This window comes from Mastigoproctus giganteus, chromosome 8, assembly GCF_048544385.1.
Source record: "Mastigoproctus giganteus isolate SK-2022 chromosome 8, ASM4854438v1, whole genome shotgun sequence".
NCBI classification, from domain to species: Eukaryota; Metazoa; Arthropoda; class Arachnida; order Uropygi; family Thelyphonidae; genus Mastigoproctus; species Mastigoproctus giganteus.
Window position 1 is genome coordinate 196,214,728 of NC_143582.1, and position 144,179 is coordinate 196,358,906.

At 37.1% G+C, this 144,179-nt stretch overlaps 1 protein-coding gene across 1 annotated transcript; it reads right to left on the reverse strand.

Moving 5' to 3' along the window:
* Positions 1–9,222: 9,222 nt before the first annotated feature.
* Positions 9,223–110,447, reverse strand: LOC150082145 (choline kinase alpha-like). Its single transcript, XM_090380435.1, has 10 exons — positions 110,368–110,447; positions 97,703–97,822; positions 74,641–74,866; positions 72,118–72,251; positions 68,999–69,112; positions 62,777–62,835; positions 55,826–55,910; positions 21,980–22,088; positions 15,970–16,152; positions 9,223–9,306 (listed from the first exon to the last, which is right to left on the reverse strand). The coding sequence occupies exons 1-10, from the start codon at positions 110,445–110,447 to the stop codon at positions 9,223–9,225; spliced, it is 1,194 nt and encodes a 397-aa protein (XP_090236561.1).
* Between the last annotated feature and the right edge of the window lie 33,732 nt (positions 110,448–144,179).

Genomic DNA, 144,179 nt, shown 5'->3' on the forward strand with positions numbered 1-144,179 from the left:
TCCTGAAGCTAGAAGTATCTTGTTCATACACCAGTAGTACACATGTCACACTTCAACAAAATGCATTTAAAGAATTCTGCTAAAAATGTTCTGTGAATTAAAACTAGAAAAATAGCATGAAGCCCTGAGAGAACTTTCTGGTTGTGGAGCATTCAAAAGCCAGAGAATCAGTAGGACAGTGAAATTTAAAATCCATAGGCAAGGTTTGGCTGCTAGGAGAAATGGTGATGTAATCAATACTTGCAAACTTATTTCCTTATAACCAATAGTAATAGATGAGAAAGACAGCCAGTACCAGAGTATTCTGAGTGTGCTAATGAAATAGAGGAAAACTGGAACTGATTTACCAACAACCATCAGCCATTTTATGCATAAACTTGCTATATTCTCATCTGTGTCCTGTTCCTTTATTATAGCCATACTTAGTACTTACACCATATAATCATCACCCTAAGAAAACTGGTGAAAAGAGAATGTGTACATCTAAGGCTTACACAGAAGTTAAAAGTTGTTAGAGAAGACTAGTGTCTCCTCACACCTGTGAGAATATGACATGAAATCAATCAACTGCCAACTCAAACTATCTTGGAATCTACCTTGTGATCAATGATCACTAATATGGATTCCACCAATGTTGATCAACTGGTGATATATTAGCTTATGTTACTCATACTTGGATAAATTCAATGGAAAAGTTTGGTTAAACTCAAGCAGTTGCTTTTGTATCATATGTGGCATAAGTGTTCTACACAAGCTCTTATCCTATGGAGTGCCAACTGTCTTATGCAACTGGATATCTAGTTTTCTCCTGATCGCTCACTGTGGGTGGCTGTCTTCTAACTTCACTATTGGTGTTCCCCAAGGTTTAGTTCTTTCTCCTGCTCTTTTCCTTTTGTACATTAATGATCTCCTTCCACTTACTAGAAATCCTATCCATAGTTTTGCTAGTGATAGGATGCTACATTCCACCTTTTAGTATGAGAAACCTTGTCCTATACAAACAGCTTCAACTTCTTGAATATTCTCCACCAAGTCCTTAAATTCCAATCTCCAGGTAATTCTTCAATGGGGCAAGAATTATTTAGTTAACTTTAGTCCCTATAAAACTCAGTCCCATCTTATTTCTTGCAGAAATTGTACTGCGCCTCTTCTCATCACTGATGACACTCATTTCTAAACAAAATACCGCATATCGCTACCAGGAATTACCCTGACTTCTAATATCTCTTGGAATAAACACTTTACAAATAGTACTTCCTCTCCATCAAAAAAAAAAAAAAAAAACCCAACTCAGTTTTCTTCTGTATTCTGTGGTACTTTTTCTCTAATCAGCTACTCAGTCTGTACAAATCCACCCTACCAGTCCATGGTAGGGTGAATTTGTACAGACACCTTCATAGATCGTCAGTTACATGAAGTACAAATGGTCTTGAGAAAAAATGTTTTGATTTATTGGGCATTCTGCTATAACAGACATCCCTTCCCACCATTAGTCCTTTAAATTGAGGACTTGCTGTAATCAAATTCCCATGAATCTCAAGAATCTAGTTTCTCACTAACTGTTAGGATATCCAAGGGAGAATCAACTATCCTCCGTATGTCACATAAGCATAAATGGATCAAAGTGGAATGTGACTTTTTCAACCTTAGCTTCAGAAGCAGTAAAAAGTTTTGCTTAGTCTCAATTTATAAAACACAGAATTAATATTTTATTTTTTGATTTTCAAATGTTTGGGATAAAGATTTTGACATTCATATTTATACAGTTTCAGGTGGGTTCAAAGGGCAAAATGCATAATTATAGGACAGCAAGTTTGATTGCTGTGCCAAGGAAAATAACAGAATTCACAGTTAAAAATAAATTAGGCTATAAGGGAATCACAGATGGATTTGGTCAGGAGATAATCATACCTGATTAGTTATGAGGTTGTTGCAGAGAAAATGGATGAAAAGGGCAATTTTAATATAATTTACTTAGATTTTAGTAAAGCTTTTGGTACAGTCCCACATTAATTACATATATAAAATGGAGAAATGTGACATTGGAGGAAAGTTATACTACTGTGGATGAGAGGATGGTTAAGTGGTAGGAGACCAAAATTTTATAAATGGCTGCTACCCTTCATGGGCTAATGTTATGAACAGGATCCCATGGGTCCTTTGCTGTTTCAAATATCAGTGGTATTGATGTTTATGTTTACCGATGACACAAAAGTGGGCAAAGACAATTATAGTATGTTACTTCAACAGGACCTGGATTTCAGTAGTAAGAGTAATCTCATAACATTATTTGAGAACCAATAAATTCAAGGTAGCTGATAATGGATCTGGGAGAATTTGTTCTGACAAGGATTTCTCTGAGCAGTGTCCCCCAGCTGGGGTGGGACAAAAAGGTAATTATTAGTAGTGGATAATGATGCAAGGAAGAAATCTTATACAGCATTAGCAGGGGGAAAAAAAACACCATTATGTACATCCCCTCTAGCAGTTTATCTAACCCCACTTCCACAAGGTCAGATGGAAGTTTGTTCTAACAAACAATTACTCTGGCTGAAAGCAAATTTTTGCACATGTACTCTTTCTTTCGCTCACTAATCTCATTGCTCTTTACACCCATACCAACAGATTCACTTGCTTCCAGACCTGTACACAGTGCTCAAGATGCATCCTAAACATTGCCTTATACAAGAAGTTAATCACTACTTTGTACCTGCTAGTAAGTCTTGTATATCATTACAGAACCTCCTAGCAGCCTATCTGCACTGCTCAGAAAACTTGACAATGCACAATAACTCCTCTGAGTTATTGAATGTACATTCTGAATATGCAATAACTCCTAGGTCTTTATTCTCCATCACTTTGACTGTGGTACCTACCTAATTGGTATATTATCCTTGGATTACTACTATCCATATGCATACCCATTTCATACTGTACAAAGCAATGGTTAGTCTTTGGAAACCACACTGTTGGAAAAGATGCAGATGGGAGCAACATGATTAGCTTGGGAGAATGGTGGACACAAAAGAAAGACCCTTCCCAAGAAACTCTAGAGTTCTACAAATTGCAACATCCAGAAACTGGGCATTTATATGAAGATATAATTAACAAACAACGGCTTAAAAGGACTGAGTAAACAAAGTAAATGCATGTTGATGGGACACCTTTGTTCCTTCTCAGGCAGAAAAAGAGACAAATTTAAACTGAAAAGGGGCAGCTGCAGAAGACATTTTCAAAAGGTTTTATTTCAGACATGAGCAATTGCTAAAATACATTTCCACCTAGTGTCTGGAATTAAAGTTTAAATTTGGACAGAATATTAAAAGGGTTGGAAAATGAAGTGGGTAAATTCATCTTTTGCTGATGCTGTATAAGCTTGCTTCTACCATTTTTCCAATACTAATAAATCACTTGTCCAAATACATTGAGGACAATAAGCAAATACTTTTGCTTTATGTTTTTAGACTCTGCTAATGAAGCTTTTTTTTGTAGTCTTGGCATTCAATGCAATTTTTATTATTACAATATGTCCAAGGAGACCTCAGCACATGCTTGCCCCAGTGGTATTAGGATAAATATATAATAACAAGAGCAATTAGTTAGATGGAGAAAAAAAAAGATGCATGGAAGACTAAAATGGCGGTAGAAAAGATGGATTTTCCAAAATTGAGAAAACATTTCAATAGAATGGGCACCTGAGACATGAAAGGAAGACTATTATAATGGAAGAATTACTTAGACTTGTCTTTAACAAAGGATAGGAAGAGAGAAAAAAGGATCTAAAAAAGATATATTTTCTCTTTTTAGATATAGAATTTAAAGAAATCTTCACTTGCACATACTGCTAGCTTACTACAAGCAGTCTATAGAAAGTTTTAGTCAAACCACACTTCTTTGAAACTTAGTTCAGAGAACTTGATTATATTGCAAACTCTCCATTCATGTTTTAACATAAAGATCATTAAAAATTAAGGGCTGTTAATTCTTAAGAATTATCAATATTGCAGCCCATAACTTTTAAACAAAGCCTTGAAAAATTAAGTTTAATAACACAACTTAAAATAGGAAATGAATCAATTCGGCAATGTAATATACATTGCTTTGGATTTAAGTAATGTTTGAGGCTGAGGATCACTTCCTTAACATGCCTATAGTATACTAGTTCATTTAGTACTAATTTTAATCTTTATTTTGTATTATGCCTATACCAGTAATAGACCAAAGGAGTATGCACATATTCTCCTGGAGCTGTACAGAAATATGCCATTTATCAACCTGTGTTTAAAAGTCATAGTAACTGTTTTTATATTTAAAACAGTTTGAAATTTAGCATAGGAGGGCATGGTCTTTTTAACAAGTTAAGACCACAAGTTGTGGTCTTATACAAGCTGAAATTGAAGAAATTTCTTGGAATTCAGATCCAGAACATGCAGAAACAACCAAATATACACAAAGAATATTACTAAATAATAAAAAAAGAGTAATAGAGAATTTATTTTTCAATTTCTTTTATATGTATAAAAAAAAAATATATTAGATTTTGATCATTTTTTTTAACAATAATCCTGTTGTAATGTTTGGCTGTGATGTCAAAATAGGGAAAAAAAAAAAAAAAAAAATTTAAACCAGTTTTTCAATTGGTAAAAACATGTACACAGTTTTTCAATCTTCACAAAATTCCAAATTCCTCAAGAAAATTCAATCTGAATTGCATATACAGTCTAGAAACACTTGTGAAAGAATTAATGTCAGCCTACAAAATTAGATTTTTGGTTTTAAAATAGATTAAAAGCATACTTTGTGGGAATGTGTTCTTTGTTTGTTTTGTTTTTAATCCTAACAGTAAGTTTACAAACAAAAATAGGAAAATCACACCAAAGTATGTGGCCGAGTGGTCAGTAGCAAGAATGCATTTGCATCATTACTACATAGTTACATTTTTTTAAACAAACCAAAATTTGTACATTGGCATCATTATTGGAACATCTCATTGTGAAGTTCTTCACAACGAGTTGCTCTCCTCATACTTCAAGTAAGTCACACTTTCCCATTAGAGAAAACTTATTTTCGGTTGAGTACCACCACTGGCAGCACTGTTTCAAAGTTGTTTGGCTTCTCCACAGAGAGCAGGTAGGTACCCAGAGGTATAAGGGATGATAACACCATTGTTGTCACTACACTACAAGTGGGTCATCATCCCCTTATACCTCTGGTCAGCACCCCATTACTACATAAGCTGGCATTTTAGACAGTTTGGTTTGTCTAAAAAATTAAACTATGTAGTAATGATGCAAATGGACTATCTAATGTCATAATGTGTTGAATTAATAAAATTAGGGTAAGGCTAAACTAACTGCGTAGGATTAGCCTTAACTTATTCTATTATTCATAAAACAGAAAAAAACATGGCAACCCCTCAATTTGTTAGTTATTTTTGTATCATTTAAAAATCACACTACAACACGAAAGTGTCTACTGACCATCTACACGTTAGAGAAGCAGCAAAGAAGGGGAAAATTACTAACAAAATATAAGTTTAATTACCACCTGAGAAAATTTGTTACATCTGGCACTTCCAGTGATTATTTCTCTAAATAAACAAACAACTGACATACAAAAAGCTCCAGCACATCTTCAAAATAAAAATCAATATGATAGTAAAAATGGCCCAGGATATTTCTGCTTGCTGCAAATAAATCATAGCTTTCATCCACTGCCATACCTATACATTTACTTTTCAAATAAAAAAAAATGTTTTTTTAAAAACTTTAGTGACTAATTATTCCCAATGATGCAACTCCATTATCATACACATTTCTAAGAATATGCACTTGCAGGTACTACTATTAAGTATATTTTTTTAAAATATTGCACTAGATATGGCAGGTAAGCCAGGCTGCTTATGCAAAATAAAGGAACATATTTCAGATTACTTCAGTTAACTGAGGTAAGTACACAAATTGCAGAGCAAGCAATAAGGAATCACATTTAAATATACAAAAAATAAAATAATTGGTGCACAAAAATGCATGTATAGAGTGCACAAATGAAATACAACGTAACACAAAAGTATTGTAACATGCTTTTGTTTTCATTGCTTTAACATTATAAATAATTACAAAGGAATGTTTAAGCACAAAACTTTATGATGGAATAACAGAATCATGATAAGAACTTCTTTCAAAATATATATATATATATATATATACATACACACAAAGTGCGGAACAAATTGCAATGATTATGGTTTCATTTTACTTAACACATAGATTACAAAATATTGCTAATACTTTAAAGTATGGAAATATTAATCCTTTTGAAGCATTCATCCCAGCATTTGAGATTAGCAAATGGTTCATGCTTGTTGATATTAAAAAGTCTTTCAAAGAGTTAATGATAAAAAGCTGGCCATTGCTACTTACTTAGCTTACAAATTGAAGTGTTTTTCAAAAAGTTCAAAGCGAAATACTTTTCTGAATGCATGCGAGAGAGAGAGAGAGAGAGAGAGAGAGATTTAAAAAATTAGACTTAAAGATATTAGATTAAGAAAAATTATAATAATTCTGTACAATATGGCCCCAATGTCATCATAACTGCTTTATTATAGCCGATACCAGTTAAATGACATACGTTTTTTTGTAATGATATAAGGGTCCAACCTTACAATTTGCATACACCTATACCACATCCTAGATAATGCAAATAATTTACAAACTAAAAGCAATATAATTCAATAAATACAACAGCATATGATCAGAAGCCAAGAGAAAATATGAAAATTAAGAACCAGTGAATATTAACTGGAGCAATTAATTATGAAGCAATTCTGAACTGTTATCAAAAGCAGCAATTCAAAATTAAGTACTAATCCCCTCATCCTCTAAGGATCCTTATGATTGTCTAATTTTATTTTCTTAAGCTAAAATAGCTTAAAGCCAAAAATAACCAACTCTCTGAACATTTCAAAATAAACCAAATTTTCAGTTAGCAATAATGCTGGTTAAAATATGCAAACCCATCTTACAGAATTGTTTAAGTACAAGACAAAATAGTGGTAAAGTAATCAAATGTGAAATTAATACATGCTTCTGCATGTGCTAAAAATTTTATGAATGTCATATCTGTTTACTAATACTGCTAGTTAATACCTAAATATAAATACATTTAAGGACAGTGTTTTCCTTAAAATTAAGATTTATTAAACATAATTATTGTTATAGCAAATTATTTTTCAAGAACAGAGTACTAAAACAAAACATTAAAAAAATACAGGTATTTCATATCTTGCTTTATTACCCATCTATAAACAGAAATGAATAAAAATATCTCTGCTTCAACAGTTAAAAAAAAAAAAAAAAAAACTCATTTCAACTTCAGAACAGCCAGCATTCCGAAGACAGAAAAAAAATAACTTTCATAAATTCTGAAAAAGATGCAACCAATTTGAATAATTCAGTGAAACTGGCATGCATATATTTTTTTTTCTATGGTACATACTACTTTTGAAAAATTACACCCATAATCAACTAACTGGAACACTATTTTCATCAGATAACATACAATTAACAGTAAGAGTGCTTACTGAAAAAAAAAATATGAATTAACACCTTCACATAGCACTTCATAAAATATTTACTAGTAAAAAATTAAATTAACACTGAAAAATGATTTATAAAAATTATTATTACAGGATTCCCTCGCCAACCACAAGGGATATAATCCTAAAAGGCACCATGGTAGTTAAGACAGGTCTGACAGAAAATAAGGTGTAGGGCAAGAACAATAATTATGCCATAAGATAAAAAAAAAAAAAAAAAAAAAAAACAGTAAGTTTCATTTTCCATTTATACAACATAAAAATGATAAGGTTGACAATACAATAAGCAAAACAAGTTAAAATCAAGGTGAAGGGACCCCCCCACATTATCAGCACTTGCTGAACAAGACAAAGGGTTAAAAATTAAATGTTAATTTTTAACATCTCAAATTGTTATAAAATCAAATCCAATTTATGTCTGGCAAAAATGTAAACATACACAGCAGCTGCAACGCATCCACACACCATAGTGGCAGACTATTAGCATTTTTTTTAAATGGATCATGAGCAATCTAAACCTAAGTCAATAAATCGACAAAGTATTAGTTTTAATTTTGCAAGTTCCATTAAATGAAGGCAAGATATTTAAAAAAAATAAAAGTATCATATTTAATTAACATTTAATTTTATGCCAAAGAAGTGATCTGGATTATGATGAGTTACAATTTTTACTAATATACACATAAAATAAAAGTTAATTTTCTAATACACACCCCAAAGAAAACAATTAATTAGTACACCGCTACCCATATTTTTAGGACATCTAAAAATATCCGTTTCAGACAACCTAAATCTGGCATTGTTCCCCAAGACCTGCCCATGTAATCTACTGGTGGTGGGAGCTTGTTTGTTTGTTATTTGGAGCATTAGCAATTAAGGCCATATTGCTCCATGAATATGCAGTGGTCATTCCCTGACCTTTCCACATCCTCCGTATTTGGTGGTGAATAATCTACTGGTGGTGGGAGCAATAATTGTTGGGTTATTTTATTTAAGATCAGACCAAATCACCACATGTACAAAAAAAAAAAAAAAGATAAAATTTTGATATAAAAATATAAAACCATGTTCTCAAAATCTTAGTTGGAGAGGAATTCCTGTACTTAAAATAGCTGTCTTAGATTCCATTAATATTTGTACTCTGTAAATAATAGTAACTAAATACAATTGTAAAATACTTTTCATCATTTAAAGAAACTTAATAGCTACTTTAAAATCTGTAGGAACTAGAAAAATTAATACATAAAGCAAATCATTTCATTATTATATACACGTGACAAATATAACATTTACTATAATGTGAAAAGCAAAATATCACATAATATTCCCCTAATAAGACTAGTTTCAGAATAAAACAACTGTACATATCACCTTTGCCTCAGAAGACAAATTGCTTGTTTCTCTCTTTCAAAACATGTATATAAAATGCTTTACACCATGCTATTTCTTAAAAAGCGGTTTCATTTAATCATAAAAATTAGAAAATAAAAGCCCCCATTACGGTAAAATATTTACACATTCACAAAATATAGAACAACATAGTTCACAGTCCCACAATACTTTACGTAATATGATACAAATATTACAAGTCCCTGATATTAACAAGGCTATACGAAATTGTATTTTCAGTTGCAATGGTTCCTCTTCAATTGGTTTACCAAAACTGTTTTTTCTTTAAAATAAGCATCAATTCGTGCTTTTCCATATTCCTGTAACAGAAAAATTTCTTATGAAAAAAAAACCACAAAGCATGCAAATCCCTTCTAGTAATCAGCGAAAAATTTACAATATAAAAGTAACTGATAATGATATAGTTAAATTTAATACATAGAAATTATGTAAAAAAAAAAGCAAACTTATCACAATATGAAGTTGGCATTTTAAATAAATACATTCAGCATAACCAAACCACATGTTAAGTACAGGTCAGGTGACTGAAATCCCTTTGCAACATTTGCTTTCTTCAAGTAGACCTACTAATAAATTGGAGTTTTGGGTAGTTTAAATATATAAAATAGTCTTAAAGAAATTGCAACAGGTACGGTAGACCTGCCAAACTCACAATGAAAATTTGTACATGCAGAATTCTAACTGTCAGATGCAAATGACCGCATCTGTTTGACTGCTTTTGTGGGAAGGGATTATTAGCACACTGAATACTTTAGTTACAGTGCACCAATTCATATGGCATTTAGTTCTTGGGATCTTTTCTTATGAGTTACAGGTTGATCTGGTTGTTTTGTATGGCAAATAACTTGAAATAACCCATATGGGCAACCCTTACTCACTCTTCTTGAGATAGAAAACATGTTCAGACATTTTCTATCTCACTACTCAATAACTACTCAATACAAATTGACAGTTTTTGGATTGGACTGTGATTTACATTAGGAATAAAGAAAAAAAAATGTGTAGTGTGGAAGTCAGAAAAAAAAAAATGGAGGTTAAATTTTTATTTAATTTATTTCAATGTTATTTTTGAAATTCATTGTTTAATTTTCAACATTACAAGGCATGATTAAAAAGTATGAAAAATTATAATTTTAATTTAAAACACTGAGCTTCTGACTATTATTTCCTTTACATTACTCCCCTGCCAATTCCCCATTTGCATTTCTTTATTGATTTTCTAAATACTTCTGAGAGCTGTTCTTTGAGAGGATTTTAAGATACCATGAGTAATATCTATTAGATCACAGAGGGTGAGCTAATAAATATTTATTTGTCTAATAAATAATTTATTAGACCATGGAGAGTTGCTCTGATGTTTTGAAGACCTCCATAAAGAATAACTATCCCAAGAGCATTGCCACCTCACAATAAGGGATTCTTCCCATTCGCTACCATAACCAGATGATATGCAATGTTGTAGTACTGAAGCTTGGTATGGTAGATGGCACGTATGGCACTGGCTTCCACACACTGCAGACCAATACTGAAAACAAGAATGAAAGCCTGTGTTGTTTACCAACAAAGTCAGTTCTTGAGCGTGATAGCAAAACACACATCTGGCAGTGTGCACTTGGCAGACTTATGGTAACTTCAATATCTTACAGGTTAAAACTCTGATAACATGGTCTATGGTAGTATTACATTAAGCAGACATTTCAGATACCTATTAATACCATTCTGGAACTAGTAGCTGTTTTGCAATAGGATAATAAGACAGTGCCTTAGCGAACCCCTGGTACAGTGATTGTCATTCCTTAGCCTATGGATTCGCCAAGGATGAGAGGGAAGCAACAGACAATTTAAGGGGACCGTAAAGCCTTGTCATCTGAATGTGTAAAAAAAAAAAGGGGTAAACTGCAGCCATTATCAACCCACTGCAGGATGGAAGCCTCCTCAACAATTCATGTTGAGGAAAATGGACCATAATCTGCCACGCTGGTCCAGTGTGGGTTGGCAGATCGACTGTATTTAGCAGTCAGGGGCTTGAATCCCAGTCTACACTCAAAAGAGAATGTGCTACTGCACTCCCACTCCCGACCACTCAACTATGGAGTGTATATGATGCCTATTCCAGATTTGAATATTTGCTACTCTGACAGGCAAACAAAGTTATTTTCTTTCTTATTAACATGGCTAATGTATAAGTTTGTTTCCTTGTATAATTTTTCCTACTAATATAATTATCCAGTAGCATAAAAACAGAAAAGTGTGCAAAGAAAAAGAAGTGTGTGTGTGTAAAAAAAGACCTAGCTTTGTCTACTATTTGGAAAACTGTTCAGGTATGGAGACTTCATCTGAAAAAAGATGGAGCTTCTTGAAAGGGTCTAAGGATGAGCAACTTACATGGCAAGGTTGGCACAAGGGCAACCATACAAGGAAAGACTGCTTATGTGGGCTACAGAGGTTGGCACCTCGGAGATGACCCGACTGAGGTTAGTAAAATGAATAATGAAGGCAAACTTTTTACTGTTACAGAGAATTCCAGAACTCTGGAGCATAAATTCATATTCCAGGGAAGAGGTTTAGACTAGAATGCAGGAAAATTTCTTTTAGCTAGCAAGTTGTTGATTGCTGGAACATGTTGCCTTTACAGCTGAGGCTGACAGTTTGAATAAATTCAAAGGTCAACTGGATAGTTACCTATGTGAGGGGGAAGTAAATAACTTGTGAGAAAGAAATTCGGTGCGACCGGAAGAACAGTAACTGGGTTTAATAATTAACTGACAAATAACAGGAGCTTTTGAGATTTAAGTATCTCTTCATCAGCTGCATAAATACATGCATAAATATAAAACGTTACAAATGTAATGGCCAAGCGTAGTCATGTTGAGTAAGAAGTGACAGCATGCACAAGATGTGAAAGCTGGCTGCATACATGGGCTGATTGCCAGCGTTTGTCATGCTGTAACAGCTACAGACTCCATGATTGGGTGGAGCCTCTATTGTGGTTAAAAACACTATGACAACCAGATGTGCAATGACTCAAGCCACAATTGTTGATAGTAGTGGTGGGATTGGTCAACCACCTCAGTATAACATCTAGGATTGAGGTTGTGTTGCATCAACCAATAATGCTCTGCAACTATGTGCAGAGTCAGCTAATCGAATGGCCCTTTCATGTTTAAAGAGGCAGTCCTGGAGCCTTCTGGCAGCTGCTACAATCATGGCATGTGATGCAGTATATTGCACCAGTGCATAAAAGAGGGGGGGATGGGGTATCTTCACCCTCAAGACAAGAGATCACAATCCTCTACTGGGAAGTTGCAGGTACTTTTATCTTGTACCCACATAAGATCTTAGAAATGCGATCTGAAGTGCCCAGGTAATATGGGATGTAAGCAGTAGATATTGTCTCGTTGCTATGGGGTGGAGGCCTCGGACGTGTGGCAAGCTCATGGGCTTGCAGGTCTCACTTGTTCAAGACATAGGTGAGATAGCCTGGTGTCCATGGAGCTGGAATGACTCCAGGCTCGAGAGAGTTGTGCACGTGCAGTACTGAACAGATGGCAGGGAGCATGTGCCCACCTGTAGTTGGTAAATTGGCCAGAGCACACGGGCTTTTGGTATACCGAAGTTTCCAGATGCAAGCCTACATGCTTCACCAGGACATCCAGGAAGGAAAGGGTATTGCTCGACTAATTCTATTGTGAACTGGATGAAGGGAGACAGGGAGTTGAGATGTTGTAGTGTCTCTGAACCTTAGGGGATAACAGTGAAGATGTTGTCAATGTAATGACACCAGAGAGTGACAGGGATCAACAAGTTCAGGAATGTTGTTTTTGTTATTTGGTTTTTAGGAGCATTAGTAACTAAGGCCATATTGCTCCGGGATATGCGGTGGTCATTCCCTGACCTTTCCGCATCCTCCGTATTTGGTGGTCACAGGCTCGAACCCCAGTCTAATCAAGAAGTGTGCGTTACACACTGCTGCTCCTGTCCACCTGGCTACGGAGGCGCCAGTTCAGGAATGTGTTCCTCCAACTCCTCCATCACAATGTTAACAACAATGGAACTGACGGAGGCACCCATAGCCGTGTGTGTATTTGTCTGAAGAGAGAGTCACCAAACATGACCACACTGCCAGACAAGCACAAATTGAAGGCAGTACAGATATCCTCTGTGGATAGAGATGTTCTGTCCGGTAAGCTGATGTGTCTATTCAAAAGTTGCTTTGTATATACAATGGCTTGCTGCACGGGAATGGAATTAAATAAAGAGACTACATCAAATGATGCCATGACCTTGTCTTCAGGAATGGTGTGACTGGTATTTCCCACTAGGGGTGTTAGTAGATGGGCAATGTGCTGTGACGGTTTGTATGTTGGAGAATTGCAGCAAGAAACAATTGGTCTTAAAGGAATGCCTGGCTTGTGCACTTTCGGCAGGCCATAGAAATGGGGGAGAAATGCTGGCAATTACAGCCCGTGGCATATAATTGCCAACGTGTGGACTTTGAAATCTTCCCGGACTTGAACCAATCATTAACTAATTTATTTACCTTGGATTCCAATCACTCCAACACTTTGATGGGAAGGTCCTGCACTGGTTCATAGACATTGGGATCAAGTAGAAGAGAAAGAGCCTTACTTAGATATTCAAGACAATCCATCACAACTGTACAGCGTAGGCTCACATCTAGAAACTTCAGTATACTAAAAGCCCACATGTTCTGGCCGATTTACCAACTACAGGTCAGCACATTCCCTGGCACCTGTTCAGTACTGCACATGCACTACTCTCTTGATTGTTTGTTATTTTGGTTTTTAGGAGCATTAGCAACTAAGGCCATATTGCTCCGGGATATGCGGTGGTCATTCCCTGACCTTTCCGCATTCTCCGTATTTGGTGGTCATTCCCTGACCTTTCCGCATCCTCCGTATTTGGTGGTGACGGGCTTGAACCCCGGTCTAATCAAGAAGAGTGTGCTATGCACTGCTGCTCCTTCCCACCTGGCTACAGAGTCGCCTACTACTCTCTTGAGACTAGAGTCATTCGAGCTCCATGGATGCCAGGCACAACGAAGTTTCTAAGATGCTGACCTCACCAACTATAGCTATCCCACCTATGTCTTAGACAAGTGAGACCTGCAAGCCCATCAGCTTGGCACATGTCCAAGGCCCCCACCCCATAGCAACAAGACAATATCTACTGCTTACATCCCATATTACCCAGGCACTTCAGATCGCATTTCTAAGATCTTACGTGGGTACAAGATAAAGCGCCTGCAACTTCCCAGTAGAGGATTGTATTCTCTTGTCTCGAGGGTGAAGATACCCAGTCTTCCCCCCAATTATTTGAAAATTATTCAAATAATTCAAAAATTATTTGAGAAGCCCTTTTACACAATGGTGTGATATACCGCATCACATGCCATGATCGTGGCAGCTGCTATGTGGGGAAACTGCCATAAGGCTCCAGGACTGCCTCTCTGAACATGAAAGGGCCATTCGATTAGCTAACTCTGCACACTCTGCAGTTGCAGAGCATTATTGCTCAATGCAACACTTCCTCAATCCCAACCGTGATACGGAGGTGGTTGACCAATTTGCCATTACTATCAACAACTGTGGCTTGAGTCACTGCACACATCTGGTTGTCATAGTATTTTTAACCACAACAGAGGCTACATCCAATCATGGAGTCTATAGTGTTACAGCATGACAAACACTGGCAATCAGCCCATGTAATACAGCAGCCAGCATCCATAACAATCACCTAGTCCTAAACTGTGATGCTTTAGCATTTGCATATCCTTGTGCATGCTCTCTCTTTTTACTCAACATGACCACACTTTGCCATTCCATATTTTATATTTATGCATATATTCACACAGCTGATGAAGAGATAATAAATCTCAAAAGCTGTTAATTTTTTGTTAATTACTTATTAAATTCAACTTCCAGTTGCAATAAATTTCTTTCTCATATATGGAACCCGGTACCACAGGCCTCTTTAATTAAATAATTTGTATTTTTTTTTTTTTTCCTGCCAGCACAGCAAAAGCCTGTGGCTTCCTTGCACCATATTGCTATTACTGTTTTAAAGACTGGCTTTCCCAAAGTGTTTCCAAGAGAAGGAAACTTGTTGGGCTAAGTACCCAACAAGTTTCATTCCTCAAAACGCTATTTAGAAGATTAAGTCACTCACCCCATCAGTATATTTACTGTCTCACTATTTCACATAGCAGTTCAGATACCTTTTGAACAGATCTCTTGAATTTGCATTATATCATTATCTTTGGGTAAAAAGTAGTTGGTTAAGTTCTACATGATACTCATGGAACCATTCTGCTGGTAGAAGGTCAACAAGGAACAATTTGAAAAGCATGGCTTTTCAAGATGATACATACATGAGTAACAGCTGTAAACATACTCCTTACATGTCTCTTCAACATTACAGGAGTAGTAACAAAAGTTTAACACCTAGCTGAATGGTGCCCCAAACAACATTGAATGTAATGTAACAGTGCTTCCTAACACTGTTACCTGGAAATTGCCAGGTGTAAAGGTACACCGAATCACTGGGATCAAGGGATGACACTTGAAAGCATAATGATGCTCTTTCAAAGTAATTATAAACTACTTGAAATTGATAAAAGATCAATATATTAAAAAATTTAGTATTTTATTTTTATATATTTTTATCCATTAACCAGGCAGAAGAGTATATGTATATATTGTCTACAATTTCACAACAGCAAAAATCATTCTATATGTATTTTCTATATAATAAATGTAACTTATTTAATATAAACTTCTTTACTGAATCATTCTTGAATAAATAAAATTGAATATCCATCAGATACAGTAGTATCACTCATTTAAAAGTAATCAAATTCCAAACTACAAGTCTGTAATTGTATGCTAATATTATTGCAAGACAAAACAGAACTAACAGATTATGACCAGTATTTAACATACCCAATAACCAAATGTAATTTGAGAGTTCTGAGCATTATAAATACTCCACAAGGTCCAAAGAAAATGAGATGCCAAATTAAAACTAGACACTTCTTGAAGAATAACTTCCTCTTGGCTGAGAGAGTGGCACTCTTCACTGAAGTTGGGTTCTGCACAACTCAAGTAGGCCCTAATAAATTGCAACTAAAACAAAATGTAAATAATTAAAACAAAATTCAAATTTGTTCATGCTTAAACTTTTGAATATAATCTAACATACTGCAACTTCATACAAGTATAATTTTGTATATAAAATAAATAATTAATAAAATTGTTTCCCAATAAATTATGTCCCAATTAAATTATTAAAAATTGTTCTTTACTGTAAAATTATTTTTTACACTAATTATTAAAATACATGATTCTAAAAACTTCTCTTCTTTAGTACTTCATTCATCAACATAGATATTATGTTGATTATTTCATTTGCACAGCCATTTTAGTAAGCTGATATATTGTTTATTCTCTAAATCCTTTTGGCTCTGAGAAGTAATATATATCCTGGTTTAATTAATTATTCATTTTATTTTATTTATTTATATATATTTCATACCTTATATATGTGCTATTATTTGCAATTTATAGCCACCAAAAGTACATTTTATAAAATGTTTATTTTATTACCCCCTCCACCTCAGCTATAGCCACTTAGTGCTGGTCCTATACATTCTACCATTTACTATATTTTCTTACTCATTCCACGTACTGGTATACTTTCGTTTTCCCAGTAAAATTTCATTGAAAGACCTACCAAGGTCTTTGTCCATCTTTACCCCACAGATCTTTACATTTTAGGCAGGTGTGCTGGTATCTCACTGTACTAAATCCATAACTATTTAACCCTCCAGAACCCACAAGTTCTAAAAATTCAAGTATAATAATTATCTGGCTAAGCTTCATATTCCAACTATATAGCTTAACTTTATATTTCTGCAACAGCTAAAGCCACACACATGATGAGAGGTGAAAAATAAAAATAAAACTAATGCATGATAGAGTGTAAACTGAAACATATAAATAGAACTTGTCTGAGCCAAGCAAATAATAGGCTGGTTAAACAGGGTAAAATGTGTGTCATGAACTAAACCAGTGTTCTCTGCAGGACATATTGCATGGGCACACCGCCCAGTGAATTTAACTGACCACCCAGCTAAAATTTAAGGAATTCTCGCAGTACCGTATGGTACAGCTCACTGATCTTGATCAATATTAATTCGAACATACTATGCGATCGAGGTCAATGCAACAGGAGCATATAATGTTAAACTTTGCAATTAATTTTTGCTCTGGATTGTTTAAGTCACATTTATAAATAATAGAAAATTTTATAATATTGCAAAGTATTACACTTCCCCACCCAGCTACTTCATAATGCCACTCAGCTAGCAAAATTTTCTGGGGAGAAAACTGTAAACAAAGACAAATCCCAAAAAAAAAAAAAAAAATGATACGTACAATAACAAGATACATCAAATGGCATGTTATCAAGGGTTAGCACTATTGAATACATCGAAATAACAGTTTGCTTACAAGCAAGTTGCTAGTAATTTGGTAAATAGTGACTGCAAGGCTGAATGTTACTGTCATTTAGCAAAATATCAACCATATATAGATAACCACCACAAGCACATTACAGGTGACTGGTATTATTCAGCATACTATCCTATAATATGAATTTAAAGTTAAATTAGCCATCTGTCATTGTACAAGTTGATAGCTTAAATAGATTTAAGGCAGAACTAGACAAACATTTGGAGCGAGTGGATGGGTGAAATGAGAATGGTTTATTTTTTTTTTTTTTTTGGCGGATGCTATATAAGCTTGCTTTCTTGCATCATGTGCCTTTACTAATGCTAATTAACCTGAAAGTTAAGTAGTAGTTGTTTGTAGACCTATTGCAATTTTGCCTTAAAATTGCTTGTAACTTTAATATCCCACATGAGGCCTTCAATATACGGACTGCTATCACTTATGATACTATAATGAAACATTTCTAAATTATATAACATTCAACAACTTGCTAAACTATTTTAACATGACCCAAATTAGACAAAAAATGTGATTTACAAGATAAACTTATAATTATCACCACAGATAAGTCTTCTAATAATTTGCAAAAATATTTTTCATCTCTAACATATCAAATAAGCCAGATAACAGTTCAACCTATAAACAGGTATCTGATACTCCTGCTATTATTACTAAAAAAATTAGTGGCAATACACAAAAAGTTAAAAAAATACAATACAAAACAAAATTCCCTTACGTGCATTGGATTTCCAAATTTCATACATCTCCTGTAGAATTTAGGTTCATTACTTCTTGCAGAAACAGCTATGCAAAAATAATACAATACCCCACAAGAAAAAAAAAAACTGGATTCTCTGCTCAATATAATAAATAATAATAGTTAATAATTTAGACTATACAAGAATTCTTTAAAACAACACTCCCTGTATTGTTAATATAATGGTAATCTGGCTATTGAACACATCAACAATTGATTTTAAAAACCTTTTAGCCCCAGAAAAGTTTTTCAATGATTATTATGAAGAATATCAAAATGCAACCAAAATTATTGGGAAAATATGATAAAATTTATGTTTATTTAATTGCTTCGTACTTAAATGGTACAAATACAAGCAGCATAATATTTGTACATGTAGCATTGCCATGCAGACCTGTAGTTTCTGTATTATTGTAATACCTTTATTTGCACTATTCCGAAGGGAAATTAAATAATCTTATTCTTTATTGAGTCATCAATAAAGAATCTCTTATCATAATCAATGAACCTAAATTTTTGAAGGACATGAGAGATTTTATATATATATATAGAGAGAGAGAGAGAGAGAGAGACCGAGAGAGAGAGAGAGAGAGAGAGAGAGAGAGAGAGAGAGAGAGAGAGAGAGAGAGAGAGAGAGACCACATTGCTGCACTAGCTTGTATATGGTGGTTGTGCATTTCAGAACTTCATAGCAGGTTAGTCTTTGGAATGACGAGTTTTGTTTTTTTTTTTTTTTAACATAATAAATTGTAATTAATATATAGTTTGAATCCATATAGTCACATAGGTTAATTTATTTTTCTATTTAGTTAAGTATTCAAAAAGCTACAGCTTAACATTCAGATAGCCCTTGTTATCAATAATTTGACAGAAACTTGTAACTTTTGTTTGGTAGTTTAAATTTGACTTTTCTAGTGGTTAAAGTTTGTGAACAGTTTCATTTCTTTAATATTTTGGCAATTTAAATTCTGTAATCATTCTAAAGTTCAGATTTTACCTTAATAATGGTTGCTACAAGATCCAAGGATATCATGACCCAGATGGAAATGCCTGTGGGCATTTCCAGTGCAAGTCACAAGTTCATTTGTATAGCCTGTGGGACCCGAATTCGGGGATGCATCATATGACCTGTCAAGTGATGCACTCCGATTTGAGTCCCAGATAAGAACAGTAAAGTGCATACTGCTCTGACTGAAAGTGGTCTAGTTTTATTGGTACCCTATTGTCCAGGGAAACTGGTAATATTTTTTGTAATAAAGATAGGTGGACCAGAGCCAGGGTTTTTTTGCTGGGAGCAACAATTGACAACTGTTACCAACAGACTGTCAAATTTTAAGGGGGAGGGAGGTAAAAAGAGCATTAATATTCATGCAGTGACTAATGATATCAAACGAACATGATCTGACCATTTGTCAGATAAATATAGGACCATGCTGCAAGTTAAGTTGTGTGAGTTGTCTGCAATTCTGCCCAGACACAATAGGAGGGATTATATGTTGAAGGATTTTTGGTTAACTCAAGACTTGAGGGAATCTGCAAGACTCTCGGGGGGGGGGGGGGGGGGGGGGTGTATCAGCATAACCTGCACTTGTAAGTAGAAGGAATCAATTTTGTAGATATGGTATTCATTTGAATAAAGGGTGGTATAAGGATCTTTGCCAGTATCATTGAGATACTGTAAGGGTTCAGGAAAACTACTAGTTAAGGAGGGGGGAGAAGGGCAATATAGATCCACATTAATCTGATGATATTCATCAAAGTAATGCTTACACTCATCTCAAGAATTGTTTGTTACCACATCAACCAACGTTGGCAAAGTGTTCTGAGTGTAGCATCATTTCAAATGAGGCGGAATGCGAAAGATAGGGGAAACAGCCTAAATAACTTCAAGTGGTGTGCCAGGGTAGTAAACTATAGAAGAATAATTAGTTTAACCGAGTCTACAGTAATGTCAGGAGTGTTATTAATAAAACGGCCGAATTTGTGAACTCCTAGTTAGGCCATCTAATGCTGACATAATAGGGTTAACAGAAATGTGGTGTCACACAGAAACTGGGGATGAGTTCCACTAGGGTATGTATAACCTAATTAAAAAGACAGGGAAGATAGGAGGGGGGTGGTGGTGTCATGCTTCTGATAAGCATGCCAGAGTGCAAAAAGAGCTTTTGCTGAGTGTGAAGTTACATCTGCCAGCATGGAATCTGTGTGGTGAGAGTCAGTTGGAACCAAAAGGTACACAATGAGAGTGGGAGTAAACTACAGACCAGAAGATTATGAAGAATATAACAGGAGTCTTTACATGCAAATGTCTTGTGAGTGGCTTCAATCTGCCCCAGATTGATTGGAATAAGTGGAAGGGAAATTCACCTTGAGGAAAAAAAATTTTCTAAATAAGCTAAACAAGACAACAGCACTGGCTGTAATTCAATACTGCTTCCCAGTCCCCCTGTTACTGGGAAATTGTCAGATGTAAAGATAAGTCACTGGAGTCAAAGGCTGACCACCAAAACATATGAATGATCCCTTTCTAAACAAAGCCACTAGAAATTGATAACACGTAAAATATATCGAAAAATTCTGTTCCATTCAGTCATGAAATTTAGCACATTATCTTATTTGTAAAGCCTTACTCCCTTAACTAGGCAGAAGAGTATATACTGCCTACAATTTTACAGCAGTAAAAATCATTCAATGTATATTTGCCATATAAATGTAACGTAATTTTAATAAAAAACTTCTTTACTTTACTGTGACATTCCTGAAACAATAAAATGATTCAATATCCAATTTCAGATCCAGTGGAATCCCTAAATTCAATACAAGATGTGGCCTAACCATTGCCTTGTACAATGGGATAATCATCTCCTTATCCTGTTAGCAAAGTTCCTTGTATATCATTGACAAAACCTCATGGGCTGTTCTGACAGCATGTCTGCACTTCTCAAAATTCTGGGGGTAATTGTGCAGGCAAATATGAAGTTCTCTGAGAAGTGCAGACAGGCTTCCACGACAGCCCATGGAGTTTTGTCAATGATATACAGGGAACTTTGCTAACAGGATAAGGAGGTGATTATCCCATTGTACAAGGATGGTCAGGCCACATCTTGAGTACTGTATACAGGTTTGGACTGTAATGTTGACAAAATGTTGTAACAAAAAGGACAGTCTTATGAAGAAAGGCTTCAGTTCTGCAAATTGCAGAACAAAGTGTTAAAACACCCCAATCAGTTTGCCTTGTCTCTTATAAATCATGGAAATTTGAATGGATTGAACAAGCTCAATGCTGATGGAATTCTTCCTCTTGCTCAGACTACACACAAGAGGGCACAAATTCAAATTGAGGAGGGATAGTTGTGCAGAAGTTTGCCTTCAGCCAGAAAATGGTCGATTGTTGGAATAAATTTCCAACTGTTGTTGAAGTGGGTAGTTTGAATAAATTCAAGGAATAACTAGATAAATTATTGGAGAGAATGGAGAGGTGATGTGGGAAGGGTTTTTTTATGTATATATATACACACATACACACACACACTATGTTTGTAATAAAGTAAAGTAACCTCTAATAGATCTTTCCAAGACTTCCCTTTTAAGGGCAATTCACTTTTGTAATAATCTGTGAAGCAATACTGCTTGAAAACGCATATGTTAAAATAAAAATAAATATACAAAAATCAATACACATACCTGTTGAGCTCTACTTGGATAATCTTCAAGCTTTGAAGTGAAATGTGGATAATCTGAAGAAGAGTAATCAAAACACCATTCGCAGAAGTGATTGGCAATATCAAATGCCCTATAAAATAATGATAATCTGTTAAAATTTTTGGCTTAAACAACTATAAATTTAAGTTTAAATATACAGTCTAATTCAATGTTTACTCATGAACACAACATTACAGTTCAAACATTTTCTAATTCCATTATCTCTTTGGAGCAAATCATCTTAGAATCTAATTTATTCAATAAAAAAAGGATTATTTTTGTGTAAATTGCTGCAGTTTATGCATTTCTGAGAGGTAAGAGCAGCCACCAAAAATTAACAGATAGGAGGAGTTTGTTGTCAAATACAGAAGCATCCAGGATTAACTTCTGTGAAAGCAGCATTTCCCAAACTTGGGTCTCACAGAATTCTGCGTCAAGTTCAAACCCTTTAATTTATTAAAGACATTACATGATAAAAAAAAATTTTTTTAACTAAACTGCATAATGTTAAAAAAGTTAGAACACTATTGGTACATGTGATCTGCTTCATTTAATAATTTGTCCCTTTGCAGAAGAATCTTAAGATTGTAGAACTGACAATCAGGAATAATAATTAGTACCACTTCCCACTGGCCTGTACATATGCATCTTGTATACTTACAAATAAACAACTGAAATTAAAGTCCATTTTCATAAATTCTGAATGTTAGAATTTGTACTTTTAAAGGACATTACATCAGATCATAAAATGAAATGAACTATAAATATGGTCATATCACAAAAAAGTTTGGGAACTGCTGGTAATATCTGCAGAGAAACATAAATGGTCTAACAGCTTAGCTAATAATACGATCCAAAAAGAGCTAATGAAAAAAAAAAAAAAAGGGGGGGGGGGTATGCTGTTGGCAAGCATACTCATTCATTATTACATATCTATTAATTTTTATTGTTATTAATAGACTAATACTCATGCACAGAGTGGCACAAATAAGACAACTTCAGCTTTTATTACCGGTTCATCTCCCCTCCCCTGCTGCCCCCAAGACTGAGTTCCCCTATGATGGGTTATGCTGCTAATACATAAAATGTCAATTTTTAACTTTTGGTTTTTTTTTTTTTAAATTGATAACAACACAAAAAAAGGGTTTTAGAACCTGTGGAAAAGTATAGTACTATGTTATGGCTGAGAAGACTGAAGGTACTTGTTGATACCAGACATCAATGTTTGTAGAATGAAATTTTCATAAGAAAGACAGTCTCAAAGAAGAAAATACTAAGAATAAATGAAGCAAAACTTAGTTTGGAGTTGAACTCTAAATGGATGTTGATTAACTGATACACATGTTCAGTTGAGCAAGTTTGTTAGCGATGATAATTAATTGTCTCAGATACTCTTTTAGATAAAGATGAGGAGTTTTATGGTATTATCAGAGATGTGGGGAAAAACATTCCAAGTTGCAACAGATTTGTGATGCAGCATCCATAGTATTTAGAATGACAGAAAAAGCCTAAGAGGTTTTTTTTTTTTTTCTTTCTTATGTGGAGGAAGTAATATTTGTTATAATGCTACAGACAAAAAAAAAAAAAAAACAAAAAACTCCAGGGTTATCCTCAGTAACAACAAACTAAGTCTAATTCTAAGTATAGAAATTTAAATGTTGTTGGAGACTAGCATGGGAACATGAATCACCACATTTATCAAACACTGCAACCCAACCACTTGAAATTTACTCAATCAGCATAAAACAACTATCTTACAACCACTCTATACAAATTATATAATCTGATTTTAAAGCAGTTTTGAAATTGCTTTTGCTCTCCGGTATCCGTTGGAATGTGCCATAATTGAAACACCGATTTTGCAGCTTATTATTTCAAATGTTTTATGGGATAATTATTACTATAACAAAGAAATGCTTTTCATGTTTTCTATAAGAGATTGTGTTTGTATATAAACAGCACAACCTATTATTTGTTTTGCTTAATTGAAGCAGTTTTAACACAGCATTAATCTCTCAATGTGAGGCTGTCACATAAGTTGCCTCAGTACTGCATTACTAATAAGCAATACTTGCTGAAAGATGTACTTTCATACATTTTGCATTAAACTCTCCCCAGCTGCAGATAACATGATTTTATATTCACTTAAATTTTACAATCTGCATTTCCCCACCTCTCTCTTTTTCAATGTATATACAGTTCAGTCATTTCCTTAAACAAAAGCACGAAAATCATTGCTCTCTTCTCTTACAAATCATGGAAATCGGTCTAGCAGGCAGTGCAGAGGGAGGGGATTTGTTTATGCTCTACCCTGATGGCAAACTTTTGTCATCTATGTCACATTTGAAATTAAAAGATACTATATTTGTAGCACACCTAAGGGGTGCTACAAATCCTTTTTTAGTTATTATTGTCAACTATATTATAATATTTATATTGTATAAATATAAAAATGTTATGCTTTTTTTATATATATTTTATTGACATATTTGCCTTTCCCCTAATCCTCTATAAGACTTCAGTTTTGCCAATCACTGTAATTTCAGGAATGTATCACTTGCAGCTGGTGAGGAATTAGTGTAGTATCAACACAGTAATGGTTGCAGAACTTCATTACAAATAAGTAATAGGATTTTTCTTAGAAATGTTAGTAGTGCAATACTTAATCAACTTACTGTAATAACCTCACATTATGACCAATTAGTTAATACCATTGTCTTAAACAAGTTATTGGGTTTTTTTAGGCACATCAGCAACTTAGTTCATATTGCAACCTTGTGTTTTTTGCAGCTCGTGCATCTGTACAAGTGTGTTCTTGGGATAATTTGTTGTGCTGGCTGAAAAACCAGGTAAACTCATGGGTGAAACACCACTCCTCTTAACTACTAAAGCCCCCCATTTGAAAAATGCCTACAGAAATTATTCCAATCAAGTGATAAGACTTTAACCCAGACTCTCCAAACAAGTTACAAACTTTTTTTGCCTTTTCTGTTTGTTTGTATAAAGAAATTTATAGGAAGTGTATGAAAATGTAGCTCTCTGTACAGTTCATTTTGTGGTACACATGAGGTTTATGCTCTAAATTATTAGCTTAGCATTAGAAGAGGCATATGATGCAAGAAAAGCTTATATAGCAATAATAAGATATATATCTATAATGATATCTATAATTGGAGAAGTATGGCATTAATGGCAAATTGCTGCCATGGATAAAGGGATGGTTGAGTGGGAGAAGACAGAGGTAATTAATGGACACTGCTCTTTATGAACTAATGTTATTCGTGGAGTCCCCCAGGGTTCAGTGTTGCATCCATTGTTGTTTTCAGTATTTATTAATGATGGTTTATCAGGTATATTAGGCTTAATGTCTAAGTTTGCAAACAATACAAAAGTTGGCAGGGTTGTTTATGACACTAATTACAGTATGCTACTGCAACAGGATCTAGAAAAGTTGAACAAATGGGCTGAGAGGTGGCAACTGAAGTTTAACAATGACAAATGTAAAGTACTGCATATGAGTAGCAGTAACCCCAGAATAGTGTATTAACTGGGTGGTACTACACTCAGGGTGGTAGAGAATTAAAAGAACCTGGGGCAATTATCCAGTCAGATAGGAAGTTTTCTGAGCAGTGCAGATAGTCTGCAAGAGTAGCTCATGGTGTCTTGTCAATGATATACAGGAGTTTTTCTAGCAAGGATAAGGATGTGATTATCCCCTTGTATAGAGTAATGGTTAGGCTGCACCTTGAGTACTGTATACAGGTCTGGAAAATTCATTTTAGGAAGGATCTAGAGCTGCTGGAACGAGTACAGAGAAGGGCAACAAGATTAGCAAATGGAATAAAGGGTTACTCTTACGAAGAAAGGGTTAAGTTCTGCAAGCTCAAGAATCTCAATGCTGATGAGATTCTTCCTCTAACCCAATGCCTGAGGGGACATAAATTGAAATTGAGGAAAGACAGTTATAAAATAGATGTGCAGAAATTTGCCTTTAGCCAGCAGATGATCGATTGCTGGAACAAACTTCCATCTGTCATAGATGCTGACAGCTTAAATAAATTCAAGGCAGAACTAGACCAACATTTGGAGCAAATGGATGAGTGAAATGGGGAAGGGTTTTTTTTTTTTTTTTTTTTGGCTGATGCTGTATAAACTTGATTTCTGCGTCATATGCCTTTACTAATGCTAATAAAATTATGTAATAAAAGGAATGTGTCCTCCAGAAAAAAACAGAGCATCAATAGTGGAAAATGATAAACAAAAGAATGCTTATACAGCATCAACAATTAAAAAAAAAAGTCCCGCATCAACTGCCCAACCTCTAATAATGTCTAGTTCCTTCTTTAATTTATTCAAGCTTCCCGCTTTCACAGCACTAGATGGAAGTATGTTCCAACAATGGCCGAAAGAAAGCAAATTTCTGCACTTCTAACCTGCAACCATCCTTGTCAATTTAATTTATGCAACCCCCCCTTCATGTGTGTTGGGTGAGTAGGAAGAAGACTGCCATCAGCATTTTGCTTAAATTTCACTTTTTCATTACCCTGAGTGTAGTACCACACATTTGGTATGTTACTCTGGGGTTACTGCTACCTATATGCAGTACTTTGACAAATGCAATGTTAAACTTCAAAAATGCCATTTCTCAGCCCATCTGCCTAACTTTTCTAGATTCCATTGCAGTATCAAACTGTCATTAACCACTCTACCAATCTTCTTGTCATTTGCAAACTTGGACATTAAGCCTGATATGCATTCATCAATATCATTGATAAATATAGAAAATAATGGGCCCAACAACAAACCCTTGGTTTGAGGGACTCCACTAATAACAGTCCAGGAAAAGCAATGTCCACTGATTACCACTGTCTTCTCACACTCAACCATAGCACAACTTGCCCTTACTGCCACAGTGCTCCAATTTGTACAGCAGTCTTATCGGTTTTTTTAAGTGCAACAGTATCAAAAGCTTTCCTGAAATCCAAGTATATATTATCAAAATTATTTTTTGCATCCAGTTCCGTTGTGACCATATCACAGAAATCAAACTGGTCAAACAAGATTTCCCCCTAACAAACTCATGCTGTGTTTGAAGTATAGGTGCAGCCTTGTCTAGACGATCCTGCATTACTTCTTTTACAAGTGATTCCATTATTTTCCCTGAAACAGAAGTTAAACTAACCGGACCATAATTACCCATGTCACCCTTTGACCTCCTTTGTGAATTGGGGATACATTCGCACATCTCCAATCTGCAGGGATCCCCTTGCCCTGAATCCAAGGATGCTCTCATAGTTATGGATAAGAGTTTGCTTACTTCCTTTAATTTAACAGGATAGATCCCATCCAACACAGGTGCCTTTCTTATGTTTAACTTCAAACAATCTCTTCCATTTTCCTCTCAGTTATTACAAAATCATTTAGCTCCCTGTTGGAGCTTGATAAACTTCTGGCATCCTCTTCCCTTAAGAATTCCTCATGTGTAAATTTAGATGCAAAATACTCATTCAGTTTGTCAGCAACCTGAGCAGGATCATCAACATCAAACCATCAATACCAAGTGGATGAATTGATTCATCCTCTTTGTCTAGAGTTTACATAAGTAAAAAAAGCCTTTGCTGTTTTTCTTTGAATTCTACAATAAGCATTTCTCATAATCTGCTTTTGCTTGCCTGACCTCCTTTGTAACTTGATTACAAACTAGTTTATATCAACCACAGGCTTCTGTGTCACCCAATAATTTATACATATCCTGTGCATTTTTCTTATCTGCCACAAGTGTGTTCAGTTCATATGACATCCATTTAGGCCTATACCTTGAAGAGTATTTCTTAGTTAGTATGAAGAGTCTAGTAGCTTCTATATTAATTCCTTGAATGCTTCCCATTTAGAATTTGTTGATGGTAACATTATCAGTTGGTCCCACTCTATACAATTTAAAAGCTGCCTGACATTGCTGTAGTCATCCTTACAAAAAAAAAAAAATAATAATAATAAAAAAAAAAAAAAACTCCATTTACAACTGATGGCAGTTACTTAAAGTAAATCCCAAATCAATACATTGATCACTGCCACGTAGTAGTTCTTTTACCTGCAGATTCCTAATGCATGAATAATCACTGCTCATAATCAGATCAAGAGTATTACTCTCTCTTGTTGCCTCTCTAACATGTTGCTGTGGAAAACATGTCATCCAATAAATTCACAAAAGTTTTGCTAGTCTGTGAGTGACCAACCCAGAAGTTCCAGTCATTATCTGGAAAGTTAAAATCCCCCATTACAAAACATTCTGATTTACATGCCCACTATTTCTCTGTACAACTGTTTGTTGTACTCAGAGTCATTAGGTCTATAACACACCAAACTGACAACATTGCACTGGCCACCAATGTAAACTGGATGCACTGCTTTAGATTTTGTGCTTCTTAGCTAAAAGCATAACCTAACCCCCCCCATGCTATCCTGTATTCTTTCTGTATAGATTGTTCCATATTCAAATTCAGCATCCCTTTTATCTGAGTGACACCACATCCCTGAAATACCAAACAATATCTGCATTTGATGTTTTGACTAGCACTTCAAATTCATTAAATTTATTTACTATATGCCTAACATTAGTATACATATATATGCATCTGTTCTTACTCTTAGTTACCTTAACACAGCACATGTATGTACTTGTTTTACAACTCCCAGCAGTTCTTGAAATTCCCAGCACCTTGCTTTTGAAGGTTCTACCCATTCCAATAGAAGCAGTGCAAGAGTCACTTTCAACTCTTGCTTCTATAGTGACTGGATACACACTGCAGGCAGTCACTGCTGTAAACAACCACAGGATTGTTTCTTGATTAAAGTGATGTCAAATAGGATAGCCTACATAATTTTAATTCCTCTTTTCTTTGAACTACTGTTTCAGGTTTTATAACCTTAGCGCTTGCTCCAAACATATCACCGAAACTATTCTTATAAGAAAGAAAACATTATTACTTATTCTTTAATTTTTTTTTTTTAATTTAAACCTTAGTTTTCAAACCAGCAATGCTAAGGAAATCTGGGATGAGAAAAGTATGTTGCAACTGTTTGTAATAAAATCCTACAGTAAATTTATGGCTTATACCAAAGCTTGAAATAGTTGCAAGCACATTAAATCCAAAAATTGATTTTGAGGAGTCTGAAGGTAAAAACCTACTTCATGATTAAGTGACAGTCCTGCTTCCTGGTCTACTGCTAAAAGCCATACTAATGCCCTGGGCTAAAAGCCTAAGGCATTAGTATATTGCAAATAATACATATTCTAAGCCAGTTATGTTATACATAGGAGGAAAAATGTTGCACTTCTGCCCAAGCCTGGTTAACTATAGTCTTAAATTAATAGACTTTACAGGGAATTCTCTGCCCTGTGATAAGAAATGAATCAATTTAGAACCTTTAAGAGTATTCATTATTATAATTTAGCCCCCCCCCCTTTTTTTTTATGAAATAGTGGTTTTTTGATATCTAGATAAAGACAACACGCTTAGCACTGCACACAATACAAATAAAAAATACAAACCAAAAGAACTAATTCCTTTCAGATTCTCGGTTATTTTACCAAATAGTTCTTTGTGAAAATATCGTATTAGTATCTTTCTTTGATTTGTATTTGCAAATGGGAGGGGAAATTCCATGAGAAATACCTATATTTGTAATCTGCATTATTAGAGTTTAATAAATGGAATTATGTTACAAAAAACAAAGTGACTGGGGTGTGGTGGAGGAGAAATGGAGAGATATATATATTCCCTCTGAAAAGAAACCCAAACACCCACCACTTACATTATATTTTTTTAAAAAGAAAAACTGTGTTCAGTGGCTTTTTTTTTAAAAGCTTTTCCTACCATGAAAAAGTGGTTTTCCTTTTTAAAGAAAAACCACTATGTTTAGTTTCCCCTTTTTATTCCCACAGCAAGGGAAACTAAACATACATATTCATAGATGGCTGCCCTGTAAAATGTTGAAATCCAGTATATAAAAAAAATAAATAAACACACAAAGTCCATTCACATTAATAAAAAAACAAAAAAAATTTACATGTATGGAAGGTTAACAGTCAACTTCTTTTATATTACCTTAAAACCTTGTGCTGATTAATGACTGACATCACTTTATCTAGAGGATCTTCCTTATTCCATACACCTATAGCTAATAGTCCTGAAAACATCCAAAGAGACTCAAGCAGTTATTCTTAACATTTTAGATTGGATTTTAAATGGTATCTGAATGGGATAAGTATCAATGCCTTGAGAATAAGACCCATCTCATAGTCCCCCCCCCACCTATACATTTTAACAGCTAATTTTGTCTCTGGAAATTTTATCAGTGTATGTGGATGTTGGATAGTGCCTTAGTTTATGACCTTAAACTAAGGTAGCTGCTCTTCCACATGTCACTCAGCAAATAAAAACCTTCAACTGACTGAATCCTAGTCATAGTACTGTTACCAATTATACAGCCTCCTTTACCACTCAACGAAACTTAAGATAAACAACTTTTAGAATAATTATCAGCTTTTCCTACCATGAAAACTAGTTAGATCTAAGACTCCAGTAACCATTCTCTTAAGATGTGTTTTCTATAAGAAAACAGTTATAGATGGTACCAGAAGTTTAGGTCATTATCTTGCAATGAGAATATGACAACGAGCATACAGGAATTATGGAAAAGAAAGCTGTGGAAATCTCATCGAAAACTGAACAAAATGTAGGTACAAGACTTCTCACAGAAATTAATAATAAGACAAGTACAGTTTAGAGCCTTTTCACAAAGCAGAAAGAATTAATGTAAACAGTTTCAACTCCTGAAGAAAAATCACTAATACAATGAATTGTAAGCCTCTGGACAGTTCTGATGGAATTTCCACCATCTTTAGAAAGGAGAAAAAGTGATAAACTCAAAGGAGACACTGACTCACTGTCGTAATAATTTTTATACAGGCATTGAAACTATTTTAAGTCTTAATTCTTTCTGCTTTATGTCTCAAAACTGAACATCACTTTTTTCCACCCACACAGAACGAATCACTCCACCTGTCACACCAGAGCAAGACTAAGCATGCAGAGCAAAATCTATAGTGTTGATTCCCAAAACCAAATGGCTACAGTTTCACTCTTACTTTAATTCTAACATGAATATATGTGGGCAATGAAAGCTCTCACTGATCAGTTACCAAAAATACATTTTTTTTTTCTTTTTTTTTAAATCAACTTACCAATGAGAGGGTTCATGAACCAAATTTATTTGCTTACATCAGGATTAAAGAAGTGAATAAGCTACAGAGGTAGAACTTTCCAAGCACCGAAAGTGGGAAAAGCAGATGATTAAATTGGTTGATGAAAATTGGTGCAGGTAATAGTTGATGTGATGGTTTCATTATTGAATGTCTGAAATGGAGAGTGTTTTTGGTTATAAGTAGGTCTAAGGTTTGGTATTGGCAAGAGTTTAAATGCAGATGATGAATGAAAAAAGTCACCTACTCTGTATTCATTAAATTAATACAACTGTATAAAATAACAAATATATACAATGTAATATAACACAGTAAAAGTTAAATGGATAGCAACATCTACAAATGCTACATCAATTTCAAACAAAGTCCTCTGATCTCCCTTTCAGCTAACCTGATGGATCTCTTAAGTGTAGGTGATGTTCGGGAACCAACATGATCCCTGGATAACTTCTGCTTTAATATATCAATGGTAGGAGTGAAATAACAAATACAGATGGCCTGGTTGTCAGGTAAGTGGGAAGAAAACTGCTTCATTTTTCTTGGCTAACATTTTCTCTGGGAAAAAGCTTTCTTTTCATGAACAGAATGTAACCAAGGGCAATGTCAGCTTAACAACACCTACATATGCTTAAGAATTGACCAAGTTGGCTGAATGGGAAACAAAAGGATAGTTAAACACATGACCTTCAGCCAACTAAAACGTTTTCAATTATAGTACTTGTTTACATTTCATATTTTTTTTTTTTTTGCTTCAAATCAGTGTAGCTCTAAGGACTGGTGTTATCTTGCAAATGTCAGTCTTTACTGTGTTATATTACTACAAGACTGCTAGTGATATATTCACAATATTTTGTCCATAGTAGTGAACTAACTGTAGTATAAAAGGCATCAATTTAATTGTATCTCATATTGTGACTACCTTCACAATAAGTTACCATGATATTGCACTACCTCAAATAAGTAACTCTTCACCAATGGAGAACCCTATTTTTCTTAGTATTATTACTGTTATATTTTACTGTAATATTTATTAAATTATTTAATTTAATGAATGAGAGTGTGACATTTTATCAATGGTTACTTGTGTGATGTCCTATACTGTTAATACATACAGACAGAACACAGCCTTAGTACTGAAGGATGACAAAACTACTGGATCCAAAGTAGTGAACTGCACTACTGTCAGATCTCTGGGGTGTGACCCTTTGTATCACACCTCAAAAGATTTATTAAATACAGTGGATTCTGGTTATTTGGGCCACCGGTTAATCAGGGCATCCGTTTATTTGGGGCAAATCTTAAAAACAGAAACCAATAGAGAAATAGCCAGGGTTTACTTCGCTTAATTGGGGCAGGAGGCCGCAGCACTGGAAATTACCCTACGATTGTCTCTGACGGTACCACGTGGTTCGGTCGAAATTCTGGAGGTCACAACCATAAAACAATTAGCAGTCACCTGTTTATTGGGCTTTTCTGTTAGTGAAATCTATCATAAACGGACAGTAAACTCGAACTTACTGAATTTGCGATAATACCGACAGCTGGAATTCTGTGGGTTATTATGATGAAATGTGTTTACACTTCCATGAAATCTTCAATCATATAAAAAAATTAATTTTCAGATCTCTTCATTCCTATTTTTAAAGCTTTGTAACTTGTTACTCCGTTCTCACTTGCGCATATTGCGTTACTCGCAATTTGTGTGTGCCGTGTTTTTTGTTATTGATTGCTTATCTTTTTACTGTTTTAAATTTTAACCCCCACCCACAAATGTAGAGTGAGGAGAAATGTCAACTAGTTAGTACTGTATGTACATATTACAGTACGTATTAATTATTCAGATTATCACGTATATTCTTCTGATTTTCACGTATTTTTTAGTTGGTAAAGAAAAAAAAGGGTAAATTTGTGCCTAATACATCTTTGCTTTTATCCACCTATATATAGGTGGATAATATTCCTCCTATTTTTGCTAATTAGAATCGCTGTTTAATAGAATTAAAATTCAATTCACAAACGTGATCACAATGACCGGCGCTTACTCTACATCGTATAGTGAACGGTACTTTACTATGTTGAGTTCATCGTAACGTGATTTGATTGTACAGTAAACCAATTGTAAAGGGGAAGGGGGGGTCACATTGTATTTTTAACTATTTACGTGAAACTTCAATTAATTGGAGCAGCCGCTTAATCGGGCCAAAATGCACTAGTCCCGATGTGTCTCAAATAACTGGAATGGACTGTATAAGATGTTAGTACAAATCCTCAATACTGCTCAGCTTTGCCTTCTTAGGCATGTGATCAAAGGCAAACTAATGCTGCACAATACCACCAATTGGTTAGAAGCAACTATCCAACTGAGCAGAAAATGATAATCTGTTAATACAAAACAAGATCGGAGACTATACAGCAAATGCCAGGCTCATCCCAGCAGCCTCCCACCCCAACAAGTTGACTAAAAGCAGGTATTAATTTAAGCAGAGTGCTTTCAGACACAAAAATCTGTCCTGAACAATGAGTTATAATTTGCTCCCACCATCACTCACTCCCAACTCAGGCTTCCTCACATAACTAGAAACAACCCTATAAGATATCAAAAACCACAATACAAGGAACATCACTCTTGAAGCTACCCAGACATCAGTACTTTAGGCACTCTTAAGAGAATCAACAACATATCCAATTTAAAGTGAGATTTAATAAAAAAATGCATCAGGAACAAAATTCTCAAAAACAATGATAACAAAGGGATATCACAGAGCACATAGATATGGACTCCATGTACCTCTCGAAGACAAAAACCAGCTTGGCAAAGGCACTTGACCAATACAAACACATAACTATAGGCCCCTCAGCATTACTGATATTATATATAGCAGTCTGCTGGTCATGCCTATTTATAGTTTAATAACACCTGCCTACAAAAGAATATGATCTCCCCAATCCTAGAAGAGGTGTTTGATAAAACAAGAAAGCCATGCTCTCTCAAAAGATTCCTACAAACTCTAGATTAGATACACAGAAAACTTTCTCATAGTGCAACCACATGGTAGGGATAACTTTAAGATATTCCAGTGTAACCTTCAACTTGACCCTGACGTTTGCTTTAAAATGGACAACCCAATTGCATTCCTTTATGTCCACGGGTAGAATTTTTTTCAGCCTGGTCTGTACTTGTTAACAGGAGAGACTGCTTCTACAGGGATGGGATACACTTAAATAGAGAGGGTGCAAGAATGTTTGCTGATGCTATTGAGGCAGTGTTAGGTGGGTTGGAAAACTGCTAGATTGGGGGGATACAAGGACTAATAGATTAACAGTAGCCACTGGCAGAGGTGAAAGAGATTCTTGCACTGCTTCTACTGGAATGAGCTGCAGCCTGGAAAATAAGATGCAGGATATTTCAGAGACTGCTGAGAATCATTGGGGTACAAGTAAACACATGAGTTGTGTTAGGGTAGTTAAGAAAAATAACAGGTGCATGTATACTTGCGTGTACACCAATGCTAGGAGTTTAGTAAATAAATTTGATGAATTTGAGGTATTGCTCAAAACATCAAAGGCAGATATTGTGGGGATTTCAGAGACGTGGTGTCACACAGATATAAGGAATGCAGAACTGGAATTTGGGGAGTACAATGTCTACAGAAAGGATAGACAGGATACGAAGGGAGGAGGGGTTATGCTATTAGTTAAGAAATACATAAAATCCAAGGAAGTGAAGCCAGTTGACATTGCTGGACAGTGCAGTGTCGAGTCAGTTTGGTGTGACATAAGCATTGGGAGATCAAAATTGAGAGTAGGAGTGTGCTATAGGCCTAATGACTCTCATAAGAAACTGTACAGGGAAATAAGAGTGGGCTAGTAAATCAGAGAGTCTTATAATGGGGGATTTTAATTTCCCAGATAGTGACTGGAATTTGGGGGCTGGTCACTCACACACTAGCAAGGCTTTTTTGTGGATTTATTGGATGATTGTTTTCTACATCAGCATGTTCGGGAGGCAACTAGAGGGAGTAATACTCTTCATTTGATTATCAGTAGTGATTCTTCATGCATTAAGAATCTGCAGGTGAACCACTAGGTGGCAGTGATCACAGTGTGCTGAAGTGGGATTTACTCAAAGAGGTAACTACCATTAGGGGTAAAGGGAAGGGTTATTGCTTTCATAAAGGCGACTACGATGGACTGAGACAGTATTTAAATTCTATACAGTGGGACCAACTGATGATGTTACCAACATCAAATTCAAAATGGGAAGCATTCAAAGAACTTATCTTGGAAGCTACTAGGCTTTACATACCAACTAAGAAATATTGTTCAAGGTTTAGGCCTAAGTGGATGTCAGATGAACTAATGAGATATGGCAGAGAAGAAAAATGCATGGGATACATACAAATTAACACGTGACACAGAAGCCTATGAAAGATACAAGTCGATCTGTAACCAAGTTACAAAGGAGGTTAGGCAGGCGAAGGCAGATTACGAGAAATCTTTGGCAAGGGATGCAAAGAAAAACAGCAAAGAGTTCTTTACTTATGTAAACTCTCGAAGGAAGGGGATGAATCAGATTGGTCCACTTGATATCGATGGGTCAACTGTTGATGATCCTGCTCAGGTAGCTAACAAACTAAATGAATATTTTGCATCGACATTCACAAATGAGGAGTTATTCAGTGAGGGGAATGCCAGAGGTGTATTCAACTCTGGTAGTAAGCTAGAGAATCTTGTAATAACTGGGAATACAGTGGAGGAGAAATTGTTGAAGATAAATACAAGCAAGGCACCTGGGGTGGATGGGATCCATCCAGTTACATTAAAGGAGGCAGCAAAGGAAGTAAGCAAACTCTTAGCCATAATTATGAGAGTTCCTTGGACTCAGGGGAAGTACCCATGGACTGGAGATGTGCAAATGTGACCCCAATTCACAAAGGAGGATCAAAGGGCGACACAAGTAATTATGCCGACCGGGCTGGCCGAGTGGGTAAAGTACCTGCCCGGCAACCCAAAGGTCGCGGGTTCGATTCCCGCCTCGGGCTTGGATCAAAGTACTGCAAAAACCTTGGGAGGTGCAATATGGCCACAGAAGCCGATGCGCCAATAACTACCAAATCAAAAAAAAAAAAAAAAAAAAAAGTAATTATAGACCTGTTAGTTTAACTTCTGTTCCCAGAAAGTTAATGGAGGCACTGGTTAAAGAAGCACTGCAGGATCATTTAGACAAGACTTCAGTTATAATTCAGACACAGCATGGTTTTGTTAAGGGGAAAGTCTTGCCTGACGAATTTGATTGGATACTATGATGCAGTCACAGAACTGGATGCAGGGAATAACTTTGATATTATATACTTGCATCTTAGAAAGGCTTTTGATACTGTTGCACATGGAAGACTGCTGCACAAATTGGAGCAGTGTGGCATTGGAGGCAAATTGCTGCTATGGATAAAGGGGTGGTTGAGGGGGAGAAGACAGAGTGGTAATCAATGGACACTGCTCATCGTGGATTAGTGTTATTAGTGGAGTCCCTCAGGGTTCAGTATTGGGTCCATTATTGTTTTCTGTATTTATAAATGATATTGATGATGGTATATCAAGCTTAATGTCCAAGTTCGCAGACGATACGAAGGTTGGCAGGGTTGTCAAGGACACTACCGACACTATGCTACTGCAACAGGATCTGGAAAGGTTGAGCAGATGGGCTGAGAGGTGGCAAATGAAGTTTAACTTTGACAAATGTAAAGTACTACACATGGGAAACAGCAACCCCAGAGCAACGTATCAACTCTGTGGTACTACACTGGCAGTGGTAGAGAATGAAAGGGACCTGTGGGTGGTTGTGCAGGCAGATATGAAGTTTTCTGAACAGTGCAGACTGGCTGCAAGAGTAGCTCATGGTGTATTGTCGATGATATATAGGAATTTTTCTAGAAGGGATAAGGAAGTGATTATTTCCTTGATTAAGGCAATGGTCAGGCCACACCTAGAGTACTGTATACAGGTCTGGAGGCCTCATTTCAAGAAGGATGTAGAGATGCTGGAACAAGTCCTTTGGTCCTTGAGGTTGTCACAGACATTCTCTCAGATATGCCAGACAAGCTCTACTTGCTACCTGGGAGTCTAAAACGCTGATGGAACTGATATTCGGGTGACACTCAAGTCAAGTGGACCCAATTTCGGCGAAGTCCGGACGGTCTGTGACAGCCAAATCCTCTGCTTGCACCTTCACGATGGTGGCACAAGCACATGGTGGGTGACCACCGAGGTGTGAACCAACGTAAGCAGGGGTCGAGGTGTGGCACCCACACCACATGGAGGAACGCCGCCCCTCTATGTTACCAGGCAGTACTAGGTGGTAGATGACTCATCAGCCGGTGAAATACCACCACTTTGCTTATTGGAGGCTTGAAGTGGTGGAACCCATGTTTAGTCTCTAGAGCTAAGTTCCGGTCAACCCTTCCCTATCTCTTCCATCATGCAGTATGATTGATGACTTTGGAGGTTATGATGAACGTCGTGGCGAGATCCAATATTCCTTACATTTCGAGGGTACAGCTCTAAAACGGTTTTCGCAGGCCGGCCGCTAGTTAGTACACCGGACCGAACCTATTGGTAACTCTCTAGGAGGCTTCCGGATCAGCTAGTGTATAATCTTGCTACCTCTACTGCCAGATAGTGACTGGAGGGAGTCCGAGTAGTATGTATGCTGGGAGCACTGTCGAGGCCACGTTATGTCAAGGATCTTGGTATATTCTTACCACATGTACGCCATATCCAAAAATTTCATTACTTCATACAGCATGTCCCACCCACTTTTTCTTGCTATTGAATACACCATGAATTGTCAAACTAATAGAACAAGCTTATCTGCAAAAAGATCTAAACCTCCCAAGGACTTCCTAATTCATTTCACAAATATACGTGGTCTCAATTCTAATCTCAACGACGTCCATTTCCACTTGCAGTCTGCCAAACCACATGTACTTTTACTGACAGAATCTCAGTTATCGGTTGATTCAACTACTGTTCATCTCAGATGTTCAAATTATTCGCTGTATGATTCCTTTCGCCTCAAAGGTGGTACTTGTGCATATGTCCGTTCTGATATTCTCTGTCAGAGACTTGGCAATTTGGAATCTCCTCTCTTTGATCTTCTCTGGCTTAAAATCTCTCTACCTCATTGTGTCAAATTCATCTGTTGTCTCTACCGTTCTCCCAACTCCACTAATCACTTGGAGCTCTGACTTCCTCTCGTTGCAACTTTACTTTCTTCATTCCAACTTTCCTAACAGTGAGGTAATTTTCCTTGGTGATTTTAATGTTCACAACTCCAGCTGGCTTCCGTTTTCTAGTCACACTGACCCAGCAGGTCGAGATGCTGAGGCTTTTGCAATTACTAATGACCTAGCACAGATTGTTCATTTACCTAAAAGAACACCGGACAATCCGAATCATACAGCCAATACGCTTGATCTTTTTCTCACAAACAACCCTTTTAAGTACACGGTCGAAGTGAGAGGTCCTTCAGGCACTTCAGATCACAACTTGGTGATTGTCTCTTCTACAATGGAACCTTTATCTCTTGGCTATTCCCAACCTCGTGTTGTTTGGCATTACAAGAATGCAAAATGGGATGACCTGCGAGACTTCTTTTCTTCTTTTCCTTGGTCGGATTACTGTTTCAAAACTCCTGATGTCAATGTTTGCTCAGATTGTGTCAGTGAAAATTTTCTTGCAGGAATGGAATCCTTTATCCCACACTCCACTTTAAAATCTCGTCCTTTATCTAAACCTTGGTTTTCCAATAAATGTGCTAAGGCTGTTCAAGAGAAGAATGTTGCATATCATAATTGGCTTGTTTCTAATTCTTCAGTTTCATTTTCTGCCTACACCAAAGCTCGCAACAATTGTAAAGCAGTTATTAATCAGTCCAAACTAGAGTTTGAACAGGCTAAGAGTAGAAAACTTGCTTCTTGCCCTAATGGTAGCCGAGCATTCTGGTCTCTTGCCAAAGCTAATGGCCGCAACTTTTGCCCATCTCTGCTTCCACCTCTGTCCAAACCAGATGGTTCTGTTGTCACTTCGGCCAAGGATAAAGCTGACCTGCTAGCATCCCATTTTTCTTCCAGCTCATGTATTAATGAACTTCGTAAAACACCTCCCACCATTCCCAACACGGTCCATTCAATGCCTCCTGTGGTCTTCCATCAAAAGGATATCAGAAGGATTTTGATGAATCTTGATGCTAAGAAAGCTCCAGGTCCTGATGGTATTTCTCCACTTGTTCTCAAAATCTGTGCTCCTGAACTTACTCCTATTCTTTGCCGCTTTTTTCACTTTCTTATTCCAAAGGTGTTTTTCCTTCTGCTTGGAAATTTGCTCATATCCAGCCAGTTTCTAAAAAGGGTGACAAATCCCTCCCATCCAGTTATCGTCCCATTGCAATTACTTCTACTCTTTCTAAAGTAATGGAGAAATCAATTAACCGCCAACTCTTAAACTACCTAGAAACCTTCCGTCTGATCAACGATCACCAGTATGGATTCCGTCAGTGTCGATCCACTGGTGATATCCTGGCTTATGTTACCCATTTATGGACTACTTCAATGGAAAGGTTCGGTGAAACACAAGTAGTTGCTCTTGACATCTCAAAGGCTTTTGATCGTGTTTGGCATAAAGGTCTTCTAAACAAGCTTCCATCTTATGGTTTGCCAACTGTTTTTAGTAATTGGTTATCCAGTTTTCTCTCTGATCGCTCACTGAGGGTGATGGTAGATGGCTCTCTGTCTTCTAACTTCTCCACTAATGCCGGTGTCCCCCAAGGCTCAGTTCTTTCCCCCACTCTTTTCCTCTTGTATATCAATGACCTTCCATTGACTGGAAATCCTATCCATAGTTTTGCCGATGATAGCACATTGCATTCAACTTTCCGTTTTGAGAAATCTTGTCCTGCTCAATCAGCTTCAATTTCTCGAAAATCTGCTACCAATTCCTTAAATGCCGATCTTCAGGTAATTCTCTAGTGGGGCAAAGACAACTTAGTTGATTTCAACCCTTCTAAAATTCAGTCTTGTCTTATATCTCGCAAAAAGGATTCTTCTGCTCCTATGCTTATCTTTAGTGACACTCCAATTTCTAGGCAAAAGGATATATCTCTTTTGGGGATTACCCTGACTTCTAATCTCTCTTGGCACAAGCACATTACAAATATTGCTTCCTCTGCATCTAAAAAAACTTGGTTTTCTCTTTTGCTCTCGACATTACTTTTCTTCCAAACAGCTGCTCACTCTGTATAAATTGCAAATCCGCCCTGCCATGGAATATTGTTCCCACATCTGGGGTGGTGACCCCGAAACCTCTCTCAGGCTTCTTGATTCCAATCAGAAGAGGGCAGTTAGGTTAATTAATGACTCATCTCTAACAGAGTCTCTCCACTCGCTTTCTCATAGACGCACTGTTTCTGCTGCATGCCTCTTTTATAGATACTTCCATGGGCACTGTTCTTCTGAATTGGCTTCTATAATTCCTGCTCTCTCTTTCAAAGCAGTCCGAACACGTGCCGCCACCAGCCAACATCCATTTACTGTCCAACTTCAAACCCACAGAACCAACTTTTCATCTTCCTCATTTATTCATTCAACTGCCGTTTTCTGGAACAACCTTCCTTCATACGTATTTCCTGAAAATTACAATCTACAGAAGTTCAAGTCCAATGTCAACAAATATCTTCTTTCGTCTTCTCAACCTCCAACCCAAGCACGGTACTAAGTACTATAGGTTCTAATACCTCTCGTGTTTGGGGTTCACATAAAAAAAAAAAGTAGAGAGAAGGGCAACAAGATTAGTGAATGGAACAAAGGGGTGCTCTTACAAAGAAAGGCTTAAGTTTTGCAAATTACAGTGTCTGGAGACTAGGCACCAGCGAGGTGATCTGATAGGTGTATAAAGCCTTGAATGGTTTGAGCATGCTCAATGCTGATGGGATTCTTCCTCTTGCTCAGAATAATCACCTGAGAGGGCATAAATTCAAATTGAGGAAAGACAGATGTAGGATAGACGTGAGGAAATTTGCCTTTAGCCAGCGGGTGGTTGGTGGAACCGACTTCCATCCCTTTTCGTGGAAGTTGATAGCCTAAATAAGTTTAAGGCTCAGCTGGACAGGTATTTCGAACAAACAGAGAGGTGAAGTGGTTATTTTTTATTTATTTATTTTTTTTTTGGCTGATGCTGCATAAGCTTGCTTTCTTGCATCAAATGCCTCTACTAATGCTAATATCCACTTACAACCTACCAAAACCCAATCCCATTACAAGGATACCACAGTGGCTCCATCCATTCCTAGAAATAAGAAGACATTATGAATGGCCACACCCTACACTTGAAATTATCAGAACTTGCTAAATAAATTATACAAACATCTTCAGAAATGGATATTTCAGACAGTACGAGAGAGACGTTGTTATTTGGATTTTGGGAGCATTAGCAACTAAGGTCATATTGCTCCGGGGATATGCGGTAGTCATTCCCTGATCTTTCTGCATCCTCCGTATTTGGTGGTCACGGGCTTTAACCCCGGTATAATCAAGAAGCATGTGCTACGCACTGCTGCTCCTGCCCATGGAGGCATGAGAGAGAGAAAAGAGTCAGAAGTAGAAAGAAATCAAAAAAAAGAAGAATGATGATATCCAGCTTAAGACCCCTGGGTGTGCCAAACCCATACTCACCAGATGAGAGCCCCTGGGCCATGTCACAGTCCCAAGCAACTACTCTAAACTTAAGAGTTGCACCATAGAAAGGTATTTGGATATTTTCCATGGAGAATAAAAAAACAATAGGGTTAAAAAATGCACTTATGCTGTTTACAGTTACTAAGCTAAGCAACTGCAGTTCAATAAAATCTACACAATTTGTGGTTGGTATTTTAAAATATTGTACTCATTCCAACAGATCCACATCCTTCCTAAAATGAGGTTTCCAGACCTGTATGAAGTGCTTAAGGTATAGCACTAACCACTGTCCTTTAACAAAGGGATAATCAACTCCTTATGCCTTCTGGAAAAGTTCCTCTATATCATTGACAAAACCCCATGGGCTGTTCTGGCAGCTTGCCTGCACCTCAGAAAACTTCATATCTGACTGCACAATTACCCCCAGATCTTTTTTCATTCTCCACTACCTTGATTGTGGCATCACACAATTGGTGTGTTAATCTGGGATTACTGCTACTCATATGCTGTATCTTGCACTTGTCAGTGTTGAACTTCAATTGCCACTTCTCCTATCTGCTTAATTTTTCTAGATATTGTTGCAGTAGCATACCCTGATTATTGTCATTAACCACCCTGCCAACCTTTGTATCAATCTCCAAACTAGTCTTGTAATGCCTAATTACATTCCAATTTCAGGTCCACTCATAACGAAAAAGGAAACTAATACTCAAATGATCAGCTTCAGTGCTTCCTGAAGCAGCATGATAGTGTTAATATTTATAAGTGGTAAATTTATTACTATTGATACCACAGCTGATGCTAATTGTGAGCCTACCACACTTGTGAACTCATATCAAAACTGACTGTAGGTGGGGGATTTTTTTTGTGCGGTTCTCAAAAATGAAAGATCCACTCCATGGATTGTTTGATTGATCCAAATGTACTTCAGCCATGTTGGTCATCATAAGGGGTGTCTTAAAAAAAGACACTGATGGATATATATATATATATCTCCAATCCCTTCTAAATGTGCATCATTCATTAAAAAGGAATGGGTCTATATCGAAGGATGATGACATTCAATTTTTAAAATGGCTTATGATAAAGGGGGGGGGAAGAAAATCAGCATTATTACTGGGACCACCTTAATATACGATTTGTTTCATTGGCATTAAGGGTATTAATCAGAGTCTGTTTTTTTTTGTTGTTGTTGTTTTTTTTATTATAGGAAGGTAACTTATGATATTTATGAAAAAGGCCATTATCTATTCATAAATTGAATGTATTCTGTAGGTGGTGTGGTTTGGTTTGCCTGTCTTGCAGAAAGAAACTAAAGCTTTCAGGGAAAAAAGAAAACTATGAAATCTCACCTGAAAAACTTTGCCATGGCGTTTCCATGAAGTTTTGCAGATAGGCTTTCATAGTTTTTTGCCTGTATGAATTACTGTTAACAAATGCAAAATATTGTCAACCTATTTTTTATTATTATTAATCTATTAGTAAAAAAACATTTCTTAAAAAAAATGTTCTTAAAAAATGACAATATACAGTATATATTAAATTCTTGACACCATTCCTTAGAAAGAAATTGCCATATTTTGGATATAAGTTCAGTTCACCCCATACCACCCAATTGATAAATACTATTAAATCAAGCTTAGTATCCCTAAGGATAAAAAAATAACCAATAATAAAGACAAACCAAGATATTCATATATGCCAGGGGTGTCGTATTTGGAGAACAAGTAACAATGTGCTAGTGCCATACAAACCATATCCTAAAAATTACATATTTCTTTGAAATAGATATTTATTATCATCTATAGGCCAATTCAATTTTAATGTGTGTTTGAAAAGTAAAATTCATTTTGCATTAACTCAAAAATAACTAACTTGATTTTCAAAATTATTTGAAAATCAAGCTTATATGCAGAAACACAATACAATATTTATAAAAGTGTCAGTGCCACTGTATGCATGTGTACACACAGATCCATTTACAAATAATTAAAACTAATTAACACAGTTAACAGTAGCTGCAGGCAGAGGTGAAAGTGATTTTGCACTGCTTCTATTGGAATGAGCTGGGGAAGGAGGATGGAAAGGAGGTGCTGGGGATTTCAAGGACTGCTGGGAATCATGGTGGAACAATTAAATACATGGGCTGTGTTAGAGTAAGAATAGGTGCATGTATACATGCATTTACACCAATGCTAGAGGTAAAGTAATTAAATTTGATGAATTTGAAGTGCTGGTCAAGACATCAAAGGCAGATATTGTTGGGATATCAGAGATGTGGTGTCACACAGATATAAGAAATGCAAAATTGGAATTTGGGAAGTACAATGTGTACAGAAAGGACACACAGGATAGAGGGGGTCATGCTGTTAGTAAAGAAACAAACTAAGGAAGTGCATCCATTTGACATTGGTGGACAATGCAACGTTGAGTCAGTGTGGTCTGACATAAGCACTGGGAAAGCAAAATTGAGAGTAGGAATGTGCCTAATGACTCTGATGAGTAAGACAAACAATTGTACAGAGAAATAGAGTAAGGCCAGTAAATCAGATTGTCTTATAATGGGGGATTTAACTTCCCAGATGTACACTGGAAATTTTGGGTTGGCCACTCGCAAGACCTTTTTGGATTTACTGGATGATTGTTTTCTGCAGCAGCATGTTCGAGATGCAACCAGAGGGAGTAATACTCTTGATTTGATTATCAGAAGTGATTATTCATGCATTAAGAATCTGCATATTAAGGAACCACTAGGTGGCAGTGATCAGTGTACCGACGTGCAATTTAATCAAATATGTAACTACCATCAGGGGAAAAGGAAAGAGTTTTTGCTTTTGTAAAAAGGTGACTACAGCGGTCTCGCACAATTTTTAAATTCTATATGGTGGGACCAACTGATGATGTTGCCAACAGCAAATTTTAAAATGGTATGCATTCAAGGAATTAATCTTGGAAGCTACCAGCCTTTTCATTCCAGCTAAAAAATACCATTCAAGATTTAGGCCTAAATGAACGTCAGATGAACTAGTGAGACTCTTGGCAGAGAAGAAAAATGCATGGGATATATTTTTTGTATGGTAGATATAAATTAGTCTGTAATCAAGTCAGAAAGGAGGTTAGGCAGGTGAAGGCAGATCACGAGATATCTTTGGCAAAGTTTGCAAAGAAATACAGCAAAGACTTCTTTACTTATATAAACCCTTGAAGAAAGGGGATGAATCAGATAGATACACTTGATATTTATGGTTCGATTGTTGATGATCCTGCTGAGGTAGCTGATAAACTGAATGAATATATTGCATCTACATTCACACTTGAGTTATTAACTGAGGAGAATGCCAGAAGCTTATAAAACTGTACCAGAGCTAGAGGATTTTGTAATAACTAAGAGCAAAGTGGAAGAGAAATTGTTGAAGTTAAACATAAGAAAGGAACCTGGGGTGGATTGGATCTATCCAGTTATATTAAAAGAGGCAGTAAAGGAATTAAGCAGGCCCTTAGCCATGATTATTAGGGGCATCTTTGGACTCGGGGGAGATCGCTACTGACTGGAGATGTGCAAATGTATCCCAAATTCACAAAGGGGAATCGAAAAGTAGCACGAGTGATTGCAGGACTATTAGTTTAATTTCTGTTCCGGGGAAAATAAGTCACTGGTTAAAGAAGCACTGCAGTTATAGTTCAGACACAGCATGGGTTTGTTAAGGGGACATCTTGTCTGACCAATTTGATTGGATACTACGATGTGGTTACAAAGGAACCGGATGCAAAAAATAATTTTGATATAATATACTTAGATTTAGGAAAGCTTTTGATATTGTTGTACATGGAAGACAACTGTATAAGTTGGAGTGGTATGGCATTAAGGGCAAGTTGCTGCTATAGATAAAGGGACGGTTGAGTGGGAGAAGACAGAGTAGTAATCAATGGACACTGCTCTTCATAGACTAAATGTTATTAGTTGCATCCCCCAGGGTCTGTGTTGAGCCCATTGCTGTTCTCTGTTTTATCAATGATATTGATAAAGGTATATCAGGCTTAATGTCCAAGTTTTCAGACAATATGAAGGTTGGTAGGGTTGTTAATGACAGCATACTACTGCAACAGGATCTGGAAAAGTTGAGTAGATGGGCTGAGAGATGGCAACTGAAGTTTAACATCAATAAATGTTAAGTGCTGCATATGGGTAGCAGTAACCTCAGAGTAACATACCAACTGTATGGTACTACCCTCAGGGTAGTGGAGAATGAAAAAGACCTGGATGAATTTGTGCTGTCAGATATGAAGTTTTGTGAGCAGTGCAAAAAGGCTGCAAGAGTAGCTGTTGTTGTTATTTGGTTTTTAGGAGCATTAGCAACTAAGGCCATATTGCTCCAGGGATATGCAGTGGTCATTCAAAATACGGAGGATGTGAAAAGGTCAGTGACCTTTCCACATCCTCCGTATTTGGTGGTCACGGGCTCTAACCCCAGTCTAATCAAGAAGTGTGTGCTACACGCTGCTACTCCTGCCCACCTAGCTATGTACGCACCTGCAAGAGTAGCTCACAGGGTTTTGTCAATAATATATATATAGGAATTATGCTAGGGGGATAAGAAGGTGATTGTCCTTTTGTATTAGGCAACGGTCAGGCCACACCTTGAGTACTGTATACAGGTCTGGAGGCCTCATTTTAGGAAATGATGTAGAGCTACGGAAAGAGCTTAGCGAGTGGAAACAAAGGGTTGCTGTTATCAATAAAGGCTTAAGTTTTGCAAATTGCAGTCTGTAGAAAAGGCACCTGCAAGGTGATCTGATTGAGGTGTACAAGGCCTTGAATGGTTTGAGCAAGCTGATGGGATTCTTCCTTTTTTTTTTTTTGTGTGTGTGAACCCCAAACACGAGAGGTATTAGAACTTATAGTACTTAGTACCGTGCTTGGGTAGGAGGTTGAGAAGATGAAAGAAGATATCTGTTGACATTGGACTTGAACTTCTGTAGATTGTAATTTTCAGGAAATACGTATGAAGGAAGGTTGTTCCAGAAAATGGCAGTTGAATGAATAAATGAGGAAGATGAAAAGTTGGTTCTGTGGGCTTGAAGTTGGACAGTAAATGGATGTTGGCTGGTGGCAGCACGTGTTCGGACTGTTTTGAAAGAGAAAGCGGGAATTATAGAAGCCATTTCAGAAGAATAGTGCCCATGGAAGTATCTGTAGAAGAGGCATGCAGCAGAAACAGTACATCTATGAGAAAGCGAGTGGAGAGTCTGTTAGAGACGAATCATTAATTAACCTAACTGCCCTCTTCTGAATGGAATCAAGAAGCCTGAGAGAGGTTTTGTGGGCACCACCCCAGATGTGGGAACAATATTCCATGGCAGGGTGGATTTGTGATTTATACAGAATGAGCAGCTGTTTGGAAGAAAAGTAACACCAAGAGCAAAAGAGAAAACCAAGTTTTTTAGATGCAGAGGAAGCAATATTTGTAATGTGCTTTTGCCAAGAGAGATTAGAAGTCAGTGTAATCCCAAAAGAGATATATAATTTTGCCTAGAAATTGGAATGTCACTAAAGATAAGCATAGGAGCAGAAGAATCCTTTTTGCGAGATATAAGACAAGACTGAGTTTTAGAAGGGTTGAAATCAACTAAGTTGTCTTTGCCCCACTAGAGAATTACCTGAAGATCGGCATTTAAGGAATTGGTAGCAGATTTTCAAGAAGTTGAAGCTGATTGAGCAAGACAAGGTTTCTCAAAATGGAAAGTGGAATGCAACGTGCTATCATCGGCAAAAGTATGGATAGGATTTCCAGTCAATGGAAGAAGGCCATTAATATACAAGAGGAAAAGAGTGGGGGAAAGAACTGAACCTTGGGGGACACCGGCATTAGTGGAGAGAAGTTAGAAGACAGAGAGCCATCTACCATCACCCTCAGTGAGCAATCAGAGAGAAAACTGGATAACCAATTACTAAAAACAGTTGGCAAACCATAAGATGGAAGCTTGTTTAGAAGACCTTTATGCCAAACACGATCGAAAGCCTATGAGATGTCAAGAGCAACTACTTGTGTTTCACCGAACCTTTCCATTGAATTAGTCCATAAATGGGTAACATAAGCCAGAATATCACCAGTGGATCGACACTGACAGAATCCATACTGGCGATCGTTTATCAGACGGAAGGTTTCTAGGTAGTTTAAGAGTTGGTGGTTAATTGATTTCTCCATTACTTTGGAAAAAGTAGAAGTAATTGCAATGGGACAATAATTGGATGGGAGGGATTTGTCACCCTTTTTAGGAACTGGCTGGATATGAGCAAATTTCCAAGCAGAAGGAAAAACACCTTTGGAATAAGAAAGTGAAAAAAGGCGGCAAAGAATAGGAGTAAGTTCAGGAGCACAGGTTTTGAGAACAAGTGGAGAAATACCATTGGGACCTGGAGCTTTCTTAGCATCAAGATTCGTCAAAATCCTTCTGACATCCTTTTGATGGAAAACCACAGGAGGCATTGAATAGATGCATGTTGGGAATAGTGGGAGGTGTTTTACCAAGATCGTTAATGCAAGAGTTTGAAAGAAAAATGGGATGCTAGCAGGTCAGCTTTATCCTTGGCCGAAGTGACAACAGAACCATCTGGTTTGGACAGAGGTGGGAGCAGAGATGGGCAAAAGATGGGCAAGAAGCAAGTTTTCTACTCTTAGCCTGTTCAAACTCTAGTTTGGACTGATTAATAACTGCTTTACAATTGTTGCGAGCTTTGGTGTAGGCAGAAAATGAAACTGAAGAATTAGAAACAAGCCAATTATGATATGCAACATTCTTCTCTTGTACAGCCTTAGCACATTTATTGGAAAACCAAGGTTTAGATAAAGGACGAGATTTTAAAGTGGAGTGTGGGATAAAGGATTCCATTCCTGCAAGAATAATTTTACTGACACGATCTGAGCAAACGTTGACATCAGAAGTTTTGAAAAAGTAATCCAACCAAGGAAAAGAAGAAGTCTCGCAGGTCGTCCCATTTTACATTCTTGTAATGCCAAACAACACGAGGTTGGGAATAGCCATGAGATAAAGGTTCCATTGGAGAAGAGACAATCACCAAGTTGTGATCTGAAGTGCCTAAAGGACCTCTCACTTCGACCGTGTACTTAAAAGGGTTGTTTGTGAGAAAAAAATCAAGTGTATTGGCTGTATGATTAGGATTGTCCGGTATTCTTGTAGGTAAATGAACAATCTGTGCTAGGTCATTAGTAATTGCAAAAGCCTCAGCATCTCGACCTGCTGGGTCAGTGTGACTAGAAAACAGAAGCCAGCTGGAGTTGAGAACATTAAAATCACCGAGGAAAATTGCCTCCCTGTTAGGAAAGTTGGACTGAAGAAAGTCAAGTTGCAAAGAGAGGAAGTCAAAGAGCTCCAAGTGATTAGTGGAGTTGGGAGAACGGTAGAGACAACAGATGAATTTGACACAATGAGGTAGAGAGATTTTGAGCCAGAGAAGATCAAAGAGAGGAGATTCCAAATTGCCAAGTCTCTGACAGGGAATATCAGAACGGACATATGCACAAGTACCACCTTTGAGGCGAAAGGAATCATACAGTGAATAATTTTGGCATCTGAGATGAGCAGTAGATGAATCAACCGATAACTGAGATTCTGTCAGAAAAAGTACATGGGGTTTGGCAGACTGCAAGTGGAAATGGACATCATTGAGATTAGAATTGAGACCATGTATATTTGTGAAATGAATTAGGAAGTGCTTGGAAGGTTTAGATCTTTTCGCAGATAAGCTTGCTCTATTAGTTTGACAATTCACGGTGTATTCAATAGTAAGAAAAAGTGGGTGGGACATGCTGTATGAAGTAATGAAATTTTTGGATATGGCGTACACGTGGTAAGAATATACCCAGATCCTTGACATAACATGGCCTTGGCAATGCTCCCCACATACACACTACTGACTCGCTCCAGTCACTACCTGTCAGAGTAGAGGTAGCAAGATTATACACTAGCTGATCCGGAAGCCTCCTAGAGAGTTACCAATAGGTTTGGTCTGGTGTACTAACTAGCGGCCGGCCTGCGAACACCGTTTTAGAGCTGTACCCTCGAAATGTAAGGAATATTGGATCTCGCCACGACGTTCATCACAACCTCAAAAGTCAATCATACTGCATGATGGAAGAGATAGGGAAGGGTTGACCAGAACTTAGCTCTAGAGACTAAACATGGGTTCCACCACTTCAAGCCTCCAATAAGCAAAGTGGTGGTATTTTACCAGTTGATTGCACAGATTCTGCACCTGAGGGATCATAAATTCAAATTGAGGAAAGACAGTTGTAAAATAGATGTGCAGAAATTTGCCTTTTGCCAGAGGGTGGTTGACTGCTGGAACAAACTTCCATTTGTAATTGTGGAAGTTGACAGCTTGATTAAATTCAAGGCTGAACTAGACAAACTTTTGGAGTGAATGGATAGGTGAAACAGGAAGGTGTTTTTTTTTTTTTTTTTGCTGACACTATATAAGCTCACTTTCTTTCATTATATACCTCTACTAATGCTAACATCATGAAGACCTCTTCAAGTTCTTTATCTACTGTAAATGGTCCTACTTATTGTTTATAAAACCCAAAAGTTCTTACTCTAATATTTTTCTCAGTTTAAGCCCAGTTAATTGATTTAACAATTCAACTACTGAATTTTTCTGAACTTAAAATATTGAATAATAAGGAGACTAAGATTAGAATTAAAATTTACAATTTAACTGAATTAGTGTTATAGTTCAGTGTTTTTTTTAATTAATCATACTGATCCACAATCCATTAAATTATCTCTACAATAATTTATTTTGAATGTTAAAATTACTTCTCTTTTAAATTCAGAAGTAAAAATTAGCTTCTTTAGATGTGTATTTCGAAAAAATATATATCTTTCCAAAACAGAAATTGCCTTTTCAACCCATATATTAATATTATAACTTAATTTAAGTGGATCATCATATAACCAAATGCATTAAACTGACAGAGTAAGAAACTTTACATCCAATGCAGAAGTGATTACATTCTTACTATTCTACAGCTGTGCAGTGAAGTGACTGCTATTCCACAAATCAAGACCATGCCTTGTATATCTTTCTGTAACAGAATATCTTTATTATAAAACGAGCAAAAAAAATAGAAACTAACTATAATCAGTTTCAACTCATAAATATTGTTGTTGTTTCTGTCATATATAATTCAATACTAAGTATTAAAAAACATGAAAAAATAATCTTCCAAAAATTTTCACATTAAATTTTTAACATAACAGAAACAAACCTATAATTATGACAAAGTTATATCAGCCACCATAAAAAACTGTTTTCTAGAACACACTGATTTAAACTTATTTCATGCTTAAAAAAACTTAGGCTTTTTTTTTTTAAAAAAATGGTGTCTCCAAGCATAAAAAAGGTACAAGAAAATAAATGCCTAATTGGCAATTTCCAACTCTGAACATTCAATTTTACCAAATATGACTGTAAAAAACTGCATATAGATATAATTAATTGAGCTAGTTTCAAAAGCTGATGAACAAATTTTTTTCCAAATAAATAACACCAAAAACATTACAAAAGATATTTGAAAGAGAATAAAAAAATGTACACAAGCCCAATCCAGTCCAAGACAAATAAGACTTTCATTTCAAACAAATAATTCAACAAATACTCACTTTCCTCACTCATTCACAGTGGTAAACACTATTTACCACAAAATAAGTAAATGATATAAATATGATAAATTATCAGCAAAGTGCAATATCACTGCCTATATACAAAGACACTCTAATATTCAAATTAAATATATTAGGGTGTCTTTATATAACTTTGTTTTTATAAAACTATAAAAAATATTTGCTTTTTAATTTTTTTAAATAATTTAATGAATTCTTATTTATGGTTTTATTTTATTTGAACATTAGGACGTCTTGATATACAGGCAGCAATACTGCATCTTGATAAGAATTTACTCGTTTCAGGTTTCTTTTTCCCTGTGTCTTAACTTTTTTTTTTTTTTTTTTTTTTTTAGAAAACGTATGTCTGCATGAAGGAATGCTGGCATTTCATATTTAATGAAATGCTCAGTTACAGAAAAAAACAAATTGCAAGTTTGATTTTTGGGTTCTATTTCAACAAGTTCCATTTGTAGCATGGCACATATCCAATTTGTAATTCAGCTGCTGCCATGTGCACAAACACATTGTAGGTAACTGTATATGCTCCAACAAGTTTGAATGGAGAAGAAATACTTTTATACCTGTTTTTCAAATGGTTACTTAAACTACCACATATACCAATAAATTTGGCAACCTTTTAAATACCAAGGTACAACTCCCCCGACTGAAACAAAAAAAAAAAAAAAAAAATTCCCTATCTAATCAATCTTCTGATAAAAAAAGATTGCACTTCAATTTTTTTTCGTAAGAGACTATAATGGAAACCAATTAATTTTATTTACTACATTATTGAAATCTTGGTCAATGGTGTATTTCTTAAGCAAAATGTAAAAATTATTTATATAGATATTGTTACTATATTATGCTACCAGAGTATTAGGACACCAAGAGAAAATAAGTTTACAGATAGACTAACATATAGCAGAGCTTCTTTTGAGATACAAAATGGTAGGATAATTGTCTATGCCTCCCCTAGGGAGGCACAGACAATTATCCTTTATTCTATCCATTTTGGTTTGAAAACTTCCAAGTGAATATTCTACTCTCACTCATTAATAGTTTCCCAACCATGCCTTTATTTCTCAAAAGCTATGCAATCTAGGTAGACTGTTGGGTATCTGAAGTCCTGTATGAGAATATTACTTTTAAAATATATGTGCATACAGTGATTGCTGATGAACAAACTTGTTTCTTTTGATGCTGGGCAGGGCATGTAGATGTAAAATGCTCTTTTGTAGCCAATGTGAAACATAGCCAAACAATAAAAAAAAAAAAATTAAAGCATTACTGCTTTTGATACCAAAAACTAAAACACATGCACATACAAAAAAACAACAGTTTTGAAAGTCTATCTTTCTATATCTTGATGCATGTGCCATGTATTTAATGACAACAAGCACACCAATGATGCTGGCACTGGTGTGCTTGGTGTCATTAAACACAATAATAATGACAAAGGGCTTACTCTTTAAGCAAAAAGATTTTGTTTTTTTATCTTAAAATATAAATGTGATTCCTGTGTGTGTGCCACATGCAAAGATGATTTGTAAATGTCAATTAAAAAAAAAAAAAAAAAAAAAAAAACTTTACCATAACCACAGCAAATATTTCTTCACAGATTACCTCTACAACAGCAGCTATGATTTCACCTTTCAGTTCCCAATAGTATGTGGATTGTTCTATTGTCCTTCAAGAACAGATTTCTTTTGTTTATTACCCCTCGAGCCTTTTGGGAGGCAATGTTATGAATTTTACATAAAAATAACTTGCGTAGCATCTGCATCTTGTACCTCTAACCACTCAATGCACTTTGACAACATATTTTCAGCTTCACAGTGGCTAATTATGTTTGTTGTTCCATCAGCAGCAGCTTTTTCTTCTTCAGAATCATCTGAAATTGTCATCACTCTTTGCACAATTTTGTCGCCATCAACTTCCACATCTGACATCCATATCCAGCCAATCATTTACTTCCACCATTGAAATATTTTTAAAACCAGGAACATTCAAACATAACTGCAAAATTTCAGTTCCTTTTGGAATGGTTTCTGTATCAGTTGAATATATTTCTCCACAACTTATTCCAGCTTCTTTGTATTGTTTGAACCAGAACACTTTCTTTTTTTTTTGGCTGGTGCAGCATAAGCCTCAGGCTTCCTTGCACCATATGGCTAATAATAATACCTAAATTTATATTCTGCCAAAACAAGGCAATTTATGACTACTGCTGGCATTAGCACATACCATTATAATGATGCGATCTTTTTGCATCTTATATCCCAGTGCCACATGTTCAGTCATTGAGGGAAGTGTCTTTTGAGGTAGTGCCTTCCAATTAAGGCCAGTCTCACAGTTGTATATTTGGTTAAAAACCAAACTTTGATCAGCTATTTCCTTCTGTAGTTTTTCATGATAAACAAATTGCTGCACTATCTGCACTTAGCTTCTCACCCTGGATCAACAAATTGTCAAATACCATAGTGAAATTTAAAATTTGTTCAACCATCAGATGCTAGCTTTGAATGAAGAAGCTCTGCCTAGTTTTTTTTATTGATTTGAATGGTTTTTTCGATTATTATAGGTTTTTAGCAAGCTTCATTGTTTTATGACTTTTAACATTACTGTCAGCGGTTTCCATATTTTACAAACGGTTTTCATCTCTACACATTTGCTCCAATTAGCACATGGAAACAAATAATATCCAGTGGATCAAGTATAGTGTATGGTATATGAATAACCTACAGAATATGTGCAAAAAATAAATGAATAAATAATAATTTCCAAATTTCTGGTAGAATTTTAGTGAAATTTGTAAAGACTCAACAAATTATTATAAAAGAGCTAAATATAAAATTTCATGAAAATCCATCTACTGGAAATAGAGTTATTAGATGCAGATGGATGGACACAAAGAAATAATTGTTGGATTTCTATTAATCTAATTTTAATAAAATTTGGGATGGTTTGACAATTTTTTTTTAAGAAAGCCAAATATAAAAATGTTATGAAAATACTTTCTTCAGGAAGTATTACATGCAGATGGATGTGGTGAAAACAATAGGTGCTTTATACATATATGCTAACAGGTCTAAAAAGATTAGTGCCCTATCAAAACTATGAACCATACCACAATCACTAATTTAACTATTTACAGCATGGCATGTTAAAGTTTGCATTTTCAGTCAGCTTTGCCATCAAATTCTCACACAGAATTCACCGAATCATACTCAAATTGGTCTTGTGCACCAAACTGTCACATACCAAATTGATGTGGATCCCTTCAAGAATCCACAAAAACTTTACAAGCTTGTGATTAGAGACCCTATGTTAAAATGTTCCTTTAGGAAATGAGGAACTGCATTTGCAATATGCATTTCTTATCCCATTTTGTTGGGGGGGGAAAAAAAAAAAAAAAAAGTTTCTTTCTGTTCACTCCCATATTTTAAAGAGTTGTAACAAAGTGCCTTGAAGGAGTTGCCAGGGAGTATTCTACATTAACTGTGTCATCCAGGAAGACTGGTCAAACAATGATAGCTGATTAAATTGCACACCACTTTTTTTTTTTTTTTTTTTATGTAAACCCCAAACACGAGAGGTATTAGAACCTATAGTACTTAGTACCGTGCTTGGGTTCAACATAGCACATTTCTCAGAATGCAAAGATATCTTGCATCACTGCATTGTTCTTACTGTTTAATACACATTCTGTTAAATGACAGCTGCTAAAGATAGAAGCATATGTCACCAGTGAACCATACATTGTTTTCCAAATATTGATAAAATAAAATAACAAAAGTCAAATAGTCTTCCTTTGTCAATGTCATTCACAGATTATGGTATCTGCATTATTATTATTATGCCATATGGTGCAAGGAAGCATGAGGCTTATGCTGCACCAGCCAAAGAAAAATGTTTCTGAATTACCCTGAGAGTGAGAGAGAGAAGTAGAAGGGAATCACCAAGAAAAAGAAGAATGATGATATCCAGCTCAGGACCCTGGGTGTGCCAAGCCCATACTCACCAGATGTGAGCCCCTGGATTATAAAAGGAATCAGTTTTAAGTCTTGTCAAAATATGCTTAAAGTGAATACTTATTTTAGAAATTAAAGAGATCTTAAATTTAAATATTTTAAAGTATTTTTTGTTTACCTGTAATTATAGCTGCAATACTCAAAGTCTATGAAAATAACCCTCTCCTCAATTGAACCAGTTCCATCAGGTACAAGTATATTTCCTAAATGTAAATAGTAAAAAAAAATTATAATAAAGAAAAAAAAAAAATCAAATCAAAATAATGATTAAAAGCTTTCATCATGTAGGTACTGTTTTCTTAACAAATGCACTTAAATAGACAATTCTACTCCCTTCTCAAATAAAAGAATAGTATACTTGCAAACACTACACCACAATTCTCTTCACCTTGAGATAGTCACACTATCTCAAGATTAAAGCAAAATGGACAACCATCTGGATGGCAACTGAGGAGTGTCATTTTGAAATATTTAAAGTATATTTAAATATTCATCACACTCCATCTTATTAAAATTATGTTCATCCAAAACATGCTGACATTTAAGTACACAAAACAATTTATTTCAATATGCAATGGATTCCATTCTAAAAGAGTACTGATATTTTGTTTCAAAAGGAAACATTTCTACACAAGGTTAGCAGCAAGGAGTTCCCCAAACTAAAGCAGATATCAGTCATTCATGCTTACAACTCAAACTTTTACCAATCTTACAAATCAAATAATGAGCCTTTGCAGCTCTGTTAATCTATTAACTCAAACAAACAGAAACATGACCACATTATTGTAGGGATAATGTGTATTTCAGAAATATTCACTGCACATTCTCCAAGTCCAAATATTATCATCCGATTAAAAAAAGAATGTAATCTGTCACTAAAAAATCTCAATCTAACCATCATGACCAACAAATAATTTTTGGCCAGTGTAATGGTCATTTTCCAGTTCATCACCTTTGTAACAATCTCAGGTCAAAGCACTTAATAAGCTAATTTTTCATTATCCATGTGGTATAAGAGTGGTTCATTTCAAAAATTAATAATTGAGCTGATTAACAACTTAGACCTTGAAGAATGGCTGTCTCATATCTCAGTTCAAGCTATTCCTCAGCATGGAACTTCCATCCTCAATTACAACCATCCTGCAGACCTGCTTCCCACAATCATTCCTAGGCAGAAATTAACAAAAGGCAATCAATTTCTTCTCCCTCAGGGTGCTGCTAGGAGCTCAGGACCCTACAATGAAATTCCTATACAGTGCATCCCTACTCCAGAATCTTCAGGCACATCTACTGTGCAGCTTTCTGCTTATTTCCTACTCATCCACTCTGCTGAACATTTACAGGAAATCAGTCACAGTAATGCAGCAGATTCTTCCACATCATGCAAGGATACACCATACTAACCTGGATGACACTGCACTGAACATACATTCTTCAGACATTTCAGCAGCAAGCAGAAATTACCTATTTATATATCCACATAGCCTTTAATGCTGTGAACATCCCAGCATTGCCGATGCACCACTTAATAACCACTTCCTCTATCATAAGGTCGCTACATGGATGATCTGAGGTGGCATACTCTCGGTCCTGTTCACTGCAGTAATTGTCCACTTCATCTCAAACAGAGAAGACATTACAATTCCTAAACTGACAACATGGAAGTATTCACAATGACAGCACCCAATGCTAATCCAACTATACTGCCACACTCGTTGCACAGAAACTTAGAGAATTGTGCTATTGCCTTTAAAGCTTTAACTTGCATATTAATTCTCAAAAATTGGCCCTGATAATTTATTCACTAAAATCTCACCCCACACAACTTAAGTTTTGACAGTTCCACTATGCAAGTTCAGACAGTGGCATCCTGTAAGCAAATCAAGAAGTTTAATATAATTTTGCAGGTTATGACAGCTTGAGAAGTACAACTACTCTTAATGAGGTCATGAAATCTTGCAGATATGAGATCCCAAATGTATATCCTGCAATACTCTATGGATCAAAGATTTGGGACCCACTACCCTATCCAATGTTAAACGAATTCTTGCCTAAGATCCTCAACCATAACTGAAATGACTAAAGCTTTAAACATCATGAAGGTCCCATCCTTGATTCATGAACACAGACTAGCACTCACAATAAAAATGTTCACTGGAGAAGTAGCTAAACTTAGTTGCATCTGGAGCATCTGTGCTTGGAGAATTCCACAGTCCCACTCCTGTCCACATCACCAAAAGTAAACAAATATGGATTCTCATTGACAGGCAGATCCCTCAGGTTCCATAACCTGTAACTTATCAAAAGGTTAGACTGACTTCCATAAATTTCTGCATAACCAGATGTATCAACATGGAATCATGAAGATACTAGCTTCTCATTCATTTTAAAATAGTGAGCAGTAGTGTACTTTCTGTAGAACCAAATCTGTCAACTCTTCAGGAATTCTTCATTAGTAAATGTTACAAAATAACATTAAAATAATCTTAATGCTGTCAAGCTACACTGTAAATTTCTAGTGTGTTTATTACACATTATTTTCTACTGTAAGCTCCTGGCCTCCGTCATATATAAATTTGCTTTACTGATATCAAAGATTTATTAATTTTACTTAATTATTTCTATTCCACTGATATTTTAGTTTCCACGTGTTGTGTTATCTCTATGGAACAATGAATCTTTAACACAACAGCTCACCTGGGTATTGCCTAATGTTATAGAGAAACAAATGAAGACATCCCCAATTTATAAAATAATATTACTATTCCTGGGAATTTAAGTTCCTTGCTACTCATTCTACTGCTGACTGCATCTCCAATATGCTTTTTTTTCTCCCTTGTTATATTCCTTAGAGTTCAATTATACATGACTTAATCCTGAGGTTGTCAATAAATTGAATGGGTATTTTACATACACATTCACATGAGGAATTCTTTAGGGAAGGGGATGCAAGAAGTTTATTAAAAATTCTACTAGAGACCTAAAGGATTTTGTAATAACTGAGAGGAAAGTGGAAGAGAAACTGTTAAAGCTAAACATAAAAAGGCAGCTGGAGTGAATGTGTTCTACCCAATTATATTAAGAGTGGCAGCAAAGGAGGTAGGGAAGCACTTACCCATAATTATGAGCATTTCTGAATTCAGGAGAAATCCTTATGGACTGGAGATGTGTGAATGTATCCCAAATTCACACAGGAGGATTAAAGGATGACATGAGTAATTACACCTTTTAGCATTAGTAGAGGCATTTGATGCAAGAAAGCAAGCTTATGCAGCATCAGCCAAAAAAAAAAATAAAAAAAAAAACCACTTCCACTTCACCCCTCTGTTCGTTCAAAATACCTGTCCAGCTGAGCCTTAAACTTATTTAGGCTATCAACCTCCACCACAAGGGATGGCAGTCTGTTCCACCAACCAACCACCCGCTGGCTAAAGGCAAATTTCCGCACGTCTATCCTACATCTGTCTTTCCTCAATTTGAATTTATGCCCTCTCAGGTGATTTTTCTGAGCTAGAGGAAGAATCCCATCAGCATTGAGCATGCTTAAACCATTCAAGGCTTTATACACCTCTAACAGATCACCTCGCTGATGCCTAGTCTCCAGACACTGTAATTTGCAAAACTTAAGCCTTTCTTCGTAAGAGCACCCCTTTGTTCCATTCACTAATCTTGTTGCCCTTCTCTGTACTCGTTCCAGCAGCTCTACATCCTTCTTGAAATGAGGCCTCCAGACCTGTATACAGTACTCTAGGTGTGGCCTGACCATTGCCTTGTACAATGGAATAATCACCTCCTTATCCCTGCTGGAAAAATTCCTGTATATCATTGACAATACTCCATGAGCTACTCTTGCAGCCCGTCTGCACTGCTCAGAGAACTTCATATCTGCCTGCACAAACACCCCCAAGTCCCTTTCATTCTCTACCACTGTCAGTGTACTACCACTGAGTTGATACGTTGCTCTGGGGTTGCTGTTTCCCATGTGTAGTACTTTACATTTGTCAATGTTAAACTTCATTTGCCACCTCTCAGCCCATCTGCTCAACCTTTCCAGATCCTGTTGCAGCAGTGTAGTGTCAGTAGTGTGCTTGACAACCCTGCCAACCTTTGTATCATCTGCAAACTTGGACATTAAGCTTGATATACCATCATCAATATCATTTATAAATACAGAAAACAATAATGGACCCAATACTGAACCCTGAGGGACTCCACTAATAACACTAATCCACGATGAGCAGTGTCCATTGATTACCACTCTGTCTTCTCCCACTCAACCACCCCTTTATCCATAGCAGCAATTTGCCTCCAATGTCACACTGCTCCAATTTGTGTAGCAGTCTTCCATGTGCAACAGTATCAAAAGCCTTTCTAAGATCCAAGTATATAATATCAAAGTTATTCCCTGCATCCAGTTCTTTTGTGACTGCATCATAGTATCCAATCAAGTTGGTCAGGCAAGCCTTCCCCTTAACAAAACCATGCTGTGTCTGAGCTATAACTGAAGTCTTGTCTAAATGATCCTGCAGTGCTTCTTTAACCAGTGCCTCCATTAATTTTCCTGGAACAGAAGTTAAGCTCACAGGTCTATAGTTACTTGTGTCAGCCTTTGATCCTCCTTTGTGAATTGGGGTCACATTTGCACATTTCCAGTCTATGGGTACCTCCCCTGAGTCCAAGGAAGCTCTCATAATTATGGCTAAGGGTTTGCTTACTTCCTTTGCTGCCTCCTTTAATATAACTGGATAGATCCCATCCACCCCGGGTGCCTTTCTTGTGTTTATCTTCAACAGTTTCTCCTCCACTTTACTCCCAGTTATTTCAGGATTCTGTAGCTTACTGCTAGAGTTGAATACACCTCTGGCATTCCCCTTGCTGAATAACTCCTCATGTGTGAATGTCGATGCAAAATATTCATTTAGTTTGTTAGCTACCTGAGCAGGATCATCAACAGTTGACCCATCAATATCAAGTGGACCAATCTGATTCATCCCCTTCCTTCTAGAGTTTACATAAGTAAAGAACTCTTTGCTGTTTTTCTTTGCATCCCTTGCCAAGGATTTCTCTTAATCTGCCTTCGCCTGCCTAACCTCCTTTGTAACTTGGTTGCATATCAAGTTGTATCTATCATAGGCCTCTGTGTCATGTGTTAATTTGTAAGTATCCCATGCATTTTTCTTCTCTGCCATATGCCTCATTAGTTCATCTGACATCCATTTTGGCCTAAACCTTGAACAATATTTCTTAGTTGGTATGTAAAGCCTAGTAGCTTCCAAGATACGTTCTTTGAACGCTTCCCATTTTGAATTTGCTGTTGGTAACATCATCAGTTGGTCCCACTGTATAGAATTTAAATACTGTCTCAGTCCATCGTAGTCGCCTTTACGGAAGCAATAACCCTTCCCTTTACCCCTAATGGTAGTTACCTCTTTCAGTAAATCCCACTTCAGCACACTGAAGTGGGATTCAGCACACCTATTAGCTTAACTTCTGTTCCAGAGAAAATAATGCAGTCACTGGTAAAGAAGTAATGCAGGACCATCTAAAACATGAATGCAGTTATATTGCAATCACAGTATGGATTTATTAAAGGGCACTCTTGTCCAACCAACTTGATTATTAATGATAATCAAATAAGTAATATTAAATAGTATGATGCAGTAACAAAGGAACCATATGCAGAAATTAATTTTGATATCACATATTTAGAATTCAGAAATGCTTTTGAATAAAGGGTTCATTCAGCAGGGGAAGACAGTGGTTGTCAATGTACACTGCTCTTCATGGACTAATGTTATTAGTGGAGGCCCCAGGGTCAGTGCTGGGCCCACTGTTGTTTTCTATATTTATTAACGATACTAATGAAAGTATATCAAGCTTAATGCCCAAGTCTGCAGATGATACAAAGGGTGGCAGAGTAGTTGATGACAAAATATGCTACTGCAATAAGATCTAGAAAAATTTGGCAGCTGGGCTGATAAATTGCAATTGAAGTTTAACATTGACAAATGCAAGATAATATTAAATATGGGTAGCAGTAAGTTTTGTTTTCCACTACACTTAGTGGAAAATGAAGGACCTGGGGTAATTGTGTAGTCAAATATAAAGTTTTCTGAGCAGTGCAGACAGGCTGCCAAAGCAGCTCATGGGGTCTTGTCAATGATATATACAGGAATTTTGCTAGCAGGGATAATGAGATTATCCCTTTATATAAGGCCATAGTTAGGCTGCATCTTGAGTAATGTATATAGGTCTCCAAGCCTCATTTTAGGAAAAATATGGATCTGATGGAATAAGTGCAGAGAAGGGTAACAATACTGGTAAGAACAAAAAAAAAAAAAAAAAAAAAAAAGTGCTCTCACCAAGAAAGACTTCAGTATTGCAAATTGCAGCACCTGGAGACTAGGCACCTGTAACATGATCTGACTGAGGTGTTTAAGGCATTGAATTAATTGGGAAAGCTCAATGCTGATGGCATTCTTTCTCTTGCTTAGACTAAACATGTGAGGGGGCATAAATTCAAATTAAGAAAGGACAGTTGCAAGATAGATGTGCAGAAGTTCTCCTTTAGCCAGAGGATAGTTCATTGGTGAAACAAACTTCCACCTGTTGTTATGGAAGAGGGCAGTTCTAATAAATTCAAGGAAGGACTACACAAGCTACTGGATAGGATGGATGGGTGATGTGGGAAGTCCCCCCAATTTTTTTAAACTAAATATTGTATAAGCTTGCTTTATTGTATCATTTGCTACCAGTAATACCAAATATTGATAACTAATACAAAATGCTCACATTCAAATTTTGGCACAATGGAGTAGCTGGGCAGGACACTTTTGAAAGAAACAATTTGAATAAGTAAATATAATGAAAGGTTTTTTTTTTTTTTTTAAACTAACCCAACACTTTTATGATCAAGTATTTCTTTACAATGTAGGACCATTTAACCAATAACTAACAATCTCATCACTAAAAGGGATGAGTTAGCCACAAAACTCACATCAGAACTATACTAATATTTTCCATTAATTATATTTATGACTTTTTTATATAGAGAGATTATTTAACTTACCTTCCTGTAAATCATTGTGAGAAAATACTACAGGAGAACGAATTTTCTGTAAGTAGTCTCTATAAGTGAAGGGGGGGAAAAACAAATCAATTTTTTCTTTTAATCATTTCATTATATCTTTCCAAACAATAGTTCTAAGAAGTGCAGTACATAAAGCCCTGTGCTTTTCTGAACTATTTTTTGGAAACAGAAACTGGATTACTAAAGCCAGTTATTTTATTTATTTCCTTCACCATCCTCTGCACAACTCTGAAACTAGTGCATAGATTTTCATGAAATTTTATATTTGAGCCTTTTAAAAAGATTAGTCAAGCCAAACCAAATTTTATTTAAAATTTTTTTTTTTTTTTTATTGATAACATCATGACATTCAGCCAGTTGCTTCATATTTTCATAAGCTTGTCATCATAACATTTAGGTCATAATTATAAATTAAAAAAGGCACTGAAAGTATTTTCATGTTATTAAAATGTCATCTGAATTTGCTGAGAATGAGAAAGGAAAGCGAAAAATATTTCAATGGATATTTATATTTAAAAAATAAAGCCACCAAAAATAAAATTTACTGGATGTGTGAAAATTATCAGAAACTCAAATGTAGAACTAATTATAACCAAAGGAAGTAAAATTATTAAAATATCTCTAGTTTATTGCCACCGAGATGTTGCTAAAATTGAACTGGCTTCTCTTACCGAGAAAGTACGTGATGCTGCACTAAATTCACGTGATCCACCACATCTAGGAATACTGAAGTTTAACGTTGACAAATGTTAAGTACAGTAAACCCCCGCTATTCGTGGTTTCGCGATCGCCGATTTAATATAAAATGAAACCTAAAAAATGTGAATTTTAAAGCGCCGTGAATATTTTCCGCCATAAAAAAACATGGGCGTGGCTAAAATTATCTTTCCCGGTCAAAACAGCGCTCAGTGGGTGGGGGGGAGAGGGGTGACAAAATCGCGAGCGTGAAAGTTTCTCGCTAATCCTTGTTCAATGTGTGTTATGCGCTTGTTATGGAAGGTTTCGTCGTTTGCTTTTAATTTATATGCTTATAAATTAAATAAATTTATCAATTTATAAATTGATATGCTTACAAAAGTGATAAATCTACCGTTTTGCAGTGAAAAACAGACTTTTTCGAGTGTGTTAACGGAAGAAAGTGACTTTGTTGTGGACAAGTTCTTTCTAACCCCTACAAAAATATCACTACGAATAACAAGAGAAATGTGAAAATATCAAAGAAGGTGATGACATTAGCGAATAAAATTGAGTTATTAGATAAAATTTTTAATTCCTCAGTGGCAAAACATTATAAAATCGATGAGTCAACGGTACGATCAATCAAGAAATCGGAAGAAAAAAATCCACCGTAGTGTCCGTGAAAACGCGCTAATTGCTTCAAAAATTTGCTCTGTAACTCATGATGTTCAATTAGAAAAAATGGAAAAAGCTTTAAATCTGTGGATAGAAGACCGAACTCAAAATAAAATTCCGTTAAATTCACTCATCATTCGTGAAAACGCAAAACTCCTTATCAACGCTTTAGCGAAACTGGTGATAGCACTGGCGGGATAGGTTTTTTTAGCTAGCAAAGACGCTGGTTTGAAAGATTTGTTTGAAATTTCTAATAAATATTACATTTAATATTAAATTGTTTCTTATTTTCATTTCGATGCCATATGCTTGCATTTCACTATGTACTGTCTATGTATATAGTCATATTATGAAGGTACATATAATACATACATAGACAAAATTTTAGACTACTTTTTCTTATATATTTCATACTTTGGAACGGAACCCTTTTATTACTATGGGAGCCATAACTCAGCATTCGCGTTTTCGGTATTCGCGGCATTTCTCATGAACATAACCCCCGCGAATAGCGAGGGTTACCTGTACTACATATGGGTAGCAGTAACCCCAGAATAACATCAACTGTGTGGTACTACACTCAGGGTAGTGGAGAATGAAAAAGACCAGGGGGTAATTATGCAGTCAGATATGAAGTTTTCTGAGCAGTGCAGACAACCTGCAAGATTAACTCTTAGTGTCTTGTCAATGATATACAGGAATTTTCTAGCAGGGTTAAGGAGGTGATTATCCCCTTGTATAAGGCAATGGTCAGGCCACACCTTGAGTACTGCATACAGGTCTGGATGCCTCATTTTAGGAAGGATGTAGAGCTGCTGGAACAAGTACAGAGAAGGGCAATGAGCTAGTGAATGGAACAAAGGGTTGCTCTTATGAAGAAAGCCCTTCTGCACATTGCAGTGTCTGGAGACTAGGCACCTGCAAGGTTGTTGTTGTTGTTATTTGGTTTTTAGGAGCATTAGCAACTAAGGCCATATTGCTCCGGGATATGCGGTGGTCATTCCCTGACCTTTCCGCGTCCTTCGTATTTGGTGGTGACGGGCTCGAACCTGCAAGGTGATTTGATTGAGGTGTATAATCCCTCAATGCTGATGGGATTCTTCCTCTTGCCCAGATTAACGCCTGAGGGGACATAAATTCAAATTGAGGAAAGACAGTTGTAGAATAGATGTGCAGAAATTTATCTACAGCCAGCAGGTGGTTGGTTGCTGGAACAAACTTCCATCTGTCATTGTGGAAGTTGACAGCTTAAATAAATTCAAGGCCGAACTAGACAAACATTTGAAGTGAATGGATGGGTAAAATGGAAAGGAGTTTTTTTTTTTTTTTTTTTTGGCTGATGAGTTTGCTTTCTTGCATCAAATGCCTCTACTAATGCTAATTATATTGTTTTGGAGCAATCAATTGGAATCATGAATCAAATGCCACTAGTTTACCAAATGTAAAAAGTTTGAAGAGAACAGTAGAAACAATTGTTGAAGAAGACTGCTGGGCCATGGCCTACAAAAAAAAAAAAAAGAGATGTAGTGTTTCCTGAGATTTATAAACAAACAGCAACTGGTGGCAATTTTTTTACCATTTGATTCTGCTCCTGAAGTTGATTAGTATTTTCAACAGAATGAAAGATTTAATTATTAGACAGTCACAGCACCAGTATGCAGACAGTATGTTAAAAAAAAAAAAAAAAAAAAAGTTTAATATGAAAAATTTGTATATTTATTATATACAGTATTTCAATAAAAGTTAATTTTTTGCTTTCTCAGTGAATTGTATATAACAGGCTCTAGAGCAAAAATAAGCATTATTACTGTGTTACTTATTCTAATTTATTTAATAATTTCAAATAGATATTTACAGTATACCCAGTTATAAAATATAAGTACAAATTCAGTAGCTTTCGGAACATGTGTCCCTTTATCAACTGACAAATTTGAATACATTACAAGCAAAGTGTGGCACGTTACTCATGCGTCATTGTTGTAGCACGGATGTGTGCTGCCTTACGCCAGTGATCATCCATCAATAAAACGGTTGTCTCTAGGATGGGATGTATACGCATGCCTTTCTGGCGATTTAATGCCTTAGGGTTGTTTATTATGTTTAGTGACTCTAGCCATAGGCGGTGGCGAAAGTGTCGTGCGTGGTCCACTATCTCGAAGTCGCGCTTGGGGTCAAGATCGTGGTTGGTAGCCCAAAAATGTTCTGCAAGCACGGACTGGTCAGTTTCGGCAAGCCGGATTGCTCTGTCATGTTCCGTGAGGCGATCCTGGAGACGTCTCGATGTCTCACCTACGTAGCAACTGTTACAGGCCCTACAGGTGATACGGTACACTACATTGCTGCGTAAGACAGGTGTGACAGGGGTCTTCACACTGGAGACAAGTGAACGTAGGTTCCTACCTGGTAATTGCACACATTTGATGTTGTAACTTCTCAGGATCTTCGAGATACGTCCTGACACTCCTGGATAGTACGGAATGTAGGCGGACGATATGCCGACTTGCTTCGGAGGTCTTGGGTTGGAATTAAGTTCTTGTGCCTGTAACAAGCATCTGTTTAGTACATGGGATGGATAACCGCATCTGGTTAGGTCCGCCTTCACACGGGAGATCTCGTTACGTCTAATTGTGTCGGTGCTGGAATGGCTCCAGGCCCTGGAGAACAAGGTGCAGGCAGTGCTATTGAGATGGCTTGGAGCGTGGCCGGACCCGTAGTTGGTGAATTGACCGCACCACATGGGTTTGCGGTATACTGAGGTCTCTAGACGTGGGCCTACGCGATGCACTAGCACGTCCAGAAACGGGAGCGAACCGTCCACCTCTGATTCTACGGTAAACTTGATGAAATTGGATAGAGAGTTGGTGTTCTAGTAGTACCGTTTCAGAACCACGTGGTATTATGGTAAAAATATCGTCGACGTTATCTACACCACGTTGTAATAGGTGTAGGTGGGTTCTGGTGTATCTGCTCCTCCAGATCTTCCATGGCAATGTTAGCTACTACGGAACTGACAGGGGCACCCATAGCAGTGCCATGTACTTGTTTGTAGAGCGAGTCTTCAAAGGTGAAGATGCTGCTAGAGAGGCATAGGTTGAGGGCGGTACAGATGTCATCAGTGGATAGTGACGTCCTGGATTGGAGGCTTAAGTCGCTCTCAAGGAGCCTTCTGGCGCAGATCATCAAATGTGTGCAATTACCAGGTAGGAACCTACGTTCACTTGTCTCCAGTGTGAAGACCCCTGTCACACCTGTCTTACACAGCAATGTAGTGTACCGTATCACCTGTAGGGCCTGTAACAGTTGCTACGTAGGTGAGACATCGAGACGTCTCCAGGATCGCCTCACGGAACACGACAGAGCAATCCGGCTTGCCGAAACTGACAAGTCCGTGCTTGCAGAACATTTTTGGGCTACCAACCACGATCTTGACCCCAAGCGCGACTTTTAGATAGTGGACCACACGCGACACTTTCGCCACCGCCTATGGCTAGAGTCACTAAACATAATAAACAACCCTAAGGCATTAATCGCCAGAAAGGCATGCGTATACATCCCATCCTAGAGAACCGTTTTATTGATGGATGATCACTGGCGTAAGGCAGCACACGTCCGTGCTACAACAATGACGCATGAGTAACGTGCCACACTTTGCTTGTAATGTATTCAAATTTGTCAGTTGATAAAGGGACACGTGTTCCGAAAGCTACTGAATTTGTACTTATATTTTATAACTGGGTATACTGTAAATATCTATTTGAAATTATTAAACTATGGACCCCAGTACTCCAGGCCCATTTGTCACTATTCTAATTTATTTATTGGTGAACTGTATTTATGACTGTTGTCGATACCAAATATGATATCTGGAAATCATTTTTTTTTACATATACCAAATATGTAATTTTCCAGATACCAAATATGATAGCTGTCTGATGTAGTGTCAAAGACCCCACATCAGACCATATGTATGGATCATTTTTTCCTTACTTATCCTGTATATATTTGGAGTCCTTATTTTTATTTATCATTCTTAATAATAAGAGTAAAAAAACTGTTTTTATGCTGCATTTATCCTATATCTCACTCCCCTACTATACCACTAGTAATGGTACAGAATGCTGACAGCAGACTTAGGGCACTGTTTTACCTTAAGCCAGTGCTGTCAGTACTGACATAATTCACAATGTGCACTAGAAATTAATCTGATGTATAACTTCCTACTATTGTTCAGGTTGTGTTTTCTTGTGTCCCTGCTGCCGAATTGTCATGGAGCACAAAACATGCAAATCTAAAACTGGCCGCTGTGTTAATCAGAGTAATTTGTTTACTGCAAGGAGGAAGGGAGGGGGTGTTAGGGGATGGACAACTATTTCAGTCAATACAGTCTTTATCAAGTATTATTGCATATTATGAGCTCTCATCACACTTAAATTCTTCAGATTTCTGTAGGCTATTCAATTCAAGTCATCTTACCAGGAAACCAGCAGACATTTTTCTTAAACAATAATTCAAAGCATGAAAGATTTCCTGATAAAATGGCTACAAATATGCTAGTGGAGTGGTATTGATAGACAAGAACTCTTTATACTTAAAATTTAGTACTTTTGGATGGCTGCACACAAACACACACACACAATGAGTAGTATGGAAGGTAATCATTAATACATTAACATTAATAAACTGTTTATGAGCTAATGCACTTGCAATGGATGCATAATATAAAAATACTACATATATAGTATTTTTATAATACTATCAATCAGAATACTAATAATCTGATAGATACTAATCTATATTCCAATATTTTTTTCATTAATAATCTAAAATGTCTGATAGTTATTAACTTACTTTAACCAGCTAAACTCTCCTACTAAATCATGAGATAGTAACTGTCTTGCTATTTCTTGCTTCTCACTGTCCAAATTTTCTAGATTAACTTCATCTTTGGCATATTTTAACCACCTGTAATGAAGCAATAGTAGTAAAAATTTTGAACCTTCTAAGGTAGACACATACAGGTGACCTCCGCTTAACGCTGATAATTCATTCTGGAAAAACAAAACACTAAGTGAATCCGTGCTAAGCGAGCGCCACATTCCCATAAGGTAACATATGCATTTGTGAGTTGCGGTTGATACCATAGGATATTTCCTAATAAATAATAAACGGTAGTGAAAAGATGCACAAATGTCGGTCAAAATATTTAATATTCAAATATTGTACATTTAAAATATTCTGCATTACATACGTATATAATTATGTGGTACTTACGTATCAAAATTAAACTTAAAATACCAATACCTGGAAGGGGCTACAATCAGTGCAGCATAAATAAAAATTTAAAAAAAAAAAAAAAAAGTTTATTCAAATTAATTTTTATTATAAAACTTGAATTTATTAATTTTTTTATTTGCATTTTTCGTGGCACACAAATGCTACAGCACAGGTTTTGAAACACTGCCTTATTGTTGTTGTTATTTGGTTTTTAGGAGCATTAGCAACTAAGGCCATATCGCTCCAGGATATGCGGTGGTCATTCCCTGACCTTTCCGCATCTTCTGTATTTGGTGGTGACGGGCTCAAACCCCGCTCTAATCAAGAAGCGTGTGCTACGCACTGCTGCTCCTTCCCACCTGGCTACGGAGGCGCACACTGCCTTAAGGATTCAGTAAACTGCTAGTTGTGTGGGGGGGGGGAGAAGGATAATATAGATGCATTTATCTGATGATATGGGTTAGTGTAATACTTTGCACATTTCAAAAATTCTTGTTTGTTGCCTCAACAGCCAAAGCCAGCAAGATGTCATGAGAGCAGCAACATTTCAAACGAGCAGGAAGATAAAGCTAGAGAAGCATGTCTAAATAACTAACTTCAAAGGATGTGTCAGGGTGGTAAGCTATAGAAGAATACTTAGTCTTAACTGTATCTACAGTAATGTCAGGGGATGTTTTCAATAAATGGATGAATTCAAACTCCTGCTTAGGACAACTAATACTGACATAATAGGGCTAACAGAAATGTGATATCATCCATAAAATGGGGATGATGATTTTCACTGTAGTATGTATAATGCATTTTGGAAGGATGAGGAAGTAGTAGTTAAAAGGAAAGGCAATGTCCTTTCTGCTGTAGTAGTTAAAAGGAAAGGCAATGTCCAACAATACCTTTTTAATTTCAGAAAAGGGGACTATGAAATTAAGATGCTACATGGTATCTATCAATTGGGCAAATTGAAAAGGGAGGACAAATACATTAGAATTATGGAATACCTTTAAAGCAATAATCACAGAAGCCATGAATGCATATACAGTTGAGAAAAAATATGCATGAGAAGGTTGCTAAGATGGGAATACAAAGTTGGCCAGTCCAATAGCACATGCAAAGATGGCATGGGAAAGGTGCAGAGCTACAAAAAGTACTGAAGCCTACAACAGTTACAAGAAAAGGTTAGGGCTGCCAAGAATAAAAAAATCACTAGCTAAGAGAGCAAAGAATGGAAATAAGGAGTTTGTGTAAGTTAATACAAGTAAGAAAATTAATCAGATCAGATCCTTGTGTACTGAGTGTAGGAAAGTCTTAGATAAGTCAGCTGATGAATTGAATATGTACTTTTTGTATTTGTCTTTACTGATGAGGGGTCTCTACTCACCACAAAGGGTGGGGAGAGGCCATGCAAGTGATTAGAAAGCATGAAATTGGTGATATTGAAATTTCAGATTTACTAGAAAAACTTAAGCCTAAAAGCAAGTAAGGCTCTGGAGTTGATAACATATACCTAGATTTTAATGGAGGCAGCTAGAGTACATTGAACTACTGAGGTTAATTTTGAGGGCATAACTGGATTCAGGAGAAGATTACTTTAAACTGTAGAAGTGCCAACATTGCCAGTACATAAAAAGGCATTGTACTGTTACAATTTAAAACAATAAAAAATAATAAAAAATTTCAGAGCTGTCTTGTACAGGTAAGATAATAAATACTGAAAACTATGCAAAATTTCAATCCTTTATAACCTTTTTTCTAAAAAGACTGGATGGTTAAAAAGTTCGAAAACTGGACCAGAGTGGGGGAGGAGAGCAGTGCTGCAAAAGGGACAACAAGTCTTGATTTCCACCATGTAAAAAAAAAAAAAAAAAAATTTGGTTCCTTCAATGATAGAGACAGACTTCCAGCCTTTGAGGCTTATGCTCACATTAGAGGCTACATTATTACCCACAAGACCTAAACTGCTAACATCATTTCAAATTATATTAGCAATTCAGATGAACCAATAGATAACATTATCGACTCTAACATTAACATAAGCCCAAGACTAAATGAGTATCTCCATCAACAGAGGAATCAGCGTCCCTAAAACAAAATGCTGAATGCAGAAATGAATATAATTATTAACTTTTAGTATAAAGTGTTTTAATTACTTGGTGCTAAAGAATATCAACAAGAGGTTCACAGAACAAGTTTCAGTGGATCCAAAAGATAACCAATAACAAATGGAGTTAAATCTAATGCTATAAATATCATCTTCTTCTTGTGTTATAACCCAGGGTGGGTCTTAGCCTTCTCAACGATGTTCCACCAATAAGCCTTCCCAGAAAAACTTCTCCAATACTCTTTAATAATCCCAAATTGACTATGTAATATCAAATGAGAGACCCCAGAACAGAGACCAGCAGAGCATTTTTTTTATATATATAAGAAAAATATATAAAATATGCTTGAAAAAATATAAAAATATGACTGATAATTGTTGTAACAAATAATATCCAGTATTATTGGGAATGGCAAGCAAACAGAGATAAATGAAAATCCATAATATGCAAAAATTTAATTTTATTTTCAGCAATTTTATATTAATTAAAATTACCTAAAGAAAAAGCAGATGAATTAAAAATACATTAAACAAAACTTAACTTTAAATTAAATGAGAATTTGTTAGAGTCCAAAAGAGTGAAAATAACAAAACTTACATAAACATGCGGTCAAAAAGCCATGAAGGTTCCTTATTGATTGGAACCTGAAGGGAATGAACTTTGGCCAATTTTTTAGCAATGGTAAGGGAAATATCTGGTTCTTTTAACTGCTTGCATGTCAAAGCTCTTGCCTGAAAGATAAAGTTTTACCCCATAAAAATAAATTCATTAAAAACAACAAAAACCATATGCACATAAGGGATGCTAATTTATAGGCCACTACTTCAAAATGCCTGAGCTACAGTTGGTCTAAACACTAACATATTTGATAACCATCACTACCTTAATTTTTGCACTATGTTTTGAGTCTCAGTTTCAGGGTATGAATGAACTTAAGGTATTAAAGCCTAGGATATTTAAAAGGAAATAAGAAAGCTTGACTATAAATCAAGTTCTAATAATCACCATCTACATCATTCCTGATATTCATACAAATCTCAGATTTCTAGCCATATTTTCTGTTTTTAAACTTTAAAATTAAACATTTAATTTTTACAATATGTTGTTAGGTACACTGAGGTGTTCCCCCACCCAAAGTACCTAGTTATCAGGCACTGTAACCACATATTCAAAGTATTTACTCATATGGGCATCCTTTTACTGATCCCACCAAGCAAATTGTCCTATCTTGGAACAGTTTCAAGAAGCAAAAAAATTTTTCTTATGTCCATTAAAATGAATACTACATTCCTTTCCGTGCAGTCACACAATTGCCCTATAACAATGGGATTACGATCTCCTATCTCTACAAGCAATTATTTGAAAAATAATAGATAAGGCATAAGACCATGGGCCATCCTTGTAGCCTGTACTGTTAACCCCCCCCCAAATGCTTTTCTTCCTGCATCATTTTTAAATTTAACCCTTCCAAGTTATGAGACTTTACATTTTGCAGTATTTAAACATAAGTTGTCACTTTTCTGACTATCCCTGAAGCCCAATCCAAGATGTTCTGAAGAAGAACAAAACTTCATACTGGTCATTAACTGTTCTCCCAATCTAGGCATTCGCAAATTTTTACAAAAACAAACTGCTAATGGATTCCACTTCTAAACCTAGCCTAACCTGAAGAGTAAAAAACCAAAAAACTCTTTGCCTCCTATCCTGGTGCCCATCGAAGAACTGTACCCATGATCCCAACATTCCCACTTACACCTCTTGTATGGAACTGAATCAAAATGTTTTGATAAAGCCCAAATAAGCAGTATCAAAATTATTTCCTACATCCAGCTGATGAGTAAGCCTGTCAAAATAGCTAATGAGGTCAGTTAAACAAGGTTTTCCCTTTACAAAACCATCCTATGTTTCCTTCAGAATACTGTTTCTATCCACATGCCCCTGAACTACATTCTTAATCATCACCTCCATGATTTTCCTATCCACTATAGTTGGACTTAGTAGTCTGTTGTTAACCAATTTCTTACAATCATCTTCATGTATTAATAATACTTTGACACTTTTTTAATTCAAAAGGTATCTCCAGAGTCCAACAATGTCCTCACAATTAATTTTAATTGTTCAATATACTCTCACTTTTGCTGCCCCCCTCAAAATTATTGGGTATATGCCATCAACCACATGACCCACAGATGCCTTTGGGAAAGTTCTTCTGATAAACAATCTATAATTTCAATATCACTAATTTCATACTGCTCAGCTTCAGATGCACAGTTTGTTCTTTGCACGAATGGTCTTCATCTGTATCAATCAATAGAAAAATCTATTCAGAAGCTAGATTATCTAAGACTTTTCTGCATTCATTACATAAGGCCCAAACTAAGTACTTTTCTTCATATTCACATAAATGAAAAACCTCTTTAATTCCATCCTGGTAATCAGCTTTTCTAATGCATCTCATTGGGTGAATCCAATAAGTGCCTTTATTTATTATTTTTTTTTTAACTGATGCTTATTTACTAAATCAACCTGTCAATCAATAACTATGGCACTAGCTAATCAATAAAAACCATGTTTAATAGAATATCAATGAATCATTAGCAGTAAATGTATACATAAAATTTGCTACTGCCCATTTTTAAACAAATTTTTTGCTAATGGCAAGGAATATATCTTATTCTCTGCCACTTGACTGTTCCAATAAGATCACAGGCTAAAAGTCAAAATAGTACAATTTGGTTAGTTTAGGGGGGGGGAGGACTGTGTAATAAAATGGTGTGCCAGAGTGATTGGTTCATTCAACCAATGAATGTGCATTATAAAAGATTAGTTACAATCCCCCTCCCCCCATTGTTGCCATGAAAACATTAGTCCACACAGGAAATGCAGGTCACTGAAAATTTTGTGTATCCATTTAAACCTCCACTTCATAAGAAAACTACTTTATGATGAGGATCTTATTAATTTCCCACTAGTTAGGAAAGAATTTCATACAAGCACTATATTAAATTGATAGTTATTATATTAAATTATTATATTTATGGTTATTTATATTTATTTCATATAAAGCACTATATTAAATTGATGGATGTTTATTTTAGTGTGATTATGTTTGTTACTTACAGGAATATATTCTTCTAATCTTCCGCCAGGAAAGATGCCATACAATTTTGGCCCCAGCCTGCGCTCTGACAACATCATAAATATGACACTTTCTGTTATAGTGGACTCCATCTTTCCATCATGTATCTGACCATACATCCTCAGCAGAACTTGTTCTGGTTCACCAACCAATGGTGTATGAGTTTTGGGAAGAGAGCAGTAATACAGCAGGTTACTAAGTCCACCACTAAAAATTAATAAAAAAAAGAACATTTCTTATAAAATATACAAAGCCAAGAGCTAGCTAGCTATGAACAGACATGTGCACATGTCTGTGTACCATCTTAACTGTGTTAAGATGGTAAGCTTAATGTGTGTGTGTGTTATGGTAAAAATGCTTTTGTCAGCATGCCATTTCCTACACCTTTTTATTTATATGTATACAGTGTATGTACAAATTCTTTCTATTTGTATGTACACTGTATACATATAAATAAAATATACATATAAATGAAAGTCCTCAATTCTTTGAATATGAAAGATGTTTCTCTGAGAGAAACAAAAAAAAAAAAAATATTATGAAAGTATGCAATGAATTTTAAATTATTTCTTGCACCAAACTTTCCTCTTGTGTACAAGATTTTTATTGAAACCATCCAGCAAACCTATCCTTGAAGTTATTTAGGTAAATGTGTTAAACTGGAAGCTGCAGATAAATGAAACAAAAAAAAAAAAAAAAAAAAAAAAAAACTCTCCAGTCTTTGAGGTGCCAACCTTAGTCCTTTGGGAGTAACCAGTTAATTGAACTGAAAAGTCAGGTGGATGAATTCCATGAAGTTTGTTTATTAACTCAGACATTTTCAAAATGGAAATTCAATTATACACATTTCTCTTTACTGATTTGTTAAAATAAATTAGTTTATGCATTTATTGAATCCATCAAGAAAATAAGTAAATTTTTTAAAAAAAGTCTGCAGCACTCCTACGTTAAAAAAGCGAGGGTTTACTGTATTCCGCAAATACCTAATAATAAAAACATTCTGCTTTTCAATTACATCAGGAATCTATGCTTTGCACGCTTCCTGCATGCGTCAATCAAATTCCTCATTAATGTTAACAGAATTCGCACTTATCAAAAGCTTACACCGTACTATATTTAGGCAACTTTCCAACTATCCCGTCGTAACAGTTGCAAAAGTTTCTTCCACCTAAAATTTTGCCGCGTAAAGGATATCAATCGCGTCATAGATGGAAACGTTTCAGCATGAATAATCCTCCAACACGGAATGCTTCCGAAGAACGTAATTTTATGGTGAATCAACATCTATGGGCTATAATAATCCCTAAATAGCCTTCTGGCTGTCCAGAAGTTTAACCTGAATAAAAATTTAATAATAATATTGCGGCAGCCTATATAAGTAGTTCTAGTCAAGGAGCAGTACGCGAGTTGTCTAAGGCCAAAGCTGTGTGCAGGAATAGTCCTGCTTTAATCATGTAGCAATAACAAAAAAAAAAAAAAAAATTCTTGTTTATACTCCGGCACGACCGCCAGGTCAGTGGAATTTAGAATAAATCAATCAAAACAAAATGTTAACCGTATTTAGCAGTCACGTGCTTAAATCCCGGTCCTCTCAAAGAGCGCGTGCTACTGCACTCCCAACCACTCGGCTGCGTCATAAGGGAGGGCTACAGCATATACCTTAAAAATATATATATATTTCATTTCACTGCAGGAATAAGGACATTAAATACCATTATAATTAAATTTCTATTCGGCAGCGCATGTGCACTCAACAGCCAGTTTATGAGGTACATACATTACCATCATCCAAGGAATAGACATATTTGTTACTCTCCCGTGTCCACCTATTAAAATCTGGAAATGTAGTCAACTACATAGTACATAATTGCAATATTGGTGTCAAATGATATATAGAATGAAAGTTGTATATCATCAGTCAAAAAAAAAAAAAAAAAAAAATTCCCACGTCACCTGTTCATCCCCTCTAATTCTAGATCTTCTTTGAATTTATTCAAAACTATCCACATCAACAACAGATGGAAGTTTGTTCCAACGATCAACTACTGAAGGCAAACTTTCTACGCATCTATCCTGCCACCATCCTTCAATTTATGACCCTTCATGTGTGTAGCCTGAGCAAGAAAAAAAAAAAAAAAAAAAAAAATGCTATCGTCAGCATTGAGCTTGCTCAATCCATTCGAAGGCTTAAAAACACCTCAATCAGGTCACTTTGCAGGTAACAATTCACAGAACTGAAGCCTTTCTTGGTAAGAGCACACTTTTGTTCACCCTCACCAATCTCACTGCCATTCTCTTGAGCCTGTTCCACTTCCTTCTTAAAATAGCAAACTGGGAAGCATGTTCTCGGCGATATCCGCAATGCGTATCTGAAGACGGTCTTATGAAGACAGCGCCGTAAACAAAGCTTTCGCTGGCCACAGTCGATAGTTATATCTTCTTCGGGTAATTCGGTATATACGAGTATTATATAGAAATATAATTATAGAGACACTTCCTCCTGTATAAGGATTTCTGAGTGATAAAATATTTAAGACTAGAAAATACGTTAATTAGTAATGCTGAAAATCGTTTACATAACCCCAGGGGCTCAAATGTGAGAATGGGCTTGATACAACCAAGGTCCTTCGGTTATACCCGATTTGGATGCCCTGTTATAGCAGCTTTTACAATTACTACCCTGAAATCGATCCCTGAAATCAATTCAGAGAGATAAATGGCCAAAAGCACGGCCTAAGTACAAGGCAATATTTAGACATGAGATCCCAAAATATAAGTATTGTATATATTTTTATCTTCACAATTGGCATCTCCCCCTTGGACAGTCAGTCTCCAAGTCATTGAGTACTGTATGCTTATAGTCACAGTGCCACGAGAATGAACTGTCACCACCAGTGTATTTTAGATAGTAAAGGGGTGGCGGGGTTAATTAGGGTACTTTCATTTTTAGATTAATGTGTCAAAAGTAATGACAAATGTATAACGATATAATATACAGAATCTATTCTATATCTGTGTTCATCCTCTTTTACTCTATTTCACTAAACTACTTCATTGCGGTGATCTTGGGTTCATTCTAGTGGCGATAAGTAACTGAACTCGGTGTGATAGACGGAGACAACGTGCTGATGCAAGCATTACGACACTATCGCCTAAAAACTCATTCACATAATGGCAGTTCAGTGGCTGGAGGTGGATTGTTCATGCGAGAGGTCGATGGAAAGCGTGTGGAATCGTGCAGTGTAACAGACAGACCAATCGGTAAAATTAGTGCAGTACTGTATATTGTGTACAAAGGGATTTATAAAAACACAATTACGTCGAACACTGTCGTGGATAGGATATAGCGGAAGACGACCTCATTAGGTTCCACTATTGGTTAAAAAAAAAAAAAAAAAAAAAAAAAAAAAACAACATGCAGCGGGGACGGTGACACTGATACTTTAGTAGAAAAAGGTAGCTGGTCCAACCAACTCCAGTTCTAAATGTTGAATGCTGGCAGTAGCTTGGCTTGAATGAATGAACGAACCCATCGGGCCAGATGTTAACACTGCAGGTTGGTGGTGGAAATGCTTTTGTAACACAAGTTAGGAGTAGGGCTTACAATACAGAGATCCAGGTCATTTTTTTTCAGTATTCAAATACCGGTATTAATACAAAAATACCGGTTTTTCGGTACTAATTAAAAATAATATTAATAAGTTTATAATTTAATCACATAAAGGTTATAAAATCAACTTTATGTGATTATGACGTCCTTATCTCTACTAGTAAATGTTCGATAAATCATCAATAGGACACCATGCAACATTGCAACCTGTACACAATTCTCGGACAACTTCATGTCTGACCGTATCGTAACTCCCGTTCCTCCACTACTGTCTTTAGTTCAACTCCACCAAGTGTATAAGTTATTTTGAGGTTGCTGTTCCCCAGGTGTAAGCACTTGCATTTTGCTGAATTACAGTATATAGCTGCCACTTTTCTGACCATCCCAGAAGTCTATCTAGGTCACTCTGAAGAAGCTCTGCTTTGCGGCGATTATTAACTACTCTACTGATCTTTACATCATCTGCAAGTTTAGATATCACACCCTATATCCCTTCATAGATGTCATTTAAGATAATCAAAAACAACGGCAGTTCCAATACTGATCCTTGGGGAACCCCGCTTCTTATATTAACCAAATCTGAGGAATAACCATTTATCACAACCCCCTGCCTGTTGCCCTCAAGCCACCAGGCAGGGCACCCTGGTGGCATAATAGCCTGTCACAAACAAAACAACACACATACACTTTTCAGGCCCATTATGCAGAGTTTCTGCACCATAACAGAGTACAAAGGTGGAGATGGGCTAAGGCCTAGGAGCCACCCCGATATAAGAACACACATGCAAACACACAGTACCTTGATTACCATTATATAGAATGGATATATATATGTATATGATAATGTCCATAAAACTGTATATAAATTGTTTATATCATGAGAATGTCCATAAAATTGTGTGTGTAAATAAATGGAAATGGAATGCCCTCAAGCCATCGTGCTATCCAACTAAGGATTTTCCCTATGATTCCAGCCTGCTCCAACTTATAAAGTAACGGCTCATGTGGGACTGAGTCAAATACTTTGCTGATATCTAAATAAACAATGTCGAAATTATTCTCTAAATCCAGCTCACGAGTGACCTGTCAAAATGGCTAACCAGATTTGTTAAACATTATTTTCCCTTTACAAAACCATGCTGTGTATCCTACAGAATTCCATTTCCATCTAAATGATCCTGAATTCCACCCGTGATCATTGCCTCCATGATTTTCCCTACTACTGAAGACTGGCCGGTCGGTAATTTCCCGTTACACTCCTAGAACCGCCTTTATGTTCCAATTTACACCAATCCAATCTCTCCTGAGTCCAGTGATGCTCTCATAACTAGCCTTAATGGTTCAATGCACTCACTTGCCGCCTCCTTTAAGATCATAGGGTATATGCCATCAACCACAGGAGCCTTAATCGCCTGTAGGCGCGAAAGTTCTCATTAAATCAATATGTGAAACTTCATCATTAATCACATTTTTTTTTCAATTTCACTCCCATAATTTCTCATTGACGTGAAGGGTTTTTCTTCTGTAAATATCGATGCAAAGTAACTGTCGAGTTCATCTGCAACATCAGTTGGGGTATCTAATACTATCCCACGCAATTACACATGCGTCCGATCTGATTTGTCCTTCTCTTCTTTGCATTTATATATGTGAAGAATTCCTTATCCCCACTCTTTGCTCTCCTCATTCCTTATCCCCACTCTTTGCTCTCTCCCAGACTCAGTAAAGATACTATAGCGAAAATTATACTTCGCTAAATAAAACGTCTTTCTCCTTCAGAAAATGATGAACATAAAATTCAACCATGGAAGACTAACATGGAACAGAACATCAGTGTTCCGCAAATTCTTTCAAAAATAAGAAATTGCCTGACTCCAATGAGATTTTAAAACAAACTTGAGTTGGAAATTAATGGAACACTTAACTATTTTTGCTAAAAAAGTTCAGAGCCTAGAAAATATGGACTGAGATGGTCTACGATTATCTCAGTGCAATAGTACCAGAATAGAATCCGAAAGGGCGTTTTCTGCAGCTAACCAAATATGTACCAAAATTAAATCCATTTTAAACAATCATACTATTGATTGCTCATGTTTCTAAAGAGCTCACTTTATTTGGACAGGTAGTGTGGATGCTTAAACTTAACTAAACTTTGCAGTAACAATATGTATTTTTTTTGTTTTTAGAAACACTGCATTTTTAATTTTTTTCAGCATATTTATTATTGCAATAAATGTTTATTTAAAACTTGAATTCAAGTAATTACAGTACAGTACTTGTTTTTTCCTTACTTTATTGCACCTAACTGTCATCAAAATTTATTGAGAAAAACGTTTGTTTTTGGAATACCGGTATCCCGGTTTCATAAATTAAAAATACCGGTATTAAGATTTTGACCAGTATTGTAAGCCATAGTTAGGAGTCCTAATATCCCTGAATCAACGTCTGAATGCTACGGCCTACTCGAGAATTTTCGCCGAAGTGCTACAGTTTGCCATATCTAGTAACGGTTACGTCCAGCAGAATAAGCAACGTCACAAGGCAGATCCTTTGGGGGATGGCTCCAGAAGCACGAGGGTGACTTTAACATACTTCATTGGCCTGATCAGTAATCGGATCTTAATCCGGCTGAGCATCTGTGTGATGAGGTGGAACGAGTTGTACGGGAATGGATCCGCTCCCCATTGCATCTGAGGCAAATGCCCTTGCAGCAGCACAGTTGGTGCTGCTGCAAGGGCATTTGCAGCAGCACCATCCACCAATTCAGGTCTTTTCCACCTTACACTGGGTGGTAAAGACCTGAGTTGGTCGATGACGCGAAGGAATTTTATGGTCCTTTTTTACTATGTGGCAGAGTTAAGTGATCTCAAGCGAGAGTGGCATGGATTTTTCTCATGTAAAACTTAGGATTCTCGTCCAGCAAAGTAGACAAATCGGTTTTAGACGAATCAGTCTAAGTCGCTGATTCGCCTAAAACCCTATAACTGAGGAGAACGCTGTTGTTGTTATTTGGTTTTTAGGAGCATTAGTAACTAAGGTCATATTGCTCCGGGGATATGCTGTAGTCATTCCCTGACCTTTCCGCATCCTCCGTATTTGGTGGTCACGGGTTCGAACCCCGGTCTAATCAAGAAGCGTGTGCTACGCACTGCTGGTACTGCCCACGGAGGCGCCTCAGAGGCGAATGGTTCTGCACGAGCTATCAACCCTGTAAACAGCTTTCGCAACTCTACACAGTCCGCGCCCCACTGACATTGAGGGCTTAGTGCTACACACTTAGGTGGGTAGATGTACCAAAAACTGCCCATTCAGTGTGTGTGTGTGTGTGTGTTAAACAAGATCATATACAGTTACAATCAATGCAAATTGTCTGATGGATATGGTTCTCTAGTATGTTATGTTTGGCTACCAGCGCAGTCTCGGTCCTGTAGAAATTTCACTGATTACCCCCAACAAAGAATGTCAAGGGAGGAGAAGCAAGACATTCTGCTACCAACGTCAACCTCATCGTTACGTAATGTTACAAATACAGTACACACGGTAACTTACTTCAACATATAGCAATTAAAGTTTAAGAAAAATATACAGGGACTCCCCGACTTACGTGAGGGTTGCATTCCGGGAAACACTACGTAAGTCGGAGAATTTCCCCATGCTTGTGCAGCACTCGCAACTGTGCTCGCTGAATTGATTGAATCAAAAAAAAGAAATGTTCGACGAACATGTAAATAGAATTATTTATTGTATTTAATTTTTTATCTCATGCGCAGGAAAAATTACAAAGAAGCGTGCAATTTTAAATAAATTTCAAAATAAATGCGACAGGTTGAGGGCTGTGGAGATTTAGAAGGGGTCGGCCGCTCAACCTTATCAAAGAACATACTAATGGATGACTGGACGGTGGCTTTTTTCTTTTCTTCGTAGATTCATTTGTAGCAAGCAAGCAAGCATATCATTCACCCCTCTTAACTTTTAAGAATCGTTCGCTGTCAGGATCCATTTTCTCAAACCTCGCCATTGCCGATGCAATTTCAAGAAATGCCATTGCCATCTCTCTATCGATGAAACGTCTCGGCTGCTCATTTGGTTCCATCTTCGTCAGCATTTCCTTCTTTCACTATTGCTGCCTGCAAGTCAATATGTTATTCGTTAGATAATTCCTTATCTTCTTCCTCTAACTCCTCCACGTCTTTGGCATCAACCTCCAACTGAAGTAGCTCTGCAACCTTTACAATTTTATCTGTAACCTCTTCGTATGATTCGTCTTTTTCAAATACTCCGTAGCCTTTTACGTGCCGTGGGCATATTTTCTTCCTCGCATCATTTAAACAACTTTTAGTAATTTTCGCCCAGGCCCTATTTAAGATGGCGTGGTAAATACTGTAAGATTTCCAACCAAGTCTCTCAACGTAAAATTTTTCTCATCGCCTACTGCAGACAATGCCTGAGTAAATGTGCGTAAATAATATGCTTTTAAATTCGAAATAACACCCTGATCCATAGGTTGGCCGAGTGAAGTAGCGTTTGGCGGTAGAAATATAACTCACGTTCGAATTGAAATCATCTAGATGCGTAGGATGTCCAGGAACATTATCTAATAGAAGCAAAATCGTAAAAGGAACGTCGTTGTCTTTACATTATTTTTCAACCTCGGGAATGAAGCAGCATGTAAACCAATCCTCAAAGATATATTTTTATCCATGCTTCCTGGTTCGATCGGAAATGCACGGTTAGGGTGGCTTTATTGATGCCCTTAAACGCACGAGAATTTCCAGAATGGTAGATAAGCAGTGGTTTTAATCTGTAATCTCCCGCTGCATTAGCTCCAAGCAAGAGCGTGGCCCTATCTTTTGATGCTTTGAAACCTGGCATTGTATTTTCCTATTTGGCAATGTATGTTCGATCCCGCATTTTTTTTCCAATACAGAGCAGTCTCGTTAACGTAAAAAAATTGCTGCATTGAATAATTTCTTCCAACACATCAAAATTTCTCTGCAGCTGCAGATTCGGCACTGGCGACTTCACTGCATACTTTGTGGAAACCAGTGCGATGCTTGAACCTATTAAACCACTCGTTGCTTGCCACGAACTTGGGTTACGGTTCGCCGTACTTATCCTGAAGTATCTTTATAAATACTTGCTTTTACTTGAACGGTCAGACTCAGGGGCACTCGCTTCTGAATCTGATTTTCCATCCAAATTATTAACAGCTGTTCCAGCTTCGATATAGCACCTGAACGCTGCTTTGTGATCACTGTTGATCCTTTGACATGTTCTTTTATACGCGCACTGTCACTTAAAATAGTCTTCCCTGTTGAAGCAGCGAGACCTAATTCCCTTGCAATATATGACAAACTTCGTCCTGCTTCGTACTTCTTAATCATTTTCATTTCTAAATCAGCTTTTGTTTGGTTTCCTAGCGCTACCACCACTTGCAGTTTGCGTTGGTCGCTTTCCCTTCATCATTGTAATACATAAATAAGAATGAAGAGAAGTTTCTGAAAATTTGTTTTTTATATGATTGAAGATTTCAGTGAAGAGGAACACATTTAACCATAATAGCGTAAAAACCCACACAATTGCAGTTATCGGGATGCAAGTGCAATAAGATAGAGTTTATAATTAGATGCACTAACAGAAAATACCAATAAATCGGAAAGTGTACATTGTTTTTATTGTTTTTTGGTTGTGACCTCCAGAAACGGGTTTTTTTTTTTAAATATTACAAAGGCGTTCCACATTGATTCTTATAACGGGTACATATGATAACGATGAAAGGTAGTGCAATTTTCATTATAAATATGACCTTTTAGAGAGAAACAGGTTAGCAATATAGCGAAATTCAACTTCCAAGGACTTGAAACGAATTACAAAAAAGTGTTATTGGGTTCATTCACATTACGATACTTCCATTTATTCCTACGGGATGCAAAATACGTTTCCACGAATTTAAAGTTAGCAGCAGCTGGCAAAAACTTACGTAAAGTAGGATTTCCGTAAGTCGGGGTGGGGGGTTCCTGTATTAGTAATTTCCCAAATTATTGACAGTCATCTTTTATAAGATTAGCAAAAAATGTTCCGTGTTCATGGAACAAGCTGTATCCCAAATTAAGTATTGGTTATCACAACAGGAAAATATTAATTCAGATTACATGAATTTACTTTATTCTGTTTTATCCCTTTTTTCTTTATTCTACCCCAATGAGTTATTTTTATTCTGCGAAAATTTTATCAGTGTCGTTTATATTTATATATAAACTCCATCACTAAGTGAAATGTGGCGTCAGGACTCTGTCGTCTGCCAAAGCCTGCTAACTGTTAATGCCCCAAAGGGCTAAAAACGGTGTGGAAAACTCCCAAAGAATCTTGGCCAATCACTATAATCACGTCAGGTTCCTTACTTGCAATAAAGAGCACGTGCTCCAAGGAACAGTCACCCCATCAGGAAGTTAAATACTGCAGGCAGTTTGTACACAATAAGTAAACAACTACAATCTTCACACGAGGCCGTTTGTTTTTAGAGCTTATGCGTAAAGTTTGGTGACGACCTGACTGACTCATGTGACTTTTGGCATTTTCTCAAAAAATTCAAGTGCATATTCGCACGCGCCCAATGTCCTACTAGGTCATTTTTACTGCAAGGGAATACCCGTACCACTAACCCTGAATATTTTGGCAAGATTACAGACACTCGACTATGGTGCGTTAAATCAGTTTGTGGTGGCAGTTTTCTCATAGAAATACTTCCAGTCGGCACGGAAATTTAATTCGGCTCACGCAAAAACCCCACATAATTTAAATAATCAAAATTGCAGCAAATAAAAAAAAAAAATCTGATACGTGCAGTTTTCTCATGAAGCAAATTTTGTGAGATGACGTATCTGAGTACTGCTACTCCCTCCCCTACGAAACAGCACTATTACGCAAAAAATTACACGCAAATAAAAAAAATGGGTTCCAAAGAAATTGAAAGAATCATAAAGAAAGTTGCAGTAATGAAAACCAGTGCCTTCAGAATTACTGCAAGTCACCTGTCCCCGCCCCCAACACACATTCTCGTAAGCAAAACGGGTTCCAAAAAAATAACTACAGTTCACAAGAAGTTTTCTGAGCATGTAGTGCAACCAATGAGGTTCTATAAATGATATATACAGGAACTTTGCCATCATGAACGAAGATAGTAATTATCTCATTATATAACGCAATAGTTAGACTACATCTGGAATGTTACAAAAACGTTTGAAAATTTCATTTCAGGAAGGACACTCATCTGTCAGACACACTGAAGATACGGGCAAAGACAAGATTGGTTAGAACAGAGGGATATTCTTACCAAAAAGACAGGGGTTCTGCAAATTACAGCATACTTATATCTAGATAGTTTTATTTGGAAATTAAGAGGTAATCAAACTGAACTGTTTAAGGCCTTAACTCAATGTGCTAAAAAAAAAAAACACACCATATTCACACAAGAATTTTGGGTTCAAGGCTAATGACAACCTTCTCTACCTTCCTAAATATAGACGGATTTACTTGAGTACTTTTTGAAGTAAAACATGGTTTTAACAGAGCAAGTTCCTGAAAACATTTGTCACATGTAGCACAACCATTTTTGAAAAAAAAAAAAAAAATGGCGTTACGTACCTCAACTGGTCACTCAAAAAAAAGTGTAAACATTGAAATTAGTAGATTATGGGAAAAAATAAAGGGCTGTAGAAAGAAAGCAATAAAGAAATATTTTTAAAGGAATAATGAAATAACCACACACAAAATAAATTTCTTTAGTTTTACATAAAATGAAAAATACATGAACATATGTAATTGAAATTGTGTGCTTAACAGCTGTATAAACTCAAAAATGGAGGTGACTAATAGCATCTATTACATGCACAATACAAAAGCAGAAATGCTTATATATTGTCTAACATAAATGTATTTATAATAATGCTTATATGGATGTGCACGTGTGCTTTTGAAATGTAGTATGTTTAGCAGTTTTTATACACTGAAAAATAGAAGGGGCAAATACTTTCACGTTAAGCTTTTTCATACAAAATAAAAATTGTTTAAATAAAACATTAAGATTAAATTTTTTTAAAGTAAAAAATTAAATATAATCTATTACTGAAAGGTCAAACACTTTTATACATTAAAAAAATTAAACTGTCATAAATAAAAAAGTTGGGCACCTGTTAGGTCTAGCCATAGCCAAGTGGTCAGGTGCCAGGATGCATAAGTACACGTGCCTTGGGTGATGGGCGCTTTCTTGTATTCTCTCTATCTTGTGAACGCCTCTGACCACGTGATCGTCCCGGAATATAAAACAGAATTTATTTAATTTATCATTTTTGTTAGAAATTGGATCACGACCAGAGCCTGGTTAAAAGGATTAACTAAAAATGCTGAGGGCATTTTTACTTGTTCTCATGTGACATGGGAGCATAAATTCAAATTGGAAAAATTGAAAAAAAAAAAAAAAAAAGGATTGCAGAACAGTTTCTGCCTTCAGCAAGCGAATCAATACCGGAATAAACTTCCACTTAGTATTGATAGAGGCAGAGAGCTTAAACAGGACTAATTACACTATGCCACACAAAAAAAAAAAAGTTAAATAACTACGTATTCTGTGTGCTGCATCCAGTGACAAGTTTTTCTCTAGGTCCATATTTTAGCAATTCAAGATGTTTTCTTGCTGCAACCTTTATAAATACAGTATTACATAAGTATGTATCAATATATAAAAGATATATAAAAGCTGACAGCAACCAATAAACGAGATTTAACAGAAGGGGGAAAAAAAGCAAGCCGAGTATGGCAGACTGCAGATGAAAACGTCATTACTGAGGGCGGTTATTTGTGAAATATAAGTTTTTGGGAGGTTGATTTTTTGTAGACAAGTTTGTTCTAACACTGATTTTTCGTGGCACACCTGTGTACATATTCCCTCCAGTCACTAACTGGCAGCAAGATTATACACCAGCTGATTTGGATGTCTCCTGAGAGTTACCACTGGGTTTAGTCCCCTGCTCCATCTAACGACCAGCCTGCAAAAAACATTTTAAAGCTGTACCCCCAAAAGGATCTTGTTGAATATCGTCATGGTGCACTCTACATGGCCATCTACATTCATATTATACATTCTCGTCATGAGGAATTCTTTAGGGAAGGGGATGCCAGAAGTTTATCAACCTCTAACAGGAAGCTAAATGATTTTGTAATAACAGAGGAAAGTGGAAGAGAAATTGAAATTAAACATAAGAAGGGCACTTGGGGTAGATGGAATCAAACCCATAATTATTGGGGCATCCTTGAATTCAGGGGAGATCCCCATGAACTGGAGAAGTGAGAATGTATCCAAAATTCACAAAGGGAGAGGGGGGAGATCAAAGGGCGACATGAGTAATTACAGACCAGTTAGATTAACTTCTAGTTCAGGGAAAATAATGGAGTTGCTGGTAAAAGAAGTAATGCAGGATCATCGAAAGAGACAAGGCCACGATTATACACTGATTAAAAAAAAAAAAAAAAAAAATTTACAAAACATGTAGTAATTTGGTGTAACTCGTGCTGCAATGGGACAAAATTTGATATGGTGATATGCCATAGAATAATGATGTAATGAGGACACAGTGAGAAACTTCAGCCAAACTATAAAGGTCATTTATTGGAGTAGTATAAGAATTGCCAAAAAGGTCACATTAGAGTAGTTGATACAAGATGCTCAAAAACATGTGACCATGTTTTTGAGATCATATTTTGAGGGATCAAATGATCCCTCTAATGGCTAAAGTGGCCCGAGTGTGGTAAACCATGCTTGATATAAAAGGTGTCTATAAGATTCTGTGGCAACAAATCCCATTCTTCCATCAGTACAGACTTTAACTCACCAAATGACCAAGCAGTTCATTTCAGCATAAAATGAAACACCCAAGAACATGTTCAATTGGATTTAAGTCTGGTGATCATGGTGGTGATATCTTCAGTTTCAAGCTATTCCTCCAGCACTTAAGCTCTATGTGCAATGGCACTGTTGTGCATGAAAAGAAAATCTGGACCAACTGTTGGAGGGATGGTATACCACATCCCTCGGTCTCCAGATGAAATAACTTACTGAATCTGTTTGTAGGCTAAAACAGAGACTCCCCAGAGAACAAATTGTACCCCATTTGTCAGGGCTCCAAGTCACATGTTCATGGCATCGATGAGCTTTGTGGTGGTTTGGGGTTAATGGGATACAAATCACTAGCTTCCTTACATAGAGTCCACTTGAACTGAGCCTTCTTAACAGTTTGGTTGGAAATGTTTGCACCTGTGGCCACAACAACCACAAGAGATGAATGATGACAACACATCATAGGGTTCCTTCTTTCTGTTAAGAGTCAGATAGCAGTTTGTTCTGGTTGACATAGTCCTTGGGCAACCTTAACCAGCTCTTCTTGTAATGGTTCCTGTCTGCTGAAAGTGCTTCCATAGTGCTGAGATCACACTGCGTCACACATTAAGCCAATATGCCACCTCGTCTACAACTGCCTGGCTTCATGTCATTCAATAGCCAACCATCTTTAAAAAAAAAAAAAAAAAAAAAAAAAAAAAAACACACCACCTAAACAACAATGACTTTCTATCTTAAGTACTGGAGATGTGGCTGTCCCAATGAGCAAGCCAAAAAACAAGAACGAAGTGATGTGGTCACAACCCATGTTTTTATAGGTATGAATAATTTGCATAATATGTAGCTCTTACATAAGGTGGTAGATCGATTCTATTGGATACTCTAAATTTCCATGCTAAGATAACTATTATAAATATTTGGCTTCGGTGACAAAATATTCACGAAAAACACCCATGCTGTGTTTGAAGTACTGTTCAACAAAATTAACAGAACAAAATGTTTTTCGTGAATATTTTGTCACCGAAGCTGAATATTTGATATAATAGTTATCTTAGCATGGAAATTTAGAGTATCCAATAGAAATCTATCTACCACCTTATGCAAATCTTGTTTGACCAATTTGATTGGTTACTATGATGTGGTCACAAAGGAACTAGATGAAAAAAATAAATTTTGATATCATATACTGTACTTCGATTTCACGAAAGCTTTTGATGCTGTTGCACATAAAAGACAGCTGTACAAATTGGAGCAGTGTGGCATTAAGGACAAGTTGCTGCTATGGACAAAAGGATGGTTCGGTGAGAGAAGACAGAGTGGTAATCAATGGAATTTTCTCTTCGTGGACTAATGTTATTAGCAGAGTCCCTCTGGGTTCAGCGTTGGGCCATTGTTGTTTTCTACATTTATCAATGATATTGATGAAGGCATATCAGGCTTAATTAATGTCCAAATTTGCAGATAATGCAAAGATTGGCAGAGTGATTAATGGCAGTATGCTATTGCAATAGGATCTAAATAAGTTAGGCAGATGGGCTGAAATGGGGCAACTGAAGTTTAACATTGATAAATGCCAAGTACTGCATATGGGTAGCAGTAACTCCAGAGTAACATATCAACTGTGTGATACTATACTCAGGGTAGTGAAAATCAAAAGAGATCTGGGGGAAATTGCAGTCAGATATGAAGTTCTGAGCAATGCAGATGGGCTGCCAATGCAACTCAGTGCTTTGTGAATGATATACAGAATTTTGCTATCAGGGATAAGGAGGTGATTATTTCATTGTATAAGGCAATGGCCAGGCCATATCTTGAGTACTACATACAAGTCAGGAGGCCTCATTTTAGGAAATTATGTGGAGCTGCTGGAATAAATACAGAGAACAGCAATGAGACTGATAAGAGGAACAAAGGGGTGCTCTTACCAAGAAAGAACGTCAGTTCTGCAAATTGCAGCATCTAGAAACTATGCACTTACAAGGTGATCTGAATGAAGTGTTTAAGGCTTTGAATGGATTGAACAAGCTCAAAGCTGATGGAATTCTTTTTGCTCATGTATTTGAGGAGCATAAATTCAAATTGAGGAAGGATGAGTGCAGAATAGGATGTGTGGAAGTTTGCCTTTATCCAATGGGTGGTTGATTGTTGGAACATACTTCCATTTGTTGTTGTGGAAGTTGATAGTTTAAATAAATTCAAGGAAGGACTAAACAAAAATATTGGAGGGAACAAATAGGTGAAATGGAGTAGTTTATTTTCCTCTCTTTTTGCTGATGCTGTATAAGCTTTTTTCTTGCTTCATTTGTCATTGCTACTCACAAAACCACAACTCATACTGCAATGGGGTGAGAAAAGAAAGATGGGGAGGGTGCTGGGGCCTTGCTCTGAAGACTATACATGGTTTTCACCAGGTCAAGCCTCCAATAAGCTAAAAATATTCATTACTGAACTAAGACATGAGAATCATCTAGTACTACCTGCTGATAAAGTCAGCGTTCCTCTGTGTGATGTGGTTGCCATACCTTGATCCCTATTAGTGTTTCTGATGCTGCACATGTAGATATACCCAATATTACTAACAGTCCCACCAAGAAAAGTGCAAGCAGAGGATTTAGTTGATAAAGAACTGAACTTTGCCAAAATAGGCCTATTTGGCTATAGCAGTTCTATGTTTGTATATATTAAATAGTTCAGCAAATTAAATATAACAAATGTTCACAACACCAAATTTAAGAGTGCATATGAAGCCTATTTTGGACTGCCTACAGGTGGTCAAGACAAGTTGTGGGCTCCTTACTGCTGTGATACTTGCAGGTCAACATTAGAGAGATGGTTTAATGGTGGTTTAAAGTGGAACTTTTGCTATACCACAAATATGGAGACAGCTTGCAAATGATTATGACGCGAGGAGATGCTCCTCTTGTATAGTGCATATTATCAAAAGTTTAAAAAGTCTATGGACTAAAAAGCTGTAGTGTATCCTAACATACCATCCTCTATTGCTTCAGTGCCATACAATGAAGGCTTCCAATCTGCCTCTGAAAGCACCTTCCAAACTGAATGATATCTGGTGAACAGGACGTCTTAGTAAAGGAATTAGGCCTAACTAAATCCAATGCAGATCTCCTGACATCACATTTAAAGAAAGTGGAATTTACTGGTAAAACACTTAAACATGCAGAAAAAGCAATAACTTATGCCCATTTTTTACACTGTAGCAGAATTTCCTACTGATTTGACTGGCCTCTTAGCCACAATCCAGAAGAGTGGCATCTTTTCATAGACAATACAAGTAGTTTACAATACAAAAAGTTTGAAAGCTTTGTTGCCTCACAATGAGAATATACACCCATCAAATCAGCCCTCATGGACAGCACAGTACATGTAAGTGCCATCCTACCCGCACTAGGTTGGAAAAGGTCCAGGTTTGAATCCTGTCAATAACACAAGGAATTTATAAACAGTTTTTTTATTTATTTATTTCATTTTTTTTTAACAACATGGCTAAGCAGTCGATCTGAGGCTGCATAGTTCCCCTTCCAGAAACACTAGTTTTTCATCCTGGATCTTTTCAGACCAAAATCCAGGTAATGTTAGTAAAACAGCATTGGGAGAAATTTCACCAGGATACACAGCGAATGGAAAAGCAGAAACACGGAAGGCAGAATGAAACTATGTGGGTGACTATCTGGTTCTTGGTTTGGGATGGTCACATGGACCATAAAAAAGGTAAAAAAAAAAAAAAAAAAAAAAAAAAAAAAAAAATTGAAAAGTACATTTTTACAGATTTTTTTTTTTTTATTAACTTAAGGAAGGTTTTAAAATTTTTAATTTGCTAATTATTTTTAGCTTGTTGTAAAGACAACAAACACTTTCTATTCCACAACATATTCATACTACAGTTCCACCCTTCTCAACAACAGACTATTGGCCTAAGAAATGCACTGATGATGTAATCAGTACCACAAGAACAGTACCATTGGTGCACTTAAGTTACTGGCAGAAATGGTCTTTCCTCCCCCATGTCTTCCAACTCTTCTCTATTAAGTCCACATCTTGCTATAAAGCGTTTAGGGCTGAAGCCTCAAGCTATGGAAAAGTCTAGACTATGTATAAGTCTAGTGCAAAAGCATCAATAATACACAGCCAAATCTGAATTAACAGAATGTTAGCAAAACAGCATCGTTTTAAGTTATCTGTTAATTCAGATTTGGCTAAGTATTATTGATGCTTTTGCACTACACTTATACATAGTCCACATCTTGCTTGAAATGGGACTTCCACATCTGTATACAATAAATATACTTGAGATGTAGCTTAACCTGAATCCAGGCATTCAGAGAACTGTTACTCCTCTAGGTATTGGAGTTGAAGTGACCCCATATACATGAATTTTAAAAATCATGCAAGAAATAATTCAAAATTGTTCACTTTTTTGCCACCTTTATTTTCAATCTTTTCTCAACACAACTGAGAGAAATCCCTTATTTATATATATAAAAAAAGCACATACTTTAATATTTCGAAAATATTCTCCCCCTTCAGGTCTGTCACCAAGTGAAATGCAACTCGAAAACCCACGTTCTTCAACAGACATGTTCAACTGGATGCTATGTCTGCCGATAACAAGCACAACTGCATGAAATGTGGTGCATTCATTGACGGCAATTCCAGATGATGCTACAGGAGCATTACCAACTGGAAGTAAAGTGTGCATCAATAAAGCAACCTTGCTGTAGATAAATGAACGTGACAGATGCCATTCAACATAGGCATAACCAAATTCGTGCATTTATCCATTTGTACGATATCAGAGATTTCAGGAATGTTTCGCGAGGAAATCATTTTCAAAAAAAGTTATTCAGCCATGTGTATGGAGTAGATAAAGAGCACAAATGGCTGAAATACTGCTCTGGAATCTCATTGATCCCATGCCTGGCTCAGGATTAACACTATCACTTTATGTAATAGCATAATCATCCCTTTATCTCTACTGAATAAAATTCCTGTAATTTCATAGATTAAATCTAATATGCTGTCCTGGCAACCAATAAACTGCTGAGAGAACTTCATATATCAAAATACACTGCGAAATTCTACTAACTGGGAGAGAGAGAGAGAGAGAGAGAGAGAGAGAGAGAGAGAGAGAGAGAGAGAGAGAGAGAGAGAGAGAGAGAGAGAGAATTGTTTTGCTCCAAGTGGTTCTATATTTTTGAGATTGTATTTTGCCCTCACCCACTAAGAATTAGAATTTGTGCCTGTATTAGGCCATGTATAATGATCCACCATTTTTTTTTTTTTTTTTTTTTTAATCAACTACCATAATTTCTACTTCCCAATAACAAATTAAGCTGGGATTGCTACTACCAAAATATTATAACTCTGCATCATCAGCATCACACTTTCTAGATTATCTGAATAACTTAAGGTCTTATTGAAACAGCATAGCCTGGTTTCTATTATTAGCCACCCATATAATAAGGGAGGAAAGCAATTTTGTGTAATCCCACATACCATATTGATCTACTCAGAGCAATAGCTATTTATAGCCATCCATTGTCATTTAATCAACCATTTATCTATACAGTACCATCTGTACCCAATTGGCACTACTTTTGTTCCAATTTATACAAAAAGCACAGTATTGATAGTACAAAAAGCACAGTATATAATCTAAACAGACCGTCAGAATTATTTTTCACATCCAGTTCTTGTGACTGGCCCCACTGTAGCTTAGCATTTCCCTTTAACCCATGATGTTACCAAAATATTTTTTTTAAATTCAAAATAAATCCTTATTCACATAATCCAAGATTTTTATTTATAAAATAATATTCATCTGTCAATATTTTAAAATCTGAAAATATTTAAAAACCCATCTGGCATCCACAAACAATAGCATTTGTCTTTAGGAAAATATATTAAAAGGGGGGGGGGGGGTGATATTTTCTTCATAAGATGTATGCAGGACTATCTGCCCTCAACTGTTTTTGCAGCCAGCAAGATTAACTGCAGAGTTTTCAATGCATTGTCCTGGTATTGCACTACTTTTAAACAGACAGCCTCTCCAAAAAGTTAATTGGCAATTTGTGTAAAAGATGAGACTGCTATTACAGCCCATTTCAGGATTAAAGTTGTCTTCCACCAGATGGCAGGTGGTTTCTAGTGCAACAAAACAGACAAATACAGTTGTAAAAAAGTTATTTGACATCAGTTACTATTTGGTACATGAAATCAGTTTTCAAAGCTGTAATATAGCTATCTGTTGAAAGTAGTGCAATGACAGTGCAACTTACTACAAAAGGTAAGTTTTTCTGTATTATCCATGCTGCCTGCAAAAAGATATGCGAGGACAAGAATTATTATAAACATAAATAAGTTGAGTTGTTTGTGCTTACTGAACTACATTCCTCTAAAAGTATTCAAGTGCTAGGTACGTCTCAAAATCCAGAACATTTTAAAACCTGGCATCTCTCAATCCCCACGTGTGCACAATTTTAAAGAGTCACTGTATTTACATTATACAGTTTTGTGTTTTGAATCATTTCTGCACGAAGTTAGTTGCAAACTGCAGTCAGCATAAGTGACATTATCATACATATCAGATGGGCTGGAAAATGGCAACAGATTTAAAAGTGATAAATGCATAGTACTGCATTTGAGTAGCAGTAATATCTCTCAGAATAACGTATCTTGGTGGCACCAAATTGAAGGTAGTGGATTATTTAAAAAAAAAACCTAGAGGTAACCATACAGAAGAACAGGAAGTGCTCCAAGCAGTGCAAACAAGCTGCTAGAACAATTAATGGCATAAACTTTTCCAAGAGGTGATTATCCCATTATATATTATGGCAATGGTTGGGCCACATCTGGAATACTACATAGAGGTTTGGAAACCTCACTTTAGGAAGAGACACAAAGAAGAACAATAACCCCAGGGGCTCACATCTGGTGAGCATGGGCTTTACACACCCAGGGTCCAGCAGTGGACATAATTTTTCTCTCTCTCTCTGGGTAACTCAGGAATTTTTTTTTGGCTGGTGCAGCATAAGCCTCAGGCTTCCTTGTACTATATGGCTAATAATAATAATAAAATTAGTTGTTGCTCTTCTCTGCATTGCAAGAGAAGAGCAACTAATCTGCAAATTGCAGTCTTTTTTAAGAGGGTTAAGTAAACTAAATATTGCATGCATCTTCAGAGGCCCTTCCCTATGGTTAAATGCACACTGAAGAGATAAATTTAGATTGTAAACAGTTGGTTGCAGAACATGTACAAAATTTGCATTTTAGCATTAGCAGAGGCATACGATGCAAGAAAGCAAGCTTATCTAGCATCAGCCAAAAAAAAAAAAACCCTCCCATTTCACCCCTCCATTGTTCCAAATGCCTGTCCAGCTTAGCCTTAAATTTATTTAGGCTATCAACTTCCACAACAAAAGATGGAAGTCTGTTCCACCAATCAACTATCCACTGGCTAAAGGCAAATTTCCACACATCTATTCTACAACTGTCTTTCCTCAATTTGAAACTGTGCCCTCTCAGGTTCTTAATTTGAGCAAGAGGAAGAATCCCATCAGCATTCAGCTTGCTTAACCCATTCAAGGCCTTATATGCCTCAATCAGATCACCTCACAGGCACTGCAATTTGCAGAACTTAAGCCTTTCTTGGTAAGAGCACCCCTTTGTTCCCCTCACCAACCTTGTTGCACTTCTTTGTACTCGTTCTAGCAACTCTACATCTTTCCTAAAATGAGGCCTTGAGACCTGCACACAGTACTCTAGGTGTGGCCTGACCTTTGCCTTGTATAACAGGATATGGTTTGAGCATGCTCAATGCCAATGGGATTCTTCATCTTGCTCAGAATAATCACCTCAGAGGGCATAAATTCAAATTGAGGAAGGACGGATGTCGGATAGATGTGCGGAAATTTGCCTTTGGCCAGCGGGTGGTTGGTTGGTGGAACCGACTTCCATCACTTGTTGTAGAAGTTGATAGCCTAAACAAATTTAAAGCTCAACTGGACAGGTATTTGGAACGAACAGATGGGTGAAATGGGAGTGGGTTTTTTTTTTTTTGTTTTTTTTTTTGGCTGATGCTGAATAAGCTTGCTTTCTTGCATCATATGCCTCTACTAATGCTAATAATCACCTTCCTCTCCCTACTAGCAAAATTCCTATATATCATTGACAAGACTATGACCTGCCCTGGCAGCCGTCTGCACTGCTCAGCAAATTTCATATTTGATTGCACAATTACCCCCAGGTCTTTTTCACTTTCCACTTCTCTGAGTGTAGTACCACATAGTTGGTACATTTCTCTTGGGTTATTGCTACCCATATGCAGTACTTTGCATTTGTCAATGTTAAACTTCAGTTGCCACTTCTCAGCCCATTTGCTCAACTTATCTAGATCCAGTTGGAGTAGCATACTGTCAAAGAGTAATCAATTGTTGGAATAAACTCCCACCTAGTATTCAAAGGAATGGCAATTTTTTTTTTTTTTTTTGGCTGGTGGTGTATAGACTTCGCTTCCTTGCATCATGTTACCAATACTAACACTATTAATATTGTGAAATTTTTCAAGAAGGATTTCACAATATGATGTATAATGATACCACTTATGCAGACTTTCTTGTAATTATGTACAGATTATTATGCAAAGCAAACTTGCACATCAGTGACATTTCTTAAACTCAATAGATACTAATCGAGAAGATTGAGCCGTCTTCAAAGTGGCGATGAACCACGGCTGTCCAAGAGCAGTGGATGAACTCATGGAAAACTAACGCATGCGCACAAACTACACTTCCGGGGAAAGCGTTTTGATTTTGTAAAATTGATATGCACTGAACCCCAACAGTCCAATGGAACTAATATGAACAAAAACGTTTTAAGAAAACAATTCAAACAAGAAACACATCATACGAATTTATTACAAAAGTTATTTATTAAACTCATATAACATTTTGCTTGAACAAAATTTATATGGTTTCAACTTCTCTTAAAGAGTTGTTTAGTATGCCACTAGCCGGTGAGCTCTGATGCAACACACAAAATAATTTAAAAATATATATCTATTGCCATAACACTCTAATACACGGTAAAATGTAAAATTATCTTTAATATTAAGATTTATTTGTGCTCAGAGTTCCGAACCCATTAAAATAATTGAAAATTTGTACAATCAGTGCAAACCCAAAGGAGGTTAATCTTATCAGAAACAATAGTATATCAATCAAAACTGGAACATGTACAATTGCAACAACCTTCACCAAGGAATATTTATGGAGGGGGAGGGAAGCTAAGCGTTTCTTCAAAAAGGTCATTTTTTTTAAAAATGAATTTTTAGGCGCAACGAAAGTGGAACACCGGCTAGCTGAGTTGTTAATCCTAATCTTGAATAAATAAAGATGATGCAAAAAGTCGCCTTAGTAAAACTGCATATATATATATATATAAAAACTATTCCTAATTTCATAAGAAGTTACGAACCCTTTATTTACGCTGAATTAGTAAACATAAGGTGAAACATGATCCTTACCTGATAGACTTAAAGACCATATCGGAACTAGAAATGCTCTTCCACGAACCGCTCAGATAATCTCTACAGATTTTATAAGCTTTGTCCCTCATTTCCACAGCTCTGGGGTCCGTCAGTAAGCTGAAATTAGACATAATCATAAATAGTTGATTTAAAAACAACTTGGAGCTTAACGTAGAATCGCCGCTTGAATGTTAAAACACTCGCTATACCTACACACTTCAGCGTTTCAACTGGTACTGCCCATCTTTATCACCGTCGAAAGAGCGACATGCCGAACGCGTGTGTACCGCCGGAGTTCAGTCCATTACACAAGAGGGGGGATTGAGTAACAACGCGGAAAATATTTTGTGTTACTTCAGCAGTTAAGCTATCTCTTCCTGATCAAAGTATCAGTCTTCAGGGCAAGAAAGCAGCTATAATAGAAACACAGATGTGCATAGCTTTCCAAAGTATTGTAAACAATCTATGAATGCGTGTTAAAGAATTTTGAATTTTTTTTTTATTAATGACACGTAATAAAAAGCTTCCATATTTAAAGGTAAAGATAATACTTTGACATCTTGTAAAGAATTTCAAAATACTTTGTACAATCAGTGTACAAGCGGTATGCTCTGCTGATACAAATAACATTACTGTACTTTGCACTCATCTTACAAAATCACTGTTTACTAAGTTTTATAACAGCATAAATGGTTGCTGATGGGTTAAAATGCAACGTACTCTATATATACAGATATACACACACACATACACCAGTTCCTGAGATTAAAAAAAAAAAAAAAAAAAGCATTAAAGTGAAGAAAATGGGCTGTCTAGAGATCTGCAATACGTTCGATAAATACGGTTACATGCTGGCGGTATGGAAAAATGGAGCTATACTAGTAATCGCATAACCTATCTTGATTTATTTGTAGTAGGGTTATTTAAAGGGCAAGTACTCAGCCAAAAATACTCGAGGAGTCAATATATACATCAACTGGGACAGTTTGCATTAAGTATAAGAAGCGGGGGTGAGAGATATTGTAGTATGGCTATCCTTCAAAACCGTATCGTTTACTCTTTTATTCATGTATTTATCATAATTTTTATATATGAATTTTTATTTTGTATGAACAAACTTTAACTCAATAGTACTGTAATATTCCTTTCCACTGGAAAGAAAAGTATATGCGGCTGCTTCTTTAGGAATTGGATGACTTTTCCTGAATAAAAATTTAAGGAAAAACAGACATTTTTTCCTCAACTTCAGTGACACTCAGCAGATGTTCCTCGCTCTAATTTCTCTATTTCTGGAGATCCGTGTTAGATTTTTCTACTTCTGGAGAACCAAAATCCGAAACCGATCAACAAGCTAAAGTTGGCATGGCAAGAAAAAAGTGCCAATAAAATAAAAGTTATTTTATATGAACCTTTGAATAAATTGCACCGACACCCAGAGGGGTATATGTTCTCCACCCTTCTCAGGAGATTTTTTGTGTGTCTTCTCGGTCTAGTCTCGCCCTATTGCGATATCTTACGCTTTGTGTTTGCTATTTTTTTTTTCATTCAAATAATTTTTAATTATTATTGATAATATTGTAAAATTCTTCGGGATAGAGATCCAGCAAAGAACCAGGGATACAGAGGAAGGTTGATTTTGAGGTAAATACAAACAGATCAGGACAGAAGTTACTCCAGAACGTGTTTCTCATATATTAGTAGACTGCGGAGCATCAAAAAAACATTCCCTAATTTAGGCACATCACCAGAACAAACATATATACAGTACAGTAGACCAGTGTTTCTCAAAGGGTGTGCCGCGTCACATTAGTGTGCCGCAAAATTTTCCAAGTGTGCCGCGAAATTTAGAAATTTCTTCTTCTATGACTACGTAGGTGTGCCGCGAAATTTTTCTTCTTTGGAAAATGTGCCACGAGAGTAAAAAGATTGAGAAACACTGCAGTAGACCCTTCACAATCCGGCAGCGTCAGGGATTGAGAGGTGTCGGCTTTTAAAATTTTCTGGATTTTAGAGGGGGATGCCAGGTATACCAAGTGGTTGAGTAGGTTTAGAGGAACCCATTTCAATAAATATTAAGCACAAACAACCGAAATCATTTACATCTGTAAACATATAATGATTGTCTTATCCTCTTATCTGTTTCTGCAAGCAGCAGGATTTAAATTGCATAGATAATGCAACTTTTAATTCTCACAACAAAACAAACTTGCCTTTGTAACGAGCTGTCCTGGTACTGCACTACTTTCAACAGCTTTAGCTATAATTCAAATTTGAAACTGATTTCGTATACCAATGGCAGCTCACGTCGAATAACTTCTTTTACAACTGTTTTGTCAGAGAGAGAGACCAGCGGCTATCTAATGAGGGTCCAGTTAGCTCCAAAACAAGCTGTCATAGCAGTCATCTTTTAAATAAATGGTCAATTAAACTTTTGGATAGGTCGCGTGTTTGAAAGTAGTGCGATACCAGGAAACTGGTTGCAAATGTAAGTTTTGTTCTTCTGTAAGAAATAAGAACAATGCATTACTATGCAGTTTAAATCCTTGTAAATAAATTATGTAAAAATTTTAATCTCGCACAGAATCCTATGAGATAAGTACTCGCGGAGCACCGGTTGAGAAACACTGATCTGGAATTTCTTAATTGGGCAGGGACCTTGATAACTCCTGACCCAGATTCGGTTGCATTAATTAGAAGTATCTTGACACAGCTGTTTTAAAAAATTTTGCACAGCTGTCATAGGAATTTTTGTTATATTGCTGTGCCAAGGTTCCACTGAAGTTAGACCAATTTATCAAAGCTGGTTATTGTTTTTGGAGGTATTAAAAGTTGACAAAACGGATTTTACTGGAAGGAAATGATAAGAAAATTGTCTAGGGCGCCTATAATTTGGTGGGGCCTTTGACAACTCCCGACCCAGATTCGGTTGCATTAATTACAGGCCTCGTGGCTAGCACAGCCGTTACAATCACCTCCAATCATTCGAAAATCAAACTCCAAGGCCTGACTGAATGCATAGTTTTCTGAAGATTAGTTCGCCCATAATAATTTTGTTTTTAAGGTGCAAAAATATTGTGCTGACAATGACCTTCCATTTAAAGCGCTGCTCATTTTGGATAATGCTCCAAGCCATACCACTATCCTTCAACATGAAAATCTGAACACCAAGATTGTTTTCTTGCCACCCAAAATGACTGTCTTATTTTAACCAATGGATAAACACATCCTTAAAAGCTTATTAGCTTGGACGGACTTTTGATTAGTTGGTAAAAGCAGCCAACAAGAGAAAGATGGATCAACAATGAAAGAACACCAGAAATAATTCAATGTTTTGGTTGTCGTCCAAATTATTAAAAATGCCTTCACCGAACTCAACCTCTTGGGTGTGTGGAAGAAACCTTGTTCTGAGTTTGTTCAAAATTTTCAGGGCTTATGTAGCAGGGGTCACTGGATCCATTGATGGCAAATAAACTGGATCTCGAAGCGTCTCCTGAAGACGTGACTGAGTTATTCAATTCTCATGCTCAGGAACTCACGATTGAAGGTCCTTTGGAAATGGAAAAATAAAACAATGGTCAACGAAGAACTTATCGTCGAGACTCCCGTTTCCCTTTCCCCCAACATTTATCATTCAAAGACTTTCAAAGGCGTTCTGAGTATCGAATTGGCGCTAAAATTTTAGTTTATATGAAAAGAAGAATGCGTCTTAAGTTCAAACCATACTAGATTCTTATTTTAAGCAGTCCAAGCGTTGAGACGCTGGCCAGGCGTTGAAAGCCGACCAGGCTTTCAACCCTGGGTCGTATCGCGATATGAATAGGAGTGAATCATATGAACACACTGCAAAAAGATTTAAATTTCTTGCTGATTTGACACGAAATACTGACGTCGATGAAGATAACATAAAACTCGTATACACCACTACAAAGAGGACATCGACATTAATGAGTTTTTTTTTTTTTTTTTTTTTTTTGTAGTTGTTGGCGCATCGGCTTCCGTGGCTATAATGCACCTCCCAAGGTTTTTTGCAGTACTTTGATCCAAGCCCGAGGCGGGATTCGAACCCGCGACCTTTGGGTTGCCAGGAAGGCACTTTACCCACCCGGCTAGCCCGGTCGGCGACATTAATGAGTATAATCAGTTCAAAGAGTATTTAAGATTAGTCACTACACAAGAAAACTTGAAATGGCCTGAAATCATGCAATTCATATATGAGAGAAACTTCATAGAGGTTTTCTCAAATTCGACAACAATCCTAAAAATTTACATGACATTTCCAATAACGAGTTGCGAAGCTAAAACTATTCTAAACTGTCAATAAGAAAAAACGAATTTCGATCAACCATGCTAAAGAGTATCCATTAGAAAATGATATTACAAAATATCCACCCATTATAAAATGATATTACAAAATCGTTGTCACATGAAGAGGCGATCAAAATAGTACGCAGCCAAAAAATGTAGGGAAAAATGTATTATAAAGGTGTGTCAGACAGTTAATTAATAAAAATATTATGTTATTTTTCTGGAATTTGTAATGTTTGCGGTATTTGTCATCTTTTTTAAATTTCTAATTTGTTGCGATTTCTTTTCTCATTCTAAATAAATATTCAATATTGTACCTAATTTTTTATTCGTAATTTTGTATTCTTTTTCTTAAAGAGAACCCCAAAAATTTTGTGTATGCTTCAGACTCCTCAAAACCTGGATCCGCCCCTGTCTTTGGCACTTACATTTGTCATGTTTCTCAAAATTTCATTAACATTGATCCATCAGATATCTGAAAATTGTCTCTTCCCCCCCCCATGCGTATCACATGGGATGTGGTACGTAAGGCAACCCCTAAACGTTAGTTCATTTCCGCCATGGTTCTCTGCGATGATATGCAGAGTATGTGTGTTGTTTAGTTGTTTCTGGCCGCTTTGCTACCAGGAAGCAGCGCTAACCATGAATGGTGCTTCCCAGCACCCGTCCACACCACGAGGAGGCGGGCCCAACTATACACATGCTAAAGTGAATGTAATATTTCAACCACCCACTGGAAGAAGCTCAAATCCAATGGGTGCAGCAGTCTCCTATAATCAAGTACGGTGATGAATCCCGCATCTACTGGAGAAAGTGCAATAGCAGTGGATGCCAGCAGTTCCTGTACCCAGGAAGCCCAATTCTGGGTACAAGCAGGTGTAAATCCCGCCTCTAATAAACTGGAGACCAGCAAATCCTGCCCCCGAAAGTTTATAGCATGAAAAAAAAAATTAATGGTCAAAATATTATTACGTTTAAAAAAAAATAATAATAATAAATTATTATTAAAAAAAAAAATCATTTTTTTTTGGGCTGATGCTACATAAGCTTGCTTTGTTGCATCACGTGCCTCTATTACTACTACCCCCTATAACATCATCTTTTGCATGGGTTATTCGTACCGTATATTATGCATGATGCACTGGATATTTATATTTTTTTGCCAGGCGCTAGTTGGATGAATGAATCTAAAATATGGCGGATGCGCCGAAACGAAATAAGAGTCGTTTGTTTTTGTTCATTTTCTAAATAAATTAATCATGGATTATTGCTATATGCTTAGTATTAAACACAGTAGAAATGTTAAAAAATAGACGCTACATTTCAATTATTATTAAAATCCTGGAATAACTAAGTAAATTGCATTACGGAAGCACTGACAGTAGTATACTACAATTATTTAATTTGTTCAGTCAGTACCTGAAATTGTTTTGCATTTTACGCGCTGTGTATTACACAGTAACAAAACATGGAGTGAATATTTCGTTGTGAGATACGTACATTCCGAAGTGAACAGTTACTTTTATATATTATTAGTTATTTGGAAAATTAAATGCACTAGGCATAATCCTTATGGGCTTTGATAATTAACTATATAATATCGGTGTAAATACACCATAGTTAACCCATATATTTGAGCTACGATTGTAGCGTAGAAGGCATCGTTTTAAATGTATCTCATAATGTGGTTGCCTTCACAACAAGATAGCTACTATTGAATTACTTCAAATAAATAACGCTTCTCTAGTAGAGAAGACTACTGTTATTTATTTTCAGCAGTACCACCACCCAGACGATCGTTTCGAAGCTTTTTGGCTTCGTCATTATGAGATACATTTAAAACGATGCCTTCTACGCTACAATCGTAGCTCAAATATATGGGTTAACTATGGTGTATTTACACCGATATTATATAGTTAATTATCAAAGCCCATAAGGATTATGCCTAGTGCATTTAATTTTCCAAATACATTACCACCACACCCTTCTGGCATCTCTCATAATGTGGATATAACTTCGCAACTGAGATGGCTTGTTGTATTACCTGGGTACCTGCCCGCCCACTGATGACGAAGCCAAAAAGCTTCGAAACGATCGTCTGGGTGGTGGTACTGCTGAAAATAAATAACAGTAGTCTTCTCTACTAGAGAAGCGTTATTTATTTGAAGTAATTCAATAGTAGCTATCTTGTTGTGAAGGCAACCACATTATGAGATACATTTAAAACGATGCCTTCTACGCTACAATCGTAGCTCAAATATATGGGTTAACTATGGTGTATTTACACCGATATTATATAGATATTATTAGTTAATAATTAGTTATTTACTTTTTTATATCTATTAATTAAAGAATAAAATATCAATTCATTTAAGAAATAAAAATCTAACGCTCCCGAAATGTAACTACCTTAACTTGTATTTCTCATTGGTACTCGTCAGTGCCATGGCCTTTACTGCTGATTTTTAGACAGAGACAGTGCTTTTTGATATTGCTTTATAATAATGATCGAAACTGAATATTTTGATGGTAAAAATTTGTACTGCGTAGTTGATGCCAGCGAAAGCGTCAGTCAGTGCCAGGTTTGGCACTGGTCCCAGGGGTTCACCATCGCTGATGAAGTGGATAACGTAGTTAGCCTGCGAACATAGCTCCTTCGACTTTTCTTAATGTTATCGTTCATCCCCCTCCCCTCTTATTTATCGTAAATATATTTTTATACTATCCGAATGAGACCTTTTATTATTATTATATTGATTTGTAATACACATTTTTCAGTTATTTGAATCGATTTCCTCTGTCACTGCGTTTTTACCTACCTATCTAGGATACTACGCACTTAATATCTTCAGTGTGTGTGTGTGTGTGTGCAGATCAAATTAAAAATGTATGGTCGATACAGGATTGCTCGCATATTACCAACTATTAAGTTGCAGCTTTGGAAACTGATATTGTATACCTGCAGGTTAGCATGAATAAAACTTTTAGCAATCCAGCAGTGTCACTTGACTATAAAAGTTTTATCCATATCAAACTTCCAGTAAATTATCGAATTTGAACTTAAATGGTCGGTAAAAGCTGTATATATGTACGGCTTATAGTATTATAGCTTTTTATGTACGATAAGAGATGCGTACAGTTTGAATGGTTGCCACCTTGTTTCGCGACATCTGATAAATCTGAAAATAGCCCATTAGAAATCCTGAAGACGAGGTTCAAATAATAGCAGAGAAAGAGTGATTTGTTTAAAGATTACGCAGAAGCAGAACGTACAAAAACATGCTTTTGGAATAACCCCATAATAGTAATTATATCCCTTCCCAGTGGATCCTTATATAGGGTAAATTTGGTTAGGATCAGAATAAACACAAAGTTGTTAGGAGAATACGTGGTCATTTCATAAACGTACTTTCCATTTATGGAAAGTAGGTTAGAAAAGGCCTTTTGGGAAGAAGGTGGAGGGGAGAAGCGATCAGCAAGTTACAAATGCGAGACTTCCGTTCTGCACTCGACATGATCTATTATACACCACAAGATCACCATTTCCATGGGAAGGTCCACAAATATTCAGGGACTTGCAACCGTCTCTTTGTCTTCATGATGAACAGCCTTTATAAATTTCTGTCCCCTGTACAGAATATTCATACATGGGATCCCGTTTTTTTGTTTAAAAAATGCTATAAGAGCTATGGCATGTATTGTGGTCTAAGGTGACTGCTGACACGCATCCTAATTTCAAACTGTTATTTTTAAGTAATTAATTAATAGTGTTGTTACCGTTGTTAATTGTCATGTGCAGGGCGAGTACAAGAATAAGTTTGGTCCATTCAGTCTTCCCTACCTGGGCTAAGAGGGGGACCCTATGTTGGAAGATGCAATTCCTCAAAGGTTCGGCCCTGGCTGTGTTTAATTATATTCAGTGCAAAAGCAGATAAGACCATGAGGCACCAGTACAATACAGGATACCTGCACTAAAGAACTAATTCACAGAGTGCCATAGTAAGTGAATCTGCGATATCTTCCTAAAAGCCAGGTCATCAGAAAAAGACCTTTGGAAATATGTTTGCCGAGAAAAGTACCCAAATGTCAAAAAAAAAAAAAAAAGATTCTTTACGGTTGGCCTTATCACAGCATATCCCCGATTTTGAAAGTTTGGGAAATGACTTGAACACACAAACTTCACATAAATTAAAATTTTAAATACGTATGAATTTAAAATAAGAATTCTGAATTGTATTTAATTTTAAAATTTATAAACAACGTTTTTCAATATGTGTTGATTAACTTTTTTAACCATGCGCAATGAAATTCTTGAGATGGTAAATAGCGGCACATTTTGAAGAAAAAAATAGATCGCATCACAGATTAAGTTGGCCACCACTGCTGTAAGCCATTCCAAAACCGGGACGGCCAGAGGCGTATTCAGGGGTGTGCAGAAGGGGAATATGTCCCCCCCAACCAAAAATTTGAAATCAAAGAAAAAGAACGCAGGAGGCGCTCTAAAAAAAAACTCAAATCATGGTCGCCATGCACCCCACCTCCTTACGATGATATCTGGATACGCCACTGGAGACGGCTAGCAGTAACTTAAGAATACAAGGGAGTGACAGTTAACTACATAAATATATTCCACTAAACCCAAACTAACTGTATCCACAATTCAACTTCCCCCTAGTCAGATCCCAAAAATACCTGCGGCCACTCCAACGCCATCCGGCACGTGGGGAAGTGTGACGTAGCTTACTCTTAACTGTCATTAACAACCCTGCCAACCTTTGTATACCTTCATCGATATCATTGATAAATACACAAAACAACAATGGGCCCAGCGCCGAACCCTGGGGGACTGCACTAATAACATTAGTCCATGCAGAGCAATGTCCAAAAATACCTGCGGCCACTCCAACGCCATCCGGCACGTGGGGAAGTGTGACGTAGCTTACTCTTAACTGTCATTAACAACCCTGCCAACCTTTGTATACCTTCATCGATATCATTGATAAATACACAAAACAACAATGGGCCCAGCGCCGAACCCTGGGGGACTGCACTAATAACATTAGTCCATGCAGAGCAATGTCCATTTATTACTACTCTCCGCCGTCTCTCACTCAAACATCCCTTTATCCATTACAGCAATTTGCCCTTAATTCCATACCGCTCCAATTTGTACAGTAGTCTTCCATATGAAACAGTATCAAAAACTTTCCTGAAATCCAAGTATATGATATCAAAATTATTTTTTGCATCCAGTTCCTTTGTGACTACATCGTACTATCCAATCAAATTGGTCAGACAAGACTTCCCCTTAACAAACCCATGCTGTGTCTGAACTATTATGGCAGTCTTGTCTAGGTGATTCTGTATCCCCTATTTAACCAGTGACTCCATTATTTTCTCCGGAACAGAAGTTAAACCAACAGGTCTATAATTATTTGTGTCACCCTTTGCACCCCCTTTGTGAATTGGGGATACATTTGCACATCCCCAGTCCATGGGGACCTCCCCTGACTCTAAGGATGCTCTCATAATTAAGGCTAAGGGTTTGCTAACTTCCCTTGCTGCCTCCTTCATTATAACTGGATAGATTCCATCTGCACCAGGTGCCTTTTTTATGTTTAACTTCAACAATTTCTCCTCCACTTTGCTCTCAGTTATTACAAAATCACTTAGCTCCCTGTTAGAGTTTGATAAACTTCTGGCATTCCCCTCTTTGAATAACTCCTCATGTGTGAATGTAGATGCAAAATATTCATTCAGTTTATCAGCTACTTGAGCAGGATCATCAATAGTCGAATCATATATGTTAAGGAGACCAATCTGATTCATCTCCTTCCTTCTAGAGTTTACATAAGAACTCTTTGCTGTTTTTCTTTGCATCTTTTGCAAAGATTTCTCGTAATCTGCCTTCGCCTGCCTAACCTCCTTTGTTGTTGTTGTTGTTTGGTTGGGTTTTATTGGCGCATTAGCAACTAAGGCTATAATGCGCCAGCCTCCTTTGTGACTTGGTTACAGACTAGTTTATATATGCCATAGGCTTCCTGTGTCACCTGATACTTTATGTGTCCCATACATTTTTCTTCTCTGCCACGAGCCTTATTAATTAATCTGACATACATTTAGGCCTAAACCTTGAACAGGATTTCTTAGTTGGAATGAAAAGCCTAGTAGCCTCCAAAATAAAGTCCCTGAAAGCTTCCCATTTAGAATTATATTCCACTAAACCCAAACTAACTGTATCCCCAATTCAACTTCCCCCTAGTCGGATCCCAAAAATGCCTGCGGCCACTACAACGCCACCCGGCACGAGGGGAAATGTGACGGAGGGGAAGTCTGAGTGGAAAGAGACGGCGGTCTTAACCGAATTTTATATGTATACAGTATGACCATGTGAACACATTTCTGGGGTCCCCTCCCAGGGCATTGGAAGGGACCATGAAAGTGAAGGCCCTGAAGCTTAAGCTTCATTAGCTTCAGGTAAATCCGCCTCTGGCCAAAGATAAAATTCTGTGACATTCCATTCTATTGGAAGTCGAGTTATTACATGTGGACGGTCGAAGGTTAGAGATAGACAGACATGATGAAGACAATAGCTGCTTTACACATATGTGCTAATGCGCCTAAAAAAGGGTACCTTTATTTGTATTTATTATTTATTACTTATTTGCATTTATTTTTTATTATTGATTTGTATTTATTTTGTATTAATGACTGTTACTATAAATGTCATGTAACGTACTCATATTCGTAAATTATCAGAACGAAATGAGGCACGACGTGCCACTCTAAATCCAGCTCTTATAGCTTAGAGATCGCAAAAAAAAAAAAAAAAAAAATTCATGCGCATAGCGACGCCTTGGAACTTCTCTATCGGCCCATAGGATAAATGTGCCAGAGCAATATCAGCTTCAGTTTATAATCTCGCGATACTTATAACATTCGCAATGAATAGGATAATCAATTTATAAAAACAAAAATCCCTTTTGGTCGCTGTCATACGATATTAAAAGTTAATATCAGTTCTTCCTTAAATTTATTCAAACTACCCGCTTCCACAGCACTGAAGTCAAATTTCCACACATCTATCCTGCAACCATCCTGATCCCAATTTGAATTCATAACCCCCAAACCCAATGTGTTTTATCTGAGAAGCATGCCATCACTATCGAGTTTACTCAATCCGTTCAAAGCCTTAATCTCGTCGCTGGTGCCTAGTCTCCAGACTGCATTTTGCAGAACAGAAGCCTTTTTCCCAGTAAGAGCACCTTTTTTTCCCATCACCAATCTCATTAACCTTCTCTGCATCCTATCCAACAGATCCACATCAAGACCTATATACGATACTCGAGATGCGGCCTAACTATTTCCTTTTACAGTGGAATCATTTCCTCTTTACCCATTAAGGATAAGGTAAGCACCATGACCAAGAGGCAATGGTATATATCAAGCTTGTAAAGTGCATCCTAGATGGATACATGTTATGGGAAAAGCCCTTCGCTGGTTTCGCTACTTGTTGAAGCAAATCTCCAGTCACAAGTACGTTCAAATTAGCTCCTCCAGTCTGTTTAGCCGAACAGTTTGTCCCAGGACAAACTATTCAGCTAAAGGGACCCCATCCTGAGGCTATTGGTAACCAGGAACTTCATTAAAAAAAATCATTAATCTTTCTTTTCGCTACAAAAGAATAAAACATTACAACAAGGAACCTATTTTTTGTGACTGCAGTTAAACTAAGATGGAAAGTTTATGATATGTTGTGAGAGAGGCCTCCGTAGTCCAGTGGTCAGGAGCGGGAGTGCAGTGGTACACGCTCTTTTGAGTACACCAGGCTTCACCCCTTGGGTGCTAAATAATTTCCCTCAACATGAATTGTTGAGGAAGCTTCCATCCTGCAGCTGATTGATAATGGCTGCAGTTTACCCTTTTTTTTATGACGGTTAATATTACAAGACAGCAATTATAAGTGGAACTCTATAAAAATATCTTCTTTTTAATTACTTATGAAGTAACTTCACAGCGTCCTCAAACTCAGTTATTCCCATGAGCTAAATCTAATACGTTGCCTTCGGGAAGTGTATGTTCTCCCCTATGCTGGAACACTCCTGCAGAATTGAGCAAGGCATTCAGCTGGCCAATCAAAATTTATCAAATTTATAGGAATGAAAAAGCCAAGCGGTCTGTTGACACAGCTAGTCCATCTAGCTGTCTCAAATTATAAAGTTTGAGATTGCTTCCTAAAAATTACAGCTTGCTGAAGTAAGAAGTTATTTTGACAAATTCTATTCCGTGATATTCTTGGTATCCTTTGGGATATTTGTAATTTTATGCTCAGAACGATTATATTTGTAATTTTATACTCAGAACGATTTGATTCTGAATCTTCAAATATACTTTGTATTTCAACATAATTATTGGTTTGTTCTGTTATTGTAACCATCTCCGATCTGTAGATACATTACTCTTGTTCCATTCGGCTAGCAAGCTCTCGTTAAGATATGAATTAAGGACACAAAGTTCATGTACTCGTAGTAAAATTTTTTGGAACATTTTGATGGTTTATGGAGGAAATTGGACAGAATTCCTTGATATCAAGCCTGTCACTCGAAACTGAAGTTGGTTAATAACCGTCCGAATGGTGTAACAGAAGAAACTGAAGTAACTAACGTCTGGTTAGCTTTTAAGGAAATTTATAAGAAATTAATGGTGGAATAGATAAGGAAAAAAAATCGGGACAGGAGACTGTAAAGAAGATGGGAAAAAATATTACATCAGATTGTAAAATCACTTTCGACAGTGATAGTTGCAACATAGCTGAAACTGTTGCAGATACATGGCCTGAAAATTTAACCAGGAAATTAATTGGCTGTATAACTGAGAAAGGTTCAGTACAAATTCAAGTTAACAAAAAATTAATATGGGATGAAATACTGTTTCTCAATGTACGCGAAACTTAAAGGAATGGTCAAATAATAAATGGTCACTGATTAATTTACTCCATTAAAATGAACCGTGTCTTCTGTTTTTGTTGCAAGGTTTGCACAGTTTCGAAAACGAAAAATGAGAAAGGACTAGCTTTCAAAAGCACAAAAAAAAAAAAAAAAAAAAAACGCAATCCAGTTCGGCTGTTCTAAGAAGGGGTATTTTCAGCAGAATTTGAACCAAGGAAAACTATTTATTCAACTAAAGATCTTAATTTGAAAAAAGTTACACCAGTGTGCAGTAATTGAAAGGTTAGTTACCATTATTCGATTTCTGGGTTTTTTTTGTCTAGGATTTCATAGTTCGTCAAATAAATCGTATGAGTCCAACAAATGTGAATTTCTTAATCATAATCAAAATATTGACTGAATTTGATGAAACCATATTAGAACCAGTGGAGCGTCATCCTATGGTGTAGCTAGCTTCACCAAGGCTCTTAACCGGAAGTTGGGGTAAAAGGAAAAGCGAGAAAAGAAAATGAACAAAAGAAAAAAAGAATAAATCGGTCAACTGCTGAGTGCCGGGCACTCAGGATGAAGGGTTCGTAGTCACGAATGGTCGTTAGTGTAGTATCTCAAATAGAGAGGCTTTATGGTAACTGAAAAAAGTTTAGTACCCCAGCTTTGCCTAAAACTGAACAACTAACGAAAACATTGTCTATTTGAGTCTTTCCAGTTGTTGTGAATGGCAAGGGTGGGAGAAGCGACTAAAGTCTTGGGAGAGAAGCGACTGGCAGGTGAGGGCCGTGCAGGACTCCGCACAGGCGCCTCCCCACCACCGCCGCCTCAACACTGGCTCTCTGAGTACCTCCTTGCTAGGACAACTCCAGCTTTGAAAATTGTTAAAAAATACTTCTCCTCGCAAAATTTATAAATGAGCTTTATAGAATTATTAACTAACTATTTAGCAACCTTTTTGTCACCAAAAGGAGAGTTACTTAGTACAAAGAAGTACGCTATCGAAGTGCAATAAAAATTGGTTTTTTTTTTTTTTATTTTAACACAAAAAGTAAATGATAGATTTCAATCGGAATAGTTTTTTTCCTTGATAAGCATCGAATAACGCATAGCTAATGTGATTTTTAAATTTTTAGCTCCATTAGCGACGGAAATAGAGGGGGGACACAAAAATTACTCACATTTTCCTGTCTGGCGCCGTCGTTTTTAATTTCAAAAAATATATTTTAAACTTACTCGTTGAGCTCTTTCCAACGGTGTATAATTAGCTATAGGTTGTCGACAACATTTTATCCCCCCACTTATCAGAAATTTTTGTCAACAACGATCAATATGGTGTTATGTTGGCCCACATGATGTACAAATCCATGCAAAATTTCAAGTCAATAGGTTGAGTGGTTCCAGAGAGACAATGCTGTGGCAGACGGACGGACATGTGTGTGTGCGTATACAGTGTCGGGGTGGTCCCTAGGCATTCGTCCATCTCCACCAAGTTTACCTTATTTGACAGATGAACTGTAAATTGGGCCTGACAAGATAGAAATGAAATTAGAGATTTCGAAACAAGAAAATTTTGACAAAAATAAAACTATTTAACATAATAATTATATTTTTGAATAGGAAAGTATAAATAGGTGTAGTAGAAGTGTCTGTGAGCGTAGTATATTGTTAGTGTCAGGTCACTTTGCCACCAGGAAGCCGCTGACACCAGGGCAGCTGCTACCTGATGCCCGTCCCCGGCAAGAAGAGCCAGACCTGTATCTACTTTTTAAAAAACTTGTGTGCAAGGGCACAAATCCCGCACCCACCAGAGGAAGTGCAATACTGGTGGGTGCCAGCAGTCTCGCTCCCAGGTTGCCCACTCCTAAGAGCCAGCAAAATAAAAAAAAAAAAAAAAACCAGTAGTTATTACTCCAATGGACAATTTCTATAGAGTCAATATCAGTCAGGAACAGCAACATTTAGGCCTCACATGAAGATCATAATAGAATCAAGGCAATTACACAATGAATCATGCCAAACACAGTAATTGGTTACACTCAACACCATGAGCCAGATCTAACCCAGTAGTTTCAGAATTTGCAGATGCCAAAACTCATAGAGAACAGAGAACGTCTAATTATAGTTCGTTTAGTGAAGACTGCATAAGAAAAGCCCGAAAGCTCAATGCAACTCTGACAAGAAAATGTAAAATATCTTCAGCCAACTCGGGAACCGTACACATGAGCATCTGTCTTTCTAAAGTGTAATGGATACAATAAAACAACACATGTAACCATGATTCCTCTTCGCCATAGGAACAAAACGGATCATTCTCCAAACCTCGAAGAAAAAGCATCACTCGAAGTAAACCGTGCCCAGTCAGCAAGTAAGATGTATGCATTGTTGGGGAAAACCAGGAAAAAATTGGTTTAGAGGTAGCAAAATCTGCAGCAGGTATAAACTTTCTTGTAACATCACCATGCTCACCGTCACTCCAATAGGCTCTCCAGACATTAATTAAACTGTTCCAAATTCGAAGTTTTTCCATTTTAGAGTCATTAGTAGGATCTACAATGGTGTTCAAGAAATTTATAATTAAACCCCTCTTTATATCATTCCATGGTATGCAATATATAATTCCAAAGGGATAGTTTCTGCAATTACCTGTAGAGCAACTGTGGAGACAGTTCTTGGAGCCATGAGTATAGATAACAACATGAGTCTCTGCAGGGACTCATGTTGTTATCTATACTTTTATCAATATAACTTAATCTTGACCTTTGCCACCGCCTCAAACCACACTCCGGAACCATTAGCCGCAATTGGTAGAAAAATGGTTTTATAATATAGAAATAAGGTTCTTTAATTTAATCCCCATTGACTTCGGGAAATCCTTACTATCGATAATGTAAATTTCCTAATCTTCTCATTAATATGAGTCACATGTTTCGTAAATCCAAGTCTGTCATCAAGTATAACTCCAAGGTATTTAACATGAGAAACGTAAGAGGCTTGAACACCATATAGTAACACTCGAGGAGCGATGATAATCAAGATGATTTTTGAATACCATAAATTAGATTTTCTAGTTGAAATCCTTAAGTTTATTTTGCAGTGCCCACCGTATCAAGTCGTCAAGTATCGGCTGTATGTGCTGCTCCAACTCAGATCGAGATTTCCCAGACATACCAATGACAAGATCATCTGCATAAGCCACAGTAAGAATTTCATCGCCCTGTTCAACCAACCACTGATCCAATACCGCATTCCAAAAATATGGACCCAAAACTGAACCCTACGGACATCCCCGTGTAACATGCTTACTAACCATTAAATGTTTAGCACAAACCTTAACTACTCTATCCTAAAAGTAAGATCTGATAACTTGATAGATATAATAGTTACAATTTGCTGATCTCAGGGACTTCAGAAGACTCTCCCACCAAAGAGAGTCAAAAGCATCCTCAAAATCCATAAACATAGTTAAAACATATTTGCTTGGAGACAACTTGATGTAATTCAAAAGAGCAGTCATTGCATCCTCAGTAGAGTGTCCTTTTTTAAATCCATATTGATAGTTAGAACAAAGCCCGTTTTCCTCGAACATCATCAGAATTCTAGGAACCAATAATATTTCAAACAATTTTCCCAGATTTTTAAGAAGAGAAATCGGTCTTACCCTTTCGGGTTACATTTTGGTTTACCTGGCTTATGCAAAATCTTAAGCAATGCTAGTTTCCAAGAGCGAGGAAATATTCCCTCCAACAAACATTTATTAAAAAGGGTGAGTAAAACCTGGGGAAAAAAACTCAAAAAATTTAACCAACACTTGGTTTTCAATCATATCCAAACCAGGGCAGTTTTTATGATTCAGTTTAGCAACTGCTGCACCGAGTTCCACCAATGTAAAAAGTTCAACATTAAAGGATCCAACATATTCTCTGTTTTCCGTACGAATTTTAGCTTGATCACCTGTGTCCCGGCTGGAAACATCCTCTGGAAAAAGACCACCGACTATAGCTCAACTATACTGCTCCAGGCTCGTGTTTCTCGTCCGTCAGACGTTACAGCATTGTAAACCTCTCCCGAAATCAATTTATTTCGAGAAAGCCTATAGACCAATCCCTAGGGGTCAGAATTTCCTACTCCCTCACAAGATTCTACCAAAACGTACGCTTGCTTTCAGCTATCGCTCTATGATACTGTCTCCGCAAAATTCTGTAGTTTTCCATTAATTGTTCAACATCTGCCACCGACAAATATCTATTACGCTGATACATTCTTCTGGCAAATTGCACCCGAGATCTCAACTGTGTCAAGGCCACGTTCCACCAAGGGACAGGTGTTTTTTTATTTTGTTTCCACTTGGTTGACTGCTGCATCGTCTGTAATAAGCGACACTCTATGTGGTGCACCACTTCCTGCGCATTGAAACCATTATACTGCTGAATTTCATCCTGATTATATATCCCATTAAGATAATTCTTAAATTTACTCCAATCGACCTTTTTCACAGAAAACCTTCTCAAATCTCTTACACAGAAGAAGTCAGTAATGGAATCAGGAGCGACAGTAAAGGATGTTGCATTATGGTCGCTATTTATCATTTCAGGATGCACATCCCAATTTAATATAGACCTATCCAATTTGTAGGATGACAGAGTCACATCAATATTAGCCTGGTCATTTGAAGTGGAGAAAGTGTGTGGTTTATTTGGTAAATTGTGACAATATCAATTCCTCAAATAGAATACTACGAGCATCAGCATATCCACTGTTCCAAAGTGTAGACTTTGCATTCAGATCCGCTGCGATAATTAGATTACCTATAGCAAACCTACCACATATACTGTCCAATTTGTGTAAAGCGAGGTGAACATCTTCCAAAGGAGGACAGTACATCGACACTAAATATGTCGAGAAGACTCTAGATGAGACAGATACACTGACTATGTTCGGTGTACACTCACCAGTGATTGTAGTAATCACCAAATCATTGTTAAATACTATTATAGCCGATTTTGGAAAGGAATCAGTAGACGCAATAATCCTACATGTTGCCGGATATCCTATCACTTTGTAAGCATGATCTCCAATCTGAGAAGAGCAATAAGGCTCTGAACACAAATCCTATATTGGATGCAGCAGTCCTTATCTCATCTGCAATCACCCTAGATCTCAGAGCGTTAATCTGTAAAATTTTTAAAGTTCAATTTTTTAAATTATATTCCAAAGATGAACCTAATAAAGATGTACTATTCATTAACAGTACGCTTGTTTACCAATTCAACTGCCCTAAGATACTCGGGGCACTTACTGTCCCTTACGGAGTGATCACAGTTTTTGTTTCTTCTTTTACAATTTACACTGCGGCTGAAAAACTTGTTCACAACTGTGAACTTTCTGAACCGGTGAGAGCCAAAACCCAAAAATATTCTGTCATTCTGTAATAAAAATTTGTAAAGCTTTGGGCTGAATCCAATTACCCAATTTGTAACCTTGGATGCAGAACCAGAGCGGCGCCTCCGTAGCCAGGGGCAGCAGTGCGTAGCACACGCTTCTTGATTAGACCGGGGTTCAAGCCCATGACCACCAGATGCGGAAAGGTCAGGGAATGACCACCGCATATCCCCGGAGCAATATGGCCTTAGTTGCTAATGCTCCAAATAACAACAACAACAGAACCAGAGCTGAATCTAAATGTAGTTCCATTATTTACTTCCTCCTGAGTAATTTCAAAATCTCTGAAATTCTTATTATAAAGATCATCCAATATCTCATTTTTATTATATTCTTTTGGGACTCCATAAATCAAGACAGTTGAGATGTCAACCTAGGTTTCTCAACAGAGAGCCCTGCCTCCCTCAAGCCCGAAATACGGGTTAATCTGTCTGCATCCTCAGTACTTGTCTCCAAAAGGACCCCTTTATTTCTTAAACGACGTATATTCCTGACTTTCGTATTATTACATTCTTTCTTTATAAAGAATATAAAAATTATTATATTCATTTTTATTTTAGGGTTGCCCGTAATTAAATACATTAACCCGTATTTGTGTCTGTAAATTGCGTATGTTCTATGGTCGATTTGTCTGTTTTGTTGGACGAAAAAACCCCAGTTACTGGGGAAAAAACCTTGCTATCTACGCCTAAGACCGACTAACTCAGCCACGGAGTGAAAAAAGCCCATTAAAGTTCCTCGCGTCATCGACGGGATTCGAACCCAGGCCTTTTTCACCCGGTGTGGGGAGGACGGTGACGATACCACTGTGCTACCGCGCGGTATAGTATACGGACAGACAGACAACCGAGTGACACTATAAGGATCCTTCGTTAGACTACGGAGCCTAAAAAGTTAAAGTAACGTTGCACAAGCAGAGCTCGCCCCAGTTCCTCTACTGGTTCGATATATATAAGACGAATACAAGATAGCCGTAATAGAATATAAAAAATATTGCTGTTGTGGATTTATCTAAGTGAAAATTTTCAGAATGAAATTACAAGAATCTCTTCCCCAACCGCGGATTTAAGGCTTGTGGTTACAGGAATCTCTCCCAGTCGACTATATTTTATCTATAACTGTGTCGAAAAACCGAGTTCCAGGGAGAACAGCCATGAAACCCTCACTTGAGACTAATTGAGAGCCACTGATGAAAAAATCCAAAAAAATTCCTCCAGTCATTGACAGCATTCGAACTCCAGCCTTTTCCAGCCTGTGGTTATAACAACAACATTGTATTTATGTTGTGATTATAACTATTCCTACCTACAAGGGACTAATGACGATGCCAGGTTTAGATACTTCAGTAACCCTGGTAGGTATATTTTTAAAGCCCACCCCCGCAAAATTAAAGTCAGGGGAGCCCTGAACCAACAATAATTGCGTTGCTCTGGGGTTTCCCGCAGCCTTGGGAACTCTAGACAAACGTTTCCATTAACCATTCCACTTCGGTAAATCGACCTTGCTAGTGTAACCCTGCTAGCAAGAGGGACGGGAATTGTCCACGTTCTACTATGACACACTTCTCAGTACCATATGCACCTACAGGGCCGTGTCGAGCCATTTTAGTACCTGAAGCAAGAATGAAAAATTGCGCCCTCCCGTAAAATATATAAAAAAAAATTTAAAAAATATGACTTATTTAAAATACATTTCTGGTACACGTTTTAATAAAAAAATAAAATGCAGGCTATAAAAATGACAACCAGTAGGGCCACAACCATGGTGGCGCCCCAAATAGTGCTGGCGAGCATAGCTCGGCATCTGTACAGTGGCGCGAAAAAGATTTTCGTCTTGCAAAAGCAAGATGATAAATGGATGGGAATAATCAAAACATAAAATCAAAAACGTTAGCAAGTTGAACTTTCATTCAGGTGCCGTCCTACATAAGATACTATACATGTCTTAATCTTTCTTTTGGCGCCCCTTTCAGCTTTTAACTTGAGGCAATAGCCTCGTTCGTCTCACCCTCGACACAGCTATGTGCACCTAGTTGGCTTTGCATTAACAACACCTACCGAATACCTCGTGGGGCCACCTTTAGCCCCTAATACAGCTAGTACAGGAGCTAGCACAGCTTGGCATGGACTCCACAAGGTGTTGCAGGATGTTTCGTGGCAGTGCTACCCATGTGTTGCAGAATGTCCAGTAATGACCCATATTGTCGGGTAAAAATAGAAATAAAATTTCTGTTTATACTCTGGGACGACCACACGGTCAAAGGAATTCACAAAATAGAGAATACAAGAAACAGCAAAGTATTTAGCAGTTACGGGCTTGAACCCTGGTCACGCAAACCACGTGTACTTATGCATCCTGATGCACAACCACTCGGTTACAGCGGCCTTGATAAATATATTTTTTGTTTATATTCCGGGACAACCACACGGTCAGAGGAATTCACAAGATAGAAAGAATACAGCAAATGCAAATACTGGATTCTCATCTGCATGATAGAGTTGGATTTGATTTGATTTGGTTTTTTTATGGCGCATTGGCAGCTAAGGCCATAATGCGCCAAGTCAAGATAGAGTTGGAAACAGGATTTATCACACCAAGCGACATATTTCTACATCTCGTTGGTCCAGTGTTGATTTCTTGGTCTCACACTGAGTGTGGGTTCCCATGACAGCCGTCAACTACCATAGCCTATACGAGCTAATGTCCGGCGCATAGTCCATGTGGGTGATTTTACAGTCCTACGTTGTGCTGGGCCACTGCTGCGTCACTATGGAGACACATGACGCTCACCACTGGAGTTGACTACACGTCCCTGTTCACTTGTGACCATTGGCTAGCTGTTCGACCGCTGTTGAGCCAGTCACGGTAGCCTCGTGACACCACACAACAGGAGCACTCAATCATAATGCCTGTAATGATAATGATTGTTCATTATCATTCTACGTTCCAAGTCGGAAAGATCTCGATGCCGACCCATTTTTTTTCTCACAGACACTCAAAAACTGATCGCTAGGTGTGCGAACTACAATTTTATATCAGCCGTTCCCGACTTTGAGCCTTCACCAGCGTTACAGACCAGCCCATTCTTATACAGGGGGCGTGTTGTTAACGCAAAGCCAACTCATTTTATATACCAAAAATAACCATTTAATTTTCTTCGCGGTCCGTTTTAGCAAAACTTGTAAAAAAAAAAGAAAGAAAAAGAAAATCGCGGTCTATGCAAAATCTTTAGCGGTCCGACAATTGGTTACCCCTGACTTGTTTTCCTAACGCTTTGAAAGTTACCGTGTTTGTTCTACAGTAATATAAACAGTGGCGCGTTATCCTATAGGCAAAAAAGACATCTGACTAAGGCCCAATCAGAGGGTGCCCCCAAAATCACTGTTTCAAAAACTCCTTACTGTTTTTTTACTAATATTTTTAAGTGATTTTTATCAGAAACTGAAATTTCTACCTGCCAAGGTCAATGAATTTTACTCAAAGATTAATTTGAAAATTACGTTTTTTTCAAAAATGGTTTTACCGATTTTGATGAAATTTTATATTTCGTTCTTATGTCATATAATTTGTTTGTTTTATTGTCACAATAAAATGAAACTGAAAATGTTCTTTATTAGTTTTTCCTTTGGATGGGTTCCCAAATTCTATTTTGCCTTGGATTCCATGAAGGTATAACGCGCCACTGAACAGAAATTAATATTTATTTTACCCTTAATAACAAAAACGTATTATTTGAAAAGGGGAGGATACGCGATATTCCACAGCAAATGATGTTCATCTAACGAAAAACACTATTAATGAAACCACGTGCAAATGGAAAGTGCTTATTGGAACGGTTACAAGAGAAAAAGATAACCATCACAATAAATACTTAAGTAGTCATGTTGCTTAGCGCCCTATGGTCTTCTTGTAATCGTTCCAGTAAGCATTTGCACGTAGTTTGAAATGTCTTTTTTTTCCCTTTTTTTTTTTTTTTTTTTTTTTACATATTATTATATCTGTTGGTGCAATACTCCTAATTTTAGACAGTTTTTTTTTTTTAGGCATGCACAAATTGTTATTTTTTTATGCAGAGGAAAATCGTTATTTTTTTTTATGCAGACGAAATTTTTCGTCTTTATTTTTAATGAATTAAAAATTATATTGTCATTAGACGCAAACCATACCGACGAACTCAGGTCAATAAATACGAAACAAATCGTTAATTTTCCGATAAAGTTGAAATTTGAAGAAAACTCCTTGGATTTTACTTTATTTCGAACACAAGCTTTTTTAGGTAAGGAATTAGAAAAACTCTGATTGAAGAAAAAGAAAGGAATTAAGAAAATTTTTGATATTCATAATACCAAAGGAAAAGACAATTCCTCAAATATGAAGAGGAAACGCACTAGCCTACAAATATGTATTTTAAACATTAATACAAGGAAATGTCTAGTCCATGCTTTGCACACAATTTACAATTTTGAATAGCCGACTTCCCCACAACGGGTGGAAAAGACCTGAGTTCGAGTTCCGTCGATAACGTGAGGAATTTTAATGGGTCTTTTTCACAACGTGGCTGAGTTAGTCGGTCTCAGGCGTAGATAGCAAGATTTTCCCAGGGAAAAGCTGAGGTTTTTCGTCCAGTAAAGCAGGCAAATCGGCCAGAGAACAAACGCAAATTTACCGACACAATACACATGGGTAGATGAAGTAACTTTCTAGATGACCCCAATATAATAATAGTTTTTCCCATCTCACCTGTCCATCCCTTTTAATAATTTGTCTAGTTCTTCCTTGAATTTATTCAAACTACCCGATTTTACACGAGATCGAAGTTTGTTCAACAACTACCCGATGGCTGAAGGCAAATATCCGCACATCTATCCTGCAACCATCCTTCTCAATTTATGGGCCTCACGTGTATAGTCTGAGCAAGAAGAGGAACTCCACCAGCATTGAGCTTACTCAACCATTCAAAGCCTTAAAAACTCTCAATCAGATCTCCTCGCAGGTGCCTAATCTCCAGATACTACGCAGAACTGAAGCTTTTCTTGGTTCAGCCATCCTTTTGTTCCTATTACTGATCTCGTTGCTCTTCTCTACACCCGTACCAACAGATTCACAGTCTTCCTAAAATTAGACTTCCAGACCTATAAGCAGTACTCAAGATATGGCCGAATCACTGCCTTAAAAACGGAATATTCACCTCCTCATCCTTACTGACAAAACTACTATATGCATATCATTGACAAAATCTATGAGCTGTGCTGGCAACTTGTCTGCACTGCTCAGAAAACTTCGTATCTGATTGTACAATTATCTGCAGTTCTTTTTCATTCTTCACTAGCCTGAGTGTGGCATTACACAGTTGGTATTTTAACCTGGGATGACTGCTACCTATATTGTTAATGTTAAACTCTTCAATTCCCAGCTCTAAAATTCACGGGCCTAATTTTTTTATATATTTCTTGTTGCAGTAGCATACCCTGGTTATTGTCATTAACCATCCTGCCAACGTTCGTATCATCTGCAAACTTAGACATTAAGCCTAGTATGCCTCCATTGATATCATTAAATAAATACAGAAAACAACAAGCCCAGCACTGAACCCGGGGGGATTCCACTAATAAATAACATTAGTCCAAGAAGGGCAGTTTTTATTGATAACCACTCTCTGTCTTCTCCCACTCAACCATTCCTTTGTTCACAGCAGTAACTTGCTCCTAATAAAAATGTTCTTGTTTATACTCGAGCACGACCATCAAGTCAGTGGAGTTTACAATAAATCAACCAATACAAATGTTAATCGTATTTATAAGTCACAGTCTTGAACCCCGGTCCACTCAAAGTGGCGTGTGCTACTGCACTTGCGCTCCTGACCACTGGGCTACGTCTGCTCTAATTTGTACATCGACCTTTCATGTGAAACAGTACTAAAAGCTTTTCTGAAATCTAAATATATGATGCTAGAATTATTTTTTATATAAGGTTCCTTTGTTACTGCATCATAGTATACAATCAAATTGCTCAGACAAGACTGCCCCTTCATGCGGTGATTGCAGAATAACTGCATTCCCATCTCGATTGTCATGCATTGCTTCTTTGATCAATCACTTCATTATTTTCCCTGGAACAGATGTCAAGCTAACAGATCTGTAGTTACTCATATTACCTTTGATCTGCCCCCCCCCCACCGGATTTGTGAATTGGAAATATATTCACACATTTCCAGTTCGTAGGAACTTCCCCTGAATCTAAGGATACTCTCATAATTATGGCTAAAGGTTTCGCTTATCTCCTTTGCTGTTTCCCTTAATATAATTGAATAGATCCCATCAATTCCGTGTGTCTTTTTTCATTCAGCTTCAAAAATTTCTCTTCCACTTCCCTCTCAGTTATTACAAACTCATTTAGCTGTTAGAATTTGATAAACTTCTCGTATCCCCACCCCTAAAATTTCACCATTTGTTTCACCAGGAGAATGTATTCACACATCGGTTGTTGTCATGGCAGGAATTCATCAGGCTGGCTACGAACTATCGTCCCATCCACCACATTCGCCATATTTAATCCCAACAGATTTCCTCCTATTCCGGAATCCAAAAATCAACTTTTCAGAATGGAAATGTGAGACAGATGATGAGGTGATAGCGGCCGCACACTTTTTTTAAGGTACTAATTAACAAAAAAAAACAAAAAAAAATTGACTACAAAAAAACAGGCATCATCAACACGGAGTACTGCTGGAAAAAAGTGCAATAAGTTACAAAGAAAGTAGATCGAAAAACAGTGCACAGTCATCATCAAATAACTTCTATGCTAGGCTAGAAACTTATCAAACAATCCTCGTAAAAGTTTAATTGTAATTATAGTTTAACTCCTAACTTTTTCCAGCGCACATTATCAAATATCTTTCGAAGTCAAATTTTCAAAAATTCGTTGGCATTCTTATTTATTTATATCTCTAATTTATATCATTTCGTTCGATATTTTGTCAAAAGAATCAAGAAACGTTTAGAGGGGATTAGAGTAGTAGTTGTATGGTTTTAGGAGCATCAGCAGCTAAGGCCATATTGCTCTGTGTATATTGTCTGTAAATGACTGTGTTCTGAGGTCGATTTTCTGTTTTCTGGACGAAAAACACGAGTTTCCGGGAGAAAAAACCATGTTACCCTTGCCTGAGACCGACTAACTCAGCCACAATGTAAAAAGAGTCCATAAAAATTCCTCCCGTCGAAATCGAAAAGACTTGAACTCAGGTCTTTTCCACCCGGTGTGGGGAGGACGGCGATCCTACCAACTGTGCTACCCACGAGGGCAGGGGATGAGGAGAGAAGAAAGATAGAAAAAGAAAAGACCTCCATCTGGATTTATCATATATACCCAGCTAAGAAAGACATACTTAAAAATCCATTAAATTGTTCTTTAAATGCTATTATGGTGCATATAATATCCTGATACTATTTATAATGTTAGTTTTATCTTGTACATGCAAAACTCGAGGCCAACTATCGTGAACAAACATATATTCAAGAATGTCTTTGATAATGTATAACAGATTACTTTGTTACATTGAGTGCAAATCCAACAAACTGCTTCTGATGGAAGTGCATTATCTCTGTTCAGATAAACAAATCTGTTAGATAAACAATTCTGTTAGATAAACAACTTAGTTAACGTACGTAGTGCGTTACATTTCATGCACGTCAGATTTTAAAATATAAGATCTCGTGTAGTGCGAAACCGTGTTATACAGGACTAAGAATAGTACAAAAGGGGTGAGGGGGGGGGTTACGTTCCAAAAGCTAAAAGACACCATTTCGTTAACAAAAATAACAAAAAGACACCATTCTAGATTTCGTGTATCTTCTGCTCTCTTTAAAAAATCTGGTAATCTGGGTTTGTTTGCTTTTGCTTTATTGATCTCATCGTATCACTTATGAAGCTCCCTTTTGAACTTTGGGCTCCTCAATCGAAGAATCCGCATTCAAAAAATACGATTCTAATTGCTCGGCTAACTTTATGCCTTCCCGTATGCTTTTTAGCAGGGTCGGCCTTAGGCCGATTGGCAGAAAAATTAAAATTAAACGAAAAATGGAAAAAAAGAATAAATGAAAAAAAAAAAGATAAATAAAAAGAAAAAGTTTTTTTTTAAGTTGAAGGGCTCCTGTGAAACCCGAAACAATGACTTTTTTTACATATGTTTAGAAAATATGATTAGCATTTTATTAACGCGTACAAAGGACGCAGACAAAAATAATGTTATTATTATTATTATTTATTTTAATTTTTTTAAAATTCATAATATGTGAACAGCATTTAATGTTGACGGTTTTACTTCTTTGAGCGATAAAGCTAAAAAAAGCCAATACAATTCACAATTGAAAAATGTTTCCATACCCGTGATGGGTATAGAAACATTTTTAAATCTATTTTTTCCAAAATCCATTGTAACAATTTTCTTATGTAGAGTTTTAAAGGCAGATATAATGCCTTGATCTAATGGCTGAATTAAAGAAGTTGTATTAGGTGGTAGGAACATTACTTCAACGTTAGGATGACTTAAAACTTTTGGACGGCCTGGCGCGTTATCCAATTCCAATAGAAATTTGAAACTGGCTATGAGAAAATATTGACATTATTATTATTAACAACTATACTGATTTTTCATGAAAATATCTTCCACAAGATTTTATCACTGCCTTAGACAAGACGTGGCATTCTGGCGATTAATTTTATAACATTGTCTTGGCTAACATTATTCCAAGGGATCTTCAAGGTTTCCCATAAATTTTGTGAAGATGGGTAGACAATCCAGAACTCGAGTCTAGATGATTCCACAAAAGCTCTATTTGGTTAAGTCATACGATTGGGGTCGCCACACTATAAATTTGCAATACTCGCCTGTTGTTTCGTTGCTAGCAAGTTTCCGCACAGCTCAGAGCTGCTGTGCTTCGGGTTGTAACGCAAAATTCTTGTTGTAATATAAAATTTCCTTCACAAAGTCGAAGTCCAGAGATCTTGCATTATGTTCAAGAATGTTTTTATAGTTCTTATTTTTATGTTTTTTTTTTTTTTTTAATTCTTTCGACGCTGACGATGTCACCCAGAAAAAACAAAAGCAACTCCAGATCATGATGGAACCACCACCATGTTTGACTGTAGCCACTAAACAACGTGAACTTTTTTTTTTTTTCAGTTGATTGTCTCTATGCCTAATTACAAAAATTTCGATTAATCCATCCACCACGCGTTTTTCCACTCTTCAATTGTCCCATGTCGATGACTCTTAACCCAAGCCAATAGTTTCTTATTTTCTGGTTTTAATAAAGGTTTTCAGACCACTACACGACCATGAAGTCCTGCTGGGATGTAAACATGGGAGTTTCTCGGTTCCTACTGAACTCAGCTCGGATTTCAGGTGCAATAAGTCGTCCATTGCTTTTAGAAATCGGTGTTGTGGCCTTATCTTGTGCTTCCGTTATTAGGCGCGGTTGTCCTGACCGTGGTTTGCCCTTTACACCGAAAGTCTACTTGAATCGTCGGACGGCAGTTTGTACTCCTTGAAATGAAGCATCCAGTTTTTTTTGCGAATACTTCTCATGGAATGACTTTCTTTATACTGAGTTGTAATAGGACTTCTTTTTCACCATCTAATTTCTTATTTCTTGCCATGTTTATCAAGAAACACACAAAACTTACACGAAAAAAAAAAAAAACATTCTTTCTGAACGAAGAACACCCTTCATTTTATAAAAATCGAACACCAATCATTCAGAAAAAGTCTTTTTTCGTGTAAGTTTTAAAACTCTTACTCCTAATTTATATTATTGCTAAACACTAAATATTATAGAAGATTGTAGTCATCTATAATATTCAAAAAACACACACTTTCTAGAACTATCTGCAACGTTCTACCACATCCAGGAACATTCTAGAAATTTATTAAATATTACTTCAGGTTTTTGATTTTTATACATAGTAGAAAATATTTTAATAAAAATTGGTGAACAAGTTGTCCTATTTAAAAAAAAAAAAAAAACTTTGAAAATTAAGAATAATAATACGTGATTCCAAACTTTTAAGCGGGAGTATGTATATATACGAGGTGTGACAAAGTTCCTGGGGTGTGCTGTTACGATCATGTTCGATGAGTTCAAAAATAAACGGAAGTAGTATGTTGTAGTTCAAACTTCCTCCAACAGATGGTGGTACAGAGATTGTCCATAGGATGACAGGTTGTAAATAACCAGTTTCGTTAGTAGCGTTAACGTTTCGTGTCACGATTTTGCAATGTAGCAACGAACGAATATCAAATTTTGTTTTACACTGGGAAAATTTATAACAGAAACGTATGATATGTTAAAAACTGTGTATGGTTATGAAACGTTATGTCGTACTAGTGTGTTTGAATGATATAAGCCTTCAACCTCTCGAAATGAGGAAGTTGCGAAAGTTCGTAAAATAGTGGCAGGAGATCAATCATCGTTTGATCCTCAGAACGACAGCTGATGAATAATGGGAGGATTCGTCAAATTTTGCAAGATCTAGGGAAATGGAAGGTCCGAGCAAAATTTATGCTGCACAGCCTCATAGATCCAAAGAAGGTATCATCATTCAAAGACTTCATTCAGATTTGTCAAGACAATACTAATTTCCTCGATTGTATTGTTACTGGAGTACCCAACTGAAATACCCAACACTCAAAGGAATGAGTGTTGGGTATTTCAGTGCGACCCAGAGACGTGTGTCAGAGCATGGAGTGGACTTGAAACTCATCACCGAGGCTCCAAAAGTTTCGTTTACAGAAGTCCAGGATGGACTTCTGTAAACGAAACTTTTCGGTTATATGTTTTCAGTTATCATGTTTTTCGGCAAACTGAATGTGATTCACAAGGAATTTATACCTAAAGGAGAGAATCAATGCTAAGTTCTACGTACAGCCGCTTCAAAGACTATTGAAGCGCATTTCCCCAGTCGAGTCGCAATTTCGAGAGAAAGGCAGCTGTTCCTGATGCACGACAATGTCCCCGCCCATTTCCGCACTCGTCGCGATGACATTTCTGACGACACTACTCTCCTGATCTAGCACCAGAGGACTTCCTCTTTCCCAAGGTGAAAACTGTCCTCAAAGGAAAGAGATTTTAGGATGTTGAGGACATAAAGAAAATTGTAGCAGCCGAACTAAACGTTGCTTCTTTGGACGCCTTTGCCGACTCTTTTCAGAAACTTTTAGAACGGTATAATAAGTGTATTCAATCAGGTGGTGTTTACTTTGAATAAAATAAAACCAATTTTGAGCTTCTTCACTTTTTACGCCAGTCCGAGAACTTTATTGCTACACCTGGTATGCGTAAGGCGCCTGTTGTCGTCACCATGTCTGTCCAAATGTGTATAATAACTCGACTCCTAATGGATAGATTTTCATAAAATTTTATATGTGGATTTTTTTAGAAAGATTGGTTGAACTCTTCCAAATTTAATTAAAATCAGACCAATATAAATCCGACATTTTTTTTTAATACACACAACGTTGGCTATCCACATACCATATAATTGTAGTTGATATTATATTTGTTGTGGGACACTGATTAGAGGAATTAGTAAACAATATAGCGGATTCGGACGCCCTCCGTAGCCGAGTGGTCAGGAGCAGGAGTGCAGCAGCACATGTTCTTTGAGTAGACCGAGGTTCAAGCCCCTGACTGCTAAATACGGTTGATCTGCCAACCCGCACTGGACCAGGCGTGACAAATTATGGTCCATTTCCCTCAACGTGAATTGTTTGAGGAACCTTCCATCCTGCATTGGATTGATAATGGCTGCTGCTTACTTTGTTTTTATAACGGATGCGCAGAAACGAAATGGTGTCAGTTCATGAATAAAAGTAATTGATTTTTTCTCCCTGAATTATTACTATTTGTTAACGTTCTTGAAATGTAACGCACGGAATGTTAACGTACATTAACTTGCTTGTTAGATGTTTTCATTCTAGAACACTTTTGCTATTTTATTATTTAAAGTCCATGTGAAGAAAGGAGTCGCAGTGAAAATTATGCTAAACTAAAGGAAGTATATCCTGAACAAGCGCTCGGGTACAAAAGTACCCAAGACCCACATGAGTACTAAATAAGATTATGTTCTTTTACATCTTGTGGTCGTCTCGGAGTATAAACAGAAAATTAAGTCATGTGCAGATTTTCTGTAAATTAAACTTGGCCCGGATACCTCTGATTTAAATTGTTTCGAAATAACATTTTCCTTTCCTCGATCTAATGGGGGAAAAAATCTACTCTCTTTTTACTTTATTAGTTGCTTTCACTTTACCCATACAGCTGGTCCCTTAAAAGTGCCTCCCCAAGTGTGGGTACTTTCCACTGACCTATTTTTCGGTTTATGTACTTCCTGGCAATTACAGGTCATAGTTCGTGTTTTTTATCTTTAAATAATGAGGTCATTTATGGGAATGTATATTCTTATTAAAACTGGAAATGATGAAAACGAGGGAATTCCCTCCCCCCCCCACCTCCTCCCTTTTTTGGAATTCTCAGTTGTCGGCCAGTGAGATTTTTTTTCCTGTCTCTACTAAGCTTGGGAAAAGGTGAGAAATGATGACGACACCTCAAAACGTTAAGGATGAATGGATGCCGATTTCCATATATTAATAAAATAAGACATCAAAGAAAAAATATATTTAAAATTTTCTTGGTATACTGTATCCAATATGTGAATTGTTTTTGTGGTAAGAGTAATCTTTCTAGTTAAAAAAAAAAAAAACTTTTAAAGTTAAGAAACCACAGAAAACGAAATTTATAGACATAATACACATGTATAGATGAGATTGTTATTGGGTGACCCCAATACGACAGTTTTTGTACTGTAGGTAAGCAACAAAATGGTTCCAGTGTTTCACATGATTTCCTCCATATGTACACTCTTCCATCCACTAAAATGCGTCAATCGGGACTCACCGGATCCTATGACTTTCCTCCAATTCTGTGTACGTCCGTGGGGAATCGTAACATCAATGCAGTAAACATCTGTTACTTTCCATCTTTGGTGCATAAATAGCTTTGGGTTGCCGTTGCGCCGTAAAAGCTCCAGTAACAACAACGCAATCATATTTTCCCGCTGGTATTCAAGTTCATCGACTTCCACGAAGGTGACCTACTCCCATAGCGAATTCTTTGTAGAGTTTTTCGCATGGTGCGGTAGTGACCTTGTAATTTTTTTCGCATTAAATACAGAGATTAATTTTTTTCAATTCTTTGGTGACGATTACATTTGACAATCCACTGCAAACGTCAAGCACCTCGCTGCATCACATTACATTTTTGTCTACAGTCGCGTCTGTTCACAGAATGTTTTTTGTGGGATTTTTCCATTCGTTAAAGACTCGAATAAAACTAGTCTTTGAACTCTCCAAGAATGCAGGCATCGAGTGCAGATACGTTGAAGTCCGTAAGATCCTATCGCCCCATTGCCACTGAAGTGATTTGGCACCAGTGGGTAACACAGCTTTATCGCGTTTTCCTGAGCACATCACATGTCATATGACGTCTTCTATTTACATATTTTTGCACGGATTATTGCATATAGCCAAAAACTCCATGGTCCTAATAAGGTGCCAGGAATAAATACATAAATAGCAAAGCACTACAATACATTTAATTGTGAATTCTACTTGTGCGCCTTCCCGGGAAGACAGTGGTTATAATTATATCTTCCCTCATCCGATGGAAATGGCATCAATTCCAATCCCCCCAATGACGCAAGGAATTTTTATGCGCTATCTTCACAACGTGGCTGAGTTGATCGGTCTCAGGTGATGATTGTATGGTTTTTCTCCCTAAAACTCGGGATTTTCATGCAACAAACTGACCGAGGAATACACGCAATTACACACACAATATACTGATGCCTCATAATCTTAGTTGCATTGGCATCTGTTCAGAGAATGTTTTCTGTGGGATTTTTCCATTCGTTAAGACTCGAATAAAAATAGTCTACAACCTAACCACCTGTATATTTGAATCTTAGTTCCTCTTCGAGTACATTATTAGACGTGAAGATGGATTTCTATTGAATCCCGAAATATCTTGTACAGTATGTTTTGAGATAACACTTTCATCAACAGCTTATACAACTTCATACGTGATAAAGGAATGTATTTTTTTTTTAAATTAACTTTTTTTTAGTTAGGTTTCAAACCACGTATCGTATCTCCCACTCCACTAATTTCAATGTTTCTTAATTTTCAGAGATTATTGCTTATTTTTGGTTTTATTATTAACCACTGGTGTTTTAATATTATATAAAAAAAAAAAAATCATTTTCTCAAAACTTATGCGACATAGGCACACACACACCTAAGGGATGAGGTGAGCTGAAGCCCCAAGGACATTTTGTTTAATATCGTATAATTGTACAGTTAAATGCTGCCAATATGGAACGTAAAAATTCCCTCCCGGCAACAAACAAAATTTTTGGGTACGCCACTGGTCTGAGGACCACTGAAATGGATAGACTAACCATGGCTCTCTGTGAAAACATAACTATAAAATTAAAATATTATGCCTTGTTGTATTTAGCTAAACAGTCATAAATTATACAAACACTCTTGAAACATGTGCATATCGATTTGTTTATTGATTTTATAGTCTATATAATATCGGTGTAGATTCACCATAGATAACTCTTAAAAAAACTACGATGGTAGTGTGGTAAGCATCATTTGCTCTGTCTCATATTGTGCTCTTCCGTCACAACGAGTTTCCACGGTATTGCACTACCTCGAATAAGTAACGTTTCACTAATAGAGAAGACTATTGTTACTTATTCTCAGTGAGTACCACCCCCCAGACGGCACCATTTGAAACATGGTATGGGATAAAGATCTCTGTTATCCTCGTACCATCTCTATTAGACTTAGGAAAGCAAAAAAGATGTAGGAAGGTATGCCATATAGAAGGAAGAAAGGGACAGTTACTCCTTCAACTCACACTACTCAAAAGCTCATAATTCCTCGAATAGGCAACGCTTTCTCTGTAGAGAAGATTGCTGTTACCTATTCTCGGAAACTCCTTGAATATCAGGCTCCCCCTGACGGGACCGTTTCAAAGCTATTGGCCTATCATCGGTGGGTGGGCAGGTACTCTGGTATTGCAGACATGACAACCCAGTTGTGAAGATAATCACACAATATGAGAGATGCCAAAAGGTTTATATGATAATATTTAAAATTAACTAAATGCGATAAGGCATAATACTCTAAGAGTTAGAGTTTAATATCTATATAATATCGGTGTAGATTCACCATAGATAACTCTTAAGAAACTACGATGGTAGTGGAGTAGGCATCATTTGCTCTATCTCATATTTTGTGATTATCTTCACAACTGGGTTGTCATGTCTGCAATACCAGGGTACCTGCCCACCCACCGATGATAGGCCAATAGCTTTGAAAAGGTGCCGTCTGGGTGGTGGTATACTCACTGAGAATAAGTAAGAATAGTCTTTCTTTATGAAGCTTTACTTATTCGAGGTAGTGCAATACCATGGCAACTCGTGAAGGAAGAGCACAATATGAGATAGAGCAAATGATGCCTACTACAGTACCATCGTAGTTTCTTAAGAGTTATCTATGGCGAATATACACCGATATTATATAGATATTAAACTCAACTCTTTTCTGCGTTAAATTGTCATACTAGATGAGCCTCGAATGGGGTTCACAGAGTTGCATTACGTATGTAATTTCTGGAATAGCACTTCAACGAACTCTTTCACTCGTTTATTGCGATCCCACAGGAACTACCTCAGAATATATTTCATCAGAACTGTAACTGCGTATATCCTTCTGATCTCTTGCAATACTGCTAATCGCTACATGAGGTCCATTAACGGTAGCATGCAGGAATACCGATTTGAACACAAATTATCAGACACAACAGATCTTCCCAGAACAGAAAACTCTTAGAATTTATACTTTATTCATCGAGTGATACGTAAATTCCCAAGTCAAAGAATTTAAAACCTACTATCGAAATTGAGAGGTAGGGGCATCGTTCAGCTAAACCCTTTAGGAAAACAGTCATATTCCATCCTAGGTAAAAAAAAAAAAAAAAATTCAGTTCTAATATGAATGTGATATTTCCGCTTATCTGTGTATTAAAAGCCGAATGATAACAAAGAGGAGTGTGCTTTTCATCTCCCCATTTCACCCCTTTCGGGGTTTAAAAATTCTCTATTTGTTATTATTTTTCATATACAGGGTGTTTCAGTTAAACGTTTCAGAACTTCTAAGAGGGGTAGGGTACATCCTGACAATTCGAAATCATATAGCAATGTGGGGTCGGAAATGCTTTCCTGAAGCGGTGTTGTAGTGGGCCAGCCGCACAGCGTTTGTACGCGGAACGATATCCGACGAGGCGTATTCCTAGTCATAATTTCTTTGCAAGACTGCACCAGAGGTTAGCTGAGAGAGGTTCATTTGAAAGAGCTGACAGGGACAGGGTAAGAACAGCACGGACTCCAGCCGTCGAACAGAATGTGCTGCAGCATGTACAGGGGAATCCAAGAACGAGTACACGAAGTCTAGCAAACGCAGTCGGGGTTTCCCATTGCAGCGTCTGGAGGATTCTCCGAGAACAAGACATGCATCCGTTTCACGTGCAGCGTGTCCAGACACAGCAACCGGAGGATTATGCACCTCGTATTGCTTTCGCACAGTGGTACCTTAGAAAATGTGCTACAAATCCCCTTTTTCCTGCTGAAGTGTTGTTTTCCGATGAGGCATCCTTCACAAGGGAAGGAATTTTCAACACGCATAACGACCATATCTGGGCGGTCGAGAACCCGCATGCAATACGACGTCGTGCAGCACAGATTCGATTTTCGGTCAATGTATGGGCCGGTATTATGGGAGATCACCTCATCGGACCTTACCTGTTACCGTGTCGTCTAACCGGACCTATCTACTTGATCTTTCTGCAGCAAGTATTGCCACAACTTTTGAGAGATGAACAGATTTCTGCATCGACGCAACAGACAATGTGGTTCCAACACGATGGAGCCCCTGCCCATTATAGCGGAGATGTTCGTAACTCCCTGGATGTCACATTTGGTCAACAGTGGATCGGACGTGGTGGTCCCGTGCGTTGGCCTGCTCGGTCACCCGACCTATCATGTCTTGATTTTTATTTCTGGGGTCATATGAAATCGCTAGTTTATGACACCCCTGTTGACAATGCTGAGGAGCTGGTTGCAAGAATCGCAGTAGCTGCCGAAGAAATTCGAAATTCGCCTGGAGTATTCCAGAATGTTCGGATGTCCATGCATCGGAGATGTGAGGCGTGCATTGTAGCCCGTGGAAGAAACTTCGAACACTTACTTTAATCCATGTACCTTTTGCTTCTTTTCATGTATTATTAAAACGATTTCTCACTTACGGTCTCTTTTCTTTATGGTGCTTCTGTGTACAACACCGCTTCAGGAAAGCATTTCCGACCCCACATTGCTATATGATTTCGAGTTGTCAGGATGTACCCTACCCCTCTTAGAAGTTCTGAAACGTTTAACTGAAACACCCTGTATATATGAATGTATCAACGTTCTTCTGTTGAGTCAACCGTAAATAACATGTGTACTACTTGTACCCCCCTGCATATATATTCCCTTTTGGACCTCATAAATTTATTAAATTCATTATAAATTTACTGAAAACAATTTCCTTTGTTTTACCTTTATTTCTTGGCATGTGCTTTGCGCTAGAAACAGAAACTTTATATTGTCGCCTTTTCGTACAAGGTGGCTGACCCTTAATAACGACACCATTATACAATATACTTTTCTATTATTTTCATTTTTTTAAGTACAGTATACCACGCTGTAGCCTAGTTGTCAGGCGCGCGGGTGCATAAGTACACGTGCCTTGAGTGACCGGGGTTCCAACCCGTGACTGCTGAATACGGTGCTGTTTCTTTTTTGCTTTTTCTACTCTGATCCAAGCCCGAGGCGGGATTCGAACCCGCGACTTTTGGGTTGCTAGGCAGGCATTTTACCCACCCGGCTAGCCCGGTCAGTTTGTATTCTTTCTATCTTGTGAACTCCTCTGACCGTTTGGGCGTCCCGGAGTATAAACAGAAAATTTATTATTTTATTTATATATATATATTTAAAATTTTTCATTCTGCAAAGCAACCAATGTTTTAAATCCTTAACTTTTTATTATTTTTGTTTTACTTAATTACTTGAACTCAAGAGTCCAAGAGCATCCTTGGACTCAGGGGAAGTTCCCACGGACTGGAGATGTGCAAATGTATCCCCAATTCACAAAGGGGGATCGAAGGGTGACACGAGTAATTACAGACCAGTTAGTTTAACTTCTGTTCCGGGTAAAATAATGAAGTCACTGGTTAAAGACGCATTGCAGGATTATCTAGACAAGACTGCAGCAATAATTCAGACACAGCATGGGTTTGTTAAGGGAAAGTCTTGTCTGACAAATTTGATAGGATATTATGATGTGGTTACAAAGGAACTGGATGCAAAAAATAATTTTGATATCATATATTTGGATTTCAGGAAAGCTTTTGACACTGTTGCGCATGGAAGACTATTGTACAAATTGGAGCAGAATGGTATTAAGGATAAGTTGCTACAATGGATAAAAGGATGGTTAAGTGGGAGAAGACAGAGGGTGGTAATCAATGGGTGCTGCTCTTCGTGGACTAATGTTATTAGTGGTGTCCCACAGGGTTCGGTGTTAGGTCCACTGTTGTTTTGTATATTTATCAATGATATTGAAGGTATATCAGGCTTAATGTCGAAGTTTGCAGATGATACAAAGGTTGGCAGGGTTGTTAATGACAGTAATGGCAGTGTGCTACTGCAACAGGATCTAGATAATTTGGGCAGATGGGCTAAGGAGTGGCAACTGAAGTTTAACCTTGACAAATGCAAAGCACTGCATATGGGTAGAAGTAACCCGAGAGAAACGTACCAACTGTGTGGTACTACTGTTAAGGTGTTAGAAAATGAAAAAGACTTGGGAGTAATTGTGCAGTCAGATATGAAGTTTCCTGAGCAATGCAGACAGGCTGCCAGAGCAGGTCATGGGGTTTTGTCAATGATATATAGGAATTTTGCTAGCAGGGAAAAGGAGCTGATTGTCCCACTGTATAAGGCAATGGTCAGGATACACCTTGAGTACTGTATACAGGTCTGGAGGCTTCATTATAGGAAGGATGTAGATTTGCTTGAGCGTGTAAAGAGAAGGGCAACAAGATTGGTGAGGGGAATGAAGGGATCCTCTTACCAAGAGAGGCTTAAGTTGTGCAAATTGTAGCGGCTGGAGACTAGGCACCTGCGCGGTGATCTGATTGAGGTGTATAAAGGCCTTGAATGGGTTGAGCACGCTGAATTCTGATGGGATCCTTCCACTTGTTCAGATTACGAACCTAAGGGGGCATAAATTCAAATTAAGAAAAGACAGATGTAGAATAGATGTGCGGAAATTTGCCTTTAGCCAGCGGGTGATTAATTGCTGGAACAAACTTCCATCTTTCGTTGTGGAAGTTGATAAGTTGAATAAATTTAAGGAGGAACTGGACAGGCATTTCAAGGGAATGGTGTGATTTTTTTTTTTTTTTTTTTGGCTGATGCTGCATAAGCTCCTACACTTGCTTTCTTGCATTACATGCCACTACTACTACTACTTGTAATGAACGACACTTTTCAGGAACTGAAATCGACTATTTCCGTGAGTTGCTACAACTTCTTTCCGTTTTTTAATACCTTTACTTTGTTTTTCCGTGCACGATATTCCTCAATACATATACATCAACCTATCCGAATATATTCCTTTTAGGGAACGAATCCGTATCTAAGTGATTCAGATCAGGGATCGATATGGAAAATTTTACGAAACCGAACGCTCGATAATGTCTTATTTTAACAATCAAGTATGTACATGACATTGCCGGTGGGGGTAATGGAACGCCATTCCAGTGAACTCCGGTTCAATTCACGTCTTGCATCGAATGCGACTCTGCTATCATTATATCGTGAATGGCACGATTCGCAAGCATTTGTTCTCATTTCTGATTCACACACACACACATGGCACAACTACTGTACATCTAGCATTCACCCAGCATTTTCCGCAACAGGGAAAATGCTGGGTACACACACATTTTTTTTTTATTTTTTTTAATACATGTCACATAGCATTCAACAGGCAACCACATTGTTTATACACATTTTTTTTTTTTTTTTTTTTTTTTTAACATATACAGTATTCAGAGGAACATTTGTACATGAGACATTTAGTGGGACAGTCACTCATTCATTTTTACTTGTGCCAGCCCTCTGGATGTGGCACATACTATTATTATTATTTTTGTGCAGTATAAGGTTACAAGATCCAGGCATACATGGGACTCCTGTCCGGGGTGAGGCCCCTCACCTTCCCAAGAAACACACACACCACTCTCCCTGGGGTTACCCATGTAGGTACAAATGAATGCTTAAGGTTCCCCCATCATGCCCACTTACTTCTTGCACTCGGTGCTACCACCTGGAGCCGTCCACACTATACATTACATTCATACAACCTTCTTATTCATCCACACATCTGACACATGCAGTCACACTCTTCCCCCATTCACACACACAAATACAAATCACACACTCTCTTCTCACTCACACATTTGGGCCCTTTCAGACAACAGCCAGTTAGCACATTTGCACTTGGGCAGCATTCGCACCAGACAGGACCCCAAGGGCCTAGTAAGGTTGCAGTGTAAATTGTATTCAGTCAAGGCCAGGCACAGATCAGCTTTGGTGAGGGGTAACTAGTTTACAGTGCTACTGTACTGATTTTGTTCAAGGTGCTTGTGGGGTATTTGGTATCTATTCTAGATTTTGCTGCCTAGTTTCAAAGACTGTTTGGGTATGTCGTGCAAGAGCTTTGTAATATTCCTCTTCAGTAATAAAGAGGTTTCACATTTTATTAAAGTGAGCTGATCCTTGAAATAAGTAAGTTCTGGGGATCATCGTAGATTGGAAACTCATAACAAGTGTCTCCAATTCCAAAGAGGGCTGCATGAGCAGTGTGGGCCTTCAATTATGCCAAAAGCCAAATTAACTGCTCAGATCAGTTAATTTGGCTTTGAAGAACCCATGTCCATATAAACTAAACATGATGTTCCGTGGACTGTATCATATACAATCCAGGGGCAAACCAGGGAGGTGACTTAGGGTATACCATTGCCACACTGGGAATGAAACACCTTGTCACCTCACCCTTTGTGGGCTCCCAATGTTCCTAGTTTTTTCATTTGCAATTCTTTTCTCCTCCCTCCTTGAGCCTGCTACCAAGCAGGGTTACATCCTGATGTTCTGTGGATTGTATTATCAGCCTTTCTCAAGTCAGTAATACAGTGCTTGGCATTCTATTCCCAAATCCATGGGAAGAGAACTTGCAAAGACTTGAAAGGCACTGTGTAGCAAGCTCTAATTATGGCCAATGGTATAATTCTTTGCATGCTATCTAATTTTCTTTTGTTTCTTCCTATTGCAGTTCTATTATACCATATTACAGCCCCATAAGTGATGCCTGGAATAAATACTGCTTTATAAATTATTGAAAATGTTTTCTTTTTAGGACCTCATTAAGATATACTGATTTTGGAGATCATGGCTACACAATTTCTTACTTTCTTAGCTGTGCTCTATATGTAGGTAAAAGGATAGCTTACTATCAAAAAGATACTTTAGGTATTTTAATTCTTGGACCATCCTGATAGAAATATCTGGGATGGATTCTAATTACAAGAGGCCTATGTGATTTAGGTGACCTTTTAATAGGATTGTTTTAGTCTTATCATGGAATATTTTTAGATTGTATAATTCTGTTCACTGCTGGAGTTTCTGTAAGATAAGGTTTGACTGGTACTCCAGGCCAGCATGAGTGTCCTGGAGAGTCGTCTTCACAGTGATAAGTTCATATTAAGAAGTTAATCTAGTACTACGGTCCAAAAGAATGGACCCAGCACTGAGCCCCGTGGGCATCCTTTCTTTACTATTTTGATTGTTTTCTGGTATCTATTCCTGACTAACTTTCTTATTTTACAGATAGCTATGGATAATTTGGTAGAGGTTCTGGCTTGGTGTAGCCTTCTGAGGGTGCTGAGCCATCACAGTATCAAAGACACCAGTGAAGTCAACAGAAATGGCTAGCACAGTGGTTTTCAACCGGGTGCCGCAACAACATTCCAGGGGTGCCACGTAATTTGGGTTTAAGTTACTTAAACTTATTTTTTTTTAAATTTATATGTTTATTTCATTATAAAAAGGTGTACAGTCCTTTTTAATTTTGTGGTGATTATATACTGTATATATATAATTTGTATTATGAAATGTAATATATTATTGTAATAACTATCATATAACATATATATTTTTTAATATTACACACACACAGGGAGAGAATCAGATCTAACAGGCAGAAAATTGAGTAAGGATATCACAAAATAAAATAAATTACTTAGGAGTGCCACTGTTAAAAAAAAGGTTGAAAACCACTGGGCTAGCATATATTTTTCTTTGGCATTCTGAGCTATATTTATGAGTTTCTGAATTGCATCATCAGTACCACTGCCTGACTTAAAGCTGAACTGTTTATAGAGCTGTTTTCTGGTAATGGTCTAGCAGCTGGGTTAATAGTCTCTCCAAGAGGTTGCCTAGCACAGGGAGGAAAGCAATGGGCTGGCAAGATCTAGGCTTGGTAGGGGGCTATTCCAGATTATTTAGGATAAGCCACAGTAGTGCCAGTTTCCATGGGGCAGAAAAATCCACTGAGTAAGGCAGTGGTTGAAGAGTTTTAAAAGGTTGTCTGGGTAGGCTGTAGCAAATTCATTGACAGCCTCCACTTCTAATAGGCCAGATCTGGAACATTTGTTTTTTGTGCAGTCCAATGTAGCCCTTAGTTCATCCAAGGAAAATGGAGGTTTCAAGTTGTAAGAGGTCACAGACAATTACATGGATTAATCAAGATTGGACTTGAGGAGTGATGAGTGAAGGTACTACACTGACAGTGGTAGAGAATGAAAGGGACTTGGGGGTGGTTGTGCAGGCAGATATGAAGTTCTCTGAGCAGTGCAGACGGGCTGCAAGAGTAGCTCATGGAGTATTGTCAATGATATACAGGAATTTTTCCAGCAGGGATAAGGAGGTGATTATTCCATTGTATAAGGCAATGGTCAGGCCACACCTAGAGTACTGTATACAGGTCTGGAGGCCTCATTTCAAGAAGGATGTAGAGCTGCTGGAACGAGTACAGAGAAGGGCAACAAGATTAGTGAATGGAACAAAGGGGTGCTCTTACGAAGAAAGGCTTAAGTTTTGCAAATTACAGTGTCTGGAGACTAGGCACCAGCGAGGTGATCTGATAGAGGTGTATAAAGCCTTGAATGGTTTAAGCATGCTCAATGCTGATGGGATTCTTCCTCTAGCTCAGAAAAATCACCTGAGAGGGCATAAATTCAAATTGAGGAAAGACAGATGTAGGATAGACGTGCGGAAATTTGCCTTTAGCCAGCGGGTGGTTGGTTGGTGGAACAGACTTCCATCCCTTGTGGTGGAGGTTGATAGCCTAAATAAGTTTAAGGCTCAGCTGGACAGGTATTTTGAACGAACAGAGGGGTGAAGTGGAAGTGGGTTTTTTTTTTTTTTTTTTTTGGCTGATGCTGCATAAGCTTGCTTTCTTGCATCAAATGCCTCTACTAATGCTAATGCTAATGAGTCATGCTAATGTTACTCAAACATACCCATTCCAGTCCAATGGGCATGTTTGAGTAAGGAGGGTGCCTGGAGAGTGGTAATCACATGAATGTATTGTCCCATATCTGAAGGTGGGAGGAAGAGGAGGAGCTGTCATTGTCTTGGGGAAAGGGTTGTTTCTGTTGGTATGGACTAGGTGCACTGATAGCAGTGCATGAAACCATGACGTACGTTCCAGACAATTATGTGTGCTCTATCTTGTGGCAATTTTATGGAAGTGGCTCTTACATCTTTCCAATATGATAATGCTCCATGTCACGAAGTAAGGACTGTAAAGAAGTGTTTTGACAAGCATAACATCAGAATATTATGGTGTATACATTTGTAGCAATAGATATTGTTCATAACTACAAATGCTGAATAATATTTGGGAGAAATATTGTATATGCATTCACAGCTTCTGTGATGCAGCTACTTAGCTATTCCATAATTCTTCTTTATTTTGCCCTCCACACACTGTCTTCCCAGTCATAAAAAGCCTTATAACCTCTTAGACTGTAATAGCTGTAAGAGGCCCAGGCAAATCCATCTTTCTTGAGAATGAATCTGCCATTATCTTAACAACGGCAACTTCACTTTTCATCACCCATCTTAGCACCCCATAATCATGCTACAGTTCCTGTACTGTCCACCTTACGTGCATCGAGACTGATAAGGCCCAGAATATTCTTGCTCTTAGTACTTTCCCTAGCATGCTAAGGAAAGTACTAAAAGCAAGTTAACTATACATAACTAAGAGCAACATAAATAACAATCACATAGTTCATTTAAAAAGCATTGTCACCCATGGCAAGTTTTCCTACCAATTGCTTCAATCAATAACAGAGTGAAATATTCCATAACAAGGAACTTGCTTGCCTCTATAATTAAATTATGAAATATAATGATACTTACTAAATTACTATACTTTTACATAAAAGTTACAGGAATTTACAGTAACAACAGATGTCATTATTATTTTTTTTAAATGAATTATGTTGTTGTTATTTGGTTTTAGGAGCATTAGCAACTAAGGCCATATTGCTCCAGGGATATGCGGTGGTCATTCCCTGACCTTTCCGCATCCTCCGTATTTGGTGGCTCACGGGCTCGAACCAAATGAATTATAAAAACAGTTAATCTGGGTTTTTCGTTAACTCCATAGAGCATCTGTGGTGAACCTAGGCTATGGCCACATTCACCACACCATAGTTAGCATCAGTAGTGGTAAGCGATGCAAGGAAGCATGCTTACACTACATCAGCCAAAAAAATAAATAAATGCATTTGTCCATTCCCTTTAATAATTTTCTTAATTCTACCTTAAATTTTTCAAACTGCCCACTTCCAGAACAACAGAAGGAAGTTTATCCTAATGATCAATCATTCTATGACTAAACACAGATTTTCATACATTTATCCAGCAACCAGCCATTTTCAATTTAGGTTTATGTCCCTCTATGTGTGCTGTCTAAGAATAAGGATGCCATACGAATTTAGTTTACTTAATCCATTTTAAAGCCTTAATCACTTTTTGTAAACACTAACTGAAGTGTTTACTTCAATCAGGTCTTGCAGGTGGCTAGTTTCCAAGCATTGCAATTTGTTATTTTTGGATGTGGAGCTGTTAGAACAGATGATGTGCATCTGTTCTAACAGCTCCACATCCTTCTTAAAATGAGGCTTCCAGACTTATAAGCAGTAATCAAGATGTGGTCTAACCATGGCCTTATTACAATGGAATAATAACCCATGTTCCTGCTAGCAAAATTCCTGTATATTTCTGACAGAACACTGAGCAGTCATAGCAGCCTGTCTACACTCTTCACAGAATTTCACATCACACAGTACATAGATATGCATATGACGATATATCTCAGAGAAGAGGGAGGGCACAACATAACAATGCCAATATATGTATTAGTATCAGCCAAAAAGAAAGTAGATAAGAAAATAAATTGTGCACTTTTCTCCACAGATTAGTAACTCTCCCGTTGACCTTTGAATTTCTTTAAATTTTCAGCCACAACTACCTGCAGAGGCAACTTGTTCCAGTAATCAACAACTCGCTGGCTAAAAGGAAACTTTCTACGATCTAGTCTAAACCTTTTCCCCTGTAATTTCAATGCACAACACCTGGTTCTGGAATTCTTTATAACAGTGAAAATTTTGTCTTCATTAATTTAATAACCCCTCTCAAAGCCTTATAATCCTCAGATCCCTTCTAAGGTGCCTGGTTGCCAAGATCCACAACCCACATAACTGAAGTGTTTCCTCGTACGGTCATCCTTTTGCCAATCTCACCATGCAAGTTGCCCATCTTTGGATCCTTTCAAGAAGCTCAATGTCTTTTTTTTAGATGAGGGCACCATGAACTTTCTTAGCTGCCTGTTTACACTGTTGAGAAAACTTTGGCATTAATAGAGGCATACGATGCAGGAAAGCAAGCTTATGCAGCATCAGTCAAAAAAAAAAAATATATATATCCCTCCCATTTCACCCCTCCATTCGTTCCAAATGCCTGTCCAGCTTAGCCTTAAATTTATTTAGGCTTTCAACTTCCACATCAAAAGATGGAAGTCTGTTCCACCAATCAACCACAAACTGGCTAAAGGCAAATTTCCGCACATCTACTCTATAACTACCTTTCCTCAATTTGTATCTATGCCCCTCAGGTTCTTAATCTCAGCAAGAGGAAGAATCCCATCAGCATTCAGCTTGCTTAACCCAGTCAAGGCCTTATGCACCTCAATCAGATCACCTCGCAGGTGCCTACTCTCCAGGTACTGCAATAAGCAGAACTTAAGCCTTTCTTGGTAAGAGCACCCCTTTGTTCCCCTCACCAACCTTGTTACCCTACTTTGTTGTACTCATTCTAGCAACTCTACATCCTTCCTAAAACGAGGCCTCCAGAACTGTACACAGTACTCTAGGTGTGGTCTTGCACAATGGGATAATCACCTCCCTGTCACTGCTAGCAAAATTCCTATATATCATTGACAAGACTCCAACCCTTTTGTTTCCCTCATCAACCTTGTTGCCCTTCTTTGTTGTACTCATTTTAGCAACTCTACATCCTTCCTAAAATGAGGCCTCCAGAACTGTACACAGTACTCTAGGTGTGGCCTTGTACAATGGGATAATCACCTCCCTGTCACTGCTAGCAAAATTGCTATATATATCATTGACAAGACTCCATGACCTGCCCTGGCAGCCCACCTGCACTGCTCAGCAAACTTCATATTTGACCGCACAATTACCCCTAGGTCTTTTTCACTTTCCACTTCCCTGAGTGTAGTACCATGCAGTTGGTATGTTTCTCTTCGGTTATTGCTACTCATATGCAAAACTTTGCATTTGTCAATGTTAAACTTCAGTTGCCACTTCTCAGCCCATTTTCCCAACTCATCTAAATCCAGTTGGAGTATCGTACTGTCTTTATTGTCGTTAACAACCCGGCCAACCATTGTATCATCTACAAACTTGGACATTAATCCTGATATACCTTCATCAATATCATTGATAAATACACAAAACAACAATGGGCCCAGCACCAAACCCTGGGGAACTACGCTAATAACATTTGTCCATGAAGAGTGGTGTCCATTGATTATCACTCTCTGTCATCTCCCACTCAACCATCCCTTTATCCATTGTAGCAACTTACCCTTAATGCCATACCTCTCCAATTTGTACAGCAGTCTTCCACGTGCAATAGTATCAAAATTATTTTTGACATTCAGTTCCTTTGTGACCATATTATAGTATCCAATCAAATTGGTCAGACAAGACCTCCCTTTAGCAAACCCATGCTGTATCTTAACTATTACTGCAGTCTTGTCGAGATGATCCTGCAATACTTCTTTAACGATTGACTCCATTATTTTACCCCAGAACACAAATTAAACTAACAGGTCTATAGTTACTTGTGTCACCTTTTGAATCCCCTTTGGAATTGGTTACACATTTGCATACCTCCAGTCCATG

Coding starts and splice junctions, on each gene's coding strand:
- LOC150082145 (XM_090380435.1), bottom strand. CDS start 110,447: ATGGTTACAATAACAGAACAAACCAATAATTATGTTGAAATACAAAGT. Junction 97,823..110,367: donor TCAGAATCAAATCGTTCTGA/GTATAAAATTAC, acceptor GTCTAATTTCAG/CTTACTGACGGACCCCAGAG. Junction 69,113..72,117: donor CTTTTTGACCGCATGTTTAT/GTAAGTTTTGTT, acceptor GCTTCATTACAG/GTGGTTAAAATATGCCAAAG.